General features: G+C 37.6%; 1 protein-coding gene across 4 annotated transcripts; it reads right to left on the bottom strand.

Annotated features, from left to right (window-relative positions):
• Positions 1–22,164: 22,164 nt before the first annotated feature.
• Positions 22,165–105,110, bottom strand: LOC117402792 (ribosome biogenesis protein SLX9 homolog). 4 transcript variants are annotated; one of them, XM_034004261.3, is made up of 7 exons: positions 104,540–105,093; positions 102,506–102,617; positions 58,750–58,791; positions 36,570–36,638; positions 31,494–31,653; positions 22,902–22,967; positions 22,165–22,553 (listed from the first exon to the last, which is right to left on the bottom strand). In XM_034004261.3, the coding sequence occupies exons 1-7, from the start codon at positions 104,762–104,764 to the stop codon at positions 22,427–22,429; spliced, it is 801 nt and encodes a 266-aa protein (XP_033860152.1). In that variant the 5' UTR covers positions 104,765–105,093; the 3' UTR covers positions 22,165–22,426. The 4 variants fall into 4 exon arrangements, with proteins under 4 accessions (XP_033860152.1, XP_033860160.1, XP_033860144.2 ...); XM_034004269.3 differs by lacking the exon at positions 58,750–58,791 and having other exon boundaries at positions 104,540–105,087; XM_034004253.3 differs by lacking the exons at positions 22,165–22,553; positions 22,902–22,967; positions 31,494–31,653; positions 36,570–36,638; positions 58,750–58,791 and adding exons at positions 94,301–95,367; positions 96,323–96,757 and having other exon boundaries at positions 104,540–105,110.
• Positions 105,111–120,648: the final 15,538 nt, after the last annotated feature.

The raw sequence follows: 120,648 nt of genomic DNA, 5'->3' as shown, positions 1-120,648 counted from the left end.
AGCATGGCTACAATCTCCATTCGCTACCATCATTGGTTAAACTACTGCTTAAATCCAGTGCCTGCCTGCTCCCAAAATGTCCCAAAGTTATTTCTCCCCTCCTCCTCCCCTCCGCCTCCCTTGCAGTGGTATCTCCCTTCCAGGGGTTCAGTGTTCCATCATCCGGCCTTGGTTGACAGAGTAAGAGTCTCACCTCAATTGATGGTGACTCCCAGGGACCCCGAAGGTCCAGGGCCAAAACTGTCCAAATCACTCCTGCATTCAGTCCAAACTGTTCACTTAGTGCACAACAAAAAAAGCTGAGGCATTGCTAAGGCACTTTGCAACAGTTTCTGTGCTACCCCCCCCCAGGATCTATTTTTTTCTTCACAGTGTTTTAATGCTGATGTTCCATAACAATCACACTTACTGTTTCGTTTGACTGCCACACAAGTAGAGCATTGGTGTTACTACTCTATTTCTGTTATAATTGTACATTGTTCTATTAAAATCTTTGCTAAAGCATTTTACCAGTGCATAACATTACATTATTTATATTATGTTGAAGAAAGCACTTCAGTGCAATGATAAAATATAGATTTCAGACTGAAACAAAAGCATATAGAAGGTTTATCCCTTATAAAAATGTATAACAGTAATTTTCCCATGCTTTTACCATGGTTGTACTATGCATTTACCGTGGTTTGTCATATTTTGTATATGTTTTACCATGCCTGTCTGGGTTTTACGATGTTTACCTATGCTTTAGCATACCTTTACTATGCGTTATTACACTTTCATATGCTTTTACTTTTTTAAAGTTTCATAAGGGATGATAAGTGTCAGACACAGTGCTGCCAAATACCAATTACAAATACAATAAATAAAATCTCTATAAATATAAAATTATATTTCTTTTTTTTTTTTAATCAAGTAGATGTAATATTGAAGCAAAAGCTATAAATCCGACCCATTGCATACTTTTCATTCTTCCTCAATTACATGAGTTATGCCCATTACTGTATCAGTGGTGCTAATTTCTCTGGGTATCTATGCACAACAAATATGCTAATGCTATTATTAGCCTTTTAAAAGATGCATTTACCATTTTAATCAAATATTCGACTACTTAAAACATGGGTCTATGCATCTGATTAAACAAGCATGACACTTCATAGCATTGATTGTTTTGAACCAGTATGACACCACAGCGAGATAAATCTGCCTTCTAGACCCTTCAGTGTAAGAGCTTGCAGTACAATATTATTAGCATTTGTTGGTTTACTACATTATCATACAGTTTATTGTCTGTTCGTTGTATCAGAATGCTGTTGTAATTGCATTTCTTTCATTTTTTACAGTAGCTTTAGCTGTGTTTCCATGTACAGCTGCAGCCGATCAATATCTAGGAGATTTGAACCGGGATTCTGACACATATTGAGGCCATGTTTTCACCTGCCACTGGAACAACTTGAAAATTATTTTAACTCAGACTTGTTAATTTCCATCAGTACAATTTTAATTGGGGCCCTGTCATCCGATTAAGGATTGCAGGCTGGCAAAACTTGATCTCTCCATCACACTGATGGGGTAAGTTACTGAAAGAGTGTCCAATACTAAGGCCAAGAGAGGTGGTTTTAAATCTCAGGCTTCAGAAAAAAAAAAAGTAGACGAAACATGAGGGCTGTGTAAAGATGATACTGTCAGGGAAATCATTTATAAATGTGTAATATCCGGTTGCAGATTGCATTGTAGGCTATAGACGGAACCAGCCCCAGTTTCATTTTGGAACAAGATGAGATTGAGTTTTACAGGCTGGTTTGATGGTTCAGATGGGAACGTGGCCTAAGAGAACTCGTTCTTGCCCAGGCCCTCCGACGAAGGCAGAACAGATGCTATGAACCAATTGTACCTGAATCATCTAGACTTTAACATCTAGTGCAGATTTCATTGAAGACTGCAGATGGAACCATCGGCTGCACCAGTTTGATATTGAACCAGTTTGATATTGAACCGGTTTGATATTGAACAGTTGACCAATACACGTTCCCCTCGTTTTGAAGGCATATGTGGCTCAAGCAGCTTTTACACTACGTGAACAGCTTACGACAGAGACAGAGCTGGAAAGACCAGTTCTCAGAAAGGCAGTTTTCCAGCTGGTAAACGTGAAACCACTTTCATACAGCTTTTAGGGAAAGACGGATTTCATTTGTACGGGTGTTTTAGGAAATTAAAATTCATATCCAACATAAGCGTGTATCCTCAGGGTTTATAGTTATTGTTTAGTAATTTCATATAAATCTAACTGGTGAAGACAGATCATTGGGAATAGCTTTTCTAAGAAACTGACTTAGCACTGAATCTTATACATAGCCATAACAACATTATTACCTCTGTTCCCTTGACTAGCCTTTATAAAACTAACAGGAACTTTAATGGTGCTGTACCAATATGCTGCAATGTATCATTGAAATATCTCAGATTTTAGGTGGATACTTGTCTAAAAACTGTTAACAACTGAACTTTACCAGCTCCAAGGTAGATTAAAGTGAAATTTGGCACTATATACAAAGCTATTTTAATGGAATAAATATGTTTTATATGGAATTAACTTTTCTAGACTGTTGAATTGTACAATTGTATTGATTCTAATACACTGCAGTAGTTGAAGTAGTGCAGTTGTTGCCATACAGTATTAATAATTTGGTCCTGTCTTAGACAATTCTTTCAATTTTTGAATTTGACAGTATCATGGTATAAACTAGTGATAATTCCCCTGGTGTTCACACTTCTCCTCAGACAGCACAGCCAGCATGGGACCAACTAGCTATTTATGGTTGTTCAGACTACTATACCAATTCAAAATGACAGTAAGTTGTTACATTTTGACTGATAAATTCCACAATGGAAAATAATTTATAATATTTGGAATAGACGGATACATACAGTGGCTCACAAAAGTATTCACCCCCCTTGGACTTTTCCACATTTTATTGTGTTACAACATGGAATCAAAATTGATTTAATTAGCAGTTTTTGCCACTGATCAACACAAAAAAGTCCATAATGTCAAAGTGAAAAATAAAATCTACAAATTGTTCTAAATTAATTACAAATACAAAACAGAAAATAATTGATTGCAACTCCTTTAGAGTTGCAATAGGCCTCTTGGTGGTCTTCCTGACTAGTGCCCTTCTCGCCCGGATACTCAGTTTTTGAGGATGGCCTGTTCTAGACAGATTCACAGTTTTCTCTTTCACAGCAATATTCTCTCCATTTATTAATAATGGACTTTACTGTGCTCTGGGGGATATTCAATGCCTTGGAAATGTTCTTATATCCTACCCCTGATTGGTGCTTTTTAAGAACCTTATTCCGGATTTGCTTTGAATGTTCCTTCGTCTTCATGATGTAGTTTTTGTTAGGAAATGTACTAAGCAACTGTGGGCCCTCCCAGAGACAGGTGTATTTAACCTGAAATCATATGAAACACCTTAATTGCACACAGGTGGACTCCAACTAATTATGTGACTTCTAAAGACAATTGGTTGCACCACAGCTTATTTAGGTGCGTCATAGCAAAGGGGCTGAATACTTATGCAATCAATTATTTTCTGTTTTATATTTGTAATTAATTTAGAACAATTTGTATATTTTATTTTTCACTTTGACATTATGGAATTTTTTGTGTTGATCAGTGGCAATAACTCCTAATTCAATCCATTTTGATTCCATGTTGTAACACAATAAAATGTGGAAAAGTCCAAGGGAGGTGAATACTTTTGATAGCCACTGTAACAAAATAGGTTGTTTGCAGAAAAAGTGAGAAATTCTCAAAGTAATTTACTCCAGAGTGTCATTAGCACATTTATGAAAAGACAAAAAAAAATCTTGCAAACCATAAAAAAAAATACGCAGGAATGAATTCAAGGCCCTTATGTATTCTTACGATGTTTCTTTCTAGTTTTGTATCTTCAACAGGTGTTTTTCTTCTTTCAGGAAAATGACACTGGAATATATTGCTTTGTGATTTTAACCCAAACAGCTTGTTTGTTACAAGAAGCTGATCAGATCAACAGTGCTGTATGTGGTATTGCAGAGAGCTTCCTTCTGTTGTGTTCATATAAATTTAGAAGCTCTTCACCATGTAAATAGCTTTCCTTCTTCTTTAAACAAATCTTTTAAACACACACATGCATTTACAGTATTAACAACATTGCTACATAGATACAGACCACTAAAAACAATGAAGACATGATTTCAAAGGCTTTTTGCTTTGGATTAAAAGGTTATCCTGCAATTATTATTAAAGCTGCATTTAAAAGCACAGTCATTGGGGCACATTACGTCTATTAAGCTATGTGAATTCCTAAAAATTAGAAAGCTGCAAAATGGGAGGGCAGATATAAGGGGGGATATTTGACTACTTGGGATGGCACTGAAGTACAATTTCTACTATTCAGACAGGGTCTGAAACAGCACTGACGCCCACATTAGGAGCTTTGCAACAACAGACGGAAGAAAACTGTGATATTTAAGTATTTAGAGGTACAGTATGCTAGTCCCTTGGGAGGGGGGTGTTGGTAAGCATTGCTAATGGCAAAACATGATGCTATTTGCTTTTTTAAAACTGTATGTGTTCTAGAAACTGATATACAGGCCTCCTGCAGACTGTAGGCCTATTACACAGTACCTTATGTTTGCGTTGCTATGACTTGGAATGTGTGAAGATCTGTAAAAAAATGAAGATAAAGAGCCAACAAACTTAAATACGTTAGAGCATTCCCAACTTTAAAACGTGTATTTGTTTCTCAAACAAAACAGCTTTATTTTAGCTATTCAGTTTTGTAAAAGAAATCGATACGCTAGGTGTCAAGATTGTATTTGGGTTTTGTCTCTTGAAATGATTAAATACACTATGTAACACAATTTTTGTTCCTGGGTAGTAAGTGTTATTTCCTAATTGCTTATGCCTCAAAACTATAGAAAATGGCTATTATTCCCCACAAACTTTGCTTTTGTGACCAGGAGTGATATTTTGAAATTTACCTATTTCCAATGAGGAAACGGGCGAATTTGTGACTTTTCGTTCACATAAAGTCAGAAAAAAAACAACATATGAATCAAAATGAACATGTATTTATACTAAAGTAATACAAAAATGACTACAAAAGATTTAGAAGTGAGTAGTTTTTCGAGATTTACGACTATACTGTAAATCATTTTCACGAATCAGCCTCCAAATGTAGTCTCCCATCATGTTCTCGTTATACTGTCCTTCATTCACAGCTCATCCAGGAGCCTCAAAGCCGTGCTGCTCCATAATGGTAACAAGTACCCGTCTCTTCCCCTGGCTTACTCGGTGCACCTCAAAGAGGATTACAACAGCATCAAGACCTTGCTGGACGCCTTGAAGTATGATGAGTACGGCTGGGACCCCCAGAAGGTGCTGATGCCACCACTGCACATCAAATTGGGCCTTATGAAACAATTTGTCAAAGCTCTAGATAAGGAGTCGGCAGCCTTCAAGTACCTTCAAGACTTCTTCCCTAAGCTTTCTGAGGCAAAGGTCAAAGCCGGTGTCTTCGTCGGACCACAGATAAAGAAGATCCTGGAGTGCAATGAATTCCCCAAGAAGCTCACTAGTAAGGAGAAAGCGGCTCGGAACAGCTTTGTCGCAGTGGTTCGGGGCTTCATGGGCAATCACAAGGCCGAAAACTATGTGGAGCTGGTTGAGACTCTGGTGAAGAACTACGGCACAATGGGCTGTAGGATGTCCCTCAAAGTCCATATCCTTGATGCTCATCTTGATAAATTCAAGGAGAACATGGGAGTGTACTCGGAGGAGCAAGGCGAGCGCTTCCACCAGGATATACTGGACTTTGAAAGCCGCTACCAAGGACAGTATAACGAGAACATGATGGGAGACTACATTTGGGGGCTGATTCGTGAAAGTGATTTACAGTATAATCGTAAATCTCGAAAAACTACTCACTTCTAAATCTTTTGTAGTCATTTTTGTATTACTTTAGTATAAATACATGTTCATTTTGATTCATATGTTGTTTTTTTCTGACTTTATGTGAACGAAAAGACACAAATTTGCCAGTTTTCTCATTGGAAATAGGTAAATTTCAAAATATCACTGTCCTGGTCATAAAAGCAAAGTTTGTGGGGAATAATAGCCAATTTCTATACTTTTGAGGCATAATCAATTAGGAAATAACACTTACTACCCAGGAACCAAAAAAAAATTAAAATTTGTTACACAGTGATATCATCATTATATGCATATTTTGTTGTGTTTGGTGTATTACAGTATGGTGTTATTCCCATTTTATATTGCGTGGATATGTTTTGTTATTGTTTTTAAATGTGCATGCTTCATAAGGACCTGCCTTACCTAATGTTATTGTTTTTAAATGTGCATGCTTCATAAGGACCTGCCTTACCTAATGCAGGTAATATCATTCTTGAATTCATTTTTATTCCACGTGTTTTATTTTATTCCACGTTAAATGACACATCCTCTACAAGACGCAGCCTTAGAGAATCCACAAAATACCACAGGTTATCTGGTATATACCATAAACCAATTAGCAGTTTCCTGTATGTACTGTAAGTCTAAATCATAGGACCTCAGATAAATGGAAGATTAGAGTAAGATTAGAGCACAATATCATCAAATCAAGGATGTAGTCTGCTTTCTAAAATACATCTGCATGCACTATAATGCATAAAAAAGGGTGAAACCAAACATTTATTTGTGTGGTCTAGTGGAATTCAAAGATTGTATATTTTCCTTAGGGTAAATGTTGCAGGCTTAAAATTCTTGTACTGTCCCTGATCACATCTGTAGATATTTCTATCAATTTATGTAACATATGTCATGGAAAAAGAGATTCACTTAATTACATTTTTCCCTGTGTTTTAGAAATATTTACAGAGACCATTATCAAATAAATATTGACAAACCCATTGTAGGGATACGTTATACCTGTATTGATTTGTAAAGTGCTCCCTTGCACTAAAACATTTGCCCTTCTGGAACACAAGTCAATCCCAGACAAAAATAAAATGGAAATTGATTATGTTTGATAAAGCATCACATGGAAAGCTACCATCCATCACAGCCCCTGGCAATACAGGGTGAATAGAAATTCCATTTCCATTGCCCAATGTTACAATCTCATGTGCATGCTTTCATGCATTCTCGTTGAGCACCAAGCTTTTGCTCCTACTAAAGTTTTCTTTAACATATAAAGAATCTGTAAAAATCTGTAACATAACATGCATTAAATATATAATATTAGTCAATCAACTTGACTTGAGTATGCTTTAATAACCATTTTAAAAATAAAACCAGGGGTCCCCAAGTGGCTAAAATCTTTTAACCCAAGGTGTTATTATTATTGATGAAATCCCCTGCAAAGTGGATGTAGTGGAGGCAGTTAAACCTACAAATATATGTCATGCTGGGGTATATAGCCAAACGTGTAGAGTACAAAGCAAAGGAGGTAATGATGAGGTTGTACAACACACTTATGAGACGCACTTAGAGTACTGTGTCTAATTCTGGTCACCACAGTGCCAAAGGGACATTGTGACCCTGGAGAGAGCCCAACCAAGAGCAACCCATATAAAAGTTTACCATAGTAAAATCAAATCAAAGTGTAGCATGCCCTTTTAACTATACAGACGGCTGAAGAGACTAAGCTGAACTAAACTATTTGAAACTAGTGGATGGATGGACAGGTGTATCTGAAACAAGTATGTCAGTAACACACATCCCGAAAACGTTTGCGACCATGATGTATATCAGCAGTATATACAGAACAGTATAGATTTAGTAATGCCGATTTCAGCTGTTGAATTGCAAGCTTGAATAAAAGCAATAAAGAAAATCACAGAAAAAAAACAATATGCCACGTCTGTCAAGAGAGCAGTGCCTTCATGCAATCGGCATGTTGGAGGCTGGACTAGGGCAGCGTACTGTGACTCACTGTCTTGGGTGCTCACAGCCAGCAATTTCAAACCTGGCAAGACGGTATAACCAGACATGCTCTGACAATGACAGGCCACGAACTGGGAGGCCAAGAGTCGCAACACCTGCCTAAGATCGACAGATCATTTTGCAACATCTTCGTGATGTCAGTTGTTAATCAGCACAATAAAAAGTCACTGCACCTGCTCTAAAACAGAGTTTGTCATTTTTCAATCACATCTAGTGAATTTTATCTAAATATAAGTGATAAGTTTCTTTTGATGCTCAGTATATCATGATAAAGTATATGTGTTATAATGACTATGAAATACATTCCTGTGTGATATACTGACGAATAGATGTCCAGACAGTGAGACACCTCCATATAACCCCCAAAATGTATTACTCTCAATAACTTATGCTAAACAATGTTAACATTAAGTTTCAGCACAATTGGATATGCAGTTTTCCTGATATATTGAAACATTCTGTAAAACCCAAGCACCTTTGTAGCCCATTTGAAATAAGATCCATAGTAGTGCAATGTGTATCTTGTATGCTTTACTTTGTCATCATTACTATAGTGTGGTTTATATTGTGGCTTCCCCCTGTACTACAATTGAAGACTGTTAAAATCTTGTTAAACCTTGGGATTATATATCTGATTTAAATTGGTAAATTTGTTAACTGATATTTAAAGCCAATTTTGAGTAAATAAACTCACTCTTAGTTAGTTTTCAATATATTCTGTTTTTATCATGTTTAATGTGTGTCCCAAAATAAAAAATATTACTGTGGACAAAAATATGATTGCCATTTATTACATTATTGGATGGTTGTGTACACAATCTGATTGTCATCAGCTGGAACATAATCAAGAAATATTACCCCATTCATATGAGCTAAAAAATAACCTTGATAATCAAAGCTTTGATCTTTACATATTTCCTCTTCAATGACAGACAAAACCCTATAGCTATTTCATCCCAAAACAGATTACCACTGGATGCAGTGGCATGTGTACATTGTTTCTTGCGGAATTCAAGACTCTTTACTGAAAAAAAAAAAAAATCAAATCAGAAATGGTGTCTGGCTGGAGAATAAGGAATGCAGCTTTGACTACAGGATTGTAATTGACTCATTTGAGTTAAGTTTTATTTTAATTAATTAGAAAAGTACCAAGAGACCCTTCTTGTTAAAACCTCACCGCTCATAGTATTAATGACAGGGGTGGGACTGGGACTGGGAATGTGAATGTGTGGAATTAATGTTGAATTAATTCAATAAGAACCCTAGGATCTTTTTATTTTGAATGGTTTACTGATTTTGTCTGGAGTTATCATATAACTGATAGCTCAATACATCGCTACTCTGTTTCTGTTTATCACGAAAGTAAATTCACATCTCAGTTTTATCGCCATTGAGAATTTTGGAATTTTGGAATGAGGACCCTAAACATTCACAAAAAACAGAAAATAAAAATAAACCAATTGAGATCTTCTGATGACAGTTACCCATACTGACTCATTCTAGTTAACGTACCAACTATGCAGGAGGTCAACCTGTTTAGGAATTCTCAGATTTGTACAGCATTAATAACACCATGTTACAGAAATAAAAAGCCCAATGCATGTTCCATTCCTAAAATGGATTATAATATTATTTAATAATTGTGTACTTTATCAGACAGTGAAATATATGTAATATAAAATATGTTACATTACTTATAGGTTATAATTGCTAATGGATCTTATTCTAACAGTTTAATACTATGCTGTGGTGCACCTAAAAACATTCTGGGTTGTCTATAAAAATAAAACTCTGACAGTGTAGTTTAGGTTAGGGATTACCTTAGTGCCGTTTAGGTTAGGGATTATCTTAAAACTACTTTATCTCATCAGCTAAACCCACTTTTTAATGTGGTAAAGCTTCAAGAACCGAGCATAATATTTCTTTATGTATATTCATTGTGTCAGTTACTCATTTGCCTGCTGATTAAACAGGGTATATTTGCACTTTTCTTCCTATCATCCTGCCTCAGCAGTCCCCTGACAGATAAAACAAATAAAAGTCTGAGGAAGCTCTGTGGAATAGTAGGGGGGGGGGTGGGGGGGTGGGGACGGACGACAGTACAGATCCCCCAGTGCTGCTTTGTTACTGTTTAATTGGATAAAAGAAAAGATTATAGAAACCTCAGGCGAGCAGCATAGATAATTGATTTCTAATGTTCAGCAGGAGTAAGAAGCACTCGTCTGGGAATCGCACTGTTTTCTCTCTGATCTGAAGAGGGACAGAGAAGCCTTGGCTCAGGCACTCACGAAGAAGTGCTGCTTCCTGAAGCTCATGAAACACACAGTAAACCAAAAAAGGCAAACAACCAAGTTCTTGGTTACTGTACGTATATACTTCCAGTCCTCTTTTTTTAACCATGCAGTATAAGGAATTGCAAGGTAGTTTGATGCTGTCTCTGGGATCAAGAAGAGTAGCTAGCATCTGACGCAGTATTTAAAAGTAATAATTCTAATGTGGTTCAAAGTGATGCATAGCATTCTAAACACAGGTTCGGCGCACAGAAGGTGTTAGACAGGCATTCTGTGGTGAATTTAGTATGTTAAAAGATCAAGAGAAAATACAAAGAGACCCTCAGGCACAGCATATGCTATCACAGTCTCACATACCATTTATACACACAGTGTGCCTCAACCCATGGAAGGACCAGCCCTTTTACAAAGGCAGAGGAGGCAAGTCTATCTCATGCCTTGGCCTATGTGAGTGGCAGCAAGGATTACAATTGGAGTCAATAGTGATATTCGGTTTGCTGTGTGGATACATTTCCATTAGGAACTGCACTGATACAGCCTGCCTTGATTTCCCATAAACTTCCGAAAGGGACATTGGTGGCTCAGCAACCCTTCACTAAAACCAACTGATACTACTTAGTATGTATTAAATACATCTTTCATTTGATGTGGAGCACATGTGTGACCTCTCATTTACCTTGAAGGTCAGAACTGTGATCCATTTGGCATGGAAACTATAATTGATCCAGCCATTGATACTGGAATGGATTGAATTCTGATCACTTACAACCTGGACAAAATTATTCAGTAGACAAGTGGATACCAGCCCTGCTGAAAATGAAACAAACGTTCGGCTCAGCACATTTAAGATACCACAGAACAGGGAAATAACGCTGGTCCTGTGTTTCATTGAATCAATTCCCAAGAAGTCAAACTGAGACAGTTTGTAAGTCACTGTGATCATATTTATAATACGACTGGTTGTATTGGCCAGCATGTCCACCACTCTACATAAAAAGCATGTTTAGTGCTTTTTTTAAAAAATATTATTATTATTGAATTTTGACTTGATTTAAGCATGCATGTTACAAACTTTCTGCCAGTGATTGTTCAACACAACATACCACTGACATAATAAAAAATGATACCATCCTGAAGAACAGGATACCAGACACATCTAAATAATGAGCATCTTCATGGACACATTTGAAGGTAGGAAATTGAATAGTCCCAGGTGGGGATAAAAAAGCAAATGTACTTTGATTATACTCCAGAGTATTTCAAACATTGAATGTTTAGAGCATTGTCTTACTTAAAAGAAGGGTGAGTCATATGGGGCCTTAGGGATTGAAACCTTAGTTGCTGCCAGCTGGAAGATTACAAGACAGATACACACTGCTTGATTGATACATAATAAAAAGGAAATGTGTTAGGGAAGAAAATCATCTAAGAAGAGTTCACCTCAGACCCTTACTGATCAGGTACCTTGAAACTTGTGGTGCATAAAAAGTTCCATCCAGCAACGACTCCACCAATTTATAGCTGCTCTATACTTCAATAATCAAGCCATCATTTTGTATACATTACCTGATTGTCTTCTCAAAGCTGAGGTAAAATATTAATTTTTCTTCTTATGCTTCAGGCACAAAGTGGGTCGACTAATGAGAAAACTAATCTAGTTAAACTCACAGCCACTATTAAAGATCTATTCAGTTGGTTAATTTCTGCGAGTATAAGTTTGACTAAATTGAGCTGGTACCAAAAATAATACTGTGATAATACTGTTAGAGTAACTTGATACAATACATAAAATACAGAATAGGGAAATGAACATACTTTATACCATAGGCATAATTTACACGGGGGACATGTCCCCCTCACTTTTTCATTATTTCAGATAAGAACATAAGAACATAAGAAAGTTGAGAGGAGGCCATTTGGCCCATCTTGCTTGTTTGGTTGTTAGTAGCTTATAGATCCCAAAATCTCATCAAAGATAGAATAATCTTTATGCACGCATCAGCTACAGAAATTGTCCTCCCCACTTTTGAAACCGAAGTTATGCCACTGCTTTATACCCTCAGTCGTAGCGAAGTTTGTAAGCTCAGCTTCAAACACCAGCACACTTATATAAGAACATTTGGCCCTTCACTGCTTGTCCAGTACCTAGTTGCTAGTTGATCTTGCTGGTTAACTTCAATCAAGTCCCTCTACAGCAATTCTACTTTGCTCTAGGTTAAATACATTCATATCCAAACCTATCAACCATTAATCAACGATAATATATTTTTCAGCATTACTTGGGAGCATTCACCAAGAAAAAAAAAAAAAGTCATCTAAGGTATTTCAATTTCAATCACAGCACCTGCATTGTTGCAGGGAGCACACGCACTGGATACACTGTGATGTTCAGAAAGAAAATCTCTTTCACCTGGCGAACGTTCCCAAGTAAAAGAGGAAAAAAAGTTCTAGTTTTTTTTACCTATTGTGTGTGAATAAAATAAAAAATAAATAAATAAATAATCAGGAATGTTAAAAAAATTGCTGCTATATGGACAACACCTGATACAAACGTGTTACTTATAAACACTGCAGGGAGTCCTGTAACACATTCCTATAAAACAGCATTTGAGTATTTGCAAAAAGAACCAATCAGAAGGCTTGCAGACAATATACTTATAGCAGATAGGGGGACAAAAATTGTAATGTAACATCAAATTTGAAGCTAGTTGCTCTGTAAACATTACTAAGAAGAAAAACACATACCAAATTTTATAAAATATAAAAACACAAAACATTATTTCCCAACAAAGCCTTTGAAAAAAATAATAGCCATAAAACATGTTTCTTTCCGAGTCCAGATGCACTTTGTTTCTTTAGCTGGACGAGCTGCTCATCTGTTGGCAGCAACACGACACATAACAAGCATGGTAAAAATGACAGAAGCCAGGAGGACTTTGCCTTAGAAGAGAAGTTTAAACCAGATTATTGCATCTGTCTTAATGTTGTACCTGGCCTGTGGTTTTACAGAGGCTTGTGTCAACAGCTGTAATATGCTTTTTAAATGAAAAGTCAATTAAAACCACATTCAAACAGTCATGGAAAATACCTTGGTCAAATGTAAAATGATTTCTTCAAAGTGTTTGACACATGTTGCTGTTTGGGTCTGCCACTGTATTCTCTAAAGCCCATGAGTTGCTTCCAACTGCCTGCAGAACAAAACAAGTGCATAATATACCAGTACAGGGCCTATATTATAATCTTCAAACAAACAAATGTGCCTATCTGGTAAAAACTTCCCAGACGAGGGCGAGAAGTGTGTGCATATGACTTCCGTTGTTTATTTTAATGACTTTTTATAAAATAACCTCAAGTACTTAAGTGAAAGTAAACAGTGGTGGCATTAAAGAAACAAATGAGAACACATTGAGATTTGACAGACCTCATATTGAAATGGCCATTTGCATCTGCTTGCCTGCTTTTTATTATGGCAGCCCATTAATTGGCAGGCACATGGAGTGCAGTGTTGGATGACTAGCATACTAGGGTTTGGTCCTTGTTTAATTGTGGCACATATTAGCGGTTTGAATGTTACCATGAGAAATGCATCTAAAATGGGGTCTTTATAGACAGATGGTTTAGTTGAAAATGTATTTGATGGTATTTGTAGGCTGAAAGGAGTGTTTTACAAGAACATTTCTTTCTGCCAGTCTATGGATGGCTTTGTTTAAGATGGAATGCTAATTATATACAGGCCAATTTAAGGGTCGTTGACAATTACCAACATTTACAGAAGTGTACAAAGAGTAAAATACACCACAAAGCTACCTGAGCTACCAAAGCTACTGTATAATAGCAGTGTGGAGTAGTGGTTAGGGCTCTACACTCTTGACCGGAGGGTTGTGGGTTCAATCCCAGGTGGGGGACACTGCTGCTATACCCTTGAGCAAGGTACTTTACCTAGATTGCTCCAGTAAAAACCCAACTGTATAAATGGGTAATTGTATGTAAAAATAATATGTAAAAAATAATGTGATATCGTCTAACAATTGTAAGTCGCCCTGGATAAGGGCATCTGCTAAGAAATAAATAATAATAATAATAATAATAATAATATATACACTGCCAGACAGTGAGACTGGTAATATTAAAAACCATAGAGTCGACAAAGTTAACCCCAGCCAATGCTTTAAGCAAAGAGACCAGGACAAAATGAGTTGGAAATTAAGTGGGGACAGACGCTTTTTTTGTGAATTTAAAAGGAGTTACAAAGCCACGTTGTCGATGTTGAATAAGTGGGATCCTTGAAGACTCCACTTGGCAACTAGGAACCATAAGCACATTGAGTGGTCCAATTGGCACTTGGAACCATTGCATGCAAAATTCAATTAAGTTCAACATGTCATTTTTGGCAACAGACAAACAGTATTGCCATATACAATATATACAATAATTTGTTCACAGAAGATATTGAATGTCATGTATATTTCTTAGCCATGTCTCAAGACCAGCATCATGTTTTAACCAAAATAACTTGCTTCATATATTAAAACATTTAGATGTAGCTGACATCACTGGTAAATCATGGGTTCTAGCTGGGTTCTTAGCTTGTGTGGTTGTATAAAATAATCCTGTAGTTCGCCATACTTCTCTGCACTTCACAATGGTTTTAGGTGTTACAAACCAATATGATGGTCCTTGCCTATATATATTTGTATTATTATAACTTTGTATTATGCTTGAAACTTTAAAAAGCAGCACAAATGTTTGAAATGTTTAACCATTTTTATTAAATACATTTTCCTTTTGTTAGAGGTCTATCCAACCTTATAATTAATTGCGCTCTGATTGGCTGAAAAATCATCACTGTCTTCCACAGTGGTGGGTCGTTATTTACCCGTCTCAAAAAGGAACCATTACAGTTACAAGTTAATGAAAAATGTAATCAGGTTACAGTAACATTACTTCCCGACACTGAATATGATTCTCAATTCAATGCACTTTGCTGTCTGTTTTCTGTGAAACCTGGTTAGGAGCAGCTTGAATAATTCTGTAATTGAATACAAAATTCCCCATTTATTTTATTACAATTACTTTTGTGTTGATTTCATAATGGTAATAACCATTACAATGTGCAATCAATAGCAGTTAATTACAAGGTTCCTAATACCATTGTCTTTTTATTGCCTTTAGTGTTTCGATACACCAAGCAAACTGGCAAACAACAGTTACACCAACAATACGTTTTTAATAGTTTTTGAATTGGCATTAACACCAACAATAAATTATTGCTATTGCATGACACACTTACTTGTTAATCACTTTCAACGCTGACTATCACCCTAATAAAGGCCTCTTCTGTTTACATGTTGCGTTTCCATGGAAACTATTTGCAGCAGAGATATGACCAACTGTTTCATCAGTTTTCAGAACATACCTTTCTATTTATCTATCCATAATGCAGGAAAGATAAGTAAAATGGATTGTGAATTAATAACAGCTAACATTTAACTGTGTTTAATGTGTGACCACTTCAATGTGCATGAAACTCATTTTAAGAAAACCCACTGAAATGTGTGTTTAAACCACAACAGATGTCTTGATAAGCTAGGGATATACAGTCTTTCACACTTTTCTCCTCAAGGAATTGTTACAACAATAAGATCAACAACAGTCATTTGCAACTAATAATTCCCTAAAGCTACCTCTGAGGAATGCTTTATAAAACCAAATTATCCTTAGCCTTTTACTTCTGCACAATAGCGATGGACTGTATATAAAAAAAGCTAAACGGAAATGGGTTTAAAGTACAGATTCTGGAGGGAATGCAATGCTGCATCAGCTTTTTTCAAAGGTCTGCATTAGAAAACATAGATGAGGAATATAACCAATTTAGATATATGAAATATGTTTTACATTACAATAGCACATGTTTTATACATATCTGTAAGCGATCAGGATTTGACAGCTGTTTCTGTAAAACCGAACTTACAACACAGATAAGGGTTATAAAAACATTCATGAAATCTTCTCTTCACTGAATTAGCTTCTATTAGATTATATCTATAATGTTATATGGTCGTAAAATAATCAAAGGTTTTAATATAATGGGTGTGACAGTAGCTGACCTGGTAAAGGCATGGTCGTGTGGTGTGCAGGGTGAATCATACAATCAGGGTTTGCGTCCTAGATGTATGATGTTGCAGACCTTCCCAGGGGATAGAGCTTTGCATAGGCATGGCGCTCCTGCAGATTATGGAGGCCCAGGAGCCCAGGCAGACACCTGCAGGACTGGTCTTTGCACTCCAGAGGCTGGTAGCTCACTGACATCTGCCATTGAGCTCCTGGATGTAAAGAGGTTGGCTGTGGGATTGGAGGACGCTTTTGTGGGGAATTCCTGTGTTGAGGGAACACAATTCAACATTCTAAATTGGGGAGCTGGTGGCAAAGCAGGAGAGGTTATATTTAGCACGGCAGTGAAAAGGTTAATGATAATTGCTTTTTTATATCATCACAAAACAAAAACAAAAACATACAGGGCCCTGTTCTGAAGTACAAATTGTCTAAAAGAAATAAAACAATCATACTGGTATAAAACTATCAAGCAATTACTTAGGACATTTCTGCCTGCAACTAAGTTGTTGTTCTCCAATGTTATTCCTTTGAGAGAGAATGCCTTTGCTTCAGAAAATAAGCCTGCAATCTTCACAGGCTGTTAATTGTAGATATGCAGAACTATGTGTGAGAATTCCAAGGACTCATACAAATGTAACACAGCTGGGTCTTAAGTATTCTATTGCTGGTGTTTAAACACACAATGTTTGCTTCTTCAGTTACTCCTGCTGCTAGAGTCAGCAAGACAGTCCTGCTAATGAGATGTTACATTGCAGGGGATCTGCCCTTGTAACACATTTCAGATCAATAAGTAATTGCATGTGGGGACGACCAAGTGGGTTATTCGTTGCTGCTCAGATTTGTATACTTGTGGCAGACCCATGCTAAGCATGCTGTATTCCACGTGGGTGGCTGTTCCAAAGTATATTTATTTTCCATAAGGCTTAGCCGATGCAGAAAAAGGTACTGTTAAGGGAAATAAAGATATTGATGTTCAAAAGGAATACACTGGTGACACAGTATGCATGGGTACACACCCACACACCAATATGAGTACTGCCATAACCAAGTGCCAAAAATTCAGTTTTCTTTGTTGAAACTGGGAAGAGGTGTTAACAGGTGTGATGAATATGTCTGAAATGACGTTGGGTCAAAAGTGGTGGAGAAGCTACTACAAATACTTTACAGAGAGCAAGTCTGGTAAGATAATAAGCTAGCTAGTTGTATATCAGCCTATTATAAACCAAGTTAAATTAACTAAAATAAACAATGCTATTTTTTCACATACAATGTAATCTGTTACCACATTTAGTTCCTGCCTGAAAAAAGAATTACAAATCAGTGAAAAATTTAATCAGATTGCAGTTATGTGTTACATTTAATGTGCTACTCCCCAACACTGATGGTGTAATATCACTGGGTGGCCTCTGTAGAATACACAATATAATAACGACTATCAGTTTACCTGGATTATAGCAGCAGGGTAAAATGATTGAATTACAGAACAAACCCTTTCTGTATGCACTAGAATACAATCTAGACTTGACCTGAATCTGTGCAAGCTGAAATATGCTGAGAGCTTCATGGGGTTATAGTTGGTTTGCACAAACAGCAAGTTCAAAGTCTACATCACACTGTTAAAATATTGAAGAAACATTAAGTTACTTGGAGCTGCTTAAGATTTTTTTTATACAACAATAAAAAGTAAAACAAATTTTGTGTGGATCCCAAGTTATTCCAAAATAATAATTGACATAACTATTAGACTGAAGGCGCGTAATACTTCCAACTTTTAAAAAGCGTGATATCATTTTTTTTTATTTTCTTAATTATCTTCTTTGTTCTAGGCTAAATAGATATATACACGCACACCACAGAAATTAAATCAGTAATACTATAAATGTGATAAAAAGTAGTTTAAAAGTATAATACAAAAGTACAGGCAACCACCAACTACAGTAACACATACAAGACCTTATAAAACATCATACGTACATGTAAGTAGCCTCAGAGCTTTAGTGACCAAAAAGATAAATGATGTTACCTCTAGATGAAGTTACCATTAGAAACTCCAAAAAGCAATTAATGGTGCTAATCTCAACACTAATGTCAATACCTTTGCTTAAAAACACAATAATATTAGTAGATTAAAACAGATGGCGTGTGTTGTCATTGTTATTGCAGATTGTATATCAGTTATTAATATAGAATGTGTGTCTGTTGCACAAATGCAACCTACATTGTTCTATTTTCGGACTATTCACAGGCATGCAGTAGAAAACATAGAAAATGATAGATGCTTAAAGCTAAGGGCATTAATGCCTTCAGGGAGAGACTCTTCACAGTAACATCCCAGCTACTACTCCTTATCAACAGCCCACTCTAATAACCCCTGTTCAGATTACCATTGTGACCTCTGCTAAATTACAAACGCTGTTACTTTCACAACAACGGAGCCAATTATGAACTTGGTGCTGCTTCGTGTAGTTTAGTATTTAGAGTCCTCATTCAAAAAGATGGGGACCCTTATGCATTGATCGCGTCCATCCGCCTATCACACTGTGAGCACAATAACTGCCTTGATTTTGCAACAATCTTTACCAAACCTTTATCTTACACTTCTAGCCTGCTGTAGATGTTTCGGGTTGCATTTGGTTAGAATCCGATAAACACTTGCTTTTATACAAATATTTTTACCTTTCAGTACTGCGATTATTACATGATTGGCCATAATGACCCTCTTTATGTGCATGCACTGGTTTATGTATTATGTGTAGTGCAAAATCTATATGCACCTTTAATCAAACAATTAAAGGAAATATTCCTGAACCATACTAGAAATAGTTAATTGTTTGGCATAACCGTAAGTATAAGGAAGCCCTGGCAGAGCTAGAATGTCGCTTGTTCCACCAAACAAAATGTGCATTGAACACATCTTCAATGGGAATGTTATCAGATAACAGAGACTCTCTGTGCAAAGAGGGAGTGATTACAGGAGTCGTTTCTCATGGGAAGCCTGTGTTTGTCTCATCCTCTGCCAGCCAATGACGGCAGCAGGCTTTGAAAGGGGGCATCACCATAAAGAGGAGTGTTGTTAGCAGATTCTCATGTATACAGAGGCGCATGAGAATTACAAAAAAAAAAAAAAATACACTTACCAGTAATCAGTTTGTGAACAGTTTTCTGTGTGCCTAGCTCATTTTGTCTCTTTTGCTGCTAAAACCTGATGTTTGTTGTTTTTAAATAATGTTGTGGGTTTCTGCAATCTGTGGACATCAGAAATGTACACATTTTGTTCAATTCAATTTTTTTTTCTTTCAGTCTATAGATTAATGCCTTGCGATTAATCTTTTTAACAGTTGGTTTATACAGTGAGAGTTTTGGTTGTAAATTAAAATATTATTGTTGGACTCATCATTACAACAAGTGGGAGTGAGAGATCCAATTTTTTGCAGTCTAAAACTCATTACACCAGCGCACCATAATTACTTAAAAATGATTATAATGTCTGGAGTTAATCTGTGTTCCCAATTATTTCACTCTTTCTTCTCTATTTAGAATGTCTAATCACTGTCCCCTTACGACAGCAATCCCCAAACACAACTGAAGGGAACTTTCCAGTGTGCGTTCCCCAACACCACTAAGCACACTACCTCCCTGCACCCAGCTTCTCTGGAAGTGTGCACTTTGAGCTCAACGGGCACTAGTAGGGTCTATTAGCTTGTGGGGAGACACTGATTATGCCTCCCTAACTTACAGGAGCTCCTGAGGCAATGCGATGCTCCCTGTGGAATAACCAGTGAATTGAACATGTGCTTCTCTCCCAGTATGGCTCACCCTGCACACCACATGGTCACGCAGGTGGTCAGCAAATCAGAATCGATTTTCTGATGAATAATAACTAAGGCTGTATTTTTCCACGTTATCAGGGATGTCACGATTTCTGTAATATGTAGTTCCTCGTGAAAATTCTCATTGCTGAAAGAATAGTGTAAATATACATATTTTTATTTTTTATCACTCAAAAATAAATAAAGTTTGGCTTACTGATACACTACACGTTACACTGCATTTAGGAACATGGCAGCCAGTTTAGTTTGCTTACGGTAAATGATTGAATACACTGCACAATTTCTTTCAAGTCTCTTCAACGAAAAAGACATCAGCTCCATCAAACACTGGAAATATTTCTGCTAAAGATCGCTCTGTCTAGTACAAGATGGGGACATTTCACGTGTCTGTTGTTATTTTTACATGTATTTATATTTTTATTTTATTTGATAATTCACTGATGGTGAAAATAGAATATATTTAAAAGGTGGACATAAACGAAATATTCTAAAATTTTACATTTCCAGGTAAGCATTTAAATAATTTAGGAACATTTGTTATAAGAAGAAAACGATCAATTTTGAATGTGACAGCACTATTTTTTTCTGCTTTAATAAATATTATGTTTGATTGTGAAATAAATACTTTGACAATGAAATAAGCCATTTTTACCATGAAAAAAATAGTCCTAATAACAACCAACATGGTGTTTTCAGCTTTTAACGGCAACAGTAATAATAATGAACATCACAGTGAGGTGCACCTTTCCCATTAATGATGCTGGGATCATCTGTCGAGTGTTTGTTGTCTGCTGATTAATTGCAGAAATGAAAGTGATACCTTCCTGATGCATTTAATAAGGATTAATAATGGCCTGCATTATTGGTATTATATATTTGTGGGAACCATGAAGTGGAATTGTATCAGAATTATTTAAATAATTGAATTAAGGAAATGTTCAGGTTTTATGATCCTTAAGGACCCTGCCGGTTAAGGCTCAGATAATGTTGAGCAATCATGGAGCTATTTACAGGATACTGAAATTATACCAATGTAAATGTAACTAGACATTTGTGATTTTGTGAACAACAAAAAAAGCACTCTACAGAACCTTGGTAATCATTGTAAAGCATTTTACAACACATGGTAAACTTTGGTAAACACATAGTATAACCATGGTAAAACTGCAAAAATAGCATGAAAAAATACTGAGATAAACTTTTATAAGGGAGACGCAAAGAAAATATCTCCTAATTGACATCTGCTTTCTATAATGCCAGCATTTCAAAACAAGGACCCCAGTGGCTCACTTAGTACAGCTGCATGGAGTGAAGAGTGAGTCATGCTAGAGAGAGAGATCAATAAGGTGGTTGAAGAGAGACGATATTCCATTTGGGGATTTCAGAGGACGTATAAAAACAGGGGCCTGTATTAATAAAAAATGTGCCACCCCTACCCCCCCAAACAATGTATTGCTATACAGAAGAATATAAACTGTCAGTACTTTTATAGCTGGGTTTAAAACATCCCAGTGGTAAATCGCAGCACCAGTTACATCATTGCTCTTCCAGAGTTTCCTTTGTAAATTACTTTTTGTTTAAAGCACACAAGCACATTATTGTATGTCTCCCTCATGTCCCTACCAGTTTTTGTCTGTATACATTTTGAGTTTCCATAGAAACTATTAGTTGGCAGGCTGCTAAGCTGTTGCTTGAAACTCTTAAGAAAGTCTGTCTATAAACAGGTGTTTGTGAAATGGTCTCTGTATTCTCAGCCAGTCATAAAAGTGGTGGAAAAACACAAGCTCTGATGGAGTAGATGTAAAAGGAATGGAGTTGATTAAGATATATGAGAGGCCAGACAGACAAGCAGTAAAGGTCCCATGCCCTCCTCTCGTTTGTCAATTTTGTTATGTTCAGGAAATTTAAAACATTGAATATAAACACAGTCGACCTTTCACATAGAATTATCATACAGAACTTGACGTTTATTTTTGCATAAGACATGTTCACAATAATTTCCCAACTGGACAGTGTTTGCAGCTGTGATGCTGTTCTTTCAGAAATTCTCCACTGTTACAAAGCATTGCAAGTAGGGAAAACCAAAATAACAATTAAGTGAGTTGTTGAGAAATGACTGTCCCCGTTTCCTCAGAGGTACCATAAATAAAAGACCAGTCTTCCACAATGGCACCCATGCCCACACCCCAGCGATGCAGTCAGCTGGGGCTCGCTTCCTCCTCTTCTTTCAGTCTCTTCCGCAGGTGTTCACCAATGGCAGCCAAAGGGTTGCTTTTGAATTCAGAATTGCTTATTGCCTCAGCAAACCTGGACACTTCAGCATCTCTGAAACAGATCGCAATGTTTTGGGAAATTATAGATTATTATATATATTTAAAGCTGATGATCGCAGCTGTGTACCATCTTTACTAGATGATTGACATCTTCTTTACATGGCAAATGTAGTAGTTCTGCACAATGGCTTCAGTCTTTCAGGTTATAAACTGTATTTTCTACCTTTGTTTTCTTTGCATAAGGTGAGAGATGAACATCATTATACAAGCTCCCCCTCATAGATCTGCCCTGACACCCCAATTCTGATCTGAATGGTCCTCCCACACCACCCCACTCCATATCTCCCCATTGTGGTCTGCTGCCAACACAGCACTTCCAAGATTCAAATCCAATACTTACAAGAATTTGCGTTTCTGGGCATGTTTCATCTTACTGAATTCTTTTGGCTCTGGCTTCTTTACAATGCTGAAAAAAAGATATTGAAAAGCACAGGTAAGATTTAATTTTGCTCAACTACAAAAACCTGTTGTGCTGGGTAAAGGTGCCATCTTCTGCATTAGATGCAAAATGAGGACCTCATCTACATTTGCTTAAACACATCTTGAATTACAGGCTGCATCACAATGGAAGCATAACATTCCACTTCAGCATAGGAAATGATCTCTTTTAAATGCTGAGGTATGTTACCAGTGTTGACATTAAGAGAGAACAAAAAGTCAAGTTTCCATTAAATGCTATGAATGTCGACAATGCTTATGTTAGAATCACTATCATCAACCACGGACACAACAAATTCTGAACACTTTACAATCAACATGCTGAATGTTTCTAGTGGTGTGGGTTTTAAGAGGACTTACGAGTAGAACACAGTTTGGCTGTGGTGCTATACCCTGTATACCAAGCATGGTATACTGTCAACTGCTCTTGTGTTTTTAAAGCCTATGCTTTCATGTGTTTGTGCACTTTAATGCCTCCAATGTAAAATAACATCATCACTTTGAACGGGCCTTGTTTGTTACTTTTTCAATGACACAGCTCCTGTAGTTCTATTTTCTGCTTGTACTGGGCTATGCGACTCCTAATTTCAGCAATGCAAGAAAGTTGTCAGCTTTAGTACTCTCTAAGGTAAGTTATCTTCAATTAGTTCCAAATACAGTCATTTGTAGACAAGGTGTACAGTGATACTACAAGTACTGTATTGGAATACAATGGTATAACCCTTTTATTTATATTACATTGATTGATTCAATATAAATGCTCGTATTCATCATGTTCAGTTACATTCTTGTCTTTTTCACATTTCTTCAACCAAGAACATTCCTTTTCATATACAGTAACAATTCCAGTGTCAGAGGTTAAGTTTGCACAGAAATGAGCAATTGGATGTTAAAAAGTTAATCATATTTCATAATGAAAAAATATTTAGTATTATAAGGAGCTGTTATTTACAGAGTAAACTGTAGGGTGACTGACAATTAGCTTATGGCTACAATCACTATATTGATTTTTATAAGAAGCCCTGTCAAGGCCAGCCTTTAATAAAGATTACAACTGATGGGCAGTTTTCCAAAACACCAGCACTGGTTCTGAGAAAATGGAGGAAAAAAAACACACCTGTCTTATTTTTTTCAAAACTTGAATCCAGTGAAACTTATTCAAAATCAGTCAGATAAATTCAATAACACATTTTGTAAAAGGTACAGAAATATAAGCACCTCATATGTATTGGTTTCACAAAACATCCTCAGACAAAGACTGAGGACTCTTCCGTAGTTAAGTAATTATTAAATAAAATAATATATGAAACATATATATGTATATGAAGTGTTTAAAATGCTATGTTCAGCAATCGAACATATTTTAAGTCAGTATTAAGCATGCAATACATGTGCAATAAAAAAGACACATTAAAAACATCCTTTACAGGTGCAATAAATAAAGTCCAATAAAGTTTTTTTATATTTACATTTACTATTTTAGATGTACTTTTTTTTATTTTTGCTGTCATGACATAACTTATTTTTTCTTTGCTCCCCCCTATTCACGCCATCAACCAGGTTGATATCAAGTGCTGAAAATGGACTCAAGCTATGCTATCAATAAAAGGTATTTGTACATTGTACATAAGCAACCTTGTTATGAGTTTAGCTAGGATCCAAACATTTCTTATGAGCAAAACCTCTAGCTGCAGTATAGTCGATGTTAACCACCCAGGAAACTGTAAGGTTGCACTCACAGAGTAGCACCAAGCACTGCTTATATCTGCTAAAAATAACTCAAAATGTGTTTATTTAAATGTAGAAATTAGTATATGGGTTTTATTAAGTGACTGTAAGTCCTTGCATCTAATTTTACAATGCTTTTACACTTTCAACTCGCTTTAATATCAGGTGAGCCAGGCAATCTGTTATTATGCTATTTCATGGAAACCTCCCTTCACGTATTTCACTCATCTCTCTCTATTCTTCCATCAGTTACTAAAATCATAGGTTGCCTTCATGCCCCTTTTACTTTCATTGATAGGCAATATAAAATCCTCCAGCAGATCTTGAACTCCCCCCATGATGGCAGCCATATGAAAGAACACAACTCAATGGACTGAGCGCCTTTTGCAGAATCAGGAAGGGACTGCGTGCGCTTTGGAAACCTGTTTTTCGTTGTTAGAAACACAAGGACACAAACCTTTTTTTAGCATACCCTTATGAGTGATATTATAATTAGAGTATATTCTGTGCACGATGCAAGACCTCTCATTTTTGACCAAAAATGGACTTGCGTTTTGGGAACCCACCCTTCAATTGTATTTTGGGAATCCATTACGTGCTGTTTATATTTTTTGTGAGAAGGAGCCTAGAGTTTTCTCCCTGAATCTCAGTCTAGCAAGATGTCAAGAAAATAAAATTGAGTACTGATTGATGCCCAAAAGAAAAGGTGGTTATGAAGAGTTCCCTGTACAGATCCTAGAATCTGACTATAAAAAAGACTGTATTACATCTCAAACAGCACTGCTGCAGAAAAGACCTTTGCCTTAATTCCACTAAACACAAAACATACCGTTGATTTGACCTGTAAAATTTTTGAGGCAAACCATTTTCCTAAATCATTTTAGACCACTATGCAGATAATAAATGAAAAAAGAAACTGACAATGTACTGCACTGCAGATAGACATGAAAGCACAGCAGAGAAGAATATGGAAAATTGAATTATATTTATACCCCAGGGTGTTTTTTAGAAAATAGGTAGTTTTATTATGCAAAGACTCCTGCCGGGGTATATGTTATACAACCCTCATTTCAGACTCAGTAAAACCTGAATGAATCAAATTGGAGTTTACTTCCACAGCACACACACACACATTCTGAACGCACAGATGCACACAGACTCTGCTTTGGAGTATATATTTTCTGGTTTACAGCTAGTATCATCATATGTCAACAGACTTGGAAATTACACCAGGTAGTTATGTTTATTGTGTTTCATCTATATTTTACATTTAACATACATTACCCCAACCTAACAACACTTTATGGTCTTGGTAATGTTTCAGTGAATCTTAAATAATACAGCAAGTTTGAAAAAAGTTTTATGTAACATTGCAACAAAGACATGTTCATTTAATTTCTGAGGACAACTCCAGTCATGGGGTATAAAAAGTAAGGGCTGATTAACAAATGGAAGAGAGCAAATTAAGCACTGAAAAACAAATTCAATGAATTACGTTATTTTAAATAATTGAAGTAACTCATGACAGCATATTTTCAATGTCAATTTGAATGCTGATGATGCCCAGATATTTCTCTCCTTTCCCTCTCTGACTCCCACATCTCCTCCCGTATCTCTACCTGTCTCTCGGCCACCTCCTCCTCTTAAACTCAACCTCTCCAAATCAGACCTCCTTTACCCCCCTCTTCCTCCTCCACCACTGATCTCTCTATCTCTATTCTTCTTGAATCCACAACCCTCTCTCCCTCCTCATCCACCAAGAACCTTGGTGTCACCCTTGACCCCTCCCTCTCCTACTCTCAGCACATCTCTACTCTGGCACACTCCTGTCGCTTCTTCCTCAGCAAAATACACAAAATTCGCCCCTTCCTCACTGACTACTCCACAGAGCTCCTAGTTTAGGCCCTGGTACTGCCCTGCCTTGACTACTGCAACTCCCTCCCGGCCGCCCTCCCTGCCTCTGCCATCCGTCTGCTCCTTCTCCACCCTTGCCCTCAGTGGTGGAATGACCTACCCACACATATCAGGACTGCTCAGTCCCTGACCACCTTCCGGCGTCTCCTCAAGACACATCTGTTCAGACAACATCTATAAACCTCACAACTCTCGACTACACTGGACTATATGGCACCCAATTTTATCTGTACTTGCATCATCTTGTACTTGCACTTAACTGCTCCACACTGCTGTATGTACTACTGCTCTCAATCATAATTATATTTTCTGTATCTTGTACTTGAGTTTACTCTTAAAAGCTACCATATCCACGTTTTTTGTAATCGTTCTTCTTATCGTATGTTCTTATCCATTTATTGTTCTTACTACTTGATCTACACTTATAACCAAATATTTAAGTTTAACTGCTCTTAGTCGAAATCGCTCTCAGACATAATTACTGTATTTTTTATTTTCTCTCATTTGAATTTGCTCTTATTTATTATTGATTTTTTTGTATTTTATAACTGCTATTATTTGTAATGTGATATTTTGTATTGTGATACTTTGTAACAACTGTAAGTCACCCCAGATAATAATAATAATAATAATAATAATAATAATAATAATAATAATAATAATAAGGCAAGGAAACAATTAGCTTAGAATGATTTGTTAACACATCCTGGGAATAAAAGGGACAGTGTTTGTAAGTATTAACAGGTTAAATGGTTGCAAAGTGGTTAGTATCATGCTCAACTACAGAAATCTTTTACTATTGCGTTTCCTCCTAGAAACTGACGGTATGGTGGAAACAGAAACAAAGGTGAAATAATATTTGAACTACATAAGCATTAGGATTGAAATGAAAGGAAATCAATATCATTTAGTTTAGCACAAGACAGAATTTAAACAGTAGGTAGATAGCACAGGATACGTTTTAGAATATATCTAATTGTTCTGTGCTGTTATTTTTTACTGCACTAGATTTAGTTGCTAAATTGTCATTTTATATATTACATGCACTTCACACTGTATGATGGTTTTAAGAATGTTTTTAGTAGGAAAGCTTGTATATTTAATATCTGGTAAAAATCTGTATTTAACATGGTTATGTTGAAGATAGAAAGTGCACTTTTCAGGAGGAGAGCTGGTGCAACCAGTGCAACTAAACAGGGGCCCCGGAGGGGTCTGAAAGTTTGGAGGAGAACATTTAACAGTGATAACAGGAGGCTGTGTGGTCCAGTGCTAAAAGAAAAGGGCTTGTAACCAGGTCAAAAGGGCTGGTCCCCAGTTCAAATCCCACCTTAGCCACTGACTCATTGTGTGACCCTGAGCAAGTCACTTAACCTCCTTGTGCTCCGTCTTTCGGGTGAGACGTAGTTGTAAGTGACTCTGCAGCTGATGCATAGTTCACACAACCTAGTCTCTGTAAGTCGCCTTGGATAAAGGCGTCTGCTAAATAAACAAATAATAATATCCTTCACATTTATATTTGCAGATGTTACAACCTTCATATTTGTATCATTGTAGCTACCGCTGCCACTAAATACTGGCAAGTGTTTACCCTGTTTCATTTCAACAAGTACCTCTATTCTCTTAATTATGTTAAAAATAGTTAAAATTTGCTTCCCAACTTCTTTTTCTTCCACCAGTCTTTGCAAAAGTATTTTTCAAACTTCGTGACTACTTGTGCTTTAGCCTAGCAGGCACTCTATAAACAGTTTCCCACTGTCTTCATGGAGAGTTTTAGTTCGGCACAGTCTTTGCAGTTATATTCTCTGTGCATGACTCAGCCTGTAGTTAAGGCGGATGCTGTTACAGGTGCTGCTGGGTACCATTTGTTTCTCCCATCAATATCTATCTGTCTATTTATATATACACACATCTATCTATACACACACACACACACACACACACACACACACATATATATATATATATATATATATATATACAGTGCCTTGCGAAAGTATTCGGCCCCCTTGAACTTTGCGATTTCAGGCTTCAAACATAAAGATATGAAACTGTAATTTTTTGTGAAGAATCAACAACATGTGGGACACAATCATGAAGTGGAACGAAATTTATTGGATATTTCAAACTTTTGTAACAAATAAAAAACTGAAAAATTGGGCGCGCAAAATTATTCAGCCCCCTTAAGTTAATACTTTGTAGCGCCACCTGCGATTACAGCTGTAAGTCGCTTGGGGTATGTCTCTATCAGTTTTGCACATCGAGAGACTGAAATTTTTGCCCATTCCTCCTTGCAAAACAGCTCGAGCTCAGTGAGGTTGGATGGAGAGCATTTGTGAACAGCAGTTTTCAGTTCTTTCCACAGATTCTCGATTGGATTCAGGTCTGGACTTTGACTTGGCCATTCTAACACCTGGATATGTTTATTTGTGAACCATTCCGTTGTAGATTTTGCTTTATGTTTTGGATCATTGTCTTGTTGGAAGACAAATCTCCGTCCCAGTCTCAGGTCTTTTGCAGACTCCATCAGGTTTTCTTCCAGAATGGTCCTGTATTTGGCTCCATCCATCTTCCCATCAATTTTAACCATCTTCCCTGTCCCTGCTGAAGAAAAGCAGGCCCAAACCATGATGCTGCCACCACCATGTTTGACAGTGGGGATGGTGTGTTCAGGGTGATGAGCTGTGTTGCTTTTACGCCAAACATAACGTTTTGCATTGTTGCCAAAAAGTTTGATTTTGGTTTCATCTGACCAGAGCACCTTCTTCCACATGTTTGGTGTGTCTCCCAGGTGGCTTGTGGCAAACTGTAAACGACACTTTTTATGGATATCTTTAAGAAATGGCTTTCTTCTTGCCACTCTTCCATAAAGGCCAGATTTGTGCAGTATACGACTGATTGTTGTCCTATGGACAGATTCTCCCACCTCAGCTGTAGATCTCTGCAGTTCATCCAGAGTGATCATGGGCCTCTTGGCTGCATCTCTGATCAGTCTTCTCCTTGTATGAGCTGAAAGTTTAGAGGGACGGCCAGGTCTTGGTAGATTTGCAGTGGTCTGATACTCCTTCCATTTCAATATTATCGCTTGCACAGTGCTCCTTGGGATGTTTAAAGCTTGGGAAATCTTTTTGTATCCAAATCCGGCTTTAAACTTCTCCACAACAGTATCTCGGACCTGCCTGGTGTGTTCCTTGTTCTTCATGATGCTCTCTGCGCTTTAAACGGACCTCTGAGACTATCACAGTGCAGGTGCATTTATACGGAGACTTGATTACACACAGGTGGATTCTATTTATCATCATTAGTCATTTAGGTCAACATTGGATCATTCAGAGATCCTCACTGAACTTCTGGAGAGAGTTTGCTGCACTGAAAGTAAAGGGGCTGAATAATTTTGCACGCCCAATTTTTCAGTTTTTTATTTGTTAAAAAAGTTTGAAATATCCAATAAATTTCGTTCCACTTCATGATTGTGTCCCACTTGTTGTTGATTCTTCACAAAAAATTACAGTTTCATATCTTTATGTTTGAAGCCTGAAATGTGGCAAAAGGTCGCAAAGTTCAAGGGGGCCGAATACTTTCGCAAGGCACTGTATATATATATATATACACACACACACACACACACACACACACACACACACACACAGTGGTTTGCAGAAGTATTCACCCCTACCAATAATTTTGTTGAATTACAAATAATGTGTGCACAGTTTTTCAAACAAACTTTTTTTATTCAAAGCTGTAGTGGTTAAACTGAACACTGTTATATAAGGAGGAGGTTAAATGTCAGCAAAACTTGCAAAGAAAATTTACAAAATTAAATTTACTGGTTGCATAAGTATTCAGCCCCTGAAGTCAGTACTTGGTAGAAGCCCCTTTTGCAGCAATTACAGCTATGAGTCTTTTTGGATAGGTCACTACTAGCTTTAGACAGTAGGATGGTGACATTTTTGCCCATTCTTCACAGGAAAATTGCTCCAGTTCTGATAAGTTTGTGGGGATCGTCATTCAGTCTCGCCATAAATATTCGATTGGATTCAAGTCAGGACTTTGACTGGGCCACACAAGAACATTAATTATAGGGCAGCAGTGTGGAGTAGTGGTTAGGGCTCTGGACTCTTGACCGGAGGGTTGTGGGTTCAATCCCCAGTGGGGGGACACTGCTGTTGTACCCTTGAGCAAGGTACTTTACCTAGATTGCTCCAGTAAAAACCCAATTGTATAAATGGGTAATTGTATGTAAAAATAATGTGAAATCTGTATAATGTGAAATAATGTATAATGTGATATCTTGTAACAATTGTAAGTCGCCCTGGATAAGGGCGTCTGCTAAGAAATAAATAATAATAATAAAATAATAATTAATTCTCTTCTTGTTCAACCACTCCAGTGTGGCTTTGGCTTTGTGCGGGTCATTGTCCTGCTCAAATGTGAATTTCCTCCCCAGTTTCAAATGCGCCACCTAGGGGTTTGGGGGATTTTTAGAAAATGCAGTTGAAGCATTTCTATAAAAGTAAAATAGTTACCACGGTAACTGATCAGTAATCTGCAGTGTGCTGCGGCAGCAGTTACCACATCTACCAGGGTATCTGGGAAACTTTTCAATGTACCCACAGCACTTGTTTAATTAAGAGTTACACTTAATCATAATAGTTGGATAAGGCACAGTGTTAACTCAGAATCATCCAGGATTATATTATTGGGAGATTCCTAGTAATTTCCGATTTGGGGATTTATTTAGTATTTTTAACGCTGACACATTACCAAACTAATTTATAGAGGCAGATCGCCCATGTAAGTTGATCTACCCTGTATGTTATCAACAAAAGCACCACACCATTGAGATACTTACGTTTTTAACTTCTTGATCGAACGTATTCTGCTGGCTGTAAGCAGCTCAGAGAGATCTGGCAAGGCATCTGCCAGAGCCTGCATATCCCCGACCACTGGTGTGGCCTTTCTCTTAGCCAGGGCTTTCTGCTTCTCCCTGTCCAGTTTAATGGTGTCGATCTCTAGAATACAGGAAAGACAACAGAGCTTTTAATAACAGACTGCAGCCCTTTCTATAGGACCCGTACAGCTCTCTGTGTGTGTAACTCTGGATCCAGGAGGGGTATGGTTACAGCCAAACCAGTTTGGTGAAAGCACCAATGACCTTGACTGAAGAGTTAAAAGGCATTTCCTAATTGACTGTACATTTTCATCTGAAGGCACACTGTTATTTTCAGCAGCTGTTGTTGTCCTACCGGTCCCTTTCAGTCAAATTCAAGATTGATGTCTCCACTACTATGAAATAAATCTAATGATACTGGGGATTTATTTACCTGCTTAGTAAACCAGCTGGTTGCTGACTTTCTGCAGAATTGCAGATCTCATTTATCTAATTTACATTTAAAAAAGTGCAATCAAACATCCAGACCCAGCAAAGTTAGGATGCAGAAACACTGTCAATGGAAATGTAGTCATACAGTGGGTGCCAGTCGCTGATCTCTATAGAAACATGTGACATTGCCCAGAGATCTGTGATGTAAATATAACAATCTTATTTACTGTTATTGACACAGCATAACCTGTTGATCACTGATTGCATACACAGTTCTTTTGATACATTATCAGCGCATCTGCTTTTAGCACTGGTGGCTTCTCTTAAATTGCTTCTACCAACGATCCAGTGTGCAGAAAAGTCACTCTGTAGTTACCCCAGAAAAACACCCACAAATATAAAACTACTGTAGGCGGTAAGAGCGCAGAATTATTTTTAGGGGATATAACTCCAAAAAAGGTGTGCAAATTTGTTTTTTTTTAGGAGGCTCTGTGGTCCAGTGGTTAAAGAAACGGGCTTGTAACCAGGAGGTCCCCGGTTCAAATCCCACCTCAGCCACTGAGTCGTTGTGTGACCCTGAGCAAGTCACTTAACCTCCTTGTGCTCCGTCTTTCGGGTGAGACGTAGTTGTAAGTGACTCTGCAGCTGATGCAATTTTCACACACCCTAGTCTCTGTAAGTCGCCTTGGATAAAGGCATCTGCTAAATAAATAAAAATAATATAACTCCAAAAAAGGTGTGCAAATTTTTTTTTTTTTTTCAACTCAGCCAGTAGATATAAATGATTAAAACCTTACACCAAACTAATGTACAGCCAACCAAACATGATGGGGCAATAGTATTCTCTTGAACTTTAAGGCAGGTTGTGAAACTGGTGTTTAATTGCACAGAATCTGCTGTAAAATCCTATACCCTGTCTCAGGTATAGTTACATTGTCCCCTATATGCAAATCTGCTTCGTACTTTCAAACATGTTATTGTTGCCTTAGTAATACTCTAAGACAACAAGCAGCAATAAAACTTCAGGGGACAGAAGTCTACTATTGTGCTTGAGGCTGGTAAAATGTTGTTTATTGTCTGTTATTTATTGTCTGTTATTTTTTTTTTAAAGTAGTCACTTATTAGTGGTATCAGCTGTATTTGAATATGCACATTATTGGGCAGTTTTTGTGTTCTTTTCAGGTATTCTGTGAAATGTCTGTGGTAAAACAGATATGCTGGGTATATGAGCCATTCATAAAGAAGGGGTAAGGGATGGGACTGACAAAGTGACATTTATAGCCATAGTTTCGCGTCCTTCAATAACTTGCTGATGGCTTTTGGTGAAATACCATATTTTCTTGAAGCACTCATATTATATACAAAGCAGAAATAATAATAAAAAATAATCAAAAGCTCTATAAAAAAAAAAAATCATGTAAGTGGACCATAGTTCCTCCTTCTATCACCAGATTCTGATACAACAGTAACTAACATTTTAAAGAATGTCCTTTTAGGACAACTGGACTAGCAGGTCTCAAGATTTGCATAAACATTCAAAACGTGGCCTCCATATATTCTGACACTTTCACTAGATGTAACAATGTAAGTGTGACCGACACTATTTCCCTGTCCCAGGTATGCTCATGCCCTGCTGGGCATTATTACTAATGGGGAGAAGGAGGAAACTCTTACTCGAGTGGGTTACAATTCTAATCCAAATCTCAGGTTTAATGAGATGCCCACCAGCAGAATGTGAATGGCCTCAGCTGCAGCATCACATTAAAACTGAAAGAACCCAAGATCAAAAGGACTGAGAAACTATTAAAAAAACACATGGAACTAGCTAAAACTAGCTAGTTTTATAACAGGTGCACTTTCACTCCTATAAAACTTTATAGTTTTAAAATTAAATCTATAATCAGGCTTATGTTTGGTTGTTATTCAGGAGGTGTAAAATGCACCTAGTGTTTAAAACTTGATCCAGCTCAGGCAGATTGTGCACTTTCGTTCCATTTAATGAACCATAATTTCTTTCTAACCTCTGGTTATGCGGTACGGTTTATTTCTCAAACAATCAAACAGCCATAAAATAAATGGGGGAAAATACAAGCAACTTAGATGTAGGTGAAATTGGTTAAAATAAAACAACAAGTTATTCCATTTTCAAGGGAGAAAGTCCAGTCAAAATGCAGAAAAAAATACGTGACATGTTTAATGAGCACATGCCTAGTGTTTTTTGCAGTCTGATTCTCTTTAAAAATGTCTTTGCTCCAAGTCAGAGTCAGTGAACTAAACTTATTTTATGCTACAGTCCATCTCTTTTCCCCATCTCTTTTTTGTATGGCTCTTTAAGAAATGTATGATCATTGCTATGGCTCTTTTAAACACACAGGCTGAAAAGCTCTACATTAAACTATTCAAGGCAATTTGATCTTCTATAATACATGGAAGGACATTATAAGCAGGTAAATCTGTCAGCTCATGAAGTTTCCCGTTGTAGTGATTGCACATAACAAAACAATTCCATATAATTTCCATGCACATCCATAGGTCTCAAATTTGTACTATTTTACAAATATGTAACTTCATTTAAAACATGATGTCAGGTACTAAATTAAGTTAAGGAAATCTCTGATTTCAGATAGTTCCATACTTCCTCTGTCATTTCACCTTGAAGAGTGAAATTATCCCACCCCTTCAGGGCCTTCTTTCCTGCCTGCTGCTTCCCCCTAAATGACTGACATGCTTTACAGCCAGTAAGATGCTTGACCCCCAAGACACCGCTGAGGTGTAACAGATTTCCTGGAAGGGAAGACAAGCAAACTGAGGACTTTCTTTTATCTAGTGTAGCACCAGATGTTTCAAAATGAAAATACGTGTTTGTGATATCATGATTCTTTCATGCACTTTTGAGACCTATATAGTCAATGAAATTGCATGACAGGTAACATTTATGGAAGTTAGCAACAATAAAAGGTCCACATTTCCAGGTTGCTTGATCTATGAATATGTGGATTAAATTATATATATGAAGGCAAATGTGAATTATAGCATGTTCTCTGAAGTGATTCATAAATGTGTTTCTGCACAAGTGGATCCTGACAAACTCCAAGCAAGCCCTTGTGTGGTGGTTACACTGTTGTGTGTTTGAGTTCACCTCTAATCCAAAGAGCGACTTCAATAGTAAATCAACATGTTTTTCACTCAGCTGTGATATTTTATGAATATCCCACAAAACCACAGTCTAGGATGTAGCCACAGTGTTTTTTGGCTGCCTGGACACATATTTTATTACAACCACAGTAAAACATTTTGATATGAACATGCTACACAAGCATTGTCAGGACACTCCATTTGTAGTATGGAACCATTTTGAGCCGACAGGGATGGATTTAGCCTCCAGTACACATACACTGCATGCTGGGAAACATGACATGATTCTCAGCCTGTTATATGACTTCCTGTGGTGCAGGACACAGGGATGCTTAGAACTCTTCTTTCAGGCCCATGGTTCGCTTGAAATATTAATGTTTCAGAAAATATATTTGTGTTACATTTTTTGGCCATTGGCCAGACTTGTCCACTTTAAATAATCCAGTCATTTTAGACAAAGGTAAAGTTGGCCAATTGCTGTATAGGAGGTGGCTCAATAATAATAATAATAATAATAATAATAATAATAATAATTATAATAATAATAATAATAATAAGTTCTTATTTATAGTATCATGCTTTAAACATGTCTTTACAATGGGGCCTTAACAGTATTAAAAAAAAAAAAAAAAACATCTTCCCGAGAAATATTATTAAAGCCAAGAAGCTCACAAGCACGTGCATCTACTGAAGCTGGGTCAAGGGAGGCAGGAGCTCCAAACATCCTTGTTAATACTGCACCTTTTATTTACAGTGAATATAGCTAACACAATATTACTGTTATACAAATGTGCAGATTTGAAAGAAACCTGTTATAGTTATATTTTAAAACATGACGTATGGTACTGCACTTGCTTAAAGAAAGCTCTGTTTGCAAGTCGTGCTTTCTGTTAGTGTTGCACTCTGTCATTAATCAATCAGCTTCTTTCACTACTGACATATGCTTTCAGACAGTACATGGCTTTGACCTAAAAGATACTGCTGAGTTGAAATGAACCAAGAAGTGCCAGATAACTTGAGAATAAGGCATATAAACTGAGAGCTTCCTTTAATCTAAAATTGTATCAAATATTATGTTTTAAAATGAGAATACATGTGTGCTATGACAAAAACATCCTGTCCCGGTTGGTTTGGTCCAATTAAGACAAACTCTCAACAGAACTGTGCTCATTTGTAGTATATGTGCTTTCAAATGAACCAACCACACTTGATTTAAAATGAACTAACCAAACAAACCAATTGTGAACGGACCCATAGGCTATGATTACAACAACTTTTGGGACCCCGAATGGAATGTTTTTTTTTTTTTTTTTTTTTTTATACAACTGAACCATTTTTTTTTCTTCCAAACAACTGACTGGTGCAAAAAAAAACAAAAAAAAAAACCTGGAATCTTGAAGTGTGTGGCATCAGATATTCTTGCGATACAAAGGTTGAATTGCACTGCTGAAAAGTGAAACATGCACTTACTGTTTAGCCATTTCTCTCGCCTCTGCTTTGTTTTCTCCTTCTTCGATAGTTGCTTCTTTTCACTATCTCCTGCACAAACACATCAAATAATGTTACTCAGGCCTCTTACTGTACAAAGCTCTCTTCCATTACATACAGTATCCTTTTTAATAAACACATGTCTTAATATGCCCAAAACAAAACAATGACTACATGACAGCCAACGTACCTGTTTTATAATCACTTTGTGCTTCACAGCATTAATATTAGAGATGTACAGTACATATGTAAGACATACTGTTAATAGTAGTAATAATATTAGTCATAATAGTACTAGTTGTAACAGCAATAGTAGTAATAATAGTAGTAATAATAATAATAATAATAATAATAATAATAATAATAATAATAATAGCAATAGAACAGCTATGGCCAAACATTTTGCATCACCTTATCGAATTAACTAATTTTGCTTCATAAAGTCGAATGAAACCTGCTGAATAATGTTACGTTAACATACTGAACTTTATAGTTTTCCATATACTAAACAAAAAAATGACAAAAACTGAAAAATGTGATATTTCAAATCTAACATAAAATACTGTACTACGATTATGGCTTCCGGTAGACACTTGCGATATCGTTTTGAGGTTTTTGATTACATGATGTTAAATTAAAGATCTAAATGAAGTTCATATGGTTTTTTTTAATAATGTCTCAATCCTAAAATCCTAAAATTCATTTTGGCCATAGCTGTAGTAACAGTAACAGTAGTATTAGTTGTTGTTGTTAACCACAGTATAAAACTGTGTCCTGAAGATCAGCTTTGAGAAGATAATGTGTCCCTGTGTCATGCTGTGTGGCTCTGACTGACACCATCTCTACCTCACAGCTCCGAGTTCCCAACCCTGCCCTTCCTGTCCAGCTGGGATATGAGCATCTCTCGTGAAGCCACAAGACCAAAGGGTATCTGATAGATATCAGGCATCCTCCGGGAAAATACAATCAAAACAGTTCCTGACCCTCTGCCTAGTGTTTGGATTAACTGGTGAACTAAAAGTGCATCAGTGAAAGCACAGTAATATTTGGAAATGCCGTCCTATACAAATTCAGCAAAGCAATATGTGTTTTTCAATGTGGTAGTCATGACTGCAGAATACTCATTAAAATCATTTGCATATATATTTGAATCAGCTATGAGAGCAGACAATTTACAAAAAAGTATGCGCCACAGATGGCAGGCTTTTCCAATGTTTTTTTTTTTTTTATTAACACCCTGAAAAAAAATAAGTGTTTAAATGTCAAAGGCTCAATGCCAATTACCAGTATCGTAGCATAAATCAATCCAGTAATCACTTTCACAAATGAATGCTCATTATTGTTTTTCTATTTTTGGACTATGAATGTTTTTTCTTTCTTGCAAGCAGTGGTGTCTAATTATGTCTAAACCCACAGTCTAAAATTACAGATCTTTTTTCTTGCTTCTGATGTACTTGAACACATTTTTATTTGAATTAATTTCTACTCTTGCTGTAAACAAGTTCTAAATATGATATTTCACATACTGTATGTCATTCCTTTTTGGGTTAATGTATTTTTCCTTGCACATAAAATCTAAAGTGAATTAGTGAAGACTTCTTACAGCAGAGTTCATGACTATTCACTGCCAACTTGGCCCAATCATGAATTATTACTTTATTATTATTTATTTCTTAGCAGACGCCCTTATCCAGGGGGACTTACAATTGTTACAAGATATCACATTATTTTTACATACAATTACCCATTTATACAGTTGGGTTTTTACTGGAGTAATCTAGGTAAAGTGCCTTGCTCAAGGGTACAGCAGCAGTGTCCCCCATCTGGGATTGAACCCACGACCCTCTGGTCAAGAGTCCAGAGCCTTAACCACTACTCCACATTGCTGCTGATTAACAGAACTTTTTGAGGTAGCACTGTATATTATAACAATGTCTTAAAATAAGCTGACCAAGTCAATCTTGGCCAATACAAGCACAATACAGAAACCAGGATCAGAGGACACAGTTATTGTAGAAATGAAGTGGAAAGAGACTTGAGACAGAGGGTGACATTTATTTACACGGAGAGTGGTGAGGATATGGAATGGATACCCTGCCATGTTGTTGACACGGAATCATTGGGGTTCTTTAAGATCTGACTTGACACAGTTGTGTGACCAAACCAGCACTGACTGTAAGAACTGGATGAGCACTGATTTACATTCTGTATGTTTTGTTGATTCTTCTGACCCACACATTAGAATAAAACCTAAATTGTATACTGATAATATTTTCACCAACAGGACCTTAAAAGACCTTAAAGAGAGAGTCTACATCTGTCCAAAAAATAACTTAATTTTTTTATATTTTTTTTAATGTTGTTTTTTAGTAAAGTTACTGTATCCATAGCAGATATATTTCCCCAGCTCTGTTGCAAATGGCAGCCAACAATATCTGTTGTAACACAGCAGGGTGGGGGTTAATATCCTCCCTGCAGAAAACATGTGCGTATGCACATTTTGTTAATTTGTATTATTGTTTAATTATATTTGTTAATTGTTTTATTATTTAATTATCCCCTGCACCTGGTGATCATTGTAAATCAGAGCCAGGTGCAGGGTATTTAAAGAGAGCAGCCAGTCTGTTCTGGGCTGCTGAGTAGACCCTTGCTCAGGGTCACACAATGAGTCAGTGGCTGAGGTGGGATTTGAGGTGGGATTTGAACCGGGGATCTCCTGGTTACTAAATCAAGTTTTGTGTGTGGCTGGGTCATTTAAAGTGCTGAAAAAGAACCTGAAGGACTAAAACCCTTCACATATGGTGGCAGCAGTAAACAGCACTACTGACCCGAGGAAAATAAAAATGGAGACTGTTTAGAGGTGATTAAAATGCTTAAACAGATGGTTGCGGAACAAGAAGAGGCCAACCGCAGGCAACGAGAAGAGAATGAGAGGCGAAGGCTAGAGCGAGGGTTCCCCCCACAAAAACCGACAGAACAGACAGAGTTGGAACTGCTGATCCAGAAGACGGACTGGGCTGCGCTGAAATGGGAGTGGCCTGCGGCACAACCAGAACCGTCTGCAACAGAGCAAGAACTGGGTGAGGAAACACCGGTAGTGGAACCAGAGCCGCTTCCGGAGCCCAGAGGGGAGGAGCCGCCGCTTCCGGAGCCCAGAGGGGAGGAGCCGCCGCTTCCGGAGCCCAGAGGGGAGGAGCCGCCGCTTCCGGAGCCCAGAGGGGAGGCGAAAAGCATACCTCCACCACAGCCCCGACCACCACCCCTACGGTCCAGTCCGGCGTCGCTGCATCCGGTCCATCGCCCCTTGCTCCTGGACACCCTGCCGGCCTTCCTGGACCTCCCTGTGCTGGACCTAGAGCCCAGGAGTCTGCAACACTGGCCACAGCTCTGCCCCTGGTTCCCTGCTCCGCTCTCCCCGAGCACCCAGACATCGCTGGGCTGCTGCCAGACGTCGCTGTTGCTCCCCCTGTTAGCTGCTTCGCTTCCCCTGGGTGATCGGACTTCACTGCACCGGTTCCCAGGGGAAGACCTCTGTCCACTGCTGCATCCTCCAGTGCCCCGGCCTACGCTCCAGTCGCCCCTGTCAGCCTGTTGGGGTCCCTCGTCGCCGGTGCGCGGTCCTTACCTGGCTGGGCCGGGACGTGGACCGATCCACCCTCAAGTCCGCCCGTGGAAGAGGGCGAAAATTGACATTTGTGGACTCGAGGGTGGGTGGTTGTGTTTTAGGGGAGGGAGTGGCCTTGGAATGGCCGATCAGTGTTGCACACTTGAGGGGGAGGATGTGTAACACAGCAGGGAGGGGGTTAATATCCTCCCTGCAGAAAACATGTGCGTATGCACATTTTGTTAATTTGTATTATTGTTTAATTATATTTGTTAATTGTTTTATTATTTAATTATCCCCTGCACCTGGTGATCATTGTAAATCAGAGCCAGGTGCAGGGTATTTAAAGAGAGCAGCCAGTCTGTTCTGGGCTGCTGAGTAGAAGGAGGCAGAAAGAGGTGCTCTGCTTCTAGCAGTCGTGAGGTAAAGGGTATTGTATTAAACCTGTGTGGTTTTATTTACTGTTTGGTGGGGAAACAGCCTAGCTGTCCCACTTGTAGTCAGGGTGTACCTGTGTGTTAGTTAGTGCTTGTAAAAGAGCTAAGTGTTTGTTTTGTTTATTTTGGTTTTTGTGACTATTAAAAAAAAAAAAAATAGCGCAACAGCGCTTTTAAAAATCAAGTTTTGTGTGTGGCTGGGTCATTTAAAGTGCTGAAAAAGAACCCGAAGGACTAAAACCCTTCACACTGTATAAACTCGTTCTATGCTATGTATAATTTATCCAACAATAAACTGTAAGCAGATTTGTCAGGGGTGAGAAATCATTTTGATACATTTTGATTAATGCTATAATTAGCAGTAAACTTGTACTTCTGTGTAAACTACAGGAGCTTACAGCGTTTTTATTTACTATGGTTGCTTGACCCCTGGAGGGTAATATAAATAAAAAAGCACGTTCCCCCTTTAGTAAACAAACACAAACAATCTCACGAAAACAGCAGAACAAAATGACGTCTAGATTTCAAACTATTCTGATTCATGAGGAGGAAGAAAACATATTCAAAATCAAGAAACGCTGCATCAACGGCAAAGATTTGAGCGATTTACAAATTGAATACGAACATGTGAAAGCAAAGAAACTACAGAAACAAACAAGTGTTTTACAAGAAATTAGAACGAATAAAGTGCCCCCTGCTGCACATATAACGCTGCAATTCCAGGTTGGGTTTCTGGAGACATTGAGCTAAACAAAAAAGGTATCACAGCCTTTTTATGTCCATTATTGTGGTTTTTCTTTTAAAACTACCTTGTTTAAACATGTTCAAATATAATGTTTCAGCTACAGTAAATGTCTCTGAATAGATCAGACTTAATATAGGAGTCATCCAACTAGAATAAGTTTCTCGTATAGGTTTTTCATTGCTGAAAGTGAAAAAGGAAACCCAGCTAGGTATTTAGTTTACTGTAACTATATTATATTATTTATAGTATTTGGCCTGGTCCATACTACTGGCATCTGATCAGTAACATATTTCAAGGTGCATTTTTAAAAAACAGGATTTTCCCACCCATGACAGGTCAACTGGTAGGCTGCCAAATTCCATAACTCAGGGATGACAGAACCCCCCCCGGCACTGCAGTTCAAGCCATTTCTGATCGTATCAGGTTCTATTTGATCTTTTTCAGACACCTGTGCATAATTCAATTCATAATGTGGGGTCTATTCATTCTGAATTATTCCAGACTTAAATACCATTTCACAATATGAATCCCACTGGTGTTTCTCCCCAGGGGTGCTTCTTATTAACATACCTAAATAGTGTTTCCTTTTTTTAGGATACCGGTATTTAGATCTGCAACTGTTAGGATCATTAAGACCCTATCTGGTGTGTAGTACCAAGGCCATAAATACCAACCCCTCAAAACAACATCTCTGAAGTGCATTTTTGTATTTAAAAGTATGTAAACGCAAGCAAACACTGTATATATCAGTTAAACAGCGTTTAGATCTACTGTTGTTGTGATGAACTGAATGGATCCCTGTTTTTTTAATACAGGTCAATTGCAACAAAAGATCATAATAAAAACACTGAAAATTGATCAATTTGGTAAACTACAGAAAACATGATTCTTACCCAGTTTCAGGGTTTAAATCATCTTTCAGGCATCGTCTCTCAATGAAAACCTATATTGTTCATACAGTACCTCCACAAAAAGTGCTTTAACACTGGGCCTGAATTCTGTTGACTTTGACAAGTTGATAAAGTAAACATTATAAAACAACCAAGAAACAAATTAGACTTATTTGACCAGCTTCATAATATTTACATTGTGTTTCTCATTGTTGAAAAAATGGAGGCAAACTTTGCATTGAAGTTAACAGAAAATCAGGCCAGGTGTTAAAAATGCTGCATCATCACATGGGTTTTTGGCATGTTGGGAATAAAATTAAACTCATTGCGAGAGTATGTCTAAAAAGATTATTTTAACCCCATAACTGGGTAATAATCAGTATGCCTGTACTTTTTTTCCCCTATGCACTGGTGCAAACAAAATACAAATCAGGTCCAGTTTTACCACAAGGTCTAGACATGGCTAAAACTTCTAGGTACAAAACCAAGCTGAAAGACAACATCGAGTACAGCATACAGTCATAATGCCTTGCAAGTACTGCAGTCAGCCCAGTAATCCTGGTACAGCAACATAATGCTGCACCACTACGATGGAGCACCACATTCTAGGTGCTGATGGTCAGTGAATGTCTTTTCTGGATATTCCTTTTAAAAACATATTATGATTTAATCGGTAATGAACGCCTGAAACATATAGAATCTTATAAATATGTATTTCTACTAATTAAACAAAATGACAAGGTTGAAGGTTCCCAATTAAGGTCACAATAAAGCCTGGAATAAACTGCAACGGTAATGTCAGCCATGCTTATACTGTACATGGAGTCATCTATTTGTGGTGGACTTTACTGGAATAAGACATAAGAAAAAAATTAGGATGTACATAGTGTACAGCGTTGCACTTTTCACATGCAACAGGGTGATTATTATTATTATTATTTGTTTATTTAGCAGACGCCTTTATCCAAGGCGACTTACAGAGACTAGGGTGTTTAAACTATGCATCAGCTGCAGAGTCACTTACAATTACGTCTCACCCGAAAGACGGAGCACAAGGAGGTTAAGTGACTTGCTCAGGGTCACACAATGAGTCAGTGGCTGAGGTGGGATTTGAACCGGGGATCTCCTGGTTACAAGCCCTTTTCTTTAACCACTGGACCACACAGCCTCCTACAGGTGATACAGGCACTGCAGCGACACTAAACAGTATAGTAATGATTGAGAAAGAGACATCTTCCAGGATCCATACTGTACGAATTCCAATTCTAGCTCATTCTAGTCATTAACTTGAAGGCATTAGGAAAATAAAAAAACATGCTTGTATATTAATTAAATGCATTTTTAATGTTTAATCTTTCATTGACATTGTGCTGCTTTGAGAAATAATATCTGAAATATCTGTACAAATATTAAGGCTATAAACCTACATTCAATAAATTCATGTCAAAATCTCAGGAGGTCATTATGCCAGATGGTGCTGTAATGCTGGTTAATTTACTCCCGATTTGGTGTTCACAGTAGGTTGTTATAGGTATTCGTAAGGTAAAAAAAGACGGCATTTTACTGAAATTTTGAACGACTGTAACTAAACTACAGCACGGTACAGTGATCTACAGTTTCTAATACCCAGATTCTATGTAAATGATGAAACTGCCACAATCTGGTCAACGTAATGGGTTTTATTTTTGAACCAGATACTGTAGTCATTTTCCATCTCACCTCCAGATGAGTTGTCATCCCATCCTAACATTAAGTCTAGACAGAATCAACCACAGCTATGAATTAAACCAATAAACTACAAGGGCGTCTAGGTAATGGCGTCTGTTATTAAATAAATAAATAAATAAATAAATAAATAAATAAATAAAAATAATAATAGCAGCAAATGTAATATCCAGTAATACTTCAGTTTATAATTAATAAAACGTTTCTTGCAGTAAATCTCATAAATGTAACATGTTAATACATTAAAGTTTAAAAACGAGAAGTTCCACATCCTTTTAAAGTGACTACTGCATCTTGTTTTATACCATAGGGAATAAACAAGAAGTATTCACATACAGTATCAACAAATACAATATTAGAGACTGGCTTAACCACTGAATCCACTGACATTTAACAATTATAATAAATACATTTTAAAAAATACAACAACTATGTAAACCCCAAAGCCTTTTAGTTTTTGTTATTTTCCATTTAGGATCAGCCAAAGCAACTCATTTTTTTATTTCAGGCCGTCTGAAAATCCTCCAGCTGCATCTGTCGAAACTTTGTGGCAGCTTTACAATCACAAGAACCAGGTCTTCTGGGCTTATACAAGAGCTTCTCTTTATTAAGAATAGCTGACAAGAAAAACGTAGAAAGAAAATGTGCTTGTGGAGCTGTTGGGGGAGGAGTAGGACTCCATGAACACCCCTAACAAGTGCAGTGAGTGGAACATGTACAACCAGGTTTCTACAGCGAGATCGCTGGGGAGAGACCAAGAGCTGCTGCAAGCAATCAGAAACAAATACAATAAAATCAAAGTAATTTACGACTGTTCAGAGAACCTCTACCAAACTGACTTATTTGAAAAAGATACTGGTCTGCTATTAATAAATATGACTGAATTGAAACAAAAAGTGCCACCTGTGAACTCTGGATGAGAAAGGAATATCTAAAAAGCAAGATTCTCCTGTAAGACTGCAACTTAAAAGTGTCAGCCACCTGCAGCAAACTTAACGGAATAAACACCCTTTTTATTTATTTTTTTTATTTTATTTTTTTTTGATTCTTCAGGAATTGCAAAATCAACCCATTTGTCACTCAAAACAGTATTTCACATTTACAAATTAGATGTACTTAACAGACATTTTCAGTAACAAACAAATGTAGATGTTTGCACATGACGTACTTCTAACACAGTAGAGTTCCCGTACAGCTCTAGACACATGGCTTAAATAAACTTCAACATCTCTTCCAGTGAAACAGTCCCCTATATAAGATCAAGCACTTGTTTATTGCCGCATCCCCTTTACATTGTGTACTTTACAATGTCAATGTGCATTATTATAGTTAAAACTGTCAATGATAAATGAGAGACTTGAAGTATATGATAGCGCTCCTCCTGAAAGACATTAACCAGACTTAGCAGAAAGTTCAGTTGTGCAGCTGGACACACTCACAGAGAATTCAGCACAGACAACCTGAAAATAACTAAGGGGGTCATTTTCATACTGGGCTAGTTTTGTTCTACATGCAGACGCAATGCAGCCAGCGCTGCGACTGACTTACGACTAGTTCTATAAATGCAATTTTCAATAAAAGCAGGGGGAAAAAAAAGCAGGGAACGTTCTGAAACAGCCACAAAGTTCCGACACAAGGCTAGTTTTTCAGTTCGACTCTGTCCTTACATGTCCTTGCACATCTCTCCTAGGAATTTATCACTGTTAGTTCAATAAAAAAAAACACAGGTGAAAATACTACATTTGCAAGCTTAAAGGTAAATATCGTGGGTAATATGTGGGGATGATCAGACAAGCTGCTTACCAGCTTCTATCTTGAATTCAAACCTTGTAAAGCTGTTGAGGTCAATATGTTAAACAGACATACTGTTACATAAATGTATCTAACAAATGTAAATGGATTTTCGTGGTGTAAATCAGTTTTTTCACATGCATGAGTCGACCAAATTTTGGGTGAAAAATCGGTAAATACAGACCTGTAGCTTTTGTAAAACCCAAATTTGGAAGAAACTCCTTACTGAACTGGCAAACCCAGCTTGTTTAAGAGGGTTGTGCTTGACGGAATTCCCAGTTCTGTTTCCCTTGTCAATATTTGGTAGAGCCACAGCCTTTCTTTGTTGCCATAAATAGTATTAACAAGACATGACCATAAAATGATACAACAATACATCTCTGTATAATTTCTATGAAAGTCAAGCTGTTGCCCGTTTAAACATCTTTCTGCGGGGGAAGAGGGCATATGCCCAATATGACAGAGGATGAAAATGTTCTTGGAGAGTGTCAGCTTCTAACCTTGGTGCCACCTGTCACACCAGTTCTAGGGAGTTTTGAGGTGAAAGGCCAACAGTGAGCTACTGGCGTGGCTCTCCAAAACCTGTTAAGCATGCTGTCAGCCCTTTCAGGAGGTAGTAAACAATAACTGGCATAATGGAGGACAATGGGTCACTCTAGTCACTGATGGGAGGCAATACAAAGGAGAAGAATATGAGCTGCTTAGACCTGTGTAGTTGTTCAACGTGCGAGCATTTAGCAAATCCTAACCCAAACCATAAGAAATACACTCTCTAGTGAGGTATGAATAATGGACCCGTAGTTGAAATTACACATATTTTAGTTTTAAAGTATATAGGCATACAGTTACAGTATATTATAGTTCCACATCTGTATTCTATTAAAATAGTGTTTATACTTTAGGTGCCTAAAAAGATTGACCCAAAGGAATGTACAATACATACTCCACTGAGTTATAACATAATCATAGTTGATAGTTTCAAAGTATGTAACAATGTTTATTTTATACAGAGTGAATTTTGTATAGTCTACCCCACTTACGTGTATATCGTTTAAGTATATACAAGTCGGTTTATAAAAAATTCCCAAATCCAAAACCATTACCAGCGCTGCATCATTAAATTTACCCTGTTTAAGTGTAATAGTGTAAGTTTATATTCCCGTTTTACTGTATAGAGAATCCAGTGTATTACGCAAAACTAAAATTACTGGAAGTAAAACTTCACAAGAAATATATAGCAAGTCCCTTTGCTTTCATTTTTCTGGTTTTTCTTTTCCCTTGAAATATGGTCCACGTGTGGAAGTACTGATGCTGGTTACCTTCACCAGCTTTGCACTACCTCAGACAGATGCAAGTAAACTGGTTTTGCATCCTTCCCTCAAACTGGAAACTAAATTATTTGTACCAATTTTTCAGTTCTTAAATTTTAATAGTAATTTCAAGGGGCATTTTAATAAATAAAAGTCATTGTATATATTATATATATATATATATATATATATATATATATATATATATATTATATATATATATATATATATATATATATATATTATATATATATATATATATATCCCTCCTAAAGTCCAACTTCCACTGCCTCAAAGTGGCAGGAGGGTGACAACAGGTTCTCAACATGAAGTACAGCGGAGTCCCTTGACTCTGGCAGGTTCAACCATGGTTGAAAGCTTGAGTAACATACTCGGCCAAAGTGGAAGGGCCACTTACCAACCCACCTGGCCAGCGTGGTGAGTTATGGCCAACCCCCCCTAAACACAGCACTAGAGAGAGCGAAACTCATGATGACGAAATCCAACACAATCAATGTAGAAATGCTCCAGAAGCAAAGCCTGGTGTTTCAACTAAAATTGAAGAATAGATTCAGCGCTCTTGAAGATCTGCAAAAAGATAATGCAATCGCGGTGGACAAAATCTATGAGGAAGTGACGCAAGTAATTGTAGAAACTGCAAAACATATCGCTGGAACACAGAGTACAAAATGCAACTAGAAGATCACGCAAGAGACAAAAGACCTCATGAAACAGCAGCTCTGAAGTCAAAGACTGAATACATTAAGCTGCAAGACAGTAAGAAAGCACATTACTGAGGATATACGGTTGTTCAAATGTAAGTTGGTAGAGAAAACTATTGAAAACAACCAAAGCATGAAGAAGGCAAAACAAAGAGTAATCGTTGGGAAAAACAGATTTTATCAATCAAACAAGAGGAAGGGACTTTCATCAAGAACCGCAAATTGATTTTGAAGAGAGTCGAAGACTTTTACAGAAAATGATATCAAGATGAAAAGAGCAACATAGCAGATGACGAAGACGAGACGGAAAAACTCAACCCGGAGAAAATAGCATAATGATTGACATTGTGAAAGTAGGAGGTGAAGAGAGGACAAAAATACTGTCGCATATTTGTACAGATTGTATTAAGCAAAAGAAAGTGCCAAACGACTGGAATAATGCACCGGTGATACTTTTACATAAGAAAGGAGATAAAGAAGACCTCAAGAACTACAGACCTATTGCTTACTTCCTATAATCTACAACATTTTTACTAAGATACTCACCAACAGACTTCAAGATAAATTTGACTCGGCACAATCAAATAAGCAAGCAGGATTCAGGAGTCGATTTAGCACAATGTATCATCTTCAAGTTGTACGGCAAGTGATTCAAACCAGCAACAACCACTTTGCTTGGGATTCATCTACTATGAAAAAGCCTTTGACTCTGTTTACACAAGCTCTGTATGAAGCTCTCCAAAAAACACAAGGAATTGAGAAAACATTGAGTTCATCAAGGAGATAAAATTTCCCCAAAGCTCTTCATGGCCACCTTAGAAGACATTTTCAAAACACTGGATTGGGAAAATAAGGGGCTGAAGATCAATGGAGCCTACTTGAATCACCTATGATTTGCTAACGACATCCTCATATTTACAACATGCCCAGAAGAATTACAAACAAGAACTACAGGAGGCTAGCATCAAAGCGGTTTTGAAAATGAACCCGAAGACTCAAGTCATGTTCAATAAACCACTCCACAGGCAACTGAAGTCAATGGGATCAAGCTTGAAGAAGTCAATAACTACGTATACTTAGGACAGTTAGTTTCGGCAACAGCGAACCAAATGTGTGAAATCAACAGAAGATTGTTTGGAAGATTAAGCATGGTTCTTATGCCTCAAGAGGAAAGTCTTCGACCTATGCATGCTGCCAGTGCTAACTTACGGATGTGAAATCTGGACCCTCAATGCAAAAATGACTCAACAGAATATGGAAAGATTCATGCTGGGAATAACAAGAAGAGACAGGAACAGGAAAGAATGGATAAAAACGCAAACAAAAGTATGCAATGTTATCATAAGAGCGAAAAAACTGAAATGGCAGTGGACATGTAGCAAGAACAACAGACCATCATTGGACCAATGAGATAATAGACTGGATCCCAAGAGATATAAAGCGACCAAGAAGAAGACCTCCAGGAAGATGGCAAGATGAAATTAGGAAACACGCCGGAGCAACATGAATGAGAGACGCAGCAGACAGGCTTTTGTGGAAGAATCTTGGGGAGGCCTTCATCCAGCAGTGGATTGAAAAAGGCTGGAAATGCACCCATAAGATAACGTGTCCATTAAGCATTCTAATCAGATGACTTCTTTCGCAGTGAAGCTTAGGGATGACAAGTTCTCTGCACTGAAATTCATGTTGCTCAATTCCAGTCAATATCTCTGGAATTGTTTTGTAGTCCTTTGGAATAGCAGGTTTATCCCATTCCTTAACTGAATGCACATCCCAGCATGTTTGCTCACGTCAGGATATATAACTTTATCTGCTTCTACTGGAATGCCTGCCAGGTGTTGATATGTCTGGGGTTGTCAAGGCTGACTGGTGCTGATGAAATGGGAAAATGTGGGGTGTGTGATCAAGAAGGTAAATACAAATTCCAGAGCAGGAGTTTTAAATAGAAGCACACCAGACACCTACAAATACAATAATTCACTTAAAAAACAAAGCTAATTTTCCACTATTTTGTAAGACCGTATATTGTTTTTAAAGCATTGACACTATCATTTAAAGACTGTTCATTTCCTAGACTTCCTTTAAATCCATATTAAAATCACAAATAATCATGCAATCATTTATCATGCTTTTTTAATTACATTACCTCCAATGATTTATTTGATTTGTTTCATTATTTGATGCATTCTTTTCATTATAGAATTTTAACTGGATGGCTGCTCCCTCTGTCCCGGTTTTAATTTGTTCTTGTGTCATAACACATGCCTCTTTGATGTACAATATCTTTTGATTGTGTGCCCTTGGCCACCACAACATATTCAAATCCAGGCGCTACTCACTCCCATATTTACTTTAATTAAAAAAACTGCGTAGTAGAGCTGCACAAACCGATTATCCGATTGTTTGGGACAAACTTGCCACAGGTGAGGGTCATTGGTGCTGTTCAGGCACATTTACCATTCCAAGTGAAACAACTGAAGAAACAGCTACATGGGTTTACGTGGATTGCTGTTCTCCACAGCGTTGAAGAAAAGCAGCAATCCACACAAATCCAAGCAGCTGTTTGTGTAGTTGTTGAGAACAGTAATGCTTGATCGTCCAGGAGTGGATTGTATGATGAGTTATGGGAATGAAGGGGGAGTCCGAGTTCAACAAGGAACAATTTTTACCTGGGTTCCCAATGAGAGTTTGAACCACAGTTGTTCCGAGTGAAAGCAGGTTACATGCCAAGGCAATTCTGCAGGGAGATTCCCCCAGTGGTTTAAACTGCACTGACATGTTCAGACCCTGAATAGCATCAATATTGGATTGCAGTCAGCGCTCGGATATCCGTTACCCAGATACGTGTCAGTTGCATTTTACCACCCTTGTATTAAGAATAAAATCAAACCCCATTATATATATGTAACAAATAAATGCATTTACCCGTCACACGCAATTTCCGACTCTGTCACCAGTTTTCTGATACAAAGCCCATCTCTTCAATGTTACAATGTATCTGAATATCCGTCACAGCCCGCGTTTATTTATTTATTTTTTTAATTCTCTCTAATGCCAAATTAGTCTGTCTTGTATTGTACAGTTACACAGCGCTTCCTCAAATTTCCCCCGATGAAAATGCAGCCAAAACAAAGCGAGCGAGACAAGCTAGCGTAATTAAACAGTTTTAGATACTGTGATGTTTTTGTGTTGCTTTTGTGCATTTTCATTTGCAAGTGAACTGTGACATTAGGGCCTTACCGAGCACTATATTCTGCAATTTTGAATACTGACTTTGGATACTGTTTTAATTCTGGAAACTTTTTTTTTTTATCTTTTGATTTTGCTAAATTGCATTGCCCTTTACGTTTTACGCAGTTCTGTGCATGGATAACATTTACATTTAATTTTGCTGTTGGGTCGTTAATGGGAAATTTTACATACCGCTACAATACGTACCGGATTTAAAAGTATGTACTGTAGTGGTGAGGGCTCTGGACTCTTGACCGGAGGGTTGTGGGTTCAATCCCAGGTGGGGGGCACTGCTGCTGTACCCTTGAGCAAGGTACTTTACCTAGATTGTTCCAGTAAACTGTATAAATGGTTAATTGTATGTAAAAATAATGTGATATCTTGTAACAATTGTAAGTCGCCCTGGATAAGGGTGTCTGCTAAGAAATAAATAATAATAATAATAATAATAATACAGGTAACGTGTTGTCTCTTTAGTTTTGGCAAGTGATATTTTCAGAATCATATCGTTTTGAATTAAAATACTACTTCTGTTAAAAATATAGTATTGTACCAACAAAACCAATACAGTACATCTAAATGGCAGCCTACTTATTTTAAAACACAGTCCATTCAGATATGTATTTTTGATATTGTTCGTTTTTCAGAGAACACAAAGATACAAGGGTTGGAACGGGCCAAAATGAAATAATCAGATATGCATCACACGTGTTTAACCGTCACTGAAATCAACATTTTATAGGGTTGGATATGCAAGTGCTGACTGTACTTTACATAAATTAACATTAGGGAGTCCCAGATCGGGGATAATTAAGGTCTGTGAAACCTGCTGTAGAAATCTATTAAGCTGAAGCTTAATTCAGCAGCATATAGGTTGAAAGCAACCCCTGGTTGGGAAACTCATCCAAAATAAAGCAGAAATAAATATATCTTGCCAGGTGGTATGGTCATTATACATATTAAGAACAGATTAAATCACCAATTTCACTCTGCAATGCCCAAAGCAGCCTTTCTTTATTTATGAACATCTATAAAAACCTGCATTATATTATATGAATATAAATAAACTATAACTAGATACAGTTCCATAATGCTGTTTCTGCACCCCTGGAAGTCCAGCATTCCTAAGCTGCCTGCACTACACAAAACCCTGAAGCACGGGAAATTAACTGTAACATTTGTGTTCCATACACACTGAGGGATGCAGAGTATTCTGCCTGCCTTCCGAAGGGTTAAGTGACGTGAGCAGAATACCCCTGGGTAAGCAAGCAGGTTTCTCTCTCCTCTTTTTAATGAGCACAGAACTTTGAGGGGTGATTGATGGGTCAAAACTGTTATCCCTATTTCTTTTGTGTTTTCTGCATTTTGATTTGCATATATATGCAGCAGCGTATTAAAACAGAGGGATGCAAGATGTGCAGGAGCATGCCTGAATATGAATATTCATGCCCATCCTCAAAACATGCATACTGTACTTCTCACAGAGTGCTGACTCTGCATAGGCTGTAAAATATGTTTACCAGCTAAATGCTTCTGTGTGGCTTAACGAGTAGATATCACATATCCGACCGACCCCAACCCTTTGCATTTCAAACCTGAATTAAGAATTATCATTAGTCAATACTTGTTTTTCATGGAAAGGATTGATCACATTTCTCCCCCAAAGACAATACTATTGGTCTTTTTAGTGTTTCAAAATGTATTTATAGTTTTGTAATGGTACTGTGTGACCTTTACAAACATTTACCACGTTAATGGGAACTGTGCAGTTTTCACATGCTTTTCCTGTGGTAATAACAAGGGTTTACCAGTGTTTACCGTGTGCTGCAATTTGCTTTACCGTACCTGTGCTTTACAATGCTTACCTATGCTTTATAATACTTTGCTTTATTAGCCTTTGCTATGCTCTTACTATGGTAAACGTTTAGGACACTCTGTGTAGTTAAGAATCTAATTGGTTTGAAAAGTGGCATATCAAAAGATATGAGGTTTGTCATGCATATTCCTAAACCTGTTCATGTCCTGTGAACCGACTACATGAGAGGAAGGCAATGGCATATTTTGAATATTATAAAATTAGCTGTTAATTAGGAGCTCCAAATGCTGCACTTCTGTCTTGCCTCCCACAAAGATGACACATTCATGCATCAGTGAATAGCACCACACCAAGGTGGTTCTTCAATCTGTGCAACCCACTGACGCAAATTGCAAAAACATATTTATGCATGGTAATAATGTAAAAACCCTACAACACCCAAAATACTATATTCAATGATATATCAAACTCCTTACATAGAGAAAAATGCATATTTCCTTGTTACCACTTTGTAAGTCTCACATGTTCCTATAATTAATTTTCTTTAGTAGTATTATACCAATCAGCCCTTGCATCAGAGACCTTTCACACATTTTCCGATTTCACAGCTGAAAGTACAAAGTCTGCAAAATAGGAGCTTTTGCAAGCATCCGGTACAGCCAGCTTGGGGTACCTCCAGTGCCAGCATAGATTTATTACTGTGTTGCCTAGATCAGCACACCTTCTCCTACCTGACAAGAAAAGAATGATGATTCTGTTATAGACTGGAATTCTGTGTTATCATAAACCTTTCCTTCTTTTCGATGAAAAAGACAATGGAGCCTGATTTTTGAAACTTATATATTAATAATAAAGCAGTAAATAACATATAGGATTGTGAGCGTCTGTGTATGAGTTACATCTGCATTCACTAGTCACCATCATGCCATTATTCCCCTAATACACAAATGCTTGCTGTCCTACAACTCTATATGATCTCTTCAAATGGTGGAACACATTTATCAAAACACTAAATTACATACCGGTACTACATGTTGCATATGTTCCACCAATATTTCTATTTAGAAAAAAATCTGATACAAATCAAAGGGAAATGGCAAGCTGTTTGCTCCACGGGATCCATTGTGTTGTTTTTAGGTCTCGGCCACATCTGGATAATAATCCCACTCCCAATACAAGCAGAAATGCACAAAACAGGTGATCATGTGACTGGGTCATTTGTGACACTTGTTATGTCACCCCACCTTCCCCCAAGTCAAGGTCACCATGTGGCGCATTTAGATCATGCAGTTTGGGTGTTTGTCACCATAAATAACTGAAAAATACTTTTAAGTTTAGTGTTGTTTAATATTTCTTAATTCACCATCAATAGAAATATCGATAATGACACAACCTTTTGAAAAAAACCCTTTGAAAAAGACATTAAATTATTACTATAATTGTTAAATGAAAACAAGTGTACATCCAATCTGAAAGTCATTTTTAACAGTTGAAAGTACTGACATTAACAGCAATACACATGAACTTTATTATTTTCCACTTTGTAATGCAGTAGGTTATAAACAAAGATACATAACTGATGTAGGCTAAATTAGAGGTGACAGTAACTTGCAGTTATCTGTCATTTGGCAGACACTGTATACTTATAGCAGGCTTAACGACGCATTTTTCACAGAATTTTGATTTGCTGAATATTTTCTTGTAATGACAGATGGCCAACGGCGAGATAACTGACTGAAGAAAGCATAAAGAACAATGGGAGTTCCTGTCTTAGAAATCACATTAGAACAGGCGTGCAATTACAGGCCGGACACTATTTATGCAATTCCAGGTCTATTACGATGACTAATGAACTTTAACTTGTTTGCTGTATTTGATCAATGGGGTTTAAAATGGTCGTAATGTTTAATTTATTTTGGCATTAAAGCCCTATACAGCGGTCATTACCTGATAGATATGTCCTTGTCACTGCAGTGGAGTGTTGTGAGCCTGTGGGAACAAGGGCACTGAGCTAAAGACAAGGTCGCTTTTAAACAGGCAGTGACCCAACTACTACTTTTAAATTATTTACTTGTTTTTAAAGACATATTTAAAAAGTGTTTTAGGTTATAAACTAAATTTATTTTGTCTGCATAAAATCTAAGTCCCCAACCTTAAGACAATTATCGACCAGAGGGAATATGACTGTCGGATCCTTCAATGAACGATACTGTATAACCCTCTCTGTGACCACAATAAGACCTTTAGCTATCCGACTGGAGGAAGGGCAGCCCATCTAGCTACGGATTCCCAGAGGTTTCATTTGCCCTACTAACCTGTTTAAGGGGGTTTGTTTTTGCTCTCCTAAGTGCTAACGGATCATGGCACCAAAGCGAGCGAGCATAAGTGGGCCAAATGGCCTTTCCTCGTTCTTGAATTTCTTACGTTGTAAGTAGCAATGGTTTCACTTAGATGATCCATGGTGTTTATAAACAACTGGACATACTATGAATGTACAATAGTTTTTTTTTCATACCTCTCTGGGCTTTACGATGCTTACATATAGCAGGCTTTTGCTATGCTTTTACAATGGGAAACATTGGGATCATGACAAAAAAAAGGGTTGAAGTAGACACTCAATGATTTAAATAGCCTTTCAGGTTTAAATGGTTACCATATACTGTAGAAACATCAAAAAGTAGAAGGTGTGGGGAGGGTTCCTTTTTTTTTTTTTTTTTTTTTTTTTTTTTTTTACATTAAAGGCTAAAAAGACGTACTTCCTAAACTCGAGGAAATTAATTTAGCTGAAAAACGGAGTCTCTAGCCAACGGAAAGGAAACTGACAGGAAGCTATCTTCTCAATGCACACTTCCTACTGTACAAATACTTCAAAATACCCTTATCTCAATCAAAGAACAGCAACACATGGCTTGGCCTAATGAACATCCCTCAGTTGGTGACGCTGTCAGAAATGTAAAGAATATTTCTAAACAAGGCACAACCTGTCTTGCTTATCACATTTGCTGTGTCATTTGTGAATTTGTGAAGTCTAATGGTAGCAGAGAGTGAAGCCCCAAATAATGACTTTTGTTATGAACCTGTTTGTCTTCACTGCTTTAGAACTTTTTTATTACAGAAATAAACTCCCCTGGACAAAATGGTCAATAATTCACACTGTACTGTACTCTTCAGTTATTAGGGCTTTTAAGATTAATAATAAAATATACAACATATAAAATACCAGGAATGCTTGCGTTTACTTGTTATCTGCATGTTCTCACTGCTGTGCTACAGGTACCTGGCAGCAGTGTGGAGTAGTGGTTAGGGCTCTGGACTCTTGACTGGAGGGTCGTGGGTTCAATCCCTAGTAGGGGACACTGCTGCTGTACCCTTGAGCAAGGTACTTTACCCAGATTGCTCCAGTAAAAACCCAACTGTATAAATGGGTAATTGTATGTAAAAATAATGTGATATCTTGTAACAATTGTAAGTCGCCCTGGATAAGGGCGTCTGCTAATAAATAAATAAATAATAATAATTTAAAAAATGTGTGCCGTCGAGCTCTCATACAGCATGCAAAAATGATGTAGCAGAGTGTTTGTTAGATCCCTGGAAAGCTCCATAAAAAGCAGTAATATTTTTATTTTGTTCCTAAAATCTGTGTGGATGCCTGAACCAACTCGTTTAATTTAATGTAGCTCTTGCCTCATGAATTCAGACCTGAATCAAAGAAGTTCAGCTTCCCGCTCTGGAATTTGGCTGGTGGTCAGGCCCAATTTGAGATACAGAGATTGCATTATACATATTTACAGGTGAACTCTTTACAACGTAATTTTCCAGAGGAGCAGAATTCAAGCAAGATAAAAACGACCGACAAGAAATTAACAGATTTAGTACACTACTGTAAGAGTATGATGCCAAAGAAAACCAAACTAAATTATCTAAATAAAAACCTCAACATGCAACACAGACCTAAACTTTTAATTCAAATTGTAAAATGAAATCAAAAACATTGCTGAAATAAATAATTGTAGACATCTATTTATTGTAACTTTTTTTCCCTCCTATAATTATTTGTTTGAGAATTTTCTGGAATATACAAATTTCCATTGGGGTATGTGAACTTTTGACTACAACTGTATAATTCCCTTCTCAAGCCACATAAACCGTAATTTCCACTGCGTAAGATGGAATGCTCATTGGATAATGAATAATATCCTTGGAGTTCCTGAATACTTGGAGCTGTGAACAAGACTAGGCACCCTGGAGCAATGATGGATATTAATGAAGACACTTTTTTAATTTTTTAATTGTTCCTAAAATAGAAGCAGTTATTCCCTGGTGAACAGGAACAAGAAGGAAGCTCCATCTGTCACTATGTTTCCATGTAGCTGTGCTCTTTGAAACTTTGCTGAAATTAAGGACATTTTTTTGTTTTTTATGGTCAGTTATACCTAACCTTCAAAACAGGAGACACTTTTCGTTCTAACAATCCTTCACTGCAAATTAATGTCAGTTAGCAGTAACATGAAAGTTATTTGTCACCCTTGTCTGAACTGGAAAGCATTTACTGAGGAATACATTTTACTGTTGCCTTTGTTTTAAGATTGCAGGTAATTACCCCAAATGACACAGAAATGACTATATAAAGTGTAATGTGTCCAGGCATTACTATTCATGGACAGTGCAGCTTAATAAAATGGCCCATAATTTCCACAACTGACACTGACTGGAGAGTTAAGCATTAGGCTATTACTCAAACCCCCCCACTCCCCCCCCCCCCCCCCCCCACACGATTCGCATGACAGAGCAGCAATAGGTGCCTGGTAGACTGGGGGAAAACCCCAGCAACATACAGAACGACAGAACTACAAGCGTTTTCATATATAGCACAGTACATACACATCCTTATTTAATATCAGCCTGATTTTGAGCATTTTGCATTGAAAAGACAGGAGAGTGTTGATATTTTTTCATGTGAAATCTCTTCTAATGCAGCCTTTGTTTTTCAGAACACCACTGATGAGGCTCACATGGTAATCAGCATGTCACCTACTGCACAGCTGTCAATCAGGCCGTGTGCTTGTGGTGACCAGCATGTTTGTTCTTTTTGCGTCATTTATATTTTCACCCAGTATGCGTTAATCAACTTGTTATTAAATGGGGGGTATATTAGCTTGTGAATCCAATATGTGAGGATCAGCATGATGTCACAGCTACAGCAAGCATCAATCTGCACGTTATTAACTTTAGATCCATCAGCATGCTGATAATTATTGTGCATGGTGATGAAACTTCAGGCAGATGGATAAACTGGATAAATTATTCAGATGAGGATCAACTCCTATCACTCAACAGGACATTAAGCTTGCAGAGGTGTGAGTGGCTACAGTAGTCACATAGGCAAGCAGATAAGTAAAAACAAATCCCATATAATAAAGACATGAGAATTAAAAGGTTGATAGAAGAGGGAAATAAAATAAAAAGATGAGACGGTGGAGAGGAGAAGAAAGGATCGCAGGTAGTCTTAAGTGGGAAACATGTTCTGGTACAGTGGTGTTATTTTGTTAATTCTGAATGGGCTATCGGTTAAATAGTTATGCTATTGCTTGTTTCTCTTTCTTTCATTGAGCGCCATGGTTGCATATAAAATTGACATGCTGGCATGCAGTTCCAAATCGTGAGTCAAGTGTCTGCTGGCTACTGATTTGCTAGTAAATCACCAATATACTGAGCTGAACTAGTTGAAAAGTTTGTCATTTAATGTATTTATTTTAGTATTTCTAAATTACTGAGTGATTAATAGTTATGGGCGATGTATGTATTAGTTAATTATATTACTTGCATTTCTGTTTAGTAAACAATTGTTAACACAGGACACAAGCTTGTTCTTTGAAATCAGCTTCACGTACCGAATTTCACTTTCCAACTGAACCTGTCTCTTCTGTCTGCAACTGGAATCATACCAAAACAGCGTTAATCAAAGTTGCAATTAGCAGTATTCTGTTAAAATGAGCTTCTCACAGTGGCAGCAAATTACTTACTTCAAAGTCACTGTTAGTCAATTAAATTGGCTTAAAAAAGAAATCAGTTGAACAATTGCACCAATTACTGTGTCTCAATTATAAATTCTAATTCCAATGTCCTTCAGAAGGAACTGGAATTAAAAAACAGGATTCAACCCCAACCCTGCTTCTATTGATTTTGACGTTAGGGTCTGCACACTTCAAAGAAAGCCTGCCAGTCGAATACATGAAAGCCTGGATCCCTGTGGCTGTTAGGCAGGCAGGGTCCAGAGCTCTGCAAGAAAGCTTGCAGTTTGCCAAGAAATGCAAGCATTGATATATCACCATTCTTTTGTTCCTTGCACACACAATTTTTCAATATATTTGTAAACTACATTGTGGTCTGTGATTGTATGCAGCCAACACCTTTAGCCTATTTCTTCATGTGGTTTATTGTGTGAAGATTTAAAAAAAATATATATATATATTATTTGCAGTTTACAAAATCATATGCACACAAATCTTAAGACTATATAGGACGGAGTAATCATGTGCTATAGTTTAAGACGTTTTGCATTGTTTTAGCTTTGTTTTGGTCCAGCTTTCGCACTCTCCCTCCTGTATAACATGTCCAGCTTCTGTCCTCACTGAATAAAGTTACTTACTTGTAACCGGTGGGTCCTCAATCACAAAAGCAAGAAAGTGAAAAAATATTTGTCAGTAATATTGTATATTGACAAATTACTGACAAAGCATATTTAAAACAGTAAACCTTTTTTTTTTATATACCAGTATTTCCTCCCAGGGCCATGCATCTGAAAAAGCTTTATGAAAATGTTTATAATTCTGTACACAGTAATTGCTGTCCTGTCTTTCAACTCCAAAATTGGTATTACTTTTAAACATGCCATTAAATTAAAACGTTTTTTTTTATTTTTTCAAATCACAGGATTGAACAAGAATAAAATCCATGCTTCTTTTTTCTGTGCTGATTTCTGGTTGTTTGAATCCCTTAGCAACGATTATAAGAGGTAATGCTGAAATTACCTTACAGCTAGGTTTTTTGGGGTATTATGTCAGGGGTAATTTGCCTCGCCCAGTCCTCCAAGGTTCTGGGGCTGAATGTGTTTACTTTGCAAGAGCAGGGTGAAGTATTGACTTTTTTGTTAAAATTATGAGACCTAGAAATATTCCCTTCAAGACACTTGTTTGAGGTGTGCATTGCTACGCCTCTGCCCTGTTCCACACAGCCAATAATTATTGTGCATGTCACAGTTAACTCATCATAACCCTTTACTGGGTTACAATTTAAGAGAAATGTACCTGTATATATCTACTATACATGTCAGGCATTATGCTCAACAGTTGTGCCCTTAAGTAGATCTCCACTGTATTTCTGATACAGGAAAATAATTTTAAAACACAACTGCGCAGGACCTTCAAATCTGTAGAAACACCGCATCGACAACCTCTTCAAAAACTTTCCAAGCTGAAGGCCAAGTACGTGGTCAGCTGACAAATTACATCATCAGACAGGTCATTTTTATAATTCGCGCCACATGCCCAATCATTTTAATGGTCGCCTTTCACTTCAAATTGCTTCCTAACAACTTTTTCCAGACATGCCCTCAATTTCAACTTAACCTTAACGCAGAAGCTGGAGGCTCGAAGCAGCTGGGCTTTAAACTGATCACAGCAAGAACTGAATTGGCAATGCAAATGCATTCAGATTCATTACTGCACAATGCTTTTGCCCTGCAGAAAACAAATCAGAGATGCACAAACAATAGAACACAATTATTACATTGACAACATAAAAAAACATGCAACTAGTTACAGTTCCAGATAGTAACAATAGTAACAGCACATTTTATATTGACTTTTTTTTTTCCGGTTTGGTCAGGCTGCAGCTCCAAATATTTTTTAAAGATCCAGCTATCAAACCCACTTGTTCCCTCCTCTGACGCCAAATTCCCTAGCAAGATGATGTAAAAAGTGTGTTCATGTGACAGGCAAGATTTGACTTTCACTGTTGAAGCGCTTTTTGATTTCCATTACAGTCACTGAAAAATGTAATCAGATTACAGTACCGTAATGTTTTATTCCCTAACACTGGAAACATGTTACACAAACACATTAATAAGTATCCCACTACAACATTTTGAATAAGCACAAGGTAACATTATTTTAACTGAAAAATCACTGACAAACTGTCATTTTGAAATGTATATTTAATTTGTAACTTAAACAGCCATTCTTTGCAACTGTTGCAATCATTATTAGGCTTCCAAGCTGCCTTGGGAAGCCTATTGTTATTGTAAAGATATATATATATATTTTTTTTTTTATTGTCGTTTTCCTCCCAAAACATTAAGCTTGCCCAAATTTCCAACTGGTACTGAGCTTGGAAGCCGTAAAACTGCCTGGCAGTTCTGGTTATTATTATTATTGTAACTGCAAGGCATTCTGAGAATACTGTATGACAAACTAATGTATGTAGATCATTAGAAAGTAAATCGAAAAATCCTTATAGTTCCATATGATTGGTCAGCAGCCAAATATTTCACATCATGTTGTATATACTCCTCACATTCATTTTTTAGTCTTGCACAAAATACAATTAAACCTGTATTAAGAGACCACTCAAGGGACAGTCTAATAGTGGTCTCTTAACACAGGTGGTCTTCTTAAGAGGGCCCATAACTTATGAATTTTCTATTTGTCTCTGACATGCTTTCCTGTAATTATGTATGTCTTACATATACTGTGAAAGCAAGACGTAATATGAACAAAAGGAAGTATGTAATTTAGTAACATTCATTTAGATAATGCATTTACAAAACGAATTATTTTGTGAAAGTAATGAATGTTTGCCTGTCTCAGGTCACGCAAAATGTTTTAAATCCTTTGCAAATGTCAATGCCTGTGTCTGCCTTTCAGGTAAGTGTTGATTCATTGCATCCTGAAACCAACGCCAGCATAAGCATAAGATCTTTTTCGATTAACGCACACATTGCTTTCATACTTATAAGTATGGCTTGAATTTTTCAGTGTTTATTTTCCTTTTAACGGTTTGCCTTTAAGTCTTAAGCCGCTACATTCTAATTATGAGAACATTCTGTTAAATTAGCGGGAAAGAACAACACACAATATGAAACAGACACATTGGAAGCTACCTAGTTCCCAGGCAAGTGCGAAAATGAAATGTAAGTCAAAGCATCTGGGGGACGTGATTAATGTCATTGTTTGCTCTTATGTTCGAATAATGAAGGTGAAACAGAATCTTCAAGTCAATCAGGACATCAAGGTAAAAATAAGCGACTTTGTTTAGTAATTAACAGTTTAATTAAGACATTGAAATCGGCTCAAAACACGGTCACGTGAACAAAAATAAAAACCTAAAACTTCAAGCCCTAGTTCTTTCAGTTTCAAAAGGCTGTATCTGCATCTTTCTAGTGCTGAATTTTTCAGCAGTTTTTCTGGCACTTACTGTCTTTACAAGTTTAATAACTTTCATTCTGTCATCTAGGGGGGACCTTTTGTTTCTCCACGTTTTCTCTCTTCTTACAAGAGAGCACTGTTGTTTTATTGATTACGGATAAAAGACCAAAAGGCTAAAATGGTTACCGTATTCCTTTGAATTTAGGACGTACCATTTAAAACCATACTTTTAACAATAGCCCTGTGTAAGGGTGCTTAATACAGGTTTGAGTCTGTTGCTGGGTAAGAGAATTGTGGTTGCTGGTTGCGTTAGACAGGTGGTCGCTTAATAAAGGTGGTCGCATGAGCAGGTTTGACTGTACTGTACTAAGTCAACAGCAATTGGACACTAGAGCACAAACTGCAAAGTGCTTCCGGGTTTTATCATTTCCAAAATACATTTATAATGCGATACTTTGTACTGTGATAACTTGTAACAATTGTAAGTCGCCCTGGATAAGTGTGTAGGCTAATAAATAAATAAATAACAGTATTGTGTTTTCAATTTAAACGTTTTTGTGTGTGTTCACTCCTGACCTGAAATTCCATAAAGAGCGACTGAATCTCTTACCAGAGTTCCCAGGTTGGGAGGTTATATTTGATTTAACACTATAAACACCTCCATGCAATCTCCTCATTAAACAAATCTCTGAAAATAGTACTGAAGTGTGAAGGAAGGGTTTTTCATTCTTTCTATCTTTGTCTCTAAATTCTGATGAAGCTCACAGCCACAGAAGCAACATTTCTCTTTCCTGGGATAGAGAAATACAAAGCAATTTTTTTTTTGTTTTGTTTTGTTTTATTTGAAGTTTCAAATACATAATCATATTTTTACAAACAAAATATCAGAAGCTTTATATTGTAATACTAAATATATTCATTTTTTAGATTAAGTTAATATGATATCAGATTCTTGGGACACAGGGGGTGTCTGTCTGTACATTTGTCTATCTGCATGTCACACTTGGATTTTTGCATGTACAGTGCTCCCTCGCTAGAAACGCAGGTCTCGGGGGACACACAATATGAGCGTTACAACCGAAGAGCGTTATAAACGGGGGAGGGGGGCGCCGCGGTACACATCACACGCACCTGACTAAAATATAAAGTGAAGCAAAAAATTGAACTTTCCGTAAATTAACCCTGCATCAAGCACCATGTAAAGCAATGCTATATTTTTTACAAAAAAAAAGGTAACATTCCCACTCGTGGATCATTTTAATTAGCAGTTTTTAAACTATAAATAGCCTGGCTAAACAGCGGTCGAGAGTTCAGTTCGAAGCGACAGGCAATCAAACCAAGTGCGAGAAAGAGAGTGGGTCAGGCGAGGGGAAGAGGGAACGGGCTCGCCCCAGGTTCAGCTGCCGGAGAGGGGCTGAAGCGAAGCTGAACCGTCTAGTCTCCCAGAGAAAGCTGCAGCTCCTCTCGCAGCAAAAAAGTAAATACATTAGGAAAGATAACCACATAATAGGCCTAATATTTATTTAGATATAAAACGAATGCTGAATAAGATGTCTGTGTTATAAAGTGCCAGCGCAGCTTTTCTTCAGTTCAGATACTGTATCAAAAGGGAGAGTCAGAAACGGAAGTTGGACTGAGAAGTTGTTTACAGTTTGAACAACACCAGTACTGTATTTACTGTAGAAATATTGCATGAATCACTGGTATAGGGAATTGGGGGACATGCTGTAGGTGGGTTATATCCGAGGCACGTTGTAACCGAGAGCCTTAACGAGGGAGCACTGTATCTGGAGAATCGCTTATCAAATTGAGATAAACATTTCAATGCACATTCTTATTCTATACCAGGAGTTTTCAAATGTTTTAAGCTGCGTACCTCTTTCCAAATAATGTAGTCCACCGCATACCCCCATCTGAGATAGGGTCATATAAATTGTAACGTGCATGGGGTTTTATAGAAAGGAGATTAAACGTTGATTAGATTGCCAAGTCATACTAAATAAAATGCGTTATCCGCCATTACAGAATGTTTCTCGCGTACCCCAGTTTGAAAACCGCTGTTCTATACTATACTGTTGATATATGTTATGGTCATCAACTTCATCACACTGATGGCTCTAATATTGAATGCACTGTCATTGTTAAATCTTGATCAAGGATCTTGATTTCAGTGTAAGAGGTTAATCTTGATTTATTTCCCTAAAATGCCGCAAACCCAGTGGCAATACTGAAGTTTATTACAAATAAAGTATCAACAAAAGGCTGGAGTGAAAATATATCATTCTAACTAAAAACCTCAGTTGACATTACAAGAAGGATTTGATTATAAAGCATAAACAAACATTGCTTCTAGTATGACCTCAGTGCCTACAGCATTTGTTATACATTCTTGCCTTCTGGGTGGTGATGTCAAAATGGTGGAATTATGTCTTGATAGAGCACAATGATGTAATTTTAAGCACTTATCAACCCATACAGACTGTGGCTAATGTATTCCTGACCTTATAAACAAAAAGGCAACAGTGAAGTCAATCAAAAGGTTTTCCTTTGTTTTTATCTAATAAGAAACAAAAGACCAACAATTGTATTGCCTATCACAAGAGCTTTACATTTAAAAATGTAATCTCTGTAAGCAAATCAGATTAGTTCCCTCACAGTGTGACATGCAAGAAAAAAGTGTTAATTGGTTCATCATTTATTCAATTTGGAAGCAAGACTAAAATGTTGATTTTAAATTTTATTGTCAAAAGTTATTAGTACTATAATAAAATAAAATACAATAAAATTAAATAAGAAAAGTGGTGATTCAGCCCAGCAGTGCTGTGCTGCATTCTGAGTGACTGGGGTTTACTATGAGATATTAAAACACTTCAATTAAGTATCTCAACACTTCTTCAGTTCCCTCAACCTGTCTGTTCCCATCACTACGGCAACCAAGGAAACGCCCACAGAAAACAGCAACGTTTTTGGATAAAAGCGTCTGCTAAATGACTAATTCATAATAATTAATAATTTGTTTTTAGGTGCAGTAAACTTGGAGGTAAAGACTCCAAATTCTAAAATAAATGACTCTGCAGGCCTCATTGTTGATGTAGAAATGTTTCTCTCCTCGTACACTACACTTAAAAACAAATTAGCCCTAACCTAACTTTATCTAAAAACCTACAGCAGTCACAATCACAATTAAAAGGAGGATAGCGGACGTAGCAGAGGAGAGGTTTGGACGAGCCAGAAGTGCAGAAATACTAGAATGTAATCAACGGTGCCTTATTGTGGCAGTAAACTACATTATCTTGAGTTACCACAAAAGGCTGTACAATTTCCTGTTGCTATTCTTAATTGAACGCACTACCTGCCGGCAACAAGCAGGGCTGGTATCTCTTAACAGATATGGAAGCAAGCCTTCTTAAATTACACATTTAAATCAGCCTCTTTTTATCCCAGTGGGCCCTTTATTTAATGATTGAAATAGCTACAATTTTAAATTCAATTGCTTTGAATGCTTCTCAAGGGCAGTATGCAGACTCATTTATTCTACAAACATTTTCACCAGGGTTAGCCCATGAAATTGAAGTTCCTACAGAGTGGGGAAGGTATTGTAATGCTTGGCAGACTCATTTGATGTTAATCCAGGGCAGAATGCAGTATAGAGAATAGAGACATGGACTGCGGGTAAAAGCACACAGCACACTTATTTTAGTAGTCAAATGCTTCAGACCACAGATAGCATTAGTCTCTCAGCTCCATTCTAGAACAAAGGTCACAGAGTCAGTGTATTATTTAGCCTGCTTGTTAACCCACTAGTTAAGGCCAGTCTGCACAGCTCTCCGCCCTCTTCGAGAGCTAACAGAGTACAACCTAGTAGGTGCCTTGAAAGAACTATATACGTTACTAAAAGGTATAGTAACAAATTAGGAAAGGATCATTACAGTATGAACTGGGTTACCTAGCCATGTTTATAATACTGAATCATTGGGATCCATTAAAATACTCCTTGACAAAGTTTTGAGATCAACCAGCTACTTGGAACCGGATGAGCGCTGGTGGGAAGAACACGTTCTCATCTATCTCTTGACTTAAAGAAACATGGATCGCCCCCATGTCTCTATTCTCTATAATGCATTCTGCCCTAGATTAACATCAAATGAGTCTGCCAAGCATTACAATACCTTCCCCACTCTGTACCCCAGCTGCTGTCTCCTCTCTCTACTGTATGTCCTTTCTCACTCTCCCTGCTCCTCAGGACGAGGCAGGGGAACTGGATTCCTACTTTGTCCATCCTGGAACTTTGATGCCCCCTGCTCTCTCCTCCATCTCTGTCAGCCCTTTTGAGTTTCACACTGCATTGCATTCTCCCCATCATCTCCTTTTCACTTCTACCCTCTCCCATCTAGTACCCCTTCTCTCTTTTTGCCCCAATCTCCACTCCCTTTCCCCAAACACGTGACTTCCTCGGATCTCTCCCTTCCCCCTATTGACTCTCCCGGCTTTCAGCAGACTGCCACCACAACTTTCTTCTTCTCTCACCGCAACTCTCGACTCCTTCTGTCCTATCGTCTCCTGCCTGGCTCGCTCCTCCCCTCCCCAACCCTGGCTATCCTCTACACTCTGCTCATCCCATAATGAGCTGCGCAATGCTGAGTGGAGATGGAAGAGATCCAAGCTACCATCTGATTTAGACTACTACCGCTCCCTCCTCTGACAGCCCTCACCTCTGCCAAACACTCCTACTAGCAATCCATCATCCTGCCCTCCACACACAACCCCCGCTGACTTTTCTCCACCTTTTCCTCCCTCCTCAAACCCACACCCCCACTTTTACACCTGATGACTTTGCCTCCTCCTGCTCCAAAGGATATTCAGAAGCTATTCTCCAGACCATCTTCTCCTTCCTGCTCCCAACATTTCGCCTTCCTGCCTCCCCCCCCCCCCCCCCCTTCATTCTCGGCTTTCACACCTCTACCTGACTCAGACTTGCTCAGACAACTACCTGTGCCTCTTTAGTACAGGTTCTATCATATCTGATTTAAGACCGTTGCCCACCCTGCATACCCGAAAAACTACACTATTGTACCAGTTTAGCTCCCCCTCCTGTATTTGCTTTACTAGAACTTACGATTAAAATATTAAAGATATTTCTGTAAAACACAGCCTTAACGTTTCTAAACATTTCTTGTATGTTTTACATAATGTACAATACTACTCTGTCAAATCTCAATCCTCTAATGGAATTTCATTTTTATTCTTCAAGTCACACTGAAATTCAGCCCAACTACTGTTTCAAAAGGACTGGAGGTGTGCCGTCTGAGTGGAGACACTCTCCATATGGCTGAAGCCATCAGCTGGTCATCCATCCATATGACTGGCCAGGAGAAGGACCAAGGGCTCAAAATGAAAGGACTATGAGACAGACTTCGAAAGTTCCGTCAGGAGAACATTCATCACAAATCCAAACGGTAATCAAAAGCAGCTATTAAATTGCATGACAAGTTAAATCTCTCAGCCAATCACTTTTATTGGGATTTCAAATTATGTTAAAAAAGATCTCATAGTCTAGGTGAATGACTAATTCGCTTGAAGTCAAACTAGGAGCAAAGGCATTTCATTTTTTTTTTCTTAATTAAAAACCAAAACCTTATAAATGAGAAAAGACCAAACAACCATTACTAGCAGGGCTTTATAATGCCGCCAATCTGATGCTTTCACAACCTCAAAAACTGATCAGCTGCATATATAAACAGGTTCTGTTTATATAAGGTCTTCTGTATATGTTCTAACTCATGTGAGTGTTTTTCATTGTGTGTTCAGGGTGGAGCGAGCTGTCATTGTCAGACAGGCACCTGATCACAATGCTGCTGAAGTGCTTGGCATCAAACTTTTATTTACAACAACCAAAAATTAAAAAAAAAAAAACATTGAACAAATAAACAAAACTCTATGCTAGGGGTGTGCCAAAATGTGTTACTTGCACTCAGAATTGTCTTTAAGAATTATTACAAAAAGAAAAAAAAAAAAAGAAAAGAACGGCAGGGTTTCAATAAATCCATTCATTAACATGTTCAAAACAAGGAAAGCTGTCGTACCTTACATTTACAGCTATGGTCAAACGTTTTGCATCCCCTAGACTTTTAGGATTGAGACATAATTAAATATATATATATGTATATATGAACATAATTTAGATATTTTATTTAACATTATGTAATCTAAGAAACTAAAATGATATCACAAGAGTCTACTGGAAGCCATATAGCATGCTAGATTTTGAAATGTAAAATTTTTAGATTATTCGTTAAGTGTATGGAAAACTACAAAGCAGTATGTAATTCAATATGTTAACGTAACATTGTTCAGCAAGTTTCACTTAACTTTTTGAAGCAAAATTCTATAGGGTTATGCAAAACCTTTGGCCATGGTTGTACAACTGAGAACCAATCAATTAACTTTGTTTTCAAAGCCTATTGGAAGATTATTTTCCTGTTATCCGAGGCACTGCCATTTGTACTACCATACTGGCATTCAGAAGCTGTAAACTGAGAAGTCAAAGCCTTGGTACTGCCTTGGTACTGCAGTATGGCAGTAAATAAAATATGTGCACGCTGGAACCAGGATGTGGGTGTCATAGTCCAGAGTGGAAAACTGAGATTTTCAGCGTGAATGGCCATTTAAAAAAAAAAAAAGATTTTAATATTTGGATTAGCAAAGTTATTTCCTAGAAAATGTCCTCCATATTATGTATTTATTGTATTATTATTTGTTGAAAGTTTACAGCAAAACCCCCATCCATCTTCCTACTGCAGTGCTTGAAATATTACCATGACAACATACCCAAAACAAGCTCACCACTGTCATTAATCCAATGCAGGGAACATCAAGAACAAACATATTCTCTCTCTGGTTTCTGTTGCCCAGTGGTAGTTTGATGTAAACACGAATAAAGCACCTTCCTTGACCACTTTCTGTGGTGTTTGTCCAACATGTACAGTATGATTCAACAGGCCAGGTTATTACTTCCATACGAAATGTTGCCACAACAAACAGTAAAGTGAGTTATTCAAGTGCGCCCAATGCTTTGTATCTCAGCAGTTATTTTAATCTTTAGGGAAAAACAAAAGAAGTGACAAATGGTGCTCTCTTTCTCAATGCAAAATATCAAGCTTTACTTTCTGAATGGAAACAACTAAGCCCTCGCTACACTTGAAGTGGTCCTTGTGTATATCATTCATTACACAGCCTCTGTTTAGAGTCTCATGTTCTGAGGTTGTGTTGAGAAGCTTCACAGAAGCTTCAAATCGGAGCAAAACAAATTCAAAGTATATCTGTTGTTGGTGTACAGATATATACTGTATGTTCAGGTGAGTGTTTGTGGGAAAAAACCCCCAGAAAACAAGCAGGTCAGTCAATAATAAAAAAAAATATATAATTCACCAACTTAAAACTTCTAAATGTATTCTAGTTTGTCCTACAAAAGGGCATGAGTCTGTATTTAACGGCTCCAGTCCATAGCTGCGTAATTGATTGTAATTATGTGGATATTGTATTACCTTTTTCTGCTGTAATGGAGCTGAGAGGGGGGAAACAATAAAAAAATCGATTCCTGATTGAGTTTTCCGCTAATGACGGTAACAAGGAGAAGGGCTTCTAAGTTCCATTAGCATGAATCAGTGCACACTTCAGGAACTTACAGTAAATGGCCCTCTACCAAACTGCTTACAATTAACTTGTCTGCTGTATAGAGGCCACTTTTTTTTTTTTTTACTGTCAAACCTGGTTTAAAACACAAGGGCTATTATTTTATCTGCTGGTGTTCTTTTAAGAAATTCTCGTTCCAAAAGCAAACAACCCAATTAATATTAAAATACGGGAGGGTTTGTGTCTGAGTTCCAATTTTTGTGTGACTTACTGATATCGTACTGATATCCACTAGGTTTTTAGCCTGCCTCATTTGGCCACCAAAAAAAAGATACAAATAAAAATAAAAAAATGACCATGCCATAAGAAAGTGCTGTGTACTATCCTTGTATTATTTGCTGTACATTTTTTGACTGCATATATATATTAATTATAAACCTATTATACACGTACATATTACAATATGTACAAGTTTCCCTACAGAACCTTAGCTTCAGCAATTCAAATGGAGCTAAAATACCAGCATTTCGTTTATGGATATAAAAAATATCCAGTCAAAATGTTTTAAAAATATTGGTAGTTTATCTATAATAGGCCACCCTACTTGCCCACATTTCCCACTTATTATATATTATTATTATAATAATTTTATATTATATATATATATATATATATATATATATATATATATATATATATATATATATATATATATATATATATATATTAATACACATTCCACAGGGACAGTGCAAGGCTTTTTGCCATTAGTTGACTTTTTGGACCAAATTCGTAGAACCAACTGTTTTTTTCATATTTTCGTACTTTTAAAGCAAATCTTGCTCAACAAATTAGGCTCAAGCCTGATGTTGTCAGTAGCCCACAGCAATAGCACACTATGCTAACTTAATACATATTTTGATACAAACGTAATTTTCCCCCCTAGATGCTGCTTAAGGCTAGTATTCAAAGGGACAATAAAGTCTAGGCTAAAGCAATCAGCTATCCGATGACCAATCACGAAGATAAAGATAGTAAGTGTAAATCGGCTTTGTTATTTATTTATGTATTTATTGCAAAGGGTATTTTTTATAACCTCGTACTGTTCGCTTATTTTTTTCCTATTTGGTCAAAGAAGCTTTGCAAAAGGATTGCTTGGTACGGCCGTCAGTTTTAGTAGAAAGTTGCCCGAGGTTACATCACAAGCAGGTTGTTCACTGCTGAAGTCTCGTAAGCATAATGTATGACTTTCAGGCGTGTTTCAATTCAGAAGTTTTTGGTCAATTGTACGGCTTTTTAGCCTAAGGCGGTGATTTACCCTCCCTTTGAAGTCGTATAATGTTTGAGACGCGTACTTCCTCTAAGTGTGGAATGTGCGTGGTAGGTGTGTGCTACACAGGGTGACAACCTTTTCAAAATGAAATAACGGGACACCTGCCTTTTTTATGGTGGGGAGCGGGGTGGGGTATTGTGTATTTCCATATTTTATACTGTATATTTATAACAGTATTTCAAAATTAAATATCAACTTTGAATGCTTATTAACAGCGTTTTCACCTCAGTACCCAATTCTAAAATCTTTTCTACATAATGTATAAAAAACGCTTGTTGAATCATTTGCACTTTTCCTAATCTATGTGTATGACTGTTAGAACCCATTCCTCTCTGAATTTGCACAGGTGCTTACTTTTTTCTTTTGTGGAGTAGGCCTTAAGGTACTCCTTCCCTTACCACTTCAACTTTTAGAGTCAGCCATTTCACATAAACAAAAAAACCTGAAATTAAAATATTCTACGAATTGTATTTTGTTTGCTGTCACCAAAGCAGATCAGTGTTAGGCTGTTGGTGAACGTGATGTGAGTGTAAAAAGTCACATGGTAGTGGAAGTCATAGTTCTATGTCTTAGATTGGCAGTCCAATGTGTCAATCATTCTGGGGCTGTGTAAGGCATTGCAAAATGATGCAGCAGGGGAGGGGCTTTGCTCCAAACAGATATGCTATGGTTTGACTGTGGCACTGAACTGTAAGATTGCATTGTCTAGGAATCTGGGACAAATTCCGTCCCGGATGCATTTAGCCCGGGACTTGATCTTTACATTTGGGGACTGTCCTGTCCAATTAGGTACGGGTGGTCACCCTAGTGCTACGTCACATAAATAATGACTGTGAAGAGAGAGTGACGATTTTCTGAGCTGCGTGGAAACTAGGCCATTGTTAACCCTAACCAATACTTTAAGTGCAGCACAGAAATCAGGACCAGAGGACACAGCTAACACTAACCAATCCTTCATCACAGCACAGAAACCAGGACCAGAGGACACAGCTAACACTAACCAATCCTTCATCACAGCACAGAAACCAGGACCAGAGGACACAGCTAACACTAACCAATCCTTCATCACAGCACAGAAACCAGGACCGGAGGACACAGCTAACACTAACCAATCCTTCATCACAGCACAGAAACCAGGACCAGAGGACACAGTTAACTCTAACCTAAACTTCATCACAGCACAGAACCGGAGCACACAGTTGGAAATTCAATGGCGATAAAGTTAAGACAGAGGGAAGGAGACACTTCTTCACACAGAGTGGGGAGGGTATGGAATGGGTTACCCAGTCATGCTGTTGAGCCAGAATCACTTAGATCCTTTAAGACCCAACTTGACAAAGTTTTGAGAAGAATCAGCAACTAGGCACCAGATGAGCTTAGATGGGCCAAATGGCCTGCTCTAGTTTGTACATTTTCTTATGTTCTTATATATCCACACAGACTTCCGAATTACAACCCCTTCTGGTCTTTGCTTTAACAATGAAGTTTTGCAGACTCTTTATTTAAACCTTAATTCAACATAGTCTCATTAAAGATAGATTATATATATATATATTTTTAAAAAGACAGAATACATAGAGGTTATGTGTTGACTCTTCATGTGTACAGAGTATTCTCTCACAGATGGGCCTGATGATTAATCGATGACGTGTAGCATCGAAGGAGTTGTTTAAAGCCAATGGATCATGAGTGGGATCATTCTCCATACACAATGAAGATTCAGTACATAACCGTTCTATACCATGCCCGAGACATTTCCTGCATGTTTAAAAAGTTAACTTTCACTTTATATTTGTTATTTGATAAATTAACTTTCTTTGTGGAAAAGCAGGTAATTCCAAATCAACTACGATTCCTTAGCAACAGTCAGATTGTTGCTATAGGCCAATCTCAACGTGGGAGCTCAAAGCGACGCCATTTTGTAAAAAGCAATATGCTGACCATGGAGAGAAATTGTAGTTTAATGAATGGATCAATACTTACTTGTGGAAATACAGGCACAATATCACTGGAACGACTGCGTGTAACTAAGACCAGGTTTGAATATTTTGACTTCAGTCCTAGTAATGATATCTTAGTGTTTTATACAGTAAGCAGCTAGTCAGTCATTTTTTTCTACAATAACAAAAAATGTTATTTTGTATTTGCAGTGTTCGCGCTAGGCCGCGCCATTGCGCCAATGACCCCCTGAAATAAAAAATGTCCCGCTGAATTTCTCTTAACGCGCCCGTATGTCCCCCTTCCCAGACGAGACGCAATACCAATACACAGTATATGAATGCATTTTTTATTACCATGACATGTCTGGCGAGAGGCTAATCTTTTTTACTTGTTTGTTTACACTTGCGTTTTCATTATTAAACTCCTGTGCTTTTATTCTCCAGTCCAGTAGAATGCGCTCACTCCCTCCCTGGTTACAGTCAGTTTCACAGTAAAGCCTGGACGACAACATCATCAGGCTTGTTAACAACATGGCCCGGCGCAAATATAACCATGTATCCCTGTTACACCCGACCATTACTTCTGGAAGAATAAGTAATCAGCTTCGGCAGTGACTTTTGAAATGCAGGCTATTATATTTGTGCTTAAAAATACTGTGGAATTCATCCGCTGTTAACTTATCTATTTGCTAGACAAAATAACTGTCTGATGTTTGGAGATACGGAGTGATCTAGCAAGTGAATGGGAGAAGTTTGAACAAGTTGTGCGTAGTGCAATACAGTTTATAGACGAAGTGCAGCAGATTTGTGAAACGAAAACCGCATCGATTAAAAAAAAAAGTAGACTACGGTAATGTTATAAAATATGTGAAATGTGTCTTTTCTATGACAAAAAATGCTAAATGTCCCAAAATAATTCCGTATGTGCTATGCACCATAAGCGCCATTTCGCCAGTAGGCCATTTCACCAGTAGGCTTATAACGGAATTTATATATAAAAATTTATATATAGTGAACTTTTCATATATATCAGTGTATGTGATTTTATACAGCACTGTATAGATACATCTTGCATTGAGATAACCCCACTGGAATCGGAATAAAGGAAATTAATGTAATACAATTCACGTGCAGTCACGGTTTTGGTAAGTAGTATTTTCAAAACCATATCATTATGTGCAGTATTAAAATATAGCAAATCCACAAAACCAACGAAATACATATTGTATATTTGACATTTTATTTTTAGTGTTCTGTGTAACACGGGCCATCGTTTAACCTTGAAAGAAATGCAATACAGCAGATACGCGTTTATCATATCAACATCAACGTGTGTTGTAAAAATAAAACAAACATTGCTTTGAAAACTGTTCAAAATATTTACTTGGGGCTAAGAATGAAAAATGTAAAAAAAAAATGCCATTTTTGATATGGCAAGTGTCAAAATAAAGGGGCAGCTGGAAGGTAAGAATTTACCAGTCAGGACAATGGCATTTAAATACGACTATTAAACTTTATCTGTTGGTAATGTGGTTTCTTCTAATGCAGCAGTTTTTAAATTGGGGTACGCGAGAAAAATTTTGAAATGGCAAACAGCGCATTTTACTTAGTACCACTTGCCAATCTACTGCAAACTTTTATCATGTAATCAACGTTTAATCGCTGCTGTGCTGTGACAGAGCGTGAACTTCAGTGCACACATGGCTAATTTACATATTAAATATGTACGTTATAAATAAATCCTGTTGTTTAAATGTCATATAAACAGTTGGGCGGTTACTGCAGTCTGTCTTTGGGATTAAAAAAAAAAAAAAACACATTTAAAAAAACTTAAAAGCCTAGTCTTTAACTCATTTTATTTCCTGTGTGCGTTCATGCCTGCAAGTCGATATATATATATATATATATATATATATATATATATATATATATATATATATATATATATATATATATATATATATATATATTTCAATGACACAATTAAAGTTTATTGTAACTTAAGTACTATTGGTTAATTTCAAAATACATAATGAAACCGAAGTACTACATGCGGTCTAGTTTGACAAGCCGTTATGTCTGGTGTGAGTTTTTAGCTTTCAATGCATTGAACACATTTGGATTGTTGGCTCAATACTAGTACATTACTAGCAAAGGGCGATCAAGACGAAATACCATCAGAGAACACCATCAAGCGTTTTATTATTGTTTTTTAATTAGCATCAGTACTGTACGTTTTAGTCGCCAAGAATTAAAAAATGCCAATGCGTTTTCTTAATGAGGTCAGCTATATAGAGCCGTGGATAGTGAACCTTTATTTGGCGCCTTTTCTGTAATTGTATTATCAATAAAAAATACATGATTGCCATTTGCTATCATGGAATAGTCCTATGTCATTTCTGAGTGACTGAGTTTAGCATGGAGGCTTCGTTGATTTTAATTAATTAGTAATTACAATAAAATGATGTTGATGTTTCCAACAACTAGAAACCTGTTTGATGGACTATTTTTTATCCAAAAGTAAATATATATATACAGTACTGTGCAAAAGTTTTAGGTAGGTGTGAAAAAATGCTGTAAAGTAAGAATGCTTTCAAAAATAGACATGTTAATAGTTTATATTTATCAATTAACAAAATGCAAAGTGAGTGAACAGAAGAAAAATCTACATCAAATCAATATTTGGTGTGACCACCCTTTGCCTTCAAAACAGCATCAATTCTTCTAGGTACACTTGCACACAGTTTTTGAAGGAACTCGGCAGGTAGGTTGGCCCAAACATCTTGGAGAACTAACCACAGTTCTTCTGTGGATTTAGGCAGCCTCAGTTGCTTCTCTCTTCATGTAATCCCAGACAGACTCGATGATGTTGAGATCAGGGCTCTGTGGGGGCCATACCATCACTTCCAGGACTCCTTGTTCTTCTTTACACTGAAGATAGTTCTTAATGACTTTCGCTGTATGTTTGGGGTTGTTGTCATGCTGCAGAATAAATTTGGGGACAATCAGATGCCTCCCTGATGGTATTGCATGATGGATAAGTATCTGCCTGTACTTCTCAGCATTGAGGAGACCATTCATTCTGACCAAATCCCCAACTCCATTTGCAGAAATGCAGCCCCAAACTTGCAAGGAACCTCCACCATGCTATACTGTTGCCTGCAGACACTCATTTGTGTACCGCTCTCCAGCCCTTCGGCGAACAAACTGCCTTCTGCTACAGCCAAATATTTCAAATTTTGACTCATCAGTCCAGAGCACCTGCTGCCATTTTTCTGCACCCCAGTTCCTGTGTTTTCGTGCATAGTTGAGTCGCTTGGCCTTGTTTCCACGTCGGAGGTATGGCTTTTTGGCCGCAAGTCTTCCATGAAGGCCACTTCTGACCAGACTTCTCCGGACAGTAGATGGGTGTACCAGGGTCCCACTGTTTTCTGCCAATTCTGAGCTGATGGCACTGCTGGACATCTTCCGATTGCGAAGGGAAGTAAGCATGATGTGTCTTTCATCTGCTGCAGTAAGTTTCCTTGGCCGACCACTGCGTCTACAGTCCTCAACGTTGCCCGTTTCTTTGTGCTTCTTCAAAAGAGCTTGGACAGCACATCTGGAAACCCCTGTCTGCCTTGAAATTTCTGCCTGGGAGAGACCTTGCTGATGCAGTATAAATACCGTGTGTCTTGTTGCTGTGCTCAGTCTTGCCATGGTGTATGACTTTTGACAGTAAACTGTCTTCAGCAACCTCACCTTGTTAGCTGAGTTTGGCTGTTCCTCACCCAGTTTTATTCCTCCTACACAGCTGTTTCTGTTTCAGTTAATGATTGTGTTTCAACCTACATATTGAATTGATGATCATTAGCACCTGTTTGGTATAATTGTTTAATCATACACCTGACTATATGCCTACAAGATCCCTGACTTTGTGCAAGTGTACCTAGAAGAATTGATGCTGTTTTGAAGGCAAAGGGTGGTCACACCAAATATGGATTGGATTTAGATTTTTCTTCTGTTCACTCGCTTTGCATTTAGTTAATTGATAAATATAATCTATTAACATGTCTATTTTTGAAAGCATTCTTACTTTACAGCATTTTTTCACACCTGCCTAAAACTTTTGCACAGTACTGTATGTATATATATATATATATATATATATATATATATATATATATAATTTCCATTGTAATACTGTAACTTTTATAATTTTATCCATCACACACACCAAGGCTTGTGCGTTTTGTTGTATCATGTTATTGTACAAACCCTTTTTCCTGTTTTAATTTTATTATGACTGTATCTCAGATGGGGGTATGCGGTGGACCCCTGCAATGTGATCTGGTACAATGAATGTCCTCTACTCAGTGATACACCAGGTCACTGTGACACATTTCCCAATATTTTCCCCAAAAATGACAGTGAGTAGTTTAGAGACACCTTGGTTGTATCTACAGCTTTACAGTTTTATTTTTTGTTCTTCAGAAACAAAAGGTCAGTAAACTCTGCTAGCACATTTAAAAACAAACAAAAATAAGAAATGGTGGTTGATTCTGAATTATCAAACATATTGACCCCCTCACCGAAGAAAACGTCCCCCTAAAATTTAGAGTGGGGGCCACATTGACCCTCAGTCTGTAAGTCCTGGAGCAAACACTGTATTTGCTAGTATACAAAAACAGCCTTACAGTTCATTATGAATAGGAATGTTATGAATAAACACATGAAAGTAGTTGTGTTTTTTTGTTATGCCACTTTTTTACATGCAATAGTCACTTAAGCAACATTTATTTATTTATTTATTTATTTATTACAGTGGAATTTCTTAATTGTGTTATAAAAATGACAAGACAAAAACCCAGGTCAAACAAGCCACATCCAAATCTCATCACAGAAATTGTCACTTCTGTCTTGAACAGCAGATTATCAATAGTGTGTTAGATACAGTAGATAAAGTCTATAATAAATAAGCATACCGGTAGCTGGATTTAGGAAATACATGTTCCATTTAGACATCTCTCAGCTTAAAAAGACAAGTTATGAAGAACAGTCATTATTTTAGTGGCAGCAAAGGGAACTGCATCCTGAATAATTAATGCAATGGACTGTCTGTATATTCTGCTGCAATTTATCCTAATGGACCAGAGTCATTCAGCTTAACCTTTGTAGGCAGCTCATGTTGACCTTCAAACACAGAGCATCTCTCTAGGGCTGAACGGGTCAATGGCTTTGGGATCGTGTTTCCCCTCTATATACACTACACACGACTCAGAAACCCTGTCAGTGCTGGGCTCGAAACTGCACACAGGCAGGCAGATGATTCATCTGGACAATACTACTGGCATCAAATCTCTTTGGGGAACAGACAATGCACATGGATGTCACGTAAATTATATGCTCCGATTTACTTTGCCTTTACCATTGGGGCAGGGGACATGAATATTGATATTTTGCACATTGACAGTTTGAGGCCAGGGCTGAACTGGTTTCCAGATTCCCCTACAGCGCCGGGCGGAATGAAATGATCTCAACGGTTCTTAATGCGGCACTAATCACATTTCTGGTGTCTCTTAAAAAGAAAAAGATGTCAATTTCAAAAACAAAATACAGTAGAAATTTGCAAGAACATATGGCATTAATAGTGATGAGCAAATTTCAGCTGTGAATGGGTAGACAAAACAGGACTAATTTCTCCAACACATTATTGTCCCCACACTGGTAGAACCCCACAATGTCTAATCTGGAAATTATTATTATTATTATTATTATTATTATTATTATTAATTTTTTTTTTAGCAGACGTCCTTATCCAGGGTGACTTACAATTGTTACAAGTTATCACAGTAAAACATTTAAAACACTGTACTTCAGAATATCACGTTTGCCGTGCTTGAGTGATGGTATCAATTGGTATAAAGTATTATTTGTGAAAGAAGTTCTCATGGTAATTTCAATTTAAGTTACTTCCTCCATTGTGAATAGAATAGCACACAACTTGTCTCGTTAGTTATAGTTTTTCCATATCAAGCTTTGGTGTGCTATCCTCTATGAAACAACGTGTAGGGGCCTATACAGCAGCCACCTAAACAAGAATAGGCCTTTAAACTCAAAAAACCTTAGACTGATCTAAACTGTCTTCTACGGCATGGCTCTTTATCAGCAATCAAAGTGCAGACAACACGCTGTTGTATCAGTTACAGTAAAACACAATCTGATAGGCATCTTAGGCCTCTGTTATCAACCCGCTATTCCAGACACAGAGAACATGAGACCCAGCTGTTATCTCTTGTGTTTGCAGTGATGAAATGTCCTTGCCACTGAGCAGATCCCACAGCAAGCACAGTGTTCACCACACACATGAAACTGATAGCACTAATTCAGAATGGGCAGGGAATTCAAACTGACCTTTCCTGCCATGCGCAATTCATTTTACTTTTCTTATTTTCAGTCTTTATCAAGGACTGTACTTGTCTTCGGACAAGTACAGTGCAAATAAATGGTTCTGGAACGAACTCAGACACCCTTTGGTATGATGATGTCTATACCTTAACTGTACAGCAACATCTTCTAGAAATCCTACAAGAAAACTGCCCTTCTGAGGTTACAAACCAATACCGTAAAGTGTTTATAAAACAGTTTGGTTCCAAATAGGGATAAATACCTCACTTTAAATCCTTAAAAGTTGGGCCACAATTGATCAAATTAATAATTAAAACACAATTTACACAGGGCTGAGAGAAACAGGTGACCAAAAATACATGGTCGCAGCCCTTCAATTATGCCCCTGTCATCTTAAATTAACCTAAGCAGCTACTGCACTGCAGTATATCTTTAAATGCATGTAACACCAGAAGTTGTCAAAAGTAACTAAGATGGGGATATGTACTCATTGTTAGCTTTGTGGAAAACATACAGGTGTACATATTAGAACCTGTTCTTAGGTAACACAAGTGAGCAAAAAAGAAAGAGCGCTGACTGGTTACCAGAATGGAAATAGGAATAGAACTAAAGCATTAACATGACATTGCAGGTTTGAGAGGGAGTCTGGTCTGGTGGTTAGAATTGAGCTACATTACGCCCTGGGAAATTGTGTCTGAAACACGACTCAGCCACTGACATACCGCACGGCACGGTCAAGCGACCTGACCTTTTGAGTTCCACCCAAGCTGTGTCAGTAACAAGATCTCACTGGATAGAAGCAGCAGTGGGGTTAACTCTAAATTAACTCTAAACATTGATTTTTAGCATCCGATTGTCTAAAATGTCACTTGGAGAATTTTATAGGTTTGTCCTGATAAACCAAAATAGGACAGATGTCAAAGAATCAAACAACAGTCAAGTCTTTAAATAACTGAACATGAGACATTTTCTTGCTGTTTTGGTCCCTAACCATGGTATGTTATTTGGAATACATAAAATTTTTCCATTTTTTTTTTTTATCTCTGGAAGGAGAAGTTGTCATTTTCCTTTGTTTTCAAGTTGGACAGTGAAATCTTAGTCGGTGTACAAAAAGTAATAATTCTACTGAGTAGCTTCACAATATCCTGTGGAGTACAGCAACTTCACTCATGAAGTAATGCTCACCGCAAGTATTTTACAACAAAAACCAAATGGAACAAGAAGGATAACGCTTGTGAACAGAAGCAGTCTTAGCTAATATACATTAAAAGTACATATAGTTAACACAATAATTCCAGTGAATCTTCCCATCACTTTGCAGATATTACATTTTCTTATATTAAAGAGGCACACACTATGTTAAAGGTGTATTTGATTTTAACTGACAAACATAGCTTACACTCTTTTCCATGCTGCACTTTCTGCTGAAGGAATGCGTTCAACACATATTCCTTTAATTGCTTCTGGGACTTAAGTAACAATTATTCCATTTCTTGAAAAAATTTTATTTTCTGTATACGTACATTCGTCGTCTTAAGCAGATTTTTTTAATATAAATATTTCTTCAGAAAAAAAATAAAATAAAAAAAAAACTAAACTAATCATTCTAAATGTTTGCCATGTATTTTCGATAAAAGAACTCAAACTACCAGAAGCTAGATAAATTGACTCGCATTTGAGTACCAATCGCTTTATCTACGACTGACGTGTTTTCAATGTCAACTTGAAACAACTTTATGAATTTGACCAGATGTGTAGCACTGAAGTATCTGCAAGGAGCATTCGATAAATCTGAAATGCATTATGAAAAGGTAAGATTTACTGGAATTATGTTGCTGACACAATGTATTTTAAGTGGGGCGATCCAACAATTTCACTGAAATATACATAGTGATATTAGACCATGCTAGTGTCATTTACTTCCTGAAATATAATTTGAAAGAGAGAATTGGTGCCTCCGTTATCTTAACTAATGTACAGTATTATTCTCCTAGTTTAGAGTCGGTGTCTAACTTTCCAGCAATGCTCTGTGACCAGTGGGGGCAGAGTGTTGCAGTGAGACAAAGTTAAACTGAACTTGGAAGTTTGGGAGCTCAACAGAAGCACAGCATTAAACTTCTCAGTTTTAAGTCACCAGGATGATGACTGAAACCAATGGCACTGGAGCCTTTCTAAAAGTGGGTGGGCCAAGGTCGGTGGTGGGGGGGTGTGGAAGGGTGGTGGGCAACTCACTGACACAGGAGACAGTATTTTATTTGTAACGCTGCTCAGGCGCACTGATTTATTGCGTCCAGGAGATGGCGTTGTTGTCCGTGGACTGGATACTGGCGACAGTAACCAGCACCACGGCTTGTACCACAACAGGTACACAAGCAAGGGCACAACAAGTGCTCGTAAATAATAATGAAAACCAAAGGCGAAAGAAAAAGGGAAAATAAAACACAGTACTACAACTACAAACAAAAGTTCTGCTTACGCAGTGCCCCCACTGCCGCTAAGCCGGTCAGCACGAGCCTCCGTCCTACGCTAGCTTGCTTTACACTGGGATGGCCGGAGTTCCCCGTATAACTAAACCCGTCCCCTCGGGTGTGTAGCTACGTATTTTATTTTGATTTCTCTTTTAATTATTTTCAGGCCGGCTGTTATCCTCAGCCAGACTTGCCTCGTTTTCCTCCTTTTTAATACCTGACGTCTGCAGTCAGGGTCACGGTGTGTTCCCCAATACGGCCACCTGAGTGCACCTAAAGCACCGTTCTTAAGGGCCGAGCAATCTCCCAAGGCCCCCCTCTCAGACACTCGGAGAGAGGGAAAGCACACACACCCTCTTCCCCACCTCTCCATGTCATCGCCATGACTGACAGGCGGATCATAGGAGACTGCTGCCCTCTACCTGTAGCAATACGCATGTGCCAGATAGTCAGTCCAGGTCTTCCCTGCTACAGTGGGTATGAAGTATTTCTATGGATAAATGAATCCAATTCAACAACTACGTCAAATATTGTTGAAGTAGGTTATATATATTTATAGTCTACTGGTTATTTAAAGTTTGCAACAACAATAACAACACTACTATGACTACAACTACGACTAACAATGAGCTTGTTATCTGGATGTCGGGTAGCGAGTGGTATCCCACAAACATTGTTTAATTTACTTCAAAATAAATTAAATGTTTGTTTTGTAAAACAAACAAAAAAAGGACCATGTACATTGATAAAGAATATATTGATAAAGAATATTAAACAGCTGTCTACAAAGTATTTGTTTAGCTTTATAGCCTATTGAGCTATTTTTTTGTGTTACCACACTTAGACGGCTTCTCTGTGCTCATTCTTTCCCATATGATTTGTTAAAAGCTTCAATATACCTCTGTAGAAGCTGGCGGCACAGATAGCGAAACATTAGGATTATTGTCTATAAACCCAATTTAGGATATCCAATTATTATTTCTCGGCTCGGCTCACCGCTACCACCCCTACGCTGACACGGGAGCGGCGAAGACGAACACATGCTGTCCTCTGAAGCAATGTGCCGTCTGCTGACCGCTTCTTTTCACACTGCAGACTCGCCATGTAGCCACCTCGGAGGACAACGCAGCTCTGGGCAGCTTACAGGCAAGCCCGCAGGCGCCCGGCCAGACTCCAGGGGTCGCTGTTGGGCGGTGAGCCGAGGACACCCTGGCCAACCTAAACCCCCCCCCCGAACAGCGCTCGGCCAATTGTGCCCTGCCCCCTGGGAACTCCCGTCCACGGTCGTCAATGGAATAGCCTGGACTCAAACCGGCAACGTCCAGGATATAGGACACATCCTGCACTCCACACGGAGTACCTTTATGGGATGCACCACTTGGGAGCCCCCTGTTCCGGTTGTCTGAATTTGTGGATTTTTTTGTCTTGTCTGTGTCACTGTGTTTTGGAAGAGCAATGTGATTCAAGGTTGGCCCACCCGTCTCTGGCGCCTGTGACTTGAAACAGAACATTACTGTAACGTTCCAGACCAAGGGATGGAATGGGCGGGCTGGTTGTTAGGTTATAGGGGTCCACCCTATGTTGGGAAAGAGGGCGTGGTCTTTCGGTCTGTGGGAGGGGCATTGTTCTGTGGAGTTCAGCAGCTGGCAGCTACCTAGAGAGCCGGCTGTACTTGTAGTAATAGGGAAAGTTGATTCATTAAAACGTAACTTTTGTTGTACCCAGACAAATGGCCCATTAATGTTATTTCACACTACTGGCCAGTCGATTAAAATCCAGCAACTGCAGTTCGCTATTACATGTTCAGTACAATTTTGTACAGAAAGTAGCAGTTTCTACAGATGGGCAATAATTGTTGCATAAATGCTGTCTGTAGGTCGCAGACAATTTATTCATTGTGAAAACTGTATTCATTCGTAGTCTCTTCACTCATCTACATGTAATATCAGCCTACCTGACAACTGAACACAAATCACAATTGACATATCTTTAACAAATTCTGTGTTCATTTTAGCACATGATAGTCCTTCACAGTCTCTCTATGAAAAGTCTTTCAGTTGCTTTTTTGGTAGGATTGTATTGAAAGCGTTCACGGTCGCTTCACCGGGCCTGTGCCTGTTTACATCATGTCACAATGCATGTTCTCCCTTAACTGTAAAACAAGTCAACTTATACAGTTAACATGTACTTAAAATGGCAATATACACTGAACAATAATACACTGAAACAGAGTACATTTTATGATGCAGCACTGGTTATTTTGGATTTTGGAATTGAATGCCCTTAGACAGGATACCTCTGCCATAATATGGAAAAGAAAGTTGAGGATCAATACGGAATACATTGCTTCTTGAGTTTTAGTTAAAGTACTTGCATGCCTAAGCAGGGTCCATCTAGTTCAGGGGTTCTCAAACCTGGTCCTCAGGGGTTCTCAAACCCTGTGTCTTCTGGTTTTCATTCCAACTGAGCTCTCAATTACTTAACTAAAACCTTAACTGAACTAATACTTTGCTTTAATTAGACCTTTTTAAACTGTTTAAGCGCTGAAAACAAGTAAAAAGGTCTAATTAAGTAAATTATTAGTTCAATTGAGGGTTCAGTTAAGTAACTGAGAGCTCAGTTGGAATGAAAACCAGAAGACACAGGGGGTCCCAAGGACTGGGTTTGAAAAGCTCCGGTCTAGTTAAAGTACTCACATAACTTGTGGGAATCTTCAATAGCATAACCAAGACTTCTGTCAGAGCCTGAGGCAGCAAGCAAAGCCAATATTCCCGCTGGTCTTAAACTCTGAGAATACATTGGATCTCCTAACGGTTGAAAGTCCCGATTGTGCTTATTGCTGCACTGCTTTAGAAAGACGCTGCTGTAATTAAGTCTGCATTCTGTTAAGTCACGCAACTTTTGTCAGCTAAAAAACAGACACTATGCACGTAAATATAGTTTGGGACATTTCTAGAATTGATTTTAATGAATCTGGCTAAGGACCTTCTATATCACCAGTTATTGAGTTTACCATCCTCAGTTAGACCTTAATGATTCTCTTTCAACCTAACAAGGCAATGATGACAATACGTTTCACATATAGCAGTGTGGCAGAAAGCATTTTCACTACTTTAGTTATTTAAATTAAAACAAACATGCTAGTCCCCCAGCTTCTTACTACCAGCCTGTGGAAAGAATAAAAAAATAAAATATAAACCTGCAATGGATTAGAGAGGAGTTACAGTTTTAATGTTTAAGACAGGTTTTTTATCCGGATTAGCACACTTCTTTAATGATAAACTGAGCTTCCTTTTACCCTCAGTGTAATACTGGTAAGTCCCTTTACACACGATGGCACCCCTTAATTAGACAACGCAGGTCTTAAGGGGATCAGCTTATCAAGTACATTCATGTTCAAGGGTTCTGCTTAAAGTAACACGCAGAGTGGTAAAAGGCATGGTCAGTGGCTGAAAGGAAAGAATTTTAACAAATGGGCATTCACAGTAATATACAATATAATTTCCGTGGGTCACAAAGGTGAAAAAAAGAAATACATACTTACAAGGGAAAGACTGAAAGTCTGACATACTTAGAGAGCCAGACAATTTTACAGCTTAACTTGTATCGCCAACATTTTAGGAAACCTAATTGTGTACCACTACCGGTCTGGCACATTACATATCTAATGACTTTGTGTTTGGAGGCAGCATTTATAATCACATCAAGACTTGCCATCTTGCACACATTAGTGCGGAGGAACACAAAAGGTGCAGCTTTTTAGTATCTGTTTGGTAAAGTGAAACCCTTGTATTTTGGGGTGCTGATCATCTATGTTTCTTTCATGCATTTACTTATTTTTTAGGCCTTTAAAAATACTTTTTAAACCCCCTTTTTTCTACCTATTTTGAATGTCACCTCACCACTGCAACCGCAACCCACAGGAAGACTGAAGATCAGCAGGTGAGCTGACTGGCTCCTGGCCAGTAGGGGTTGCTGTAGCACGATGAGGCAAAGTATCCAGATGCAATGCAGCGCTCCCTGTGGGCCCCACAGAATCTCCAACTTGCAGTCACACACGCATGACTCACCCTGCACTCCTAGCAGCAATGCTTCCACTAGGTGAGCCCCTAGAGAACACATCCTTGTCTCTTATCTTAGGTTTACAACACAAGTCAAGGGTGTTGTGCGCAGTGTGCCAAGAGCCAGTTTAAGAGGTCACTTGTAATCGCAAAAAAAAACAGATTAAAAAAAAACAGATCCCTGAAATAGAGGCGCCACCTGAATCACGATTACCCAAAATCAACATAATTCTAGGTTACAATCCAGAGCAGATATAACCCTAATTACAACAATCTTGCATTTATGACTTCATATGTCAGCTTCAAAGGTCAACACGCTCAGTGTTGGAGCCTACAAACTAATGGCATGACATGAACAAGTTCAAGCCTTTACCAGAACTCTTTACATTTATTTTCTAGGGCTGTCACATTTTGAAACATGTCACAGGATACGACTGGCTTCCCAGACTCCAATTAGTACTCCTGAAATTTGGGTAGTCAAAATTAATGTCAATCTGGGTCTGTGAAACCTTCCATTGATGACACAATTTGTTAATTTTATTATATTTTAACACCTGGCTATGAGAATCCTGGCGGACAGTGTCATTCAGGGTCAGCTGGATTATTTTTTTTATCATTAATATATTATTTTCTCAGGACGTTTCGGGCAAAAGCCTTTCTTCAGCTGTTTAAAAAGAAAAGTAAACACAGTGCAGTAAACTTGTTGTTATTCAAGAATTGTAATTATGGGGCTCCCGAGTGGCGCATCCAGTAAAGGCGCTCCACGCGGAGTGCAGGATGTGCCCTATAGACTGGAGATCGCAGGTTCGAATCCAGGCTATGTCACAGCCGACAGTGACAGGGAGTTCCTAGGGGGTGGCGCACAATTGGCTGAGTGCTGCCCGGGTAGGGAGGGCTTAGGTCGGCAGGGGAATCCACGGCTCACCGCGCATCAGCGACTCCTGTGGCCGATAGGGCGCCTGTGGTTCTGCAGTGGAGCTGCCAGATCTGTGTTGTCCTCCGGCACTATAGGTCTGGTGGCATTGCTGTGGATCTGCAGTGCGAAAAATGACGGCTTGGCAGGAGCACGTTTCAGAGGATGCGTGTTCCAGCCTCCGTTTCCCGAGTCGGCGGGGGGGTTGCGAGCGGTGAGCCGAAGATACAGATAATAATTGGGCATACTAAATTGGGGAGGAAAACCGGGGTAAAAAATTGGCGACGACTAAATTAAAAAAAAAAAAAAAGAATTGTAATTATACAAAAATTCTGTGGATGGTGTCATGATTATTAGAATAGAATGTTAATTCCCAGAGGTTCCAAAGTTCCCAGTTTGAAGATAAACTCTCGTTCCTTTTGTTTCCGAGCAACATTTGTTCCATAGCACTGATTGATCACACAGACTGTGATGTCTTCAGCAGTGTGATCATCACTGCTGAAGTGATGGGCTACTGGAAATGCAGTGGTGTTAATGCGAGTGTTCTACAAACCGGTCTGCTAAATGCCTTTTAGTTTCCCCAATATACAATTTGTTGCATTTCTTGCAGATAATGCAGTAGACTATTCATTTAGAGGTACATGTAAAACATTCATGAATGTTGAATGAAGATTTAATGCCTCTAATCTCAGAATGAATGTATTTACAGGTATTGCATCGTGGTCTATTACATGGCTACGTGCCTTTCAAAGGTTCCCCAGAAGGACAAATAGCACTGTGTACCACATATTCTCTTATATTCTTGTCTCTTCTATATGACATCAAGGGGGGAGTCTTGAAAATAGGTGCTGTAGATGGGTCTTGTTGTAAAATTGTAAAGTTTCTTACACAATTGTCTGTATCTTTCTGTTGGTGGGGTGGTAAGGGAGGACCAGAGGGATTCTGTCATCTATGTGTTGTATATTGTTATTATATAAAGTATTTTTTCTATTTATTTATATCTGAACCTATTCTAATAATCATGACATCATCCACAGAATTTTTGTATAATTACAATTCTTGAATAATAACAAGTTTACTGCACTGTGTTTACTTTTCTTTTTAAACAGCTGAAGAAGGGCTTTTGCCTGAAACATCCTGAAAATAAAAGATTGTTGAGAGAGAGAGAGAGAAGTCCTGGGGGAAGGAAAATTACTACACTTCCCAGAAGAACACAAGCTGAAAAGCAGCAATTGTTTAATTGTTTTATTTAATTGTTTTATTGTTAATGATCCCCTGCACCTGGTACTGATTGTAAATTAGGACCAGGTGCAGTCAGTCTGCACAGGGCTTCCGAGCAGTCATTAAAAAAGTAAGTCTCAAGAAGAGAGTGTTTTGTTATTGGTCAGGTAAATGGCTTAGCCGTCCTGAGTGTTAGTTTAGGTTGCTGTTTGTGTTTTAGTTTAGTGCTCAAAAAAAGAGCTAGGCGTTTTGTTTGGTTTGGTTTCTATTTATTAAAAAAATAGCGCAAAGTGTTTTAAACCTCAATCTCCTGTGTCCTGGGTCTATTTTTAAAGGGGCAAGAACCCGAGTGGGTGCGGTTCTTTTACACTATATATATATATATATATATATATATATATATATATATATATATATATATATATATGGTGTGGTATCCGAAGCATAATCAACAAGTACAGAGGAACATCATCTGTAATTGACAAACCCAGGACTGGAAGACCCAAAAAGCTGTCTAACAAGGATGAGCAATACTTGAAGATAATATCCTTAAGGAACAGAAAGAAGACAAGCATTGAATTGACAACAGAACTGGCAGAAGGCACAGGTGTCGTTGTCCATCAAAATCAACAATACGAAGGTCACTCTTGAAATCAGGACTTAAAGGATGTGTAGCAGTAAGAATACCTCTGTTAAGAAAGGGGAACAAGACTAAAAGGCTAAAATATGCACAAGAACAAAAATTGGACTATGGAACAATGGTCAGAGGTGCTTTAGACTGTTGATGGATTCCACTCTCACACAGTCAAAATCGGGATAGTTCTGAGGTTTTCAGTAACAGGTTGCATAAAGCCAGCACCGTTTTGGAAAGTACACAGCTAACTGATAGACTTTTAGTAGTTTCCAATATAAAAACCACTTTAAACTTTAATTGATTAAATGTTAATACATTTTGTTTTGACAGAATACTCAATTAGATTCAAGTACTTGGCACAGCACTAATATGTCCACATATTAGAACTGGCCATCATTAATAGGTAAGTTCATCGCTCATAAGCCTTGATATAGTCTTACATACTGATTTGCAAATGCCAAAACACTTCCAATCTTCTATTAAATGGCTTTTCTATGATTAATGAAGATTTTAATTATCCTCCCTCCACCAAAAATTGTATTAAAAGAAAAACAAAATCTGGCGGTGCCGATTTAACACTGCAAATTACATTTCTGGGGATATTAGGTAATGAATACAGTGGATGCATTTTAATAGGATTGGAATGTAGCCTTGTTAAAAAGCAAATAAAAAAAATGAAACCATATGCCAACTCGCATAAAATAAATATTAAAAAGTATTGTAACCACGTCTTTCCTGAATTACTTTTTAATAAGCGGCGGGCAGTAATGTTAAAGCAAACCAGAAATGCATTTCCTAATAGGGGGCACAGTTGGCAGAGTGGGTTCAGGTCAGGGTTGAGGTACCAGCGCCGGGTGAATCTACCCTGTAACATTACGATTCGTTTGTATAACTGAAACTGAAACGTATATAATATTTAAACTTATAAATGTAGATCTCAGGATTACTTTTACGAGCAATTAAATGCGTTCTTGCCTTGTGTTGCACTGCAGGTTCCTGGCCTATTTGAATCCTGGTGTTGGATGTTGATTTACGACACTGGGGAGCAGTGAGAATCAGAAAGCTGCAACATGGAAGCCAGTAGACAGCTGCTTCTTCTATCCCTCAAACCTGTGTGGAACTACATTCATCCACAATACTCTGCAAACACGTTCATAGATTTTCTTAATATTTTTGTATAAAATACAACTGATTTTATGAGTGAGAGTCTAATTTAACTGTATCCAATTTATTCCCCTTTTCAAGAATTTGGATCAGAATAAATAATTTCACTACAAAACACTGTGGTCATTCTTTTTAAATCTATATGTTAAGTCTTCAGATGACACATTATGCCAGTTGGCATTTGGAAAACAGTTCAGCTACACAGTAATCTCTTAAGGACACAGTTTCACAGTCCACTGTTAGTAATAATCCTAGACTACATATGTTTACCTAAACAATTATTAGTGCAAATTGTGTTCTGTGAAACCAGCCATTATACCAAAATGGGATTTCATGTAAAATGACATCAAGATCGTGAGACAATTCACAGATTAAGATCAGAGGATCACAAGTACAGGTCACTAACCCAAAATACAATGGATATCATTGACCTTCAATTCAAATGATTTTATAAGTCGTTCTGTGATTTATGTGCTCTCTGAAGCACCGCTTGTTAACCATTATAACCAAATACAAAATGATAACTTGGTGAGTATGGCAGCTGCTGCCACCTTGTGGACACCTTGAAATAATGCGCTTTCAGGACCAAATCTGATGAAATAAACTGTGCATATGCCTAAGAGATACTATAAATGCACTTCAAAAAGGCTTGTGATGAATTCCTTCTCAGAATTATAGGGCTGAATGTTCCCTATTTATACCATAGAACATTTGCAATTTGTACTATTTATTTGTGTAAAGGAAAGCACACCCCTAATGCTACAAACATTAACACTTTCAAAAAGTGGGGCTGTGCAGCGAGTCTAGACAAATGAATGAAAAAACACAATATTATTCAGAAGAGGAGCTAAAGCAGAACTGAACGCATTGTACATTATATAACATAGCGTATTGTATGTTGTGTATAATGACACTTCAATACCATTACTGTTTAAAAAGCAGATAATAGGGGGCACAGAGCCCTAAATAATAAAGTCTTAAATTCCTCCAGAAGGCCAGAAATACATTTGCATTACTTATCAAGCAGAACTCCTCTTGTTTTTTTTCACTGGGTAAAGAAGACACGGCACTTTGGAATTTCAGATAGCACTCATCTTGGTAGGATTATGTTTTTCTCCTCTATAACCAATATTGATTAAAACCCTGTTTAGATTAACCTTATTGTTAGCTTCTTGATACACCTCTATAATAATCAAGGGTAGGAGTATTTGGATTTAAATCTTAGTTTAATAGACAACTGGTTAAATCTACTGTCACTGCAGTGAGTGTGGTAGCTACTGTAAATGGCTCCAGATCCACAGCAAATGTTTATTTTTTTTAGGTGTTTGTTTATATTTATTTATAATTAATATAAAAAGTCAGTTTAAATAACCCCAACTTTTATTGACACTTTTGGTTCTCAGTCTAGCAATCTGAGGGGTAGTATCTGCAGAGGGGAAAGACAAATGAGAAAAGAGCAGGCAATTTGAAAATGAAGCAATTCTCTGACAGAATGAGTATCTGTAAATGGATGGTGCAAAACCCCTGAGGGATTTGAGTCAGGATCAGCAAGAGCACAGGCAGGCAGGCAAGCAGGGACGGTGGGAGGGAGCGAGCGCGCGCAGATAGATGGAGCCGAAACACATTCTATTTATATCTTACACAGTAGCTGCAGGGAATAGTTACCATCTGCAGTACAAGGCTGGAGACCAGGCACCACCACAACAAATCTAAAAGCAATGCCAGGCTGGCTCCATGGCTTATGGGCTTTCCATCAAGGTGTTCACAGTACAAATATTTGTAGTTCAAGATCGTATGCTGGATCTCTAGTTAACTTAATTTATTTTATTTTTTTTAAGTAAAAGGCTTCAATAAAACCAAATACATTCACTGATGTAAAACCAACTGTAAGGTTCAACAAAAAGCATGCAATTAAAATGTACACAACAAGCAAGCATTTAAAATATTGCTAAATCCAATGTATGATAAACAAGAAGGCCTGATTCCAAAATATGTAGCGGGATTAATTTTTTCCAGCCAGAAAAGATTAATCCTGCTAGCATTAGAAACAGGACAGCATGCTTAACAAGATGCTATAGCATCACAAGAAGGAATCTGTAAGGATACATTGTATTCAGCACCTACTGTTAAATAATGTATTGTGGTGAACACGATCATCTATACTAACACATTTATAGCGGTTGTAGTATATGGATATTGGTGACAATTAAAGGTATATAGCTTGCTTCTGTTGTACACGGCTTTTCATGCACAAAGGCAACAAAATGCAAAATAAGACAGCAGCTGTACTAAGCCACGTGCTAGCGGCTGAAACCCAGGTGTGTCCTTTTTGACCTATTAAACAGGAGACTCTGACACTGCTGTCTACCATGGTCCTGAATTTCAGTTTGCAAAACATTTAAATAAACATACCAACACTTTATTTTTCTTTTAATTTTTCTAACACTTATAATTCTGTCAAACACTTGTTTTCTATTACATAAACAGATCTGAGATCCATCAATACCGGCACTTTTTATATAATAAAAAGATACAGTAGTGAAAGCAATTTTCTTATATAATTAAAATAACCAATAACACTACAATACATATTTGTTATAATACTACTAATAATAAAGTCAGTTATCCCTACCCATCCTGTCCTTGCTGGACAAGAAATAAAAAGAATACTGAAAAGCAACCATCTAATAATTAAAATGTAGAAACAAAAACCTGTTTCTAGAATATTAATATAATATACATAAGGGTACTGATTTTCAGGCTTACTTTATAACTGAGGCAACAGGCTTTTTTTATGGTAAAAAGACAAAAAATGTGGCTAGAAATCAGACAATAAAAACCTAAAACCCTATATTTTAATCTTGTAATTGTTACATAAACTTCTCCCGATTTATTATCCCAGACATATTTAATTTGCAGCAATTACACTGGAAATTCCCACTGCATTCGTAAATCTTTACAGAAAGACTTTCCTCAGATAACTAATTAAACACTTTTAGTGTCTTACATTGAAAAATATTATATATATATATATATATATATATATATATATATATATATATATTATATATATATAATTTATTATTTCTTAGCAGACGCCCTTATCCAAGGCGACTTACAAGAGATCACATTATTTGTACATACAATTTCCCATTTATACAGTTGGGTTTTTACTGGAGCAATCTAGGTAAAGTACCTTGCTCAAGGGTACAGCCGCAGTGTCCCCCACCTGGGATTGAACCCACAACCCTCCGGTCAAGAGTCCAGAGCCCTAACCACTACCCCACACTGCTGCCCTTATATATATATTTTGCGACAACGTGTCTGGATTACCACTGTTTAGCAGGGCGAATAGCGAATACCACAGTCTTCTAGTAAGACTACTCGGACAAGAGTTTCACAAAATAAACAGAACAAAATCTTAACTCCCACACGGAGCACTAACTAAACAGAACATTATTAACGAAATAACCGGACGGCTAAGCCGTTTACCAATACCAAACACATATACTCTTCAAGTATAAACACAGGACCTTTCATAAGGTTCCCCACACAGGCCTTAGCCTTCAAACAGACACGGACATGCCTTACAGCTGAAACCTTGCTCGACCAATCACGTTGCTTAATTCATGTTCCATTGCCAGACCTGGATTATATATATTTTTTTTTAAACACACACACACACACACTGCACATCTTTTTTTTTCCCCCAGTGCAAACAGACAGTTGTACTGTGTACAGGTCTGCAGTGCTGAGAGTCAAGTACTGGTAAAACTGCTGGAAAAGTCCAACAAACTAATGGGGTCTAGAATAGTAACAGATCTAAATCATTACACGAAAGGGACTTGTGAGAACCAACATCTCTTAACAGTGTATGCAAACCTATTAAGTGCATTTTTGTTAAAAAAGTAAACCACTAGGGTTAGTTATAATTTCATATTTGAACAGTGGTGGTATTTAGATCTGCCACTCTTTAGATCAAGTGAATTGTCCCCCAATGGACAATAGCAATATTCATGCAACCCTGATTGTATGTGTGTTAACTAGCAATGAAAGCATTGATCTTGCCTGACAGTCTAAAAGCTACCAATGACTGTTCCTTTAACCTTTGACATGGTCTCATCATTTTACCATCTCTACATCATGTACCAGTGATGAGTGACAGTTGTTCAGTGTGCAATGTAAAATATTGTAAGTGTGGTCTCTTCCTGGTCACATTAGGTCCTGCTTTGATCTCGCTGGGAATTTTAAATCATGTGAGATGTCTTAGACAACTGGGTTTAATGGAGGCAGATTTGAATTACAGACACATGGTAACATCATCCATTGTTTATCAGCAATCCACTTACAAAAATACCTAAACCGTAAGTATAATCTTTATAAATGTATAAAACTCACATTATCTTTCTTACAGTGTGATTTGTTATACATATGTGTGAGTGAAGTCATAAACTCCACAGTTGCTGCAGCTTTCTGATTTCCCGTCCAAAACTTTTTGTCACTGTACCGGAGTGTTTTCTCTTATATTATATACATAGATTTTAATAGAGCGATGTAAAAGTGCAATTTTTACCACGGCAATGAAGGAATCGTCTATTTGCGTGGCAGTCAAAAGATGAATTAATTCATTTCAAGGTATTTTCTTATTCCAGTCTGTTGATTGGACACCGTGAAGCAAGGAAGAGTCTGAAGAGGGTGCAAAAGTTGGGAGACCAAGAGGTAAAGAAGGGCTGGCTTTGGGGGAAAGAGAGATGCCAGGAGAACGTGAGGTGGAAGAGCATGAAGCAGGGTGGAACTCTGGTGGCGGTGAGCACATCTCTGAATTGGGGACCTGTGGACCCATGGAAGTGCAAGCGCTGACCTGCAGAAAGGCCTGAACCATCAACCTTAAACTGCTAGCCATGTCAGCCAAGTGCGTCTCCACCCGGCCCATGATCGCATTTGTCTCTTGCTGGAGCTGCATGAGGCGTCCCACATTGCTGTGAACATCTTCAATCGACTGTCCCCTGGGCGTTCGAGGCATCCTCAAAGACGGAGGTTGGTGTTGGGGCACAGAGCTGGCAGCGGTTGGACAGGGGGCAACTGGAGGTGGCACTGGAGGGGCATCAAATAGACGAGTAGGAGGCCCTATGGGACACTCAAGGGCTGGAGGCGTACAAGAGGCACTTGATGAAGGCGGTGGGGATAGTCCCTCTTCCTCCTTTGGCACACTAATCCCTCCAACTAGATCTTGAATCTCTTCCTCCATAGGCTGTGGTAGCTGCCCTTCCTCCACAGACACAGCTGTTATTCTGCCAGGCTCCTGTGGTTCATCATCATCATTGTCCGAGTCTGCGTTATAAAATAAATGTTACAAAATAATCATTATAAAAAGACTCAAATGTATCTAAATGAAACTACAGCTACATCCCTCTATTCACTTTGGCTGGAACCATCGTTTTATCGTTCGTTTATTATTGACTAGTGCCACATACCATAATCAAGTACCTCACCTACTGTATGATTTTAGACGACTTGGGTCATCGTTGACACATAATAAAACGTGTTAATTGCGTGACAGGTTTCACACGTTTTTTTTTTTTTTTTTTTTTTTCTTAATTTCTGCTCAGCCGAGGTAAGCCATGTGAATAAACAGATGTCAATCATAGCTTACAAACCACAGTTCTTTAATAAGGACCTAGAGGAAGTTCCCAGGACTAATTATCTTAGTGACTTGAGTGATACTGTCACCTGATTCACTATTACACATGACATCTCTTGGTCACTGTTAAGAGAAATTTGCCAACAAGATGTGTTGTAACATATTATTGACAACCAGCTTGCATGAGCTCAGCACTGTTTACCACACTCGGTCATGCAAAGAATAATGCAACTGATCAGAGAACAAATAGTCATTGAAAATGATCACTAAGTGGTAAAGCCTCTGAAACACGGCACAATAGTAAAATTATATACACAAATACATTAAAGCGCCAATTAAAATGACATTTGGAATGTTAATATTAAGTTTTGCTTTGTATTTATTTCAGTGTGTGCGGGGTTGGTCAGTAAATCAGGCCCATAATCTACACAGCTTCCCATGATGTCACACAGCAGGTTTATCCCCTGCTCTAGGTGACAAACAAGAATGCATTTTACAACTGGACGGAACATTTTTACAATGTATTTTGTCTTCCAGACAAAAGGCACTGACCATGATTTCTAGACTGATGTGCTTCAGTTCAGTAACAAACTTGCTGCTGGGAAAAGAAAGAAAAAAAAACACACACTCGAACACTATACACACCTTGTTTTGTTACACTGTTGACTCCATGCACAGTGTAATAGGCTATGTGGAATCCTTTGAAGACACGCAGGTTAAAGGTAGCGAGAATTCTCTGGTCCCTGAGAGTCAGTGGATCTGACGGTGGAGATCCGTCGGGAGCCAAGGAGTCGTGAAGGGTGTTTGCCTTCTTCCTGACATTGGCACGGATATCAAACCATCGCTTCTGCACCTCCAGTCTATTCCTTGGCCAAACCCCCAGTCTATTGATCTTGGCCGTGATCTCCTGCCAAATGGCTTTCCTGGCAGGGCACGGTTTACTGGCATTTCCAAATAAATGCCTTCGATTTCTTAAGACCTCAGTAACAAGAACGTCATTTTCACTTGCTCTAAATTTTGGTTTCCTCCGCCTCTCTGGAGCAGGGCTGGCTGAAGAAGCACCTGTAGCATCTTGATCTCCTAAAGACATGTTTAAAGATTTTGCGTCATTCAAAACAAACGCAGCAATATTGAATGTACTTAAATTAGTAAGTTAAATTGTGTTCAGTTAAATTATTCAACACATTTAAACTTGAACATTGGGCCTTTTTTTTTTTTTTTTTTTTTTAAACCAATCAGAAAAGCCCTAGTGAAAAGCCCTCTGCTGGAGTTTTTATTAAATTACATTACTTTGGATGAGACTACATGTTTACAACATGAATGTGTATATGAGAAAATAATGAATAAATAACCTTACACTTTTCATATCCTACTGTATAAACACTACAGCAGACCCTATATTTGAAAAGCATGCCTTTGACCACCACTCCGGATAAGCTGTGTAAAGGGTGTTTTACGCATATAAAAAATATAAATGACGCATGATATTTACATTTAATGTGTAAAGAATATGCATAGCAATTTTGCTGCACAGCTTGAGTTTGCCTGTTACCAAGCTTCTTGTATTTCATTGGCTCCTGGCGTCTCAATGGTCTATTGTTAATATACTGCATGTGGTAGTTAGAGAAATGATGGGACAGCTTGTGGCCTGGCTGGCAATTTACACAACATCTACTGACTGTAAATTAATTTATGCATTTTCTCCAAAAAAAGAAATCTTTTGATATATGTTGATCCATCTTTGAATTGATCCCATAATTATCACTATACATTTGGATTTGCTGTTTATTTTTCTGTTTAGGACAATGCTAGAAGAATGTATAGAACTATAACTAATACAAAGAGCAGGATTGCAAATTTGCTAATAAGTGCGGAAAAATATTTCCTTTTATTGTATAGTACAGCAAAAATGGAAACTGCTGAAATATGGACCAGGCCTGACACCTAGTGCAAGGAAAATGATTAACACAAGAGCTGAAAAGTGCTCTTATTCCAGTCAGATAAGGTACTTGCCCTTTGCAAGCATGCACACAGTGCATGTTGCTGTCCTAGCATAGAAAGCATAAGCCTGAAAGCTTATAAATCCAGAATTGTTCAGCAAACAAAGAAATGCCAACACAGACTTCAAATCAACACTCACTGCCTACTTGACTTTGTTGTTAGATTGACCTCGCCTCCAATGAAGACATTATATGTTTGGCCATCAATTGCTATTTCAATTGCTGCATCTTCATTTAAAGATATGTCCATTACGTATGCACAATACATTACGTATGCACAATACATTATTACAATATAGGACGTTTTACAACCAACAGCTAACTTCTGTGTAAAAAGGGAATCCTGTTTATCTATGCTAAAGATCACAGAATTGTAAATCCACCAATATATTAATGATTGAATTAATAAATATAGTGCATTAGATGTGTTATTATTATTATTTAGTGTTATTAAACATTATTTGTTTTCCTCATAAACTGGTTATGTTGAATAACTTCAGTATCTTGAAACCTTTACACCCTGAAAGCAAGATTTCTAGGGTCATTCCAAAAATGGGGGTGCTGATGGTGTCTGTCAATCAGTCACATTCTACATGCCTCGACTTTGCACCAATCATCACCAAGCATTTATCATACACTTCTAGCTACATATTGACATTCTGAATAGCATTTGGGTATAATGAGAAAAATCTGTAACTCTCAGATACAGAAATTCCACGAATCTGTGCCTGAGGTAGGTAATACAATTTGAAGAAATTGTTAGCATTCTGTGGTGACTGCCTTAGAAAGAGTGTCTAAAAGAGCTCTACAATTCGTTACTACTCAATCCTCAATGTTCTTTCGGAATGAGCTTTGTAATAAGTAAATATCAATTTCTTTTCTCATCTACATCACTGATGTACAGTTGAACAGTATTTTTTTTCTGACACACATTCACCTTTGTGTGTCAGTTTGCATTCCCTTTTCAGCACAAAACACTTGAGACTTCACACAAGGTGCCACCTCGAGCATCTCAAAGTGGGTACTACCTCCTCAAAGCTGTGTCCATTGACACTGCCCACAAGACCATGCCCACGAAGGCAGTTGCAGAACTAAAGCCATTTCTATCTTCTATAGGAACATAGGACATTTTACAACGAGAGGCCATTCTTCCCATCTGTGCTGATCCTGTTCCTAATAGCTGATTGATGTCAAAACTTTGTCAAATTAAGTCTTAAAGGATCCAAGTGATTCAGCATCTACAACATTAACAGATAATCCATTCCATACCCTCACCACTCTCGGTGTGAAGAAGTGTCTCTTCCCTCTATCCTAAGTCTACCCATGATGTCCTGGTTTCTGTGCTGTGCTTAAATGTATAGGTTAGGGTTAACTATCTCAATCATATCCTCCTTATCTACTACTCTGTAATCTTGATCTCTGTTGTTGAGTCAGCTGATACATTTCAATTTTAGTATCATTTTATTTAACATTTTGAAACAAGTGGTCAACTATTAAGAGAAAAATAATTATCATGCCATCGACCTGATGAGAAATACACACATTACGCCCAAGGCAGAAGAACTTTACCATAAATACATGTATCCTGAATCATAAACAAAAACTACCTCTAGCCCACCAAATGGTTCTTGAATATTGTAAGCGGAACTGTTTGCTGGTATGAAAATATGCACCCTGTCACTGAAGTTTTTAATTTCAACAAAACAGCAGGGCACAAAATAACCGGCAGCAATTGCTGCAGTGCCCAAGCTGCTTGCCGCAATGCCTCAAATTACAGCAAAAGTTGCCTGTAAGCCCCCCTGTTCTATCACAATTCAATTTAATTCTGTCTAATCTCGTCCTGCGAGAAAATCATTATCATGATGTATTATTGTTGCCATTTTTAACTGTGCACCTCCCAGCAGTAAGCCACGAGAAAGGCATACTGTATCATTGGTTAATGACAGGCAAACGGAGGGAGGGACACTGTTAGACTGCTCATGACCACGCTTCCAGAACTTTAAATCACACGTGTTCACTTGCAGTCGCTGTGTGGTCTTTCTGTCTGTGAGCCTCGTGCCAACTCAAAAACGATTAAAAAGAAATAAGGAAGAGCTGTCTAAACCGGCAGCGAAGTGTTCTAGGATTTACCCAATGTTCAGGTAAGCAATGGGTGCACAAAAATTCAGTTTTGGGTTCCAACTAAAGTTAAATGTGATTGGCTGAACGTGTCGGCAGACAGCAAGAGCAAGCCCAGATTTCCTTGATGGAAGTGGGCGAGGCTGAGGAGAATGATTGATACTTTGTGCGTGCACAGTTCAAATAAAATGTATTTAAATAAATTGTGGAGCAAAAGTACACAGCTCAAATAAAGAACTTGCGCACCCTAGCGTAAACTGAATTTCAATTTACTTTATGCTGTTTTGTTGTAATAGATACATTTTTTGTTAATAGATGAGTTTGCATTATATTATTCACTTTTTGTTACTTTCACCTCATACAGAAAACGAGATTAGAAATTGAATTGTGACAGAACGGGCTTAAAATTGTAATAGTTTAAAATGCAATGGTGCAATACACATTGTAACTCCTTCCATGTCTTCAATGTATAATATTGCAAATTTATATAGACATTTCAATGACAGCTGCTGTTTTGTAATTCTGTGTTATTCCCCTCCAAAACACCAAAACGCTAAAAACGAACACAAATAGGTAGATAATTATTAGTTTTGCACCGAAAAAAAAAACAAAAAACTGAGCAAGCAGCTAAGACATGGTTCAAGTAGCAGCTCTCTACATTATGAAATGAGTAGGAGAGATAACATAATAGTGAACAAAACACAATCTTGAGAAGTGCATTCATTTCGGTTTTCATTTATTTTTGCGTAATACATTCTCACCACCTTACATAGTTATGCTTTTTAACTAGTAAAACGTGTGCTTTCACGAAAGGGGTTAGAATGTGTATGATTAAAAACAGCATACTCTTTGTTTGTTTTTGTTTTTTTCCTGAATCAAGTATCCAGCCATAACAAAACCGTAAATCCTTTGCAACTGTAAATTTCAATAACTGAAACTATAGTCTCTCAAATGTAAACATCTAACATTATGTACATCCAGCTGTTCATCATTGTGATGCTGAGCACTCTCCATTACCTAACGAAGTTTCTATTTCGAGTTTTTTTTTTTTCCCAAAGCCGCATTGTTTGTACAGGTTTTAGCAAATCAGTTAGCAAACTACAGTTGCGCCATTAAAGCTGGAACACCTCAATTGACCACTATCGTTATAAAACTCCAGCCATGGGTAAATCTTCAGCCAGTTTGCTTGAAAATCTTTTTTAACTTTCCCTTCATTGACATCGCTTACACTGTGCTGTTGTAGCACTGAGGCTGTATTTAAGCCTCTAATCTAATCTGTGTGTTAGTCAGCGGTGTGTGACCTAGTTTAGTAAAAAAAAATACCCTGAATATTTATTTTTTGCTAAATTACCCTTTTGTAATTTTTCACTGTAAAAAGTTTGCTGTTTTTAAATTGGACTTCTTTATACCATTTTATTTTTATAATGGAGAAGTGACCTATATTTTATTTTTGTAACAATTAGTGTGTGAATCACTCAGAAAACATTGATTTGTGTTTGTTTGAATTCAAATCCCATCAACATAACAGGCTCTCTGAATTTCTTTTTTGTTGTTATGTGAATAAGTATGGGTCAGCCCGTGCCTTTGCCCGTCCGTCTCAGATTGTCCTAGAAAAATTCACCTGGGGGTTTTCAGACACGCTGAGTTCAGAAATAGCCAATATTTTTTTTTTTTATTTCCCCTTCGACCTGTGACCTTGCAAAGGTCAACCTAAAGTGAGAAAAGGACCTTGACCAGAAAAATCACCCTGGGTGCAATTTAGATGCTACCATCATGTGTAGCACCTCGTTCTACTCGTATTGAACAGGGCTTTTCAGTAAAAAAATAAATACTAGGAGCACCCTACTCACTTCTGGCAAATTGCCAGACGAGGGGTAACTAATGAGTTTTATTTGAACTTCAGCCTAACCCTGTGGGGGATGTGGGTCCTAAAATGTATTGCTGTAAGAACCTTAGGAACCAGTCTTCCAAATTCTGTGAAAAACATTTGGTTTCAAGTCCCACCACTGGTCATTAAACTCCCTTGAAATTTGAATTTTTGCTATTTGTACGAAGTTTAGGCCGTAATAACTTGCATGGGGGGGGGGACTCCAAAAAATCACCCAAAGATATGTTTGGATAGACGTTAACGAGATCTACAAGCATCAAGCAAAATATGTTGGTATCCGGGGATTTTTGAAGTTGCATTTGTCATGCATTCAAGCATTGCTTATGGTCACTTTGGTGCGGGTAAAGTACCACATAGTTGTATCCCAACTGGCTATTTCTTCAATTGTGCATTATCTGAGGATTGATCTCAAGGAAAAAGTAACAATGTGGGCTTTCCAATGGCACTAGCTTGGAGCTGAGGAGTTATGAACTTGCATATCGGACTTGGGACTTCATTGTTAGGTTTTGGTAGTTTCAAATGAGTCATTGTAACAAAGAAGTGCCAAGTCCCATGCAAGTTTTCTGGTTGAGATGGCGTGGAATGACCCGTATGAAATCGCCTTGGTGCCCTTGGGTTGGATTTATGTTTTGCATTTTTGCCCCCTAGAACTGCCTTGGTGCCCCTGGCTATTCACGCTCAACAAAGGCAACATTGCCTTTCCCTTCATGACCCTGAAATAGCCAATAATGGTCATCTGATCTTATTAAACATCATACAATGTAGCCCATCGTGACCATGAACTGAAAACATCTTCTACATCAAAGAAACAGAAACGTGTACCTTTCTGAATGGGAACAGGGCTCTGAGTGGCGTCTAAATCCAATGACTGCACAAGAGCTTCAGGACTGATCTTGGTTTCAGCAAAGATGGAAGACGATCGAACATTCCAGCGCTGAGGAAAAACAAAACCCTGTCTCAATCCAAAATGTGTGACCCTGTACAGAATTACCTACCAAACAGCCAGGGAAGTACATGCGACAGCCATAGCTATGTATGGCTTGCAAAACCTCTGTCAACCAGGCAAAGTTCATTTTGAAATGGAAAAAAGAAAAACATTTATACAAGGAAGCATTCCAATGGGAACCTTGGTTTGGCAACTATATTGACACCAAGTGTAAATTCACTTTTCAGTTGTTCATTGCCCTGCTGCTCCAAAGTAATGCTGCTACCAAATACGTCATATTGTGGTTCAGCAATATTTTCGCTTTTAAAGCGCTACGCATTGTCTGACACTGTATAGTTAATAAAATGTGCAATATTCCGTCGATTCTGCCCTAAATGAAGTTCAATATATTCATGTTTGTTTCATGCAAGAGTCTTTTTTTATGCCTGATCAATAAAGCACAGAGCTTACCAGGAGTGTCAGGGCATCCTAAATACAGTAGCCTTACTTTATGTTCTACATCCAACTTCCTTATGCTTGCTTTTCTCACCAGTTACTAATTAAATAAAAATGTGCTTGTCTTTTTTTGTTGCTTAGTACAGATGTTGCATAAACGTACACTTCTGGGCTATACAATTATAATCCCATTTAAAATGGATTTTCATGAAAAAATAATCTGTGTGTGTAAAATTCTAATTAAATTGTTTAGACTACATACATGCAAACAACTTCCTGGAACCGACTTCCTTCTTTTATTTTTATGGCAGCACTCTCCAGTATGAACTTATTTTAAAAAGAGTCGTCATGTTTTCAATACATTATTAGTAAAAACCTGAAACATGTTTCCAACTTGTTTTAAGTAATCTTTACTATCCCCTGAAGTAAAACTGGAGTCCCATTTTAAACCGGTTTTATCTTGCTTTGCTGCCACAATGGAAACACACTGGCCTGGTTTCAAGTCCTGCTCACTCCATTATCTGATACTCCTAGCCAGACCTGAGCACAATTGCAATTCCGTCATTTGTAATTAATTGGAATTACAATGTATTTATCAGTGTAACTGTCATATAACTAATCAATTGCAGTTCAAGTATACACCTTTCCAAGTTTAATCAATCATTCACAGTTCCACTGAGCAAACATTCTTAGTATGTTATTCTTAGTATAGTATTTTCAACCCCGTTTGTTTGAAAAAACGTTCTCTAGTATGTTTCTGTATTTGTACATGTCATTACTGCTTGGTAGAATAAACAGAGTAAACATGTTTTGTGTGTAGCTATTTGTTACTTTTTAGTGTAATTGTCATTATAATTGCAATGATCGCAGCCTAATTGTAACTGTAATTGGACAAAACAGCATTGTAATTATGTAATTGCAATTTCAGCAAACAACTGTTTGTAATTCCAATTCTAATTGACCCCGGGTCTGCTATGAAACCCTCATGGCAAGCTGGGTTAAACAATATCAAAACCACAGAACTTTCTGCTTTTATAATTATTAAAACTATATGCATGAAATACAGTATGTCTTTGCTTAAGTAAGGCATTAATTATACCTTGTGGGTGTTAAGTGCATGGTGTTATTTCACCCTCCTTTTCGTTATAATCGCCCATCACTTTGATTCAGTTTTACGTGTTGAGCAAGGTTGTATATACCGTAGTTTAACGGAGTCTGTTTCATCATCACTGAGCTTTAAAATAAATTCAGTCTTACCATTCAATCTCCACTCAACCTGACATCACATCATGTCAAGATTAAGAGACCTTTTTACCTAATAATATCAGTTTATGGGACGAAAACGCCAGTACAGTATCACGTATGTGTGTTAATAAGTTAGGATGTGTGTACGCGGATTCTGTTGCTGTGTCGCGGTTCTGAAGTTCTGTTTCTTCTCCTGAAACGTGCCTTTGTGAGATATGAAAACACCTTACCTTAACCGGGGCTTCCACATTCAACTTCTTAATTTTCTCCTCAGTATCAACATGCTTCAAGGTGTATGTATTTACGACTGGCGGTTTTAAAATCAGCAATCCTCCAGGCTCCGGTAGCTTTACCGACTCACGGGCGGAATTCCCTGATTTTTCTCTGGTCTCCTGCGTCAGCTTCACTGCCTCATGATGAAGCTTCTGGCGGACTCGCTTTATCTTGCCCACCATTATTAGTTTTCACTTTTGATTATTGTAATCTATCCTCACTTCGCTTTAGAAAAGCATATAACTCACTCTTTAAAGGGATGTTTTGGTTACAAGCATGATATTCCCACGTGGGTACCACACAATAGCACCCCCCTGAAAGACGACCTGGTAGAAACAAAACCACACCCAATGTGTTCCGCGGTCAATCGATAAGTACAGCAGTGGTGGCCAATACGTGGATTGCAAAATATTTTTGGTGGATCTCGGGACAAATCAGAACAAGCACTAACATATAAGCATACAACAGTTTTTGTAGAGCTGATGGGGGGATGCTTCTGTGTCGTCCAGTGGCTCAGATGAAAATATCCCGACAGTTTCTGCATATGTGACTAAAAAAAAATGTTTGTGCGAACGTATATTTTAATTTAGGCGTACGTGCGCGACTATGGAGGATAATTTGTGCCAAAATTAAAGTAAACAATTAAATAAATAAATAAAAAAAACGAAATAAATACATACAAATATAAATAAATACATAAATATAAAACGAAATAAATACATAAATAAGTAGAAATTGAAATATGTTTAATAATGTATCTATTTATTTATTAATTTCGTTATTTATTTACGTATTTATTTCGTTATTTATTTACTTATATATTTATTTATTTCGTTTTTTATTTACACATATAGGCTACAACTAGTACTGATTCATTTTATTATTTATTTGTTTGGCAGACTTACACAAAGTTATGTACATAGTAAACTAAGAAGAACTGTAAGAAAAATAAAAAATTAAATTATGGTGCACAAACTTGTAATCTGAGTTTCTGACAGCGTGAAGCAGCACTCTAGAAAGTACACACCGTCTGGATCATAGATACATAGCTATGGTCTGGAGGCTGTAACTGACGCATTTTGGCTCACATACAGTTCTTATCATGCACTAACTAAGCGGGAATTTGGATCCAACACGACACATACGGTCTTCAGTTTCATAACACTCAACGAGTTGAGAGACAACCTGGTTTCCTATACAACGAACAAATCAGCCAGACTCGAGCGGTAAGGAATCATTTCATGAGTTTTGATAGGCTGGTAACTCGACTCCTGTGCGCCACGCAGCTTGTTCATGGGGTGAATCAAAAGAACAGATTCAATGGGGACTCTGATCCGATTTTCCCTTCGTAAAAAATATATTGGGACGTCCAGATTTTCCCGTCCCAGTTTGGTCTAACGCTGCGGACTCTTCTGCTATACTGTCGTCACTGGTACTGCGTAGAATTTGATGGCGAATTATCTGCAAGTTAGTTATGGCACCTTCATCAATATTTTCATCAGTACACGCCAATATCTGCCCTATTCTTTCCAACAGCCAATCTTCTCGATACAAAATAAAGTCGTCATTTACCGACCCACATTCAACTTGATAAAAGCTCCCTAATCTTTTCTAGGATAAGACTCCTATAAGTCATATTACACACATTTGTAACGTATGGAATATTCACAGCATTGAAACTGTACAACAACGACGTTGTAACCCTGACTGCACACCTCTCCGCACTACTGCCAGGCAAAGTTAGATCACCGATTCACTTATTGTCCCGTCCATCGAGCATGATTGACTGTAGCTCGAAATACAAGGGTGAAAAGTTTGTGCCAAAATGAAAAGACGAAATAAAAATCGAAATAAAATACGAAATAGACATAAAAAACCGAAATAAATACAGAAATAAAAAAACTAAATAAATACATGAATATATAAGTAAACAAATAAATAAATAACGAAATAAATACGTAAATAAATAACGAAATAAATAGATAAACTATTAAATATATTTCAGTTTCTACTTATTTATGTATTTATTTCGTTTATATTTATTTATTTATTTATATTTGTATGTATTTATTTCGTTTATTTATTTATTTATTTAATTATTTATTTGGAATTTTATTTATTTATTTAATTTTGGCACAAATTATCCTCCATACGCGACTAGCCATTCTTAAAGGTTGATTATAAAAAAAATTTTAAAACGTGATTTTTTTCAGGTGAAAGTATAAAACAAAACAATAAAAACAAATCACATTTGGATCTGAACTCTCTTAGCTCAATCGTAATGTTTATTGGTGTCCACTGCCCGCTGTTAAACATTAAAAACTACAAATCCCATACCCCAATTTCACTGCTTTATCAGTGGCTGCGTCCACGTACGCATATTTTGTGCAAAACCTGTCCAAGTTCGCCATCTGCGTGACCTCATCCGGAAAAGACGTCACCAGGTCACGCATCTCCCGAGCGCAGATTCTGCGCAGATCGCGCATCTCCTGACAGGTACTGCGCCGGAGCAGCCGCGGCTCAAACCAATAGACGAGCGTTGGCTGACAAAGAAGTGTATAGGAAACCAGGTACAATCCTCACTCCATGTGCTACTGCCACCTAGTCAGGGGGTGTGAATCGCCTTCGAGTCATGTCATTATGATTTTTAATACAATCTTTTAATACAAATTAAAATGATTTGACTCTTTTTGCACACAGTTATTATACTTTTCAAATATTCAGATATTTTTTCTAAATGTTTAAACATGTAAAAAAATAAATAAAATAATGCTAAACGGTTGAAATGAACCTAAACCCGCTGTTATTTTCAGCAGGTGTCATTGGGTATTGATGAAAGGCTATCAGGGACAGGGAATAACCTACTTTGAATTAAGGAGAATAAATCAGCTTTAAAAACAGGTAGTTGACGTGAGATATGTGACCATATGTGTATTTGAATTTGAACTATTTTTGTCCCAGATCAAAATACTGTCTAACAACCCCTTTGTGAGAGGGCGGGGGGAATCCTGCCCGTTATAATACCACCGTGTAACAATTTTTTTTTTTTTTTTTTTTGTTCCTGGGTAGTAAGTGTTATTTCCTAATTGCTTATGCCTCAAAAGTATAGAAAATGGCTATTATTCCCCACAAACTTTGCTTTTGTGACCAGGACAGTGATATTTAGAAATTTACCTATTTTCCAGAACATTCCAGATAGATTCAGTGCTGAGTAAACTTGGAGTAACTTCTAGAACTTTCTAGAACTTTCCAGTAATATAAATAGTAGTATAAATACAGGGGCCTTAAGCCCACCAGTTCAGTTTAGTTCCAGCTGCCTAAGTGGATACATATCTGCATTTTTCTGAGATGGCATCAAGAGGCTGCAAGCATCCGGCAGACGCATTTTGCTATGTCTGCGGCCAATTTATCAAGACAAGAGCGAAAAAGTACTCCGTGGAAGCATCTGCTAAGATGTGTGAGGCCTACAAGGCATATTTCGGCATGCCTGTCGGGGATCAAGACAAACCCGGGCACCTCATTTCACCTGTGAGCTTTGCAAAAAAACTCTGGAAGGTAAGATGGACAATTGTTGCTCTGAATTTTATGTTATAAAATTTGTTTAAATTTTTAAAATTGTAAACGTTTTTAATTTAAAAATGTTTTACAATTTTCAATGTTATTGAAAAAATATATCATATATGAAAAATGTTGCGAGAATCTCTTACACATTAGTCATGGGTGAAATAAATGTATTTTTGTAGGATGGTACAGAGGGGAAAAGAGAGCCATGAAGTTCGCTATCCCAAGAATTTGGCGGGAACCCACTGACCACTCAAGCAACTGCTACTTCTGCATGGTGGACCCTTCCAAGCGGACCGAGTTCTCTGTGGGGAGGAACAACGTCAAGTGGGAGCCACTGGTGGACCCCCGGAAGGTGCTGATGCCACCACTGCACATCAAATTGGGCCTTATGAAACAATTTGTCACAACTCTAGATAAGGAGTCGGCAGCCTTCAAGTACCTTCAAGACTTCTTCCCTAAGCTGTCTGAGGCAAAGGTCAAAGCCGGTGTCTTCGTCAGACCACAGATAAAGAAGATCCTGGAGTGCAATGAATTCCCCAAGAAGCTCACTAGTAAGGAGAAAGCGGCTTGGAACAGCTTTGTCGCAGTGGTTTGGTGCTTCCTGGGCAATCACAAGGCCGAAAACTATGTGGAGCTGGTTGAGACTCTGGTGAAGAACTACGGCACAATGGGCTGTAGGATGTCCCTCAAAGTCCATATCCTTGATGCTCATCTTGATAAATTCAAGGAGAACATGGGAGCGTACTCGGAGGAGCAAGGCGAGCACTTCCACCAGGATATACTGGACTTTGAACGCCGCTACCAAGGACAGTATACCGAGAACACGATGGGAGACTACATTTGGGGGCTGATTCGTGAAAGTGATTTACAGTATAATCGTAAATCTCGAAAAACTACTCACTTCTAAATCTTTTGTAGTCATTTTTGTATTACTTTAGTATAAATACATGTTAATTTGGATTCATATGTTGTTTTTTTCTGACTTTATGTCAACTAAAAGACACAAATTCGCCCGTTTTCTCACTGGAAATAGGTACATTTCAAAATATCACTATCCTGGTCACAAAAGCAAAGTTTGTGGGGAATAATAGCAATTTTCTACACTTTTGAGGCATAAGCAATTAGGAAATAACACTTACTACCCAGGAACAAAAATTGTGTTACATAGTGTACTCATTAATTTGTCTCACATCACGATACATACGTTTATATTATCTCTTTATAGCAGGGACTGTTTCTACTATACATTTTCTGATCATACTGTAAATTATGAAGCTGGTGGAGCACAAAGGGAACTTCGATTGCATCCACTTCTGCGATTAGAATTTTTCTCAACGCCACCTCCATTTTGGTTCTGCTCAGTACTGTCCACGCTCCGTCTGCACAGACCGTGACGTTACGCGCAAACTCCTGTCTGCAATCTAGCCTGCAAAAAGTGTCGTGAACGCAACCAGTGCTTCTCGCTGCGTTCAATAAGCCGAGCGCTTTTTTTGTGGCGCTACGAGGCGGAAGTTAGGTCTTATTGAACGGCATGTTAGCTAACGTTTTAAAAAATGGCGGAGAAAGTTGCAGTGGGGTTAGTTTTGCAGGAGTTTCTGGAAGATGGACAGCATCATGCCTACATGACAGTATACTCAGCAACGGATATTGCAGCGTTAGCGGCTGTGACAGCAGTGAATTCAAATAGTCCAGTGAGGGTAGAAAATTACTTTCAGAATGTTGTGAATAGCCCACTACACCTATGCTGCATTTAAAGCTCTTTTTCTGATTTTTTTTTTTTTTAAAGAAACGTTATAACTGTGCAGGGGTAGCAAAACTATGAGAATAATAGCTTTTAACATTCCTATCTTTTAGTAACGTAATACAAATACTACAGTATGTGACCATAAGTTTATATTTATTTACAATGACATTTATAAATGTGTACAGCCATTCCAAAACATTACATCTTGTATGTGTGGAAACGTATGAAAAACGTCACTTTTTTAAAACCAAACAAGATTTCGCAGTAAGGTCAGTGGAAGGGCTGTGTGGAGCGTTTCCAGCAGACAAAGAAACGAGGGCTGGGTAGGATCAGCAGGCCTCTCGATCCAAAGTTGAAGTGTCTTTCGGCCCACGCCTAGAATTTGCCTTGGACATTGTGTGAAAAGCGTATAAATACGTTACAATAATAACAATAATAATAATAATAAAAGTGAAAATACCAAAAAATGGGTTTGGTGAGTAATAGTATGTTAGTTTGTTGGAGCAAGTGGCGTACGTGTCTACTCCATCTAGTGATCAAGTTCGTTTTGCTTATAATTTAGACTAAACACACTTAATTCAATTTATTTCCAATGTTTTGAATGTCCTTCATGAACTGCTTATTTACTGTTTCTAGACCGTGGGAGACAGATGGCAGCAGTGAAAGCGAAACATGCTGACTAAATAGAGTTGCATGATAGTACCACAAGTATACAAGAAGATATACATTTTTTATATGAATATTCATGTTTGCTATGTCACTTTTTTTCTTCTCAAAACTGCATATGTGAGATTATTTTGTAAACTACTGTATAACCACAATACAATATTTAGAGGGCATTACCGTATTGACCATGTAAGACAAGTAAGAGAAAGTGTGCTTACTTTTACTTTTTGTATGTGTGGAAGCAGTGGCACTTACAAGAACACTTAAATAAAGTGAACTTGAGTAGGCCATTGGGCCCATCAATTGCTTGCTGGTTGCTAGTAGCTTGTGGATTTTTAAGGATCCCATTGATTCAGTATGAACCTATACCCTCACCACTCTGTAAAAAAATAGTGTTTCCTACCCTCTGACGTAAGTCTGTCTCCACTTAATTTCCATCTGTGTCCTTTGGTTCTAGTTTCTGTGCTGTGCTTGAAGTATTGACTAGGGATAACTTGCATAACTCCTTTAAACATCTTAAACACTTAAATAAATTCCTCCTTCTCTGATCTTGGCTAAATAAATGCAGTACTGTCAGCCTATCTTGGAAGCTCATTCCTTTTCACCCTAGTATTGGTCTGGTTGCACTCTCTCAATGGCTACCACGCCAGGCTTTTCTCAAGCATGTCTGAATTCAAGTCTGAATTGCCTCCCTTTCCTCCCATCAAAATCTGCTGTGCAATTCTTCTTTCTATTGAGTGTAAACACTATTGATTTCAGTGTTTGTAAATGGTACAGCGTATGACTGTGACAGAGAATTATTCTTGGTGATAAATCTCCCTCCCTATCTGTGAGGGCACTGTGTGGGTGCCCTGGACTGGATGGCCAGACAATTCATTCCCATGGTTAGACGGAAGTCGGCCATCTAGAAAGGGGGCGGAGCTACGGTACACTAAATCATCGACCCAGAAGGGAAACGATATGGCAGCCACGGATTGGAGGAGTGGTTGCACTAGGTAACCAAGGGGTCATGATTGACGGTACAAAAAGGGATGTAGCAAAGTGATCTGTTCCTTTGTATGGTTAAAAGCTGAACTGGAAGGAGAAAGTGTATTGTAATCGTGAGTGTTTTGTTTGTTTTGTCATGTCTAAGGAACCACTTTGTTGTTATTAGACGGCTGAACACGATCCGGAGCTGTCGCCAAAGGCTAGCACTTACCCGGACATCACTGCACCAATTGTTCATGAATAAACTGTATTTACACCACAAGCACTATATCACTCACTGTGGACTTGTGTTTGTGTTTTGTGTTATGTGTGTGTGTTTAAGATTGAGACTACTATTTTGGGACCAACCCGTGGATTAAAACAGCAATACACACCATTGTATTGCCTGTTCTCATTGTTATTGTTTACTGTCTTTGTGTCATCAGAGCATTGGAATACAAATAAAATATCACTGCACCTGGATTATCGTTGTCTGTCTGTTTCTTGGTCACCGCAGCCTTCCTGCACCTGCACAATGTTAACCACGTTGCCACAATGACGCATCTCAATGTTTCGTCTTTTTAAAGACTGCAAAAGATTTAGAAAGTTCCACTGTCGATGCCATGGGCCTGCTTTTCACCAGTGCAAAGTTTGCCTCAATTGTTTACTATCCATTTATCATAGTTTACCATGCTTTGCCGTGTTTTCAAGTATGCTTTACCATACCATTCTGTGCTTTGCAATGCTTACCTTTGATTCATTTACCATGCTTTCACTGTGAGGTTTATAATGCAATTTTAGGGTCTGGCGTCACTCCACAAGAAGTCAGTCATTGCTATTTTGCATTGAACATCTTTTCTCATTATATTCAAATTTGAGAGCAGAGTTGAAAGATAGCATTGTCATGTGAATGGGATGGAATGAGGACAGGTGTTGCGTTTAGCCCTTAGGATCTATAAGCTCAAAGGTATAAGCAGTAGAGAATCAATGATAATAACGCAATGATAATAATTGGATCAACAGAACCCATAACCACTCAGAATGATTGCAAACGCCATAAGAGAAAAGTAAAAAATACATTGTAATCTGCATATTCTTACATGTTTACCCTTATCACTGATACAGAACAGTATATACAATCAAACCTTTTTAATATCACTTCAAAATAACTGAGCAAATATGGAGTTTGCCCAAAACCTGGCAAAATAAGGTTTACAGTGAAATTTGAAACATAGAACTAGGTATTGTATTTGTTACAATATAGTCTGTACAACTATAAAAAAAAAAAAAAAAAAAAAAAAAAAAAAACATAAAAAGCTGTATTCATGCACCTCCCAGTGTCACTCTATACTATATTGTGATAATGTACTTTATAATTGTATTCAATACTGTCCAGCAACTTACTTACACATAAAAAACGTGTGATATTAATTGGGGCGGAAAGTTGTAGTATGACTGGTAAATGTGAATCATATTAACAGGAGTGTGATAATAACCAGAGTTATGGTATATGATTTGGAACTTGTCTCCATTGCCTTCCATTAGATTGTGCCTGTGACATTTTATTCTGGTGATAATAAGTGGAGGGTGACATTAAGAGAAGTGATGTTAAGAGGGTGTATGTTAAAGGTTTTGACAAGGCAGTCTGTGAATACTGGAACACCAACGCCCTTCAGTTGCAGTTTCCTTTCTGCTGTCAGTTTTAAAGCCTCCTCCCCATTATTGGTACACTTCCCCATTGATTCTTTCAACACATGACTGCTCAATGTATTTCATCTAGAACTGTAAAACCCACGGCTTATATATGCAGTCGGAATGACTTGTCAGTTCTTCCCCTGATGCAGATGACTTCTACTCACTAAGCTAGTAAGGAAATATTAGTCACATATTAATGTGCACTATCCATACTAGTTTATTTAATCTGAAATGCATTTATGTGTCAGTCTTGCACTGGCTGTGGCTTACTGTATTGTTATGTCCTGCTGCCCTTCACATAGCCCTACCCTTACTTAGTGTTTTATTGTGGCTGCAGTACAATAACAAAAAATCCTCTTAATACTAAGAGAAATCAACTAATTGTGGAGTGATATTAAAATGGCTCCCAAAGCAGATACTGTAGTGGTAACCATGCAATTTCCCTTGTTGATTAATAACAGCTATTTGTATAACTAACATGGTTTTTGATTATATATATATATATATATATATATATATATATATATATATATATATATATATATATAGTAAAGGGATCTTCACATATATTGTTTCTTTAGTTGCAGTACAGTCCTTTTACTTTAAACCTATTAGGAGGTGTTTGGAAATGTTAGTTTACTACAATACAAAACTAATATGATGATAAAAGACACAAGAACGGTTTGTTCAGTGTGTAAAGTTAACTTTGGATTATATATGTATATAACCTGAACAGGCACACTGGGTGGTGGGTTGCCCAAGTCCTTCTGACGAATCAGACGCACATTTGTAATTGCTGCTTAGTCATGGGGCTGAAAGAGGAAGTGGCTTTAACTGCTGTTTTAATTGCGTGTTTTTCGGGTTTTTTTTTAAAATTCTCTTACTGATTTATGGGGGTTTGTTTGAGCTTTGAACTTGCTTTGAGCGTGTCAGGTCATGTGACAATTAAACTTTGCAACCATGCCACACCCACCCTATGTCTATATAATAGTACAGTAGTTGGGTCTTGCAGAGCTGAGTGGTCACATGATTTGAATGCAATGAAGAAGACTTTTTAGTCCCAGCAACTTGGATTCTCCAGACTAGCTCTAAGCAGGTTCAAAACCAGATAAAGACAGATTTATACCAAAAGAAAAACTATAATAACTCAATATTGGTGCAACAGAACCCAAGACTACCCAAGACTATAACACAAGAGCAATGTGAAATTACTTTTCAAGCTATTTGCTACTTTCAAGTCAGCGTCAGCTCTTTCTTTCTCATCAATTAAGCTAATTTCACCATGATTTCCTTTAAAATGTATTGAATGGGTTTATATAATTTCATTTCTCTTAGTAATCATTTTTTTACAGTGGCTTGTGATGATTGTTCTGAAAGGTGATTTCTACTAATGTAGGCAACTGTTAGTGTTACCCCATCACCTGTTAGGGACTGTCTCCAGGATAGGTTGGCAAAAAGGCAGGTTCTGTACTGGGAAAACCTACATGGGCCCTTTTAACAGGGCAGCTGGCATACAATCCAGTTCAACTTAGTCACAATTAATTTTAGGGTCAAAATTATCCCTTATAAGGATGCATTCGTAGTATTGAAGGTGCACAAATAACTGGCAGCACAGAATTGTTAGCTACTAATCAGGAGAGAGGTTTTAAACTGTAAATGTGTTTTTCATAGCTAATCTAAGATAATGCTGACAAAATGAAATAAAAAAGAGGAAATACCAGTAGAAAGATTAGTTTCCTGGTAACTTACTTCCTATAATTAAATTACAATAATTCCTAACAATGGACAAGTAAATAATTTACGTACATGATCCGTTTTTGACAATATACCGGTAGTTTCACAAAAAGGATACTGTACAGCTATGATTTATTCATGGGTAACCTAAACAAAAGTGTTGTGGCCTGCAAATGATTCACTCTGTTTAAAATAAGTACAGACGTGCTCAAATTTGTTGGTACCCTTACAGCTCATTGAAATAATGCTTCATTCCTCCTGAAAAGTGATGAAATTAAAAGCTATTTTATCATGTATACTTGCATGCCTTTGGTATGTCATAGAATAAAGCAAAGAAGCTGTGAAAAGAGATGAATTATTGCTTATTCTACAAAGATATTCTAAAATGGCCTGGACACATTTGTTGGTACCCCTTAGAAAATATAATAAATAACTGGATTATAGTGATATTTCAAACTAATTAGTTTCTTTAATTAGTATCACACATGTTTCCAATCTTGTAATTCAGCCTATTTAAATGGAGAAAAGTAGTCACTGTGCTCTTTGGTATCATTGTGTGCACCACACTGAACATGGACCAGAGAAAGCAAAGGAGAGAGTTGTCTGAGGAGATCAGAAAGAAAATAATAGACAAGCATGGTAAAGGTAAAGGCTACAAGACCATCTCCAAGCAGCTTGATGTTCCTGTGACAACAGTTGCAAATATTATTAAGAAGTTTAAGGTCCATGGAACTGTAGCCAACCTCCCTGGGCGCAGCCGCAAGAGGAAAATCGACCCCAGATTGAACAGAAGGATAGTGCGAATGGTAAAAAAAAAACCAAGGATAACTGCCAAAGGGATACAAGCTGAACTCCAAGGTGAAGGTACGTCAGTTTCTGATTGCACCATCCGTCGCTTTTTGAGCGAAAGTGGGCTCCATGGAAGAAGACCCAGGAGGACTCCACTTTTGAAAGAAAAACATAAAAAAGCCAGACTGGAATTTGCTAAAATGCATATTGACAAGCCACAATCCTTCTGGGAGAATGTCCTTTGGACAGATGAGTCAAAACTGGAGCTTTTTGGCAAGTCACATCAGCTCTATGTTCACAGACGAAAAAATGAAGCTTTCAAAGAAAAGAACACCATACCTACAGTGAAACATGGAGGAGGCTCGGTTATGTTTTGGGGCTGCTTTGCTGCGCCTGGCACAGGGTGCCTTGAATCTGTGCAGGGCACAATGAAATCTCAAGACTATCAAGGCATTCTGGAGCGAAACGTACTGCCCAGTGTCAGAAAGCTCTGTCTCAGTCGCAGGTCATGGGTCCTCCAACAGGATAATGACCCAAAACACACAGCTAAAAGCACCCAAGAATGGATAAGAACAAAACATTGGACTATTCTGAAGTGGCCTTCTATGAGTCCTGATCTGAATCCTATCGAACATCTATGGAAAGAGCTGAAACTTGCAGTCTGGAGAAGGCACCCATCAAACCTGAGACAGCTGGAGCAGTTTGCTCAGGAAGAGTGGGCCAAACTACCTGTTAACAGGTGCAGAAGTCTCATTGAGAGCTACAGAAAACGTTTGATTGCAGTGATTGCCTCTAAAGGTCGTGCAACAAAATATTAGGTTAGCGGTCCCATCATTTTTGTCCATGCCATTTTCATTTGGTTTATTATTTACAATATTATGTTGAATAAAAAATCAAAAGCAAAGTCTGATTTCTATTAAATATGGAATAAACAATGGTGGATGCCAATCACTTTTGTCAGTTTCAAGTTATTTCAGAGAAAATTGTGCATTCTTCGTTTTTTGTGGAGGGGTACCAACAAATTTGAGCACGTCTGTAGTTGCAGGTACATTACTTTATTACATTTTATATGTCAAGCAATTCCATTGACTATATAGATCTCAAATGTGCAGTTTCAAAAGAAACATTATATTCCAAGCCTGTATTTTCATTTAAAAATAATTACATGTGGCACCACACCAGATTAAAGAAAGTTCTGTTTCCTTACCGTGTTTTCCAGGCAGTCTGCTAATACTGTACTTTTTAGGTCATTTCACCCCAGGGGTATCACAAGTAAGAGGATGTTACTGTCTGAAAGAATGTCAGTCATTAGTGAAAGCAGCTGGCTGGTTACTGACAGGAAAGAAGGTCCAAAAGGTGTGGGGAATATTTCACTCTCCAGATGAAAATACCTAGGATTTGCACAATAATATGATAGCATGTTTTGCAAACAGAGATATCTCTAGCCTAGTCTAGTACCAGATATCATATTTTAAAATGAAAATACATGTCTGTGAATGGAGGTGCATCGCATTTATGGTGCTATTTTGTTAGCTACAGTAACATTACAAGAGTGGTCATCTCAATGATATGAATCAGTTAAAAAAAAATGTTTCTGGGAAATTGTTGTTCACTCTCTGCCCTTTTAATGTGTACTCTTCTTCCTGTATTTTTCAATGTAATTAGCTAATGGACAGTATATTTAGAAATACAGGTTCCTCTTTTTCATGTCCCTTTTTTAAAAACTCAAAATGAATTTGGACAATAGAGTTTTTAAATCTGTAATTAATTTTATTTGCCATGTGTTTCAGCTTGTCAACCTGACAAAAATGTAGACGGAATGTACTACAGCACTGCCAGGACAGCTCAGGTACCAGCACCCCAACACACTGTGACTACACTGTAGAACTATCTCCATAACCAGTTAATGTGTATGTATACGATATCTTGGTAAAATATCCCAACATTTAAGTACCACGCTGAAAGAGTGAATTATCTATACCCTACCATGAGGTCCAACTACTACTGAAACTACGGTAAATATGACTGCTTAAAATGTGCCATTCTTAACACTTATATAGTATAAATATATTTTTAATATATGGAATTACATATTTTTAAACCTGAAATGTATTTATAATATATTTTCTTAAACATGACATGTTGCTTAAATATATTTCTAATATACTATAAATGTATTTTGTAAATCAACATATTCACATTTATACATTTTATTTTTCTAAATTATATTCAAAATATATTGTAAAATATGTTGTAAATAAATATATTCACATTAATATATTTAAAAGCGTATGCAGTTTTTTCAAACAATGCGACGGTCAGGCAGCACTAAATTTAAAACAGCAAGGCTTCATAAGTTTATCCATGTACAGCAGATAAAAACACAGACACTGTGATTTTAATTTGGTAAATAAGTTTATTCTTGACGGAACAAATATGGTCATTAATCATTCTTTCTGCAGATACCGAAGTGTTACATATACCTCATAAAAAATAACTGGGCTAAGCCTAGTATTTAGAAGAAAAAAAAAAAGAGAGGTCAATAACAATCAAGGACACAATAGGCTGTTCATATTTTAAGTCACCTTATATTTAAACTGTATGCCCACCAATATGAAAAAAAGAATGAAATTGTAAAAATGTATTTCCAGTTTATTAGTGGATTTTTCTTTTTTTTACTTTCATAGCTCTGTTTTCAGCAACAATTCCATAGCTGTTAATGCATTTTTAATTGGAAGCAGCAGTTTTTTGTAACGTCTCATAGTTTCAGAAGAACAATGTTAGCAGGTCTACAGAGAAGCAGCCCAAACACCTGTTGTAATGCAAACAGCCTTTTAGCATATGTTGAAAGCTTTTCATTTTTGTACTTTAGTGTTTTATATACACTGAATTTTTACAAAATGATATATTCAGTTATGTTTAAAGATAATAGTTATTTTTAAGTGAAATTGCGGAATTCCATTCCTTTCTTATTTATTTGCTTCATATCTGTTTGGTGGAACACATGCAAAATATGGTGTGTGTCCAGGCACTTCACATTATGTAATATATTGTGAATACATTATATAATACATGTTTAGTAAATATATTGAATAATACATTTCTAAAAATACATGGACAATATAATTGATATATTGTTACCTGAAATTATATTTTAAATATATTTAAAATATGTTTAAGCAAATACATTGTAAATATATTTTCCATATGATGAAAACGGGCCAATTTTGTAATATGTTAAATATATTTTATATAACGTTACATACATAATACATATATTGTTCCATATATTTTATCATTCCCAAAGACTATGAGTTTTATATGAATAATATGTTTACAAAAATATATTTAAAATATATATTTTTTTAGTATGGGGAATTAAGCATGCTGATGGACATAGTTTCAAATAAGTATTTTGTATCTGTTTAGTAAATCATATTTTGACTGCTGTGTTGTTGTAATTATTTTACTAACGGAGGGGAAGAAATGTGTTACCTTCCTATTCTTAATGACAATGTCTGCCAAAAAATTGGTCTTGCCAAGAGCCATTGCATAAATAAGTGAAATGTTACATGAAATGTAAACACATTTTATGTTGTCCTTTGTGTTCTACTCCAGGAAATCGCTTTTTTTATCCATCACACGCTTGTTAACTTCAAACACCTCTGAATGATTCACAAAGCTAAATGTTAAAAGTACAATTTTGAGGCCAGGCATGACTAGATGTCATGGAGCTATCCAGCAGCAATGGGGTAGAAAACTTGTCAGGTGAATTGATCGCCTTTGGACCCTGCTCTCAAACAGTGTTGGGAAAATTACTTTTAAAAAGTAATCTATTACATTTACAAGTTACTTGAAGATCCAGTTATCAACCTGTTCGTTCCCTCCTCTGGTGCCATTTCCTAGCAGCATGATATGATAGGTGCATTCATGTGACATGTAAGGTTTGACATGCACTGTTGAAGTGCTTTCCCTAACCCTGCCCGTAAAACAAATCATTACAGTTCCCTGTTACTGAAAATTGGAATCAGATTACAGTAATGCATTACTCCTCTACACTGCTGTTAAATATAGGCAGGCTGGATAAATCTATCCCATTAACTCTAACTAAAGGTAATTGCATGGGATGGGTTACTAAGCTACTTTGTTGAATCCTTTAAGAACCGACTTGAAGTTCTGGGATAAATCAGCTGCTTGCAACCAGATGAGGATTATTGGGCAAATGGCCTCCTCTCATTCATAACCTTTAATTATGTTCATATTTATGTAAAGTAAAATAAACCCTACTTGATTTAAACTCAAGGGTGCACTACATAAAGAATAATGGTAGCACTAAAAAAAATAAATTAGACCACAGTGGCTTTAAGAACATTTTAAGGCGTTTACAAGGCTGGTAAATTCTAATCAGTTAAAAAAAAAAAAATGCTATTTCTTAGCAAGAAATCTGCAGGATGTGGAGCAATATTTATTCAGGATGAGTTAGCACATCATAGATCTTGAAATATAGCAGCACTGTATTAAATATATATTTGTAAGGTGTTTAGGGCTCACCTAAAAAACGCTGTCTTTGACTCAGTATTAATCCAGCCCGGACGAATATGGGGGAAAGAGGTACATGACAGTGCAGGCTCACAGTAGACTGCACAGTAGAGATGTGCAGAATTCGTTAATGGGTGGGGTCAAATTGGAAGTGGATTGGGCCAAATAACAAGTTACAGTGTGTTAAAAAAATTACTATTGGTCAAAACCTCCATGTCCACTTTTGCTAATTTCTGAATATTCACACCCCTACAGGACCGGCTCTCTTTTGTGTCATGACTGATTCACTGAAACTCAAAGGCTTTCAACTGTCCCTATTCAAAGTGGTCTGAAAATGGCTGTAAAAAAAAAAAAGAAAACTCATTCCTG

This window comes from Acipenser ruthenus, chromosome 10 (assembly GCF_902713425.1).
Source record: "Acipenser ruthenus chromosome 10, fAciRut3.2 maternal haplotype, whole genome shotgun sequence".
NCBI classification, from domain to species: Eukaryota; Metazoa; Chordata; class Actinopteri; order Acipenseriformes; family Acipenseridae; genus Acipenser; species Acipenser ruthenus.
This window is presented reverse-complemented; position numbering and strand designations above follow the sequence as displayed.

Bases quoted from the DNA above. Each gene is read 5' to 3' on its own strand.
- LOC117402792 (XM_034004253.3), bottom strand. From the start codon at position 104,764: ATGGTGGGCAAGATAAAGCGAGTCCGCCAGAAGCTTCATCATGAGGCA. The intron at 102,618-104,539 runs GTAAGGTGTTTT...GTTTTTCCTCAG, and splicing joins ATGTGGAAGCCCCGGTTAAG to CGCTGGAATGTTCGATCGTC. The intron at 95,368-96,322 runs GTGTGTATAGTG...TTTATAACGCAG, and splicing joins CAACAGTGTAACAAAACAAG to ACTCGGACAATGATGATGAT.